This window comes from Mesoplodon bidens, assembly GCF_964165515.1.
Source record: "Mesoplodon bidens genome assembly, chromosome: 18".
NCBI lineage: Eukaryota > Metazoa > Chordata > Mammalia > Artiodactyla > Ziphiidae > Mesoplodon > Mesoplodon bidens.
The window spans coordinates 56,098,027-56,242,205 of NC_138175.1; the positions used below are offsets into that span (position 1 = coordinate 56,098,027).

The 144,179-nt window shown below is 42.9% G+C and overlaps 1 protein-coding gene and 1 pseudogene across 4 annotated transcripts; both read left to right on the forward strand.

Annotated features, from left to right (window-relative positions):
* Window positions 1–3,294: 3,294 nt before the first annotated feature.
* On the forward strand, window positions 3,295–97,342 carry LOC308605912 (uncharacterized protein). 3 transcript variants are annotated; one of them, XM_081216246.1, is made up of 5 exons: window positions 3,295–3,508; window positions 4,704–4,771; window positions 87,074–87,096; window positions 89,157–89,283; window positions 93,142–97,342. In XM_081216246.1, the coding sequence occupies exons 3-5, from the start codon at window positions 87,082–87,084 to the stop codon at window positions 95,502–95,504; spliced, it is 2,505 nt and encodes an 834-aa protein (XP_081072372.1). In that variant the 5' UTR covers window positions 3,295–3,508; window positions 4,704–4,771; window positions 87,074–87,081; the 3' UTR covers window positions 95,505–97,342. The 3 variants fall into 3 exon arrangements, with proteins under 3 accessions (XP_081072372.1, XP_081072373.1, XP_081072371.1); XM_081216245.1 differs by lacking the exons at window positions 3,295–3,508; window positions 4,704–4,771 and adding an exon at window positions 78,768–78,806 and having other exon boundaries at window positions 87,007–87,096; XM_081216247.1 differs by lacking the exons at window positions 3,295–3,508; window positions 4,704–4,771; window positions 87,074–87,096 and adding an exon at window positions 51,442–51,472.
* Window positions 42,813–43,925, forward strand: LOC308605937 (L-lactate dehydrogenase A chain-like; annotated as a pseudogene). Its single transcript has one exon. The product of its transcript is annotated as an L-lactate dehydrogenase A chain-like (transcript).
* Window positions 97,343–144,179: the final 46,837 nt, after the last annotated feature.

The window sequence follows — 144,179 nt, forward strand, 5'->3', positions numbered from 1 at the left end:
TGTGGCTCACGGGCTCTAGAGGACAGGCTCAGTAGTTGTGGCGCACGGGCTTAGTTGCTCCACGGCATGTGGGATCTTCCCGGACCAGGGCTCGAACCCGTGTCCCCTGCATTGGCAGGCGGATTTTTAACCACTGTGCCATCAGGAAAGCCCCATATTTCTTATAAAACACAATATCAGACCCAGAGATGCCGCTTTTAGAAAGGCACCCAAGATGTTTGAAACCACGTATCCACATAAGCATCTTATCCAAGACTCAACATGCAGTAGACTTAAGAATATACATCTTTATGAGAATCCACATAGAGCAAATATGTGTGCTAATGCTTGAACCTAAAGATCAAAACTGTGGAACAGGGCTTCCCTGATGGTGCAGTGGTTATGAATCCGCCTGCCAATGCAGGAGATATGGGTTTGAGCCCTGGTCCGGGGAGATCCCACATGCTGTGGAGCAACTAAGCCTGTGCGCCACAACTACTGAGCCTGTGCTCTAGAGCCCATGTGCCACAACTACTGAAGCCTGCGCGCCTAGAGCCCTGTGCTCCACAACAAGGGAAGCCACCTCAATGAGAAGCCTGCGCACCGCAACGAAAACCCAACGCAGCCAAAAATAAATAAATTTATTAAAACAAAAAAAAATCTGGAACGTAACGTTAACGTTGGAGAAGAAGCATTCAAGTGTAATGAATATTGTAAAGTGTTTCATCAGGCATCCACATGTTTGGTATAATAAGAGAATTCTCACAGGTCAGAAAGTATACAGGTATACTAAACATGAAAACACTTTCAAGAAACAGTCTGTCCTCAGGGGTCACCAAAGAACTTATATTTGTGAGAATCCTCACAAATATAATGAATTTGGTGAGTATTTTGAGCAATTCTTCAATAGACCACACCTCAGAGAATGCATACTAGGACTAAATAATCCTTTAGTTGTCTGAGATTAACCTGAGTTATGACATACTTCAGAATAATTACAAATCACAGCATGTTAAAACTTGCGTGTATGGGAAGAGGAAGGAGATAGGTGGAAATAGCCCATTATCTTCAGTGTATGAATAATTATTTGAGTTTTCTTGAAAAGGCTTAATTACTATTTATGCCTTTCAATCTGAAGGTTAAAGTCTGTTGATCTTATGCCTTCATTACAGGCCTTTGATGATTGTCTCTGGGAAGGAAGCAGTAACAAAAAGGGGCCAACTTCGTTAGGCATGGTTCCTTCACATCCATGTTCCCTGGAAAAACGAAGACCCTGAATGATCAAATTCAGTAGTGTGTGAATTAGCGGCAGGGAGGGGCAGGGAATAATGTAAAATTATGACATGATTCATCGTGCTTATTACGTTCAGGGAGCCCTTCTGTGGATAGGCCAGTGTGGGTGACAGGACAGAATCCTCTACCAATTGACCATGAATAAAGCAGGCAGGACATTAAGGGACTGGGCTTTTCATGGCAGGAGAGTGACAGGTTACTAGGGACTGATTATCAGGTAGATACAATGCACAGGAAAAGTTGGTCACTTTCTCCATTGGATGATGATAGCAGTCGTGTACATCTATGTTTAAAGGAAAATTAGTTTTATTCTTTGAAGAGAGAACAGTTATGTTGAGAGGAAATTTAATCAAAATAGAGTAGTGTGTGTGTGTATGTGATTCGCCATTTAACTGCTGCCATTACATTTTGCTATTGTTTTATTCTAAATGTATCATAGATCTCCTGTTTTAATTCATAAAATCACATGAAATATATATATTACAAATATATACACTGCAAGTATACCCATTACAATCTTCATTCTGAAGTATATTTATTCAGTAAGATAACTTTCATCTGATTTTCAGGTGTATTTTTTTTTACAACAAAATATCAATAGATGCTATATATAAGATTTTACACTTTGTTTTTTATGCACTCTTTTAATACCATTTTACACATAGCCATGTGTTCCCCCAATTTCTCAGCCCTCTTGCATCAAGGCCAGGTCTTGAGACCAGTTTTGCCCAGTTGTTTGTGCATGGAAGTTGTGCGTTTCTCATTTGAATGAGGAAATCATTATTTCTTAAACATCAGGATATCACACCCAGCAATTCTACCTTTGCAAATATACCCAAGAAATTTGAAAAGATTTTTTCATGAAAACATCTTGTATAGCATTGATGATGTGTGGAATCTAAAATACGACACAAATGAACATACCTAAAAAACAGTCACAGGTATAGAGAACAGACTTGTGGTTTGCCCAGGTGGAGGGGGGCAGGTAGCGGAGGGTTGGATTAGGAGTTTGGGATTAGCAGATGCAAAGTAATATATAAAATGGATAAACAACAAGGTCCTACTATATAACACAGAAAGCTATATTCAATATCCTGTAATCATAATGGAAAAGAATGTGAAAAAGAATATGTATATGTGTAATTGCATGTGTCATTCCTCTTTGTACATTTTCATGTGACGCAAATCCGAAAACAACCCCTTGATTTATGCAACCTCCAAACATTTCACTGACGTAAAGGGAGAAATACAAATTAAATATATAAATTGGACAGAACAGTATCTTTGAAAAATATAATATATATGCTTGACAAGATGAGATTCCTCAAAACCTGGAAGTCGAACTGCCATATGACCCAGCCACTCCAGTCCTGGGTACATTACTAGGAAAAAAGAAAACGCTAATTTGAAAAGATACAGGCACTTGAACATTCACAGCATCACTATTTACAGTAGCCAAGATATGGATGCAACCTAAATGTCCATCAACAGATGAATGGATATGGGGGAGTTGCCTGTTGGCCTCGTGGTTAGGATTCCAACAGACATATTGTGCAATGCGATCTCTGTGCATCAGGAAGAGGAATGTAGTTTGTATATTATTAGCAGGTGGAAAATTGCGGTCTTTCCTAAGCAAGACATCAGGAGTTGACTCTTGAGTAAACATTCAGTTTTGTATGAAAGAGTCTGATTCCATATTTGAGGTCTGACTATAGACACCTTTAAGTCTCACTACAAACTGTTCCTCTTCTGCTCACGTGGGCAGGACAGGCTGATGATAAAGCTGAGTGTTCCTTCCCTTGGCAGCAGTTGTAGGTTCACACAACGAGCAAGTACCATCACCTCAGCCCGGTCCTGCATCCAGAGTAACACAAGCCCATCAGCGTTCTCTGCTCTCTGTAGCCATGTTTAAGAACTTGGGAAGTCTACCCTGCTCTCCCCAGAAAGCCTCGTTATGTAACAAACATTTTCCTAACACATTATTTATTTTTTTTGCCGCGCCATGTGGCCTTCAGGATCTTAGTTCCCCAACAAGGGATGGAACCCAGGCTCCCTGCAGTTGAAGCTGAGCTCGGAGTCCTAACCACTGGACCATCAAGGGAATTCACTCCTAACACTTTAATGTATGGAGTCATCAGTCCTGCCATCGAATCTCAACTTTGAGTGGGGATCCATCCTTTTCCAATGGAGAAAGCCTAAGTGCAAACTAACAAAAATGTGTTGGGAGAGTTAATAGGTGAAACTCCTAGTTTATCTATCAAAAACTTCCACTGTGTATGTTCATTCTCAGAGAAAAGTCATGAACATTGATCTTTTTCAATTCTCTCACCCCCCTACCCCTTTCTGGAAATCACATGTTAGTTCTATGAGTCTCCTTTCACTGTATTTTGTGTTTTTTGTTTTTTAATTTTTTAGATTCCATATATAAGTGAAACCATGTGGTATTTGTCTTTGAGTTTTTTTCTCTTAGCATAGTACCTCCTTCATCCATGTGGTTGCAAATGGCAAGATTTATCTTCTGGCTGAGTAATGTTCCATTCTATGTATATACACCACGTTTCACTATTCATTCGTCCTTCCATGGTTCTCAACACAGTCTTCACGTTAGATGGATGAGGCATTTTGCATATACATGTCTTGTACCCCTCTGACCAGGGATTCCCCTTTATGTAGTCAGTGTAGGACCCAACCTAAATTTTTTTTTTTTTAGAAGATGTTGGGGGTAGGAGTTTATTAATTTATTTATTCATTTTTGCTGTGTTGGGTCTTCGTTTCTGTGCAATGGCTTTCTCTAGTTGTAGCAAGCGGGGGCCACTCTTCATCGCGGTGCGCAGACCTCTCACCATCGCGGCCTCTCCTGTTGCAGAGCACAGGCTCCAGATGTGCAGGCTCAGCAGCCGTGGCTCACAGGCCCAGTTGCTCCGTGGCATGTGGGATACTCCCAGACCAGGGCTCGAACCCGTGTCCCCTGCACCAGCAGGCAGATTCTCAACCACTGCGCCACCAGGGAAGCCCTCAATCATATTTAAAGTGCCCCAGGTGATTCCAATCTGGATCCGTCACTGAGCATCGTGACTCTGAGTCCCCCCATTCCTGAGGGCTGAGATCTGGGCTGAGGGCTCTGCTCTGTGTGGGGATCCATCAGGGCCTGGTCTGTGACCCAAAGAGGATTGTTGGGTCCAGCTGAGGTTCCCTCTGCTTCTGTGTACATGATGCCTCACCAGGAGGGGAGCAAGATCTGAAGGAAAGTGTGGGAAACTCACCTGTTGGTCTCTGTGTGGGAGTTTACTGTCCTGATCCCTCCTGGGACAGGGGACAGCAGAGGAGACTGTCTGTTCCACATGCTGAGGGCTTCCCTGTGTGTGTGGTGGTGACTCAGGAAGGGGGTGTGTCGATTCTAAGCATTAAACAGCATCTTTTCCACTTTCAAGATCGACCTCTAAAGATTCACGTTGTCTGAGAAAGAAGCCCTGAAGAGGAGGGAGAGGAAAGAAAAGGAGTCTGCAATGGCTCTTTCTCAGGTGAAGTCATTTTCTCAGCTGATTCTTCTGTCTGTCCTTCCTGAGATGCCCTTCTTTGGACTCGCTGATCTTGTCTGACTGTGAAGTATCCTGCCTGATACCTTACAGTCACCGTCACCTGGAGCCTACCCTCAGTCCCAGTCATCTCCAGCGTTTAATTTAACTTCGTACAAGTGTAAGGTTTCAGAGTTGATTTTGGAAAGAGATTTAAAGATCTACCTTGAACCTTCTATTTCATACACTTCCAGTCAATTCGGTTGTTTTCAACATTCCTGTTTAGATTACTAACAAAAAATTTATTATACAGAGTTATTTATCTCGCCGCCAATTTGGTTACAGATAGAACATAAACTTATGTGGCCAAAAAGCCCAGGTTGAATGAAAATTATATGCCTGTATTATTTTTAGTTTTGATAACTCTAAAGATATGTCCCTTTTAATTGTACCAAAATCCTTAAGCTAGCTCCCAGTTACTGAACTTTAATCACACATTGCAGGAACTTGAAAAGCATTTTGGATAGGTTTCTATTATATTTCTTTAATTCATATAACTGCTGGTTTGTTTTTAGGCCTATTACATAGAGTTCTTTTACAAATTAATTTTAGCAGCAACAACCTGAGTGAGAAAAGAAAAAAAAAATACCGCACATTTACTAGACGTATATACACATGTATAGAGATACACATGAAAATACAGACAGATAGAGACTAAAAATACATATTTGCCTTTAACTTTTAGCCAGGTCTCAGATATGAACTTAAAAAAATAGTTAGATCCAGTTTGTGGTTCCGTGGTGTATGAATTCTTTTAAAGCTTTTTTGAAGTCAACTCATCTTTTGGAAGCTTGTGTGTACCAGTCAATGAATGCATTACATTGTCTACAGAGAGAATTGGAATCCTCTCTCATATGGGGTGCCCCTTAAGGTGGAATAATTTAAAACAATGGCTCTCCCTTTTCAACTGGATGGGTGACTTACCAAAAGACCTTAACAAACAGAGCATAACAAAAAACAAGGTTTCTCCTGGGAGTTTTGAAGTGTAATGGCTATTATCAAAAATGTATAGCAATTGCTAATTTATCTTAGAAACATTATTTTGGGGATTAGTATTTCGATCCTCAGACGCTCTCAGTTTAAAGGGGCAGGTTTTTGCAGAGGCAGAGAAAGAAAGATGGCATCAGGGCAGGGCCTGAGCACCAGACTGTTGCCTGGGTGGAGTCTGAAACAAAAGGTTCTGAGAAGACACACGAGCTTTCAGTTTTGGGGAGGAAAACACCAGGAACACAAGGCTTCAGAAGTTATTTTGTTCATTTCTAGTTTTTCGGTTTTGGTCAGTGCAGAATAGTATATCGCAAGTAGGCAATTTTAGAATTTTGTGCACGTTTGGAAGCTTCCAGGTACCAATGAAAATAAATATTCCATTCATTTTGTTTAATTTTAGAACTGTAGTCCTCAAATTTAATCTTAAGGAAAACGAGTTCGGAGAGATGGAAGGTTATAATGGCCACCGTAATCCTGGATTACTTTTAGTTTGTTCAATGCACTTAGTAAAATTGTGCATGTGGACTTTTCATAGTTTTGAAACGTAAAACAGGCTGGACTCCCTGAAAGAAAGCTGCCCTCAAAACATTTAGATGAACAGGGTCCCATTTCCTCAAGTTATCCTGGAATCGCAAGAAAAGTGCCACAGTTATAGCCCAGATTTAAAAAAAATTGAAAAAAATATTGTATCCCAGTGAGCTCAATCTCCAAAAGACAACATTGCTCCTGGGTACTTCAGAAAACAAATGAATGCTCACCAAGGATGAAGCCTTGATACAGAAAGAACAAAACCTGAAACTGAGTCCCTTTAAAACTAATTTCCCCTGCTGAATTTGTGATTAGCCTCTCTCTCCAAAACTTTATTCCCTTTCTTGTCTCTCCCCTGTTCTCCTGACTGAGGAGTATCAAAGTAAAGGGGAAATTAAAACCAAGGAGGACACTGCGAGACTTTTCTGAGTACAAAGTCACCTCGGTGTCCCCTGTTCCTTTTTTGTAGAGAAAAGGTTTTGGTCTTCTAAACCTTCCCTGAATTCCAAAGAGCAATCTCAACCAGTTAATGATTAGAAGAATAAAGTCAAAGGACTCCTAGTTCCTCCTGAAGTGATATAAAAAAGAATCTGAAGCATATCTTTGAGTTGTTCTGCAGAAAATAAGAACTTCCCACCAAGTGAGGACGGGGATGTTGACTGAAAAAAACAAGTACAATGTGAGAGCTTTGAGTTCAGTTTCTTTTTTGTTTTTGTTTTTGTTTTTTTTTTTTGCGGTACGCGGGCCTCTCACTGTTGGGGCCTCTCCCATTGTGGAGTACAGGCTCTGAACGTGCAGGCTCAGCGGCCATGGCTCACAGGCCCAGCTACTCCATGGCATGTGGGATCTTCTTGCACCGGGGCACGAACCCGTGTCCCCTGCATCAGCAGGCAGACTCTCAACCACTGCACCACCAGGGGAGCCCTTGAGTTCAGTTTTATTAGGGGCTTACTGAGGACTATAGCCCGAAGACAGCCTCTCAGATTGCTCTGAGGAACTGCTGTGAAGAGTTAGGGTGAGGGGTCAGTATTATACATGTTTTTGGTAAAGGGGGGATACGTGCAATGAAGCACAGATTTTGGCAGAAGTTTGCTGCTATTCACTAGAAGGTTGCTGGTAGTGACAATGAGCATATGTCTCCTAGAGTGATTTGTTTTTGATTAATTTATTTTTGGCTGCGTTGGGTCTTCATTGCTGCGTGTGGGCTTTCTCTAGTTGTGGCAAGTGGAGACTACTCTTCATTGCAGTGCGTGGGCTTATCATTGCGGTGGCTTCTCTTGTTGTGGAGCATGGGGAGACCGCATTTCAGATAGCTCTGAGAAACCGATTTTAGTGACAGGAGCATACATGCAGTCAAGCACATCTTCTTCTGCAGAAGGTTTCTGCTAGTCTCGTGAAGGTTTCTGCTAGTCACGAGCAGCAGACGTCACTATGAAGGATTTTAGTGTTTTCCTAGATACGAGGAGATGCAATAATTGGGCTCCTAAAATTTTCTAAAAATATCTCACTATCTGAAGACCTATTCTGCCAGTTTTTCCCAGAGCGCAGAGCGCCTCTTTCCTGATGCCCACCCTGAGCTCCCTTCATGGGGTGAGGAAGGTCAGCAGCTGCAGCAGCTCATGATTTAATCCTTATAGAGGTAGATGTCAAATGCCAGTCTGTAGTTGGGAAATTTTGGGCAATCCGAAAGGTTGGGGAGAAAGAGCATCAAGAGGGAGAAGAAGATGCAGAGTGTGGTGGGACAGGTGTGGGGGAAGAAATAGAGCGGAGGGCAGGAACAGCAGGAGAGCGGAGGGGAGCAAAAGGAGAGGCAGGGGGCTTCCCTGCTGGCGCAGTGGTTGGGAGTCCGCCTGCCGATGCAGGGGACACGGGTTCGTGCCCCGGTCCGGGGAGATCCCACATGCCGCGGAGCGGCTGGGCCCGTGAGCCGTGGCTGCTGAGCCTGCGCGTCCGGAGCCTGTGCTCCGCAACGGGAGAGACCACAACAGTGAGAGGCCCGCGTACCGCAAAAAAAAAAAAAAAAACCAGAGGCAGAAGCATAGAAAGAAATAAGGAGGCAGATAAACCGAATGAAATGGTAACACAGTAGTGCAGGTAGGTGGTGGGAACTGGATGCAGATGGATGGTGAGTTGTTTGGATATGGATGATTAAGTCATGATATATGATTTGGCTTTAGAATGTAGTGAATTTAAAATCTGTTTAAATTATACATATGAGGATGAGAATTGCAAAGCTGCTGTCTACAAGACTTGTGCACTTTGTAATTACTTGTAATTACAAAGAGAAGGTTCCTTTGCTCTGGCACATGAAAAATGGTCCTGGGTTTTTTTTTTTTTTTTTTTTTTAAATGAGCTCACTGTCATCAGAAAGATTTTTCTTTTTAATTAATTTATTTATTTTTGGCTGTGTTGGGGCTTCGTTTCTGTGCGAGGGCCTTCTCCAGTTGCGGCAAGCGGGGACCACTCTTCATTGCGGTGCGCGGGCCCCTCACTGTGGCGGCCTCTCTTGTTGCGGAGCACAGGCTCCAGACGCGCAGGCTCAGTAGCTGTGGTGCACGGGCTTAGTTGCTCCGCAGCATGTGGGATCTTCCCAGACCAGGGCTCAAACCCGTGTCCCCTGCATTGGCAGGCAGATTCTCAACCACTGCGCCACCAGGGAAGCCCCGGTCCTGGTTTTTTAAGTTGGAGGGATGATAAGGACGAACTCTGCCCACTGACCCTTAAGGCAACCTTTTCAGAATTCACTTCCACCTGATTCTCTTCACTAAATTCAGATCTTCTCAGAAATGTCTCCTCTCTGGGCCTCACGGACCCCACTTATAACATGGACACATGAAAGTAGACTAGAAACTCTGGAGCGTGAGCAGTACCGACCCACAAAATGACTGGCCAGATTAGCTGTGTGTCTCTGTGTGGCAGTTCTTTTTGGAGAGAGTGTCCATTTGTATTTAGAAGCTGAATTTGGTCCCAGTCCTCCCAGAATGAAAAAGAAAAACACAAATTCTAGAACCGAAACAAGAACATATGCTCAGAGTAAAAGTTACCAGAGTCAGACATATTTCTCTGCATTCAGTGTAATCTGAAGAGAGTTTAGAGTTTATGCCAGTCCTGGCACTCAGACCTGCACTGGCTCTTATTTGCCCTCAGGACAAATCCCAACTCCTCCCTGTGGCTACTCAGCCCTGTGTCATCCTCAGGGCCCTGCCAGTGTCTCCAGCCTCATCCTGGGAGCTGACCCTGTTTTCATGGTTCACTCTGCCCTGGGCACTTTCACCTTTTCTCTGTTCCTCCAATTTTTCTGTCTCAGATCTCAGTTCCTTTCTTACCTTCTCCCTTTAAGTCACCATAGCACAGGCCCTTTGTCCCCCTTCAGGTCTAGACTCAGATGTCCTCCCATCCCCTCCTGACAATCTCTTTCACGATACCCAGGTTTTATTGCCTCTGTATCAATCACCCTCACCAGAAATGCCCTTCTCCATTGATTGTTTGAAGTCTTTGCCATTTTCCTTTCATTTAAAGGCTCACAGTGTTCCTCTTTTTTCCAGGATGGCTGCAGTATCTCACTGTAGGGATGTCTTTAGATGCTGGGACTGTGGGTCGGGCTGAATAATCCTCAGGGAAAACCACGGGCACAGGGTAGCCCCTGCTACAGCCCCCTGGTGTTCCAGGCTGTGCACATCCGTGACCAGTTGCCACCTTGGTGAGGAGCTTTGCCTTCCAGCAGGTCATCTGCACAGAGTCAGCCTTAGTGATTTCACGGTGTAAGGGTGAACAGAAGGCTGGAAACTAAGGGGGCATGTGGTGGCCCCCCTCAAAGAGCTAGGGTATCTTTTAATTACCTACGAGTGGGGAGACAGGAGACAAGAAGCTTGGGGACCATCTGTCTTTGAGACTTCCTTACTGAATTCAAATGCCTTTGTAACTGCACTCTATAATGTCCCCAGTTGGTGGCAAGGTTTCCCAGGAGGGCCAATGTCTTGACCTTCATATTGAATGCCCAGTGTCCTTTGGGTGGCATCTTGTGAATATTCCTGTTGGAATGTGTTTTCTTTTTTATATAAATTTATTTAATTTATTTATTAATAAATAAATGGCTGCATTTGGTCTTCATTGCTGCGCATGGGCTTTCTCTAGTTGCAGCAAGCGGGGGCTGCTCTTCGTTGTGGTGTGCGGGCTTCTCATTGTGGTGGCTTCTCCTGTTGTGGATCACGGGCTGTAGGCGCACAGGCTTCAGTAGTTGTGGCACACGGGCTCACTAGTTGTGGCTCACAGGCTTAGTTGCTCCGCAGTGTGTGGGATCTTCCCAGACCAGGGCTCGAACCCCTGCTTTCCCCTGCATTGGCAGGCGGATTCTTAACCACTGCGCCACCGGGGAAGTCCTGAAATGTGTTTCTGAGAGGTCTTCGGGCCTTTTAGCCCTGTTTGCCTTTTAGCCCTGTTTGCTCATGAGTTCATGGTGGAGAGGCAGAACAATTGGGAAGTTGGAAGGGAGGCTGTAAGGGTCTGCTGGAGGGATTGGGCAGCAAGTGGGGGCTTCAGAGTTCTCCCCATGAATTGTTTGTGCACCTGTCCCTGTGGACTCAAGGGGTGTGTGGAACTGTTGGCAAGTAAAGTCTTCTTTCTGGATGGAGCACCTGGAATTGCGTTTATGGGTAGTTGCGGGGTGCATTGTGTGGTCTATGAAACCCACTTGCGGCTAGATATCAAAGGAAACATAATTGTTATAGTGAGGGAAATATATGCACTCCAATGACCGTTACTGCATTATTCACAGCAGCCAATATGTAGAAAGAACCAAAATGTTCTCTGATAAATGAATGGATATAGAAAATTTATGTCTGCCATAAATTATGACATTATTATGACAGAAAAAAAACACATATTTAATGTGGAAACTAAAAATGTGAAACTCATGGAGCCATAGAGTACAAAGGTTGTTAGGAGTTGGATGGTGGGGTTAGTGGGGAGATACTGCTCAAGGGTTACAGAGGTCCAGTTGTGAAATTAGTAAGTTCAACATGGACATCTAATGCCCAGCATGCTGACGGTCGTTAATCACACTGTGTTTCTATATACTTGGAATTTGCTGAGAGAGTAACACTTAAGTGGCCTCACTACACGGAAACAAAATGATGATTGTGAGTTGATGGAAGTGTAAATTACTTTTTTGTGATAATTATTACAGAGTGTCTACATCTGTCAAATCATTGTATGCTTCATGCATGTACCGTTGTTATTCGTCAGTTACACCTCAGTAAAGCTGGGAAAGAATAAGCAAGTGGGGGCTGTGCTGGGCTTGCCTCCTGTGCGTGGTGCTCCACCCAGGCTTCCCATTAGATCGATGTGATATTTTTCATGTACACGTTTTATACCTTGCTCTGACCAGAGATTCCCCTTCAGATAATCCACCCTCAACAATATTTGAGGTGCCCCAGGATGTTCCAGTCCGGATCCATCACTGAGCACCATGGCTCCAGGTCCTCCCGTTCCTGAGGGCTGAGATCTGGGCTGAGGCTGAGGGCTCTGCTCTGCGTGGGGATGGATCAGGGCTGGTCTGTGGCCTGCAGGGGATCGTCGGGTCCAGCTGAGGTGCCCGCTGCTGCTGGGTACGTGAGGGCCTCACCAGGAGGGGAGCCTGATCTGAAGAGAAGTGTGGGAAACTCACCTGTTGGTCTCTGTGTGGGAGTTACTGTCCTGAGCCCCTCCTGGGACAGTGGGCAGCAGAGGACTGTCTGTTGCACATGCTGAGGGCTTCCCTGTGTGTGTGGTGGTGACTCAGGAAGGGGGTGTGTCGATTCTGAGCATTAAACAGCATCTTTTCCACTTTCAGGATCGACCTCTAAACATTCATTTTGTCTAAGGAAGAAGCCCTTAAGAGGCGAAAGAGGAAAGAACTGGAGTCTGCAATGATTCTTTCTCAGGTAAAGTCATATTCTCAGTTGGTTTTTCTGTCTATTCTTCCTCAAATGCCCTTCTTTGGACTCGGTAAACTTGTCTGACTCTGAAGTATCCCGCCTGACATCTGTACATGCACGGTCACCCAGGTCCTTCCCTCAGGGCTTGTTGTCTCCACTTAGATCCCGTCTCCCCATGACCCAGTGACCTGGAACTTGTGAAGAGGCTCCACTGGGTGTAGTCCTGGGCAGGGCTTCACCCCCATGGATTTAGTCGGGGTGTCAGTGCTATTGGCCAGCAGTAGTTGCTTAGGGGCCCCATCAGGATGCACTGTCTGCTCTCTGTAAACCAGGATCTAGATGGTGCACATGAAAGTCAGGTATTAATGTGCACAGTACCTGGTAAAATCTGGAAATCAGGCCAACTAAGGGTAATTTGTTCTGACTTATTCAAAGGCAATTGAAGCTAAGTGAGCAAGTCACTGACTAAATCTTAATGACTGGGAATGGAATGGTAAGTTCAGAACTAGACATCAGTGATGGAGGGTGTTTTAGTCCATCCTGGAATTTAAACTATGAAATCAACCTAAACCTCTGACCGTTGGAAATTCTTTATGTCACTTTCATCACCTCCATTCCTGAGAGGTTGTCTTTTTACTCTGTGGATTGTATCTTTTGACACACAGTATTTACCATTGATGCAGGTTAGGGACCAGCTTTATTTTTTTGCTTGTAGATATCTAGTTTCTCAGCACCATTTGTTATTGAGACTGTCCTTTCCCATTTGTTTAGTCTTGGCACCCTTTTCTATACCTTTTCCATATATTCCAGGGATTGTTTGAGTTTTCTAATCTGTTCCATTGGCTTATGTATCTGCGTTTATGCCAGTACCACATCATGTTGATTACTTTGTAATAATGTTTTAAAATCTGAAACTGATGGGCTTGGTCGATGGCCATGATCTTCAGGTCCAAGTGCTTCCAGCCCTGGCCCCACACCAGACAAGGGTGGCTACCTGCTGGATCACTTCAGTGAATGTAAAAGCTTTAAAGAGAATTTCATGAAGTGTCTCCAAGGCAATAGTTTTGACGATACTTTACAGAAATGAATCAAAACAATATATTCAGAATGTAGGATGGAGAGGCAACTGATGTTACAACAACCCCTGGAAAAACTGGAATTTGGAGATTTGTTTGTTTTGTTTTCTTTTCTTTCTCGCCATGCAACGTGGCATGCGGGATCTTTGTTCCCTGACTAGGCGACGAACCTTCATCCCTTGCAATGGAAGCACTGAGTCTTAACCACTGGACCACCAGGAGGTCCTGGGGTTTGGAGATTTGCTAGATGGAAAATCAGAGAGAAAAACTGAACCTTGATGGGAAGAAGACTGCAGGACAGTGTGGGGTCATCTGGATGACGTTGACGCCCTGATGACCTTGCCACTCCAAGGGCGTGCGTGTAGGTACTATGACTCAGGAAGGGGCTTTGCGGATGCCTGAGAGATGCCGCTGAAATCAAGACAGACACCCCACCCTGGTAATGGCTCGTCTTCTAAGAATCCCCAAAGGATTTTGGAAAACCATTGTCCCTTTTAGATTCCCATTTTCCCCCAGGTGTGTTAGGTTTTCTCATTAAGTCCTAGTGTGTGACAGGGCTCCCAGGGAGGTAAGGTGCTAGGTGACATCTGCGTAGTGAGTGGAACTTTGGGCTCCCGCGTGGTGCTGGATTCACATCACAGGCTCTGTGTCTTTTCAGCGCTAATGTGCTAAATGTTCACGATTAGCGGTCTGTTACGTAGACAGAGATTGTCAGGAAAACTTTTCGCAGCAAATGGTTTCCTCTTCATACTCATAAATATATATGCCCTTTATCTCTTTTTTGGGGGGTTGGATGCTGCGCTGCACAGCATGTGGAATATTAGTTCCTTGACCAGGGATCAAACCCATGCCCCCTGCGGTGGAAGCATGGAGTCTTAACCACTGGACCACCAGGAAGGTCCCTGACCTTTCTTTTCTTTTTTTTTTTTTTTGCGGTACATGGGCCTCTCACCGCTGTGGCCCCTCCCGTTGCAGAGCAGAGGCTCTGGACGTGCAGGCTCAGCGGCCATGGCTCACGGGCCCAGCCGCTCCGCGGCATGTGGGATCTTCCTGGACTGGGGCATGAACCCGTGTCCCCTGCATCAGCAGGTGGACTCTCAACCACTGTGCCACCAGGGAAGCCCTCTTTTTTTTTTTTTTTTAACAAAAATAGAGGACAAGTTCAGAAGTGGGAAATGGTCTGGCTTTTGAGATATCTGACTTCTTGCTTTTTTTCTGGTGATGCCCGAGCACCAGGTATCTTTCTAACCAAGTGTCATTTTCTTTCTTTCTTTTTTTTTTTTTGTGGTACGCAGACCTCTCACTGTTGTGGCCTCTCCCGTTGCGGAGCCCAGGCTCTGGACGCGCAGGCTCAGCAGCCATGGCTCACGGGCCCAGCCACTCCGTGGCATGTGGGATCTTCCAGGACCGGGGCACGAACCCGTGTCCCCTGCATCAGCAGGTGGACTCTCAACCACTGCACTACCAGGGAAGTCCCGGCATGGTTTTTGTTTTGTTTTGGTTTTTGGCCCTGCTGCGAGGCATGTGGGATCTTAGTTCCTCAACTAGAGATTGAACCTGTGCCCCCTGCAGTGGAAGCACAGAGTCTTAACCACTGGACCATGGGGGAAGTCCCTGGTATGTTAATTTTTTTTTTTTTGCGGTACACGGGCCTCTCACTGTTGTGGCCTCTCCCGTTGCGGAGCACAGGCTCCGGACGCGCAGGCTCAGCGGCCATGGCTCACAGGCCCAGCCGCTCCACGGCATGTGGGATCTTCCCAGACTGGGGCACGAACCCATGCCCCCTGCATCGGCAGGCGGACTCCCAACCACTGCGCCACCAGGGAAGCCCGGAAGAGTTTTAACATAATACCCAGCTCATCCATGTATGTGGATTGTCTAGATGCCCAATTCAATTGGCAATTCAGGTGTAGTTCTCTTTCCCAGGTCACAGAAAACAGAAGACCCTTCATCACTTCAATAAAGAATAGCTTCTGACTTACCAGCTTATTTCTGTGATAGGGGGATAAATTTTACATGCCTGAGTCCTCTAGTCTCAGACCCCAGGTCTTGTCCCTGAGTCTCTGGAGCTGAGGTTGGCCTCCTGTTTGAATGTGAATAGAAACAGAAAAGGTGATCTGTAGGATGAGAGTATGATATGAAATAGCCCTTACTACTCTGGGTAAGTTTTGTATTTGTCATGCTAGTTTCTAATACAGAGGCAAGAACAGCTATTATTTCTTTAAACTGCATAAATTAATTCAAATTGTAGAAAATGTTTCTGGATCTAACCACTGCCCCACTGCCAACACTTGAAGACCCAAGTTTCCAGGCCTGTGAATTGTTTGAGCTTCAGGATCCGGACATGCGAGCAACCTGCTATAAAAACAGCTTTTTATTGAAACCATTTTCATCTTAATAGGAAACATCTTAGTTTTTGAAGTGTTGGAATAACGGGCCCACACAATTTAAAGCTTTCACTTTAAAGCTGTTACAGGTAGTCACTTCAAGTACGCAGGTCAAGGTACAGGGAAGCAGCTTCACCAGCCGCCCTCCCGGGCTCTTTGATCCCACCTGGGCTCCTTCCTCACCCCGCCCCTTAACAGTAGCACTGTCTGGGTACAGCCCGTGAAGCCTTGCCTGTTTCCTTCAGGCACACTTCACTCCACAAGCAGAAACAGAGTACATGGGGAGGTCACTCTGCAGAGTATATGTTTCTCTTTACTGGTGGGACCGTGTGCTGTGCTGTCCCCCTTACTCAGTCCTCACGGTGTTGGGAGTGACTGTAGACCTGGTATCCCAGCACCCGGCCCTCTCCCTGCCAAATCCTGAGATCGCCATTACAAGTCATGTATCTTTTTATTTGGGTTTGAAATCGTGCTAAGGCTGCTCTCTTTCCTTCGCTTTTCTGCTTTTGGTCCACGGACAGCCTTTTGTGACATTTTCCATCGTAAAACCCTTTACTACCAGTAATTGTGAATGGAACAATTAATCAAAAGAATGAAAATAGTATTTATATGTGTATGATTCACATTTAACTGCTGCCATTACATTTTTCTATAGTTTAATTCTGAATTAATTAAAATGGGTATCCTATTTTAATTAATAAAATTCAGTCAGTTTTCATAACCCTGGGTGAATCATGTTTCTTCGGCCAGCACAGTTTTGTTCCACGTCAGTGCTTTATAACAGAAGCACCATTAGGCTCTTAGGGTTGAAAGAATCTGTAACAGTTTCTTTCCCTGATGGAATCAAACAACATACGGTTTAGGAATTATATATTCATAATTTGTACCTGACTTATTCTCTGTAAACTCTGCTCCAGAATATTTATGCAGCTATAATGAAAATACCATAGGAGTTCATTTAAGGCTCTGCCTTCTACTAAAGTACAAAAATTGAACTAAGTAAATTAGGTTTCTTGAGTGCTTCACGGTTTGGGGTGCATCCCATTTGAAACCGAGCAGGACCCTGAGGGCCTCCTGGACATGGAAGCCTTCCTGTGTTTCCTGTTTCCTGTTTGTAGGGAATAGGCTTCAGCCTCCATGATCTTCCCTGAATTTCAAAGGGCAGATGGAAACAGTTGCTAATCAGGATACAGAGACAAAGGAAGGGCAGTCAAATAACAGTGCATCCTTGGGATAGGATCCTCCTGCCTCAAGGGATACACAGAACAATATCTTTGAGCTTTTCTGCAGAACAAAAGTTGATGAAGCACTCTTCATTCCAGAAACATCAGGAGATCACCTGAGGCCAGATTAAACGAAGCAGGCCCTGCACACACCCTGATACTTATCAACAACCCTGCCCTTGAACAAGTGCTATAAAACTCCTCACCATATCCCCCTCCCCCGCCTCCGGTTGGGACACACCGTTTTGAAGGGCACGAGCCTGCTGTGTCCCCCTTTGGTTGGCAAAGCAATAAAGCTATTCTTTTCTACTTCACTCAAAGTTCTGTCTCTGAGATTTGATTGGGGACCGTTGTGCAGAGGCTGAGTTTTTGGCATCACATCTAGATGATAAAGTGGTGGTCAAAGCTGTACAAGCCAGAAAGCTTTTATAGATAGAAGCTAGGCAGCATAAGAATTTTATTGTGAAGACCCAGCAATTCCACTACTGGGCATATACCCAGAGAAAACCATAATTCAACAAGACACATGGACCCCAATGTTCATTGCAGCACTATTTACAATAGCCAGGTCATGGAAGCAAACTAAATGCCCATCAACAGACAAATGGATAAAGGAGATGTGCCAAGGGCTTCCCTGGTGGCACAGTGGTTGAGAGTCCACCTGCCGATGCAGAGGACACGGGTTCGTGCCCCTGTCTGGGAGGATCCCACATGCCGCGGAGTGGCTGGGCCCGTGGGCCATGGCTGCTGAGCCTGCGCGTCCGGAGCCTGTGCTCCGCAACGGGAGAGGCCACAGCAGTGAGGCCCGCATACCGCAAAAAAAAAAAAAAAAAAAAAAGAAGATGTGCTACATATATACAATGGAGTATTAGCCATAAAAAGGAACGAAATTGGGTTATTTGTAGAGACGTGGATGGACCTAGAGACTGTCATACAGAGTGAAGTAAGTCAGCAATAGAAAAATATCGTATATTAATGCATATGTGTGGAATCTAGAAAAAGGGTACAGATGAACTGGTTTGCAAGACAGAGACACAGATGCAGAGAACAAACATATGGACACCAATGGGGAAAGGGGGTGGTGGTGGTGGGATGAATTGGGAGATTGGGATTGACATATATATACTAATATGTATAAAATGGGTAACTAATAAGAACTTGCTGTATAAAAAATAAAACGAAGTTCAAAAAATAGATGCAAATGACAGCATAGCATGCACACTGTTTTATACTTAAATTTTTCATTAGTATATATCTTGGAGATAATTCCAGGACATATAATAAAAAATTTTTTTTTATTGCGAAGAGAAGAAAAATTTTTTTGTCGAGGTTACATTTTTCTGGGGGAGGTATGGCAAAGGTCTTATCCTGTTGTTTACCTCAGTGGTATCATTCATGAAATTCCAGAGTGGTTGGTTTAAGGTCACATTTCTGGGAGGGGTGTAACTGCAATAAAGTCTTGTTTTGCTGTCTTTGGGGCAAATTACCACTTTGGGACTGTTTTATTTTTTTCAACACTCCCTAAAACCTGTTCCCCATTCATGAATATTCAGTACATGGCATGCACCTTGATTTACATTATGGGAAAATAGGAATATAGTAAGCACATGTGAATATTAGAAAATTTTAAAATCGTACGATCTCTTATGCTTGAATTGCTCAGGGAAATAATTTGAAAATATCAATGTTCATGAGTTTTAAAAACGAACAGTATACAAGAGGAACTTTTTCCTTTGAGAGATAAAGTAGAAATTTCATACATTCACTACCCAAACATTCTTTATTTTTGGTAATGTGCACTTGTAACCATTCACTGGAATAGGGTGGAACCCCATCCAAAGTTTTATTTCGTCATTGAGGCTGATGCTAACATTAAAGTGTATGCGAATATTTGTTACATACTTCAGCTGTCTAGGGGGACAGGGGAGACTTCCAAGGTGTTTTAAAATGGTTTGAGATAACAGGGAATGGTGACTGGCTTGGTTTGTTAATGTGATTACCAGGTGAGGCTTGATGGAGGATACACTTACGGTTTGAACTTTCAGTTTGTATCACAGGATGGAGCCATCAGGCTTCTTTATCAGCTTGCCCACATAGGCTGGATAGGAAGAGGTTGTGACTTATTCGGTGTCAGTAGTGAAACATCAAAAACTGGAGTCAGATTGTTTAATTAAACACAATATTTACTCTTGAACCTCCTGATTTCTTGGTTAGGACACACTATACGCTTCTTCATGCTAATAATTTTATTACATTTTTTTTCTCCTGCAGCAGACATATTGTTCAATTGGGTTGTTGAAAATGCTTGTAAAATACTATTTTTAAAAATTGGCTAAATACGTTTACCCTGTTTAATAAAAATTAATGTGTGGAACTGTTTATTGGATAATATAACTAGGCAATTTAGTAGAAGAGCAATTATCCAAGGGCTATTAAAATTTTAATTTCAAATAACGTTACTAAGCAATATGTTACATGGTTTATTTTCTACTGTAATAATTTTTGTTTTTTTATTTTTCTAAAAATATTTATTTATTTGGTCGTGCTGAGTGTTAGCTGAGGCATGGAGGATCTTCGTTGCGGCATGCGGGATCTTTTAGCTGTGGTACGCGGGATCTTAGCTGCAGCATGTGGACTCTTAGTTGCAGCCTACATGTGGGATCTAGTTCCCTGATCAGGGATTGAACCCAGGCCCCCCGCATTGGGAGTGCAACCAACTCCTGAAATTATTGCACAATATTGTGGCTAGCTAAGGTGACTTAGTCCTCCAGTCTCAGACCCCGGGTCTGGTCCCTGAGTCTCTGGAACCGAGCAGAGTGTTGAGTCAATCAGGAACAGAAACAGAATATCCGTTTTTGTTTTTGGTTCCTATGTTTTATTCTAGAACTCATACAGAATATTCCAGGTAATTGAGGTTTTTTTAAAAATAATTTTTATTTTATTTATTTGGCTGTGCTGTGTCTTAGTTGTGGTATGCGGGATCTTTTAGCTGCAGCATGTGGGATCTAGTTCCCTGACCCGAAATTGAACCCAGGCCCCCTGTATTGGGAGTGGAGAGTCTTAGCCACTGGACCACCAGGGAAGTTCCCAGATAATTGCCTTTTAATCCTCATCTTCCTCCTCTTCTTCATCTTGATTAATCTGGAAGTAATGCAATTTGTAACTTTCTTTGGTGATAGCACCTACCTAACCTACGTAACCAATCTCGGAGATTAGTCTTCTTCAGATATTTTTTGGTGAGATATTTCAAATACCTTTTGGAAAAAGACACCTCAGAAGTTGCGGTAATCTTGCTTTTGCGTTTTTTTTTTTTTTTTTGCATTACACGGGCCTCTCACTGTTGTGGCCTCTCCCGTTGCGGAGTACAGGCTCCGGACGCGCAGGCTCAGCGGCCATGGCTCACGGGCCCAGCCGCTCCGCGGCATATGGGATCCTCCCGGAATGGGGCACGAACCCGTGTCCCCTGCATCGGTAGGCGGACTCTCAACCACTGCGCCACCAGGGAAGCCCTTGCTTTTGCTTTTGATTGTTACAACGCCTCCATTAAGATTACCAGCTTTTCCATTCAGTTTGATTCTCTCCTGAAGAACCTGCTCAAAATTGGCAGCATCCATGATTCCATCTTGTACAGGATGGGTACAGTCAAGAGTAAACTTCAGGACCTGCTTCTTTTGGTTTTTTAATTGCCCCCCTTTGCCACAAGCTTCAGGGGCTCCAAGGCGGCCGCGGAGGCTGAAAGGTCAGAATATCCGTTCTTTAGGGTTTCAGTATGAAACAACCATTCTACATAGCTAGAGTTTTGTTTTGTTTTGTTTTTGTTTTTGCGGTACTTGGGCCTCTCACTGTTGACGCCTCTCCCGTTGCGGAGCACGGGCTCTGGACGCGCAGGCTCAGCGGCCATGGCTCACGGGCCCAGCCGCTCCGCGGCATGTGGGATCTTCCCGGACAGGGGCACGAACCCGTGTCCCCTGCATCGGCAGGCGGACTCTCAACCACTGCGCCACCAGGTAAGCCCTAGAGTTTTTTTTGTTAATGCACATTCTCGTTTGTAATACAAAGAAAAATCCAGTTTTTATTTCCTTAAAGTGCTTATATTAATTGTAACTGCAGCAAATGTTCCAGGCTCCAATCACCGCCCCACAGCTACCACTTGGAGACCCAAGTTTCCAGAGCTCTGAATTGCTTCAGCCTCACTAGCGGGACGAGCGAGAAATCAGTTTGCAAAAAAAAAGCTTTTTATTTAATCTGTTTTTAACTTACGAGGAATCTTCTTGGTTTTTGGAAAACCGGCCCACACAACTGTACGCTTTTACCTTAAAAGTATTATGGACAGGGACCTCGGCCCCTGCGCCGCACTCCCGCGCTCTCTCCGCAGACCTGCACTCTCCCCGCTCCGCCCCTCGCACGTAGCGCTCCTCCCAGGCTCCGCCCCGGAAGCCCCGCCTCTTCTCTCTGCGTGTCCGCGGTTTTCTACGGAAGCAGAAGCGGTGAGCTCTAGGTGAACGTCGTGCGGCTGACTGTAAGTTTTCGTGGTGTATATGTGCCGCGCGGCCCCCCTTACTCCATCCTCGGGGTCTCGGAGTCACTATGGACGTAAAATCACAGCAGCCGGCCTTCCACCCCATGTAAATCCAGACGTCGCCCTCACAGGACGGGTGTTTTTTCCTTTGGGTTTGAATTCGCTCTGAAGCTGGTCCCTGACCTTGGCTTTTTCACCTTGTCCAAGTAGACACCGCCTTTCTTAGCATTTCCCTGCTTTAAACCTGTTAATGTCTCGCCCTCGCAGTGTAAAGTCCTCTTCCGCGAGGTGGATTCGCGCCCTCAGCCTGGTCTTCTCGGCCCCTGGAGGGCAGCGCCGGCCGCCGTGCTCCCGGAGAGGCTGCGTCCTCTCCCCGGTCTTGGGGTTCTGCAGAGCCCGCCCCTCTCCGGAGACCCCCTCCCTCCCTCCCTCCCAGCGCCTCTGTCCTCGCGTCTCCTCAGGCCGGTGCTTCTGCTCCGCAGGCCTCTCCTTCCTAGTCAGCTCTTCCTTTCACCCCGCGTAGGGGGAGGTGACCTGGGCCAGCCGTGTGACACCCAGTGTATGTCTGTCCCCAGGTTCCACCCCGCTGGAAAATAGTCTCTTCCGGTTGGGCGGCATCTTATTCAGTCACCATCCCTCATCCTTGTAAATTCGTGGGCGAGGAGGATCAGGAGAAGCAGAGACCGAGCGACTGGGAGAGAAGCAGAAAAACTGAGAAGGAGGAAAGAATGAGAGAGAACCGATGGGGTAGTAACATAGGAAAGGGAGCCTTGTATCACCGGTAGGAGGGAGGCCTTCACACAGGGAGTGGGCGGAGAGCGTAAGAGCTGCAACCATGCCCTTCAGCGAACCGTGGTGCTGGGAGAGAAAGAGGAAAACTAGTGACTAGAAGAGCAGAAGAGAGAAAGCAGGAAGGAGGTATAGCCACCTGGGGTGCCAGAGAGTGCAGACTAAGGCATTGTAGCAGCTACAGAAAGGATGTAATCTGGAGATCGGAGAGGGAGCTGAGTTTGGGAAAAAGATGGAGAAATACATGGATATTTAGGACAATCATAAAGGTTGGGGAGAAGGAGCAGCAAGAAGGGGAAGAAGTCGCAGAGTGGGCCAGGACAAGGGTGAGGGAGAAAGAGGAGGGGAGAAACAGCAGGAGTGTAGAGGGGAACAAAGACAGGTGAAATAGGAGACAGCGAAACAGAATGAAATGGAAACGCATAGTGGTGCAGATAGAGGCGAGACACTGGGTCCAGATGGGTGGTGAGTTGTTCGGATATGGATGACTATGTTGTGATATGTTGATCTGTAGCTTTAGAATCGAATGAATTAAAATTTATTTGCTTAAATTAGACAGATGAGGATGGGAAGTGCAAAAAGTGAAAGGTTTGTGTATTTTGTAAGTATTTGTAAGAGAAGAGAACTTCCATTTGCAGTTCCTGTTCGTCCAAGGCACAGTGACTTGACTCAGGCAGTTGTGGGTCACCCCGTTCCATTTTCCTGGCATGAGGTAGAGGAGAGGAGAGAGACTAGTGGCACAAGAAATGACTAGCTTTGTCACCACATGGTGCCTCTTTAAAGGAACATTAAAAGTTTTGGGTTTTGTAATGAATTTTCTTCTTTCTTTCTGGTTTCTTTATGTTTAATTCTTTGTGTAGCTTGGAATAAATCTTAGTGCATTCAATTTCTACTTTCCTGTGGGTAATTATTAACTTCTGGAATAAGTTTGGTTCCCTTAGGTAGTCTACTCATGACATTCTTTTCTAAATAAGGGAAATCCTCAATTTTTGAAAAACTTCGACACCAGCATTTTTAGATTTAAAATAATTCACAAGTTATTTCTTTTTATTGATTCAGGTTTATATGAGGCCTGAGTGCTTTTCCTCTTCATCTTATATATTGGAAAACTTCTTTGATAACTAGTAAATAATTTTAGACTGTTTTGATGAATATTTGGTAAAAAGGTCATTGGTCTTTTACATTAACAGTCAAAACCTAATTTAACCAGTTAGTCTAATATTTGTTTTTTTCCTCTTTAATTTGGTCTGTTAAAATAGCTGTGAGGTGACAGGAAGATGTTTTCGCTCAGGTCCCTCTTTAGTGTTCTTTGCAAATGATGAAGGATGGGTTGGATTGACTTGGAACCTTTCTCTAACAGAGCCATCTATTCATGATGAAGAAGTTTGCTCACAGTTTATTTTTCAGCTGACCCCTTACCATGTTTTCTTCACCAGTGGCTATATTTTTGCAAATCTGCATGTTTAAATATTTTACTGAGATCTTCTGGAAAGAAGAATTGAATACTCAGTATTATATCTGTGTGATCAGACCTTGAAAGAGAAGTTTCCTTTGGTCAGGAACATGAAGGTTGGTCCTGGTTTTTTCTTGTTTGTTTGTTTGTTTTTTGTGGTATGCGGTCCGGGCCTCTCACTGTTGTGGCCTCTCCCGTTGTGGAGCACAGGCTCCGGACGCGCAGGCTCAGCGGCCATGGCTCACAGGCCCAGCCGCTCCGCGGCATGTGGGATCTTCCCGGACCGGGGCACGAACCCGCGTCCCCTGCATCGGCAGGCGGACTCTCAACCACTGCGCCACCAGGGAAGCCCATATGTACACCATTTTTATTCATCAGTTATACCTCAGTAGTGCTTGAAAAAAAGCGTGAGGTGTGCTGGGCTCACCTCCTCTAGATGGTGCTCGACCCAGGCTTCACACTGATTTGAGTAAGGCATCTTTATATGTTTTATACCCCCTGACCAGAGATGCCTTTTAAAGTAGCTGGGATGGGGCCCAACATGAATAATACTTAAGGTTTCCAGGATGTTCCAATCTGGATCCGTCACTGAGCATCGTGACTCTGGGTCCCCCCATTCCCGAGGGCTGAGATCTGGGCTGAGGCTGAGGGCTCTGCTCTGCGTGGGGATGGATCAGGGCTGGTCTGTGACCTGCAGGGGATCGTCGGGTCCAGCTGAGGTGCCCGCTGCTGCTGGGTACGTGAGGGCCTCACCAGGAGGGGAGCCTGATCTGAAGAAAGTGTGAGGAAACTCCTGTGTTGGTCTCTGTGTGGGAGTTACTGTCCTGAGCCCCTCCTGGGACAGTGGGCAGCAGAGGACTGTCTGTTCCACATGCTGAGGGCTTCCCTGTGTGTGTGGTGGTGACTCAGGAACGGGGTGTGTAGATTCCGAGCATTAAACAGCCTGTTTCCAACTTTGAAGATCGACCTCTAAAGCCTCACATGGTCTGAGGAAGAAGCCCATAAGAAGAGGAGGAAGAGGAAAGAGAAGGAGTAAGAAATGGCTCTTTCTCAGGTGAAGTCATGTTCTCAGTTGATTCTTCAGTGTATCCATCCTGAAATTCCCTTCTTTGGACACGCTAATCCTCTCTGACTCTGAGGTGTTGTTCCTGACGCTTAAGCATTCATCCTTACCTAGTGCCTTCCCTCAGTACATGTTTGTAACTGTTATATCTTCTTGGAGAATTGACCCTTTTATGATTACGTAATGTCCTTTGTCTCTTATGTCAGTTTTTCTGTTTACTTTGTCTGATATTGTGCAGTCACTCTTGCTGTCTGTGGGATAGAATGTCTTTTTCCTTCCTTTTGCTGTTTGCCTTTCCTGTCCTTAGATTTGTCTTTCGCTCTAGCTCTCTCTTTCCTCCTGTTACTTCCTCTAGTGGTCCCTGCTCAGGCACACTGTACAGTGGTGAAAGGCAGGTGCCCTGGCCAGCCCCCTTCACTCCACTGTAACTCCAGAGGGAATGCATCAACCCTTTCCTTCTGATGACATTGGTGACATGTTCTTTCTTAATAACAATTTATTTTTTCCATATTCTTTTTTGTTATGTTTTATAATTCTCCAAGAAACTTTTTACTTTACCACTGTGAGAATTTTATTCTTAATCTGTTAAAATAATGTATAATAGTAATAACTTTTCTAATTAAAAATTTTTTTTCTGATTTTGAATCAATGTTTTATTAGGGGAAAAACAAAGAAACCCTTTTTGGCTTTTGTTAATGCCTATCTGTATAAATTCAAATGGACAGATTTATATTTTTGAATATAGTTATTGAAATTGGAGTTAAAGTATTCTTTTTTTTTTAATCTCTGTACTATTTTCTTTTTTAGTAGCCTACTATAGAATCAGGTTGAGAAACTCAGTACAGTTTGTACATTTTCATTTCTGTAAGAAATATCCTGAAATACACGTGAATAAATATGATAATGAAAAAATAGTCTGAAAATCTGTCAGGAGACCACTCTCGTTTCAGTTAATTTATCGTTGACGTGTGCATATGTGCATGGGTGTGCAAGTCCATGGTTTAGATAAAAGACATCATGATTTTAAATCTATAGATATCTTTTTGCAGTTCATATTGTATCTTTAATATATTCCCTGGCCTTGAATTTTTTCTACCGTATCATGTTCATGGTTTAAATAGTAATAAGTTTACTGACATTTTGTGTGTGTGTGTGCGTGTACACGTGTATAATGAACTTTCAGGCTGTTCCATGTTGTTTACCTTGAACTTCTTTAAAGTTTTGTCAGGTAATCATCTGTCAATGAAGTTTTAATGCTCTATGTGTTACTTATTAACTCTTTGATTTTTTTTTTTTTTTTTTTTTTGTGGTACGCAGGCATCTCACTGTTGTGGCCTCTCCCGCTGTGGAGCACAGGCTCTGGACGTGCAGGCTCAGTGGCCATGGCTCACGGGCCCAGCCGCTCCGCGGCATGTGGGATCTTCCCAGACTGGGGCACAAACCCCTGTCCCCTGCATCTGCAGGGGGACTCTCAACCACTGCGCCACCAGGGAAGCCCTAACTCTGATTTTTAAGCTTCAGTTCCAGAGCCCAACCATGGTGTAGCCCAACCAAGTTCATGTGCTTACTGTATGATTCCTTAGATTCCTGAACTCAGTCGAGTTTTTCAGTGTCTCTGACACAGTTTTCTCCTCCTTAAGATCTTTCTTTAATGAGCTTTGATGTTGCTAACAAGTTAATACATGTAAAACATTTAGAGTAATGCACAGCATATAGGAAGTGTTCATATAATGTTCATCTTTGCTGCTGTTACCATCATCATAATTGGAGGTTTTGAGCTTTCTTTATAAACCCACTGTGGACTCTGTCGTCTCTGAAGACACCACTCATGTTCCTCCACCTCCAGGAGGATGATTATTCCTCAGTGTATAGAACGTAATATCTAACACTTGCACATGGACAACACGGTGTTGAATTTTTATTTGTATATATTTCATGTATTGCCCACAAGAACGAGAAGGATAAATCTATTTGAAGGATATTGTAATCTCTATGACAAAGCATAAGAAATTAAAACTAGACACCCACTTAGCTTCAAATACCTTTCCATGGATCTGTCAGAATACATACTTCAACCTAATTGACCTTCTACCTCTACTCATTTTGTATGGAAATAAGAACTGTCCTCATGTCCTCTTGGTGAAATGTTTTTTTATTTAAGGGACAGTTGACATTGAATGATGTGGTCATCGAATTCTCTCAGGAGGAGTGGGAATGCCTGGACCCTGCTCAGAGGGCCTTGTACAGGGACGTGATGGTGGAGACCTGCAGGAACCTGCTCTCCCTGAGTGAGGATAACTTCCCTCCAAATGTTGGGAGGGTATCTTTGCATTTTCCCTTGTTTGCCTTTTGGAATCCCCTGCCTTGCTTAACTGAGCTCAAAGCCATGTTGACTGAGGCATGAAAAGCTTCTTGATGTAGCATCAGGAGTTTAAACATGCCCTTTCTTCAGATGATCTGGCCACTTCGCAGTACACCAGGAGTTTTTTTTTTTTTTTTTTTTTTTTTTTTTTTTTGTGGTACCCGGGCCTCTCACTGTTGTGGCCTCTCCCGTTGCGGAGCACAGGCTCCGGATGAGCAGGCCCAGCGGCCATGGCTCACGGGCCCAGCCGCTCCGCGGCATGTGGGATCTTCCCGGACTGGGGCACGAACCCGTGTCCCCTGCATTGGCAGGCGGACTCTCAACCACTGCGCCACCAGGGAAGCCCACACCAGGAGTTTTTTAAGTGATTGAGTGTGTCTAACGCCCAAGCGGAAACTTTTAAACTATTTCATTCCCTGTGCTCTACCTCTTTGCTTTTGATTCAGTACCTATTGGAAGAGAGTTAGATGTCTGCATATTTCATCGTTCCCTCTGCATTGAGAAGGAGGCAAGTGGTGGATGAGTGTGTGAAATATGTTTCCAGACCCACCGCAGCATTAGTAGTGTTTGGGAAACTCGACCAAATGGGAGAGTTGTTTGTGAAAACAGAAATCTATTCGTTGTCAAGTCTGAGAGGAAATTTTTCTTCTCCCTTAGTTATCACTCGGTCCCTCAACATGTAAAATGTATTCTTTACCCCTCCAGTGGTGCGGGAGCTCCACCAAAGAAAAAGGCGAAGTCTTTATCATGATATACTGCACTTGGCTATCTGGCCCCTGTGAACTTGTTGCTGCTTGATTTTGGGGAGCGTGAACAGGGTTTTTTTTTGTGTGTGTGTGGTACGCGGGCCTCTCATGGTTGTGGCGTCTCCCGTTGCGGAGCACAGGCTCCGGATGTGCAGGCTCAGCGGCCATGGCTCACGGGCCCAGCCGCTCCACGGCATGTGGGATCTTCCCAGACCGGGGCACGATCCCGCATCCCCTGCATCAGCAGGCGGACTCTCAATCACTGCGCCACCAGGGAAGCCCCGACAGGGTTGTTTTAAAGGGGTCTGTTGCTCCCTCAGCTCTCCTTTTGGACTTGATTCCCTTGGATGCTCAGTTCTCAGTCCATATACATCAGAGCTGATGCCTCCAGACTCCAGCCCCTGAGCCTTTCTGGGTTCCACCCCCATCTTGTGTTCTTTGAAGACCTCATCAGAAGATGGGAAAACACTGGCTGCTCTTTCATTCCATCTGGCACCTCAGAACCTGCAAGGAGCTGTCTCAAGCCCTGTCTGCTTGTTTTGCTACCTCAGCCATTTACTCCTTTGACTAATATCTCCACATTCTGCTACCAGAGTTTGGTAACAGCTGTTCTACTCTAAGTTGCTCTTAGTATGCCTCTTTTTAAAATTTTACTTTATTTTTATTTATGTATTTTTTTTTTGGTTGGCTGCATTGGGTCTTCATTGTGGCGCGCAGGCTTCTCTAGTTGTGGCAGGCGGGCTCCAGAGCTCGCGGGCTCAGTTGAGGCAGCGCTTAGGCTTAATTTGCCTCTTGGCCTGTGGGATCTTAGTTCCCTGACCAGGGAGCGAACCTGCGTCCCTTGCAATGGAAGGTGAATTCTTAACCACTGGACCACCAGGGAAGTCCCAGCATGCCTCTTTTTTAAAAAAATACATTCTGGGGCTTCCCTGGTGGTGCAGTGGTTGAGAGTCTGCCTGCCGATGCAGGGGACATGGGTTTGTGCCCTGGTCCGGGAAGATCCCACATGCTGTGGAGCGGCTAGGCCCGTGAGCCGTGGCCGCTGAGCCTGCGCATCCAGAGCCTGTGCCCCGCGATGGGAGAGGCCACAACAGTGAGAGGCCCGCGTACCACCAAAAAAAAAAAAAAAAAAAAATACATTTTGCACATAAATGGGATCATTCAGTATTATTCTTTCTCTGAATAATTTTACTGAGTATATACCCTCATTGTCCATCTGTGCTGTTAAAAATAGCAGGATTTTTTTCTTCTTTATGTGTAAATGAAATTGCATTCTGTGTATCTCCCAGATTTGTTCCCCATCCATCTGTTGGACAGTTAGGTTGTTTCAATGCCTGGGCAATTGTGATTACTGCTGTTATGAATGTAGGAGTGCAGGTATCTTTTTTTTTAAATAAATTTATTTATTTTATTTATTTATTTTTGGCTGCATTGGGTCTTTGTTGCTGCGCACGGGCTTTCTCTAGTTGCGGTGAGCGGGGGTTACTCTTCCTTGTGGTGTGTGGGCTTCTCATTGCGGTGGCTTCTCTTGTTGCGGAGCACGGTCTCTAGGTGCGCGGGCTTCAGTAGTTGTGGCTCGCAGGCTGTAGAGCACAGGCTCAGTAGTTGTGGCACATGGGCTTAGGTGCTCCGCAGCATATGGGATCTTCCCAGACCAGGGCTTGAACCCGTGTCCCGTGCATTGGCAGGCGGATTCTTAACCACTGTGGCACCAGGGAATCCCAAAGTGTAGATATCTTTTAAGACAGTGATTTCATTTTGTTTGATTTATTCCCAATAATGTAATTGCTGCATTATATTATAGTTTTGTTCTTTTTACAGTATTCTGGGGAGCTTTTATACTTTTCAGTTTCTTTGTATCTGTATGTTTTTGTATGCAAGAAACTCTCTTTTTGATGGCCTTGTTGTAGTTTTTCCTTTAGGTTTCGGCTAAGAACATTCTTTCACATCTCCTGGGATATTATGTATGTACTTTGTGATTATATGCATAGAAATGGGGCCTATGGAATATTCAATTTGATACCTTATGTAGCAAATAATGTAATAAATGTAAACCTGCTATATTGCTTCAGTGTCCCATTCTCTCTCTTTTTAAATCCCTTTTGTTTTGGCCCCATACCCAGAGTATAGTTTCCACAGTTAAAAATGGAATCGTATTGGGAACTCCTGGTGGTCCAGTGGTTAGGACTTGGCTCTTTTCACTGCTGTGGGCTCAGGTTTGATCCCTTTTTGGGGAATAAGAATCCAGCAAGCTGCATGGCATGGCCAAAAAAAAAAGGAATAGTGTTGTGTTACTTGCTGGACCAATTCTTCTTTTCTTTTCTCTTTTTTTTCCCCTTAATTAATTTTTAAATTAATTTTTAAAATTTAGTTTAATTTTTTTCTTTTTGTATATTTATTTAGTTTTGGCTGTGTTGGGTCTTCATTGCAGCGTGCGGGCTTTCTCTCATTGCAGTGGCTTCTCTTATTGAGGAGCATGGGCTCTAGGCATGTGGGCTTCAGTAGTTGTGTCATGTGGGCTCAGTAGCTGGGGCTCACGGGCTCTAGAGTGCAGTCTCAGTAGTTGTGGTACACGGGCTTAGTTGCTTCACGGCATGTGGTATCTTCCTGGACCAGGGCTCGAACCCGTGTCCCCTCCATTGGCAGGTGGATTCTTAACCACTGCACCACCAGGGAAGTCCTCTTCTTTTAACCTCATTATTTTTAGTTTCCTCATACAGTTTTATTCACACATATATGCAATCACAAGCTATGATACCCCATGTTTATTATTCCCCCTCCTCCACTCAGTCCTGTTATCAGTCATGGTCTTTCTTTACATGGTCTCTCTCTGTCTCTCTTTTTGTATTATTTATTTATTTATTTTTTTGGCCACACCCCGTAGCATGTGGGATCTTAGTTCCCTGACCTGAGATGGAACCTGCACCCCCTGCTTTGGAAGCACAGAGTCTTAACCACTGGACCGTCAGGGAAGTCCGTTTACATTGTCTCTTGATGTGGATAGAATCACTGTCGTTGGTCACGTATTTAAGTTGTTCTCTTGATCTCCCCAGTTTCCGCAGTACTTTATCATCCATCCCTCCACCTTCCTCATTACTCACACTGTAAAAATGATTCCCTTTCATCCACTGAAAAACTTTTTCAGTAGATGACCTAAATCAATATGTGCAGCTGTGATGACTCAGAAACCATTTCCAGCAGGGATGCTTGAATAACAGTATTAGTTACATAGCTCACTTCTTGCATCTCCCTTAAGATTTCCTTTTTAAACTTCTGGTATTTGTATGTTTACTGTTAGTTGGTATGTGCTTTGTGGTCACCGTGGAAAATACCCTTTTTGAGAGCTAATGTAAGTTTTCCATTTGAAAGTTTTTGTCACAGTGGTTGAAATGATGCTACGCTGAACTTAATTTGAATTACGTGTAATCACTCTTTCTGTAGTGAAGAATCCTATTCTTACTGTTCTTCAAAAATTTACATCATGGTTGAAAAGTTTCGTAACTGTTTGATAAAAGTGTTACTTTTGTTTAATATCATATATTCAACATGAAACATTTATTCATGCAGTGTAATGAATAGGAAATGTATGGTTCTTTATATCTTGTAGATATTTCTCATATACACGTGATAAGGAAATTACAACTAAAATCAAACATTGATAGAGGAGGAGTATTCCAAACAGTGATATTGGGAAGACATGAAATCCAGGAAATTAAACCTTTTTACCTCTCGGAAATACAGGAGAATATGTTTGACTTTGGATTTCAGTGGAGACATGATGAAAGAAATTACAGAAATATCCTTACATCCCATAACCAAAATGTCACTGATAGAAGAAGTCAACATGGTGGAAGGGATGTGGGAAACAACGATATTGGAAATAGACTTGTGTTAAGCCTTCAGGATGAACTGCATATGTTTAAAAGTAAACAGAAAATTGATGATTTTAATAAAGCTAATAAGAGTATCAACAGTACTTCCTCATTTTCACCAGTTGAAGGAATTTCTCCTCCTGTCCAAACCAACATTTCTAATATATATTTTATGCATGCTTCAATACTGACACAAGACCAGAGCCCACACAGGGAAATACCTTACAGATGTAATGAGTATGGCAAAACGTTTGATCAGGGCTCAAATCTCGGGAGTCATCAGAGAATCCATATAGGAAAGAAATTACGTAAATGTGACGTATGTGACAAGGTCTTTAGCCGAGATTCATATCTTATAATTCATCAAAGAATTCATACTGGAGAGAAACCTTACAAATGTAATGAGTGTGGCAAGGTCTTTAGGACAAAAGGAAGGCTTTCGGTTCATCAGAGAATTCATACTGGAGAGAAACCTTACAAATGTAGTGAGTGTGGTAAAACCTTTAATCAGAGCTCAATCCTCACTCGACATCGGATAATCCATACAGGAGAGAAATTGCATAAATGTGATGTGTGTGGCAAGGTCTTCAGTCAAAATTCAGACCTTGTAATTCATCAAAGAGTTCATACTGGAGAGAAACCTTATGAATGTAATGAGTGTGGTAAAACCTTTAATCAGAGCTCAATCCTCACTCGACATCAGATAATCCATACAGGAGAGAAATTGCATAAATGTGATGTGTGTGGCAAGGTCTTCAGTCAAAATTCAGACCTTGTAATTCATCAAAGAGTTCATACTGGAGAGAAACCTTACAAGTGTAATGAGTGTGGCAAGGTCTTTAGGACAAAAGGAAGGCTTTCGGTTCATCAGAGACTTCATACTGGAGAGAAACCTTACAAATGTAGTGACTGTGGTAAAACCTTTAATCAGAGCTCAGCCCTCAGTCAACATCGGATAATCCATACAGGAGAGAAATCACATAAATGTGATGTGTACGCCAAGGTCTTTAGTCAAAGTCCAGACCTTGTAACTCATCAGAGGATTCATACTGTGGAGAACCCTTAAAAATGTAGTGTCTGTGGGAAAATCTTTCTTCCTTCTTCAGGCGTCAGTAGGCATGACATAATCCATAGAGTAGCAAAACTATATAAATATGATGTATGTGACAGAGTCTTTCATCGAAATGCAGTCCTTGGACTTCATCAGGAAATTCATACTAGAGAGAAACCTTACAAATGTAATGAGTGTGTCACAGTCTTTAGTCAAAACACAAACCTTGCAAGTCATCCAACAATTCATAATAGTGAGTAATCTTACAAACGTAATGAGTGTGGCTAAAACCTCTCATCAGGGCTCATACCTCAGTGGGCATCAGATAATCCACACAGGAGAGAAATTACATAATTGTGATATATGTGGCAAGGTCTTTGGTTAAAATTCATACCTTGCAATTCATCAGAGAATTCATACTGAAGAGAAACCTTACAAACGTAATGTGTGTGGCAAAACTTTTCATCATGGCTTAACTCTCTGGCATCATCAGATAATCCATACAGGATCCAAACCATATAAATGTGATGTGTGTGGCAGAGTCTTTAATCGAAACGCAGTCCTGGCACTTCTTCAGAGAATTCTTACTGGAGAGAAACCTTACAGATGTCATGAGTGTGGCAAGGTCTTTTGTGAGAAGACAACCCTTACAAGGCATCAAGAAATTCATATTGCAGAGAAACCTTACAAATGTAATGCGTGTGCCAAGGTCTTTAGTCAAAAACCCCAACTTCGAATTCATTGGAAAATACGTAATGGAGCAAATTACATTGTGATTGTGGCAAAGTGTTTAGTCAAAATGCAAACCTTGTACGTCATCAGAGAATTCATAATGGTGAGAAGGCTTACAAATGCAATGAGTGTGGCAAGGTCTTTCGTCAGAGTTCAGCCCTTCCAAGTCTTCAGATAATTCATAATAGTGAGCAGTCTTACACATGTAATGAGCATGTCAAATTCTTCAGTGTGCTTTCAAGCCTGACTTAATGCCATCAGGCAATCCATATTGGTGAGAGACTTTAATAATGTAGTGATGTGACAAGGCTTTTAGCAGGTGTCCCCATCTTATGCTTTATTAGAAATTTCATTCCTGATTGAAACCAATAATTGTAATTAACGTGGCCTGGCCTTTTGACAAGGAATATATTCACCAAAGAATTCATTCCGGAGATTACCTCATGAGTGTATGAATGCAAAAAACCTTCACTTGGGGCTCACATCCTACTAATCATCAGACAGTCCATACTGAACAGAGCATTACAGCATTAGTCTATCTTGGGAATGCTTTTTTTTTTTTTTTTTTGGCAGTATGCGGGCCTCTCACTGTTGTGGCCTCTCCCGTTGTGGAGCACAGGCTCCGGACGCGCAGGCTCAGCGGCCATGGCTCACGGGCCTAGCCGCTCCACGGCATGTGGGATCTTCCCGGACCGGGACACGAACCTGTGTCCCCTGCATCGGCAGGCGGACTCTCAACCACTGCACCACCAGGGAAGCCCGGGAATGCTATTTTTTTAAACACTCCTTAATACCGGCTCCCCATTCTTGAGTATGCAGTATATGAATGTATTTTTTCTTGTTCTTTTATGTGTCTAAATAAACGTTATGGTATGCACCTTGATTTAGATGAAAAGAAACTAGGAAAATAGTAAGCATAAGCAAAATAGAAAAATTTAAAAATCATGCAGTATCATATTTGTCCTTTATTGTGCTCAGTGAAATAATTTTTAGGGCTCTATGTTCATGAGTTTTCTCTTCAAAATGAACCACATACAATGGGGACATTTTTGTTTGGTGGATAAACTAGAAATTTCATGTATTCACCCTTAAGACATATTTTTGTTGTTGCTGGTTTGCACTTGTGACCATTCATTGGAATAGGGTGGAACCCCACACAGAATTTGGTTTGGTTATTGAGACTGATATTTATATTGAAGTGTTATGAGCATGTTTGTTATATAATTCAGCTTTCTATGGGAAGGGTGGAGACTTCCAAGGTGTTCAAAAAATGGTTTAAGAGAACAGGGAATGGTCAATGGCTTCGTGTGTTAAGGAGATCACTTGATGAGATTTGAACTTTCAGTTTGTATCAAAGGAGGGAGTCCTCAGGTTTTTTTTTTTTTAATTAGTTTGCCCACATAGGTAGAATAGGAAGAGGTTGTCCTGCTGCCTAAAGCTGTCAGTAGTCCAACATCATAAAATGGATTCAGACTGTTTAACAAAACAGCGAATGTTTACCCTTGAAACTCTTGATTTCTTGATTAGGAAACAGTACAGTTTTCTTCATGCTAATAATTTATTACATTTCTTTACCTGCGGCACACGTATGTTCCATTGTGCAATATGGTTTTTGAAAATGCTTGTAAAACACTGTTTAAATTGCCCAAGGTGTTTTTACCCTAGGTTAATAAAACTTAATGTTTGGACAAGGAATTATATTCAGTCTCCTGGAATAAACCATAATGGAAAAGAATATAAAAAAGAGTGTGTATATGTGTATAACTGAGTCACTTTTCTGTACAGCAGAAACTAACAGAACGTTGTAAATCAACCATACTTCAGTAAAAAAATTAATGTTTGGAAATGCTTACCAGATAATATATGTAAGCAATTTTTTAGAAGAGCAGTTATCCATAGGGTATCAAAATTTTATTCTGCAGTGTTTTTACTAAATGTCTTGTTTAATTTTATAATTTTACCTTTAAACCAGTGATTACCTTTGAGCTAATATTTGTTCAGGTGAACATTTTCCCCCATTGTGAACATGTTATTGATTACTACCAGTTTTTGAAAATCCTTCGTTCATTGAATTGCCTTGGTACCTTAGTCAGAAATCTGTGGGAAGTACAGTGGCCCTTGAACAGTGCAGTGAGTTAGAGGTGTTGAGTCCCGAGTAGTCAAAAATCCACGTATCACGTAATATTGGCCCTCCATATCCGTGGTTCTGCATCCTTGGATTCAACTGAGTTGTGACCTTGTAGTACTGTGATAGTGTGTTTTGGGAAACATGCACGTATAAGTGAATCCACACAGCTTAAACCCGTGTTGTTCAAGGGTACACTGTACTCCTGTAGGGCTGTTTCTGGTTTCCTCATTCTGTTCTGTTGGTCTTTGTGTCTGTCACTCGACAAATCCCACACAGTCTTGATTACTGTCACTGTATTATAAATCTTGTTATCATGTGGAGTGATTCCAATCACTTCAGATATATTTTTTGCCCACATAGTATTTTTCAGATATATCTGCTCTTCTATTTCTTTTGCCTTTCCATATTTATTTTAGAAAAATCTTGTTTGTATCTTCAAACATTTTGTTGGGAAACCCGTTAAACCTGTATGTCAATTTAAGGTGACTTGTCATCATTTCTATGTTGTGTCTTACCTTCAATGAATATGGTATGTTTCTCTAGCAATTCACTGACTGTGGTGTGTTTCTCTAAAATGACCTAAATTAAATGTCATCTTTGATTTCTTTCAGACCACTGTAGTTTTTCATATAAAAGTCCATGTTTTGTTAGATTTACACATTTTTGTTCTAGTTTTACTTTTCTGAGCATTTAAAGAAGATACTACATTTTTAATTTCAGTATTCATTTGTAAATTGCTACTATATAAAATTTCAATAAATTTTTGCATGGTGTACTTGTATCCTGACGCCTTGCATCGTATACTTTTTTTAGAAATTTCTGTAGATTCTTTTGATTTTCCATATACATCATTTCTTTACATTTTCTATTTCTGCTGTAACAACTTACCACAAACTAAATGCCTTAAATCAACATAGATTTATTCTCTTGTTGTTCTGGAGGGTAGAAGTACAAAATGAATCCAAAACATTGTGAGTCTGACTCCATTTTTGAGGTCTGACTACAGACACCTTATGACTCGGTACAAGCTCTTCCTCTTCTGCCCATGTTATCAGGGCAGGCTGATAATAAAGCCTGAGCGCTCCATCCCTTGGCAGGACTTGTAGGGTCACACCACAAGCAAGTATCATCACCACAGCCCAGTCTTGTATCCACCGTAACGCAAGAACATCACCATTCTCTGCTCTGCTTTCTCTAGCCATTTTGGGAACAACTTGGTCCACCCTGGTCTCCCCAGAAAGCCCTCCAAACTAAACTTAGTGTGGGGTTCCATCTTTTTCCAGCAGAAAAAGCAAAAGTACAGGGACTTCCCTGGTGGTGCAGTGGTTAAGAATCCGCCCACCAATGCAGGGGACATGGGTTCGAGCCCTGGTCCGGGAAGATCCCAGTTCTGCAGAGCAACTAATCCCATGCGCCCGAACTACTGAGCCTGTGCTCTAAAGCCTGCAAGCCACAATTACTAAGCCTGTGCACCACAAATACTGAAGCCTTCGTGCCTAGAGCCCATGCTCCACAACAAGAGAAGCCACTGCAATGAGAAGCCCACGCGCAGCAACGAAGACCCAGTGCAGTCAAAAATAAATAAATAAATGTATTTTTAAAAAATACCCTTTAAAAAACCTCAAAAAAAACCCAACAAATATTTTGGAGAGTGCATACATGAAATTTCTAGTTTATAAATCCCATTATGTATGTTCATTCTTGGAGGAAACTCATGAACCTTGATCTTTTCCAGTTATTTCTCTGAGCACTGCAAGCACAAAAGATAGATTGTGTCTTTTTTTTTTTTTTTTTTCTTTTTTTGCGTTACGCGGGCCTCTCACTGTTGTGGCCTCTCCCGTTGCGGAGCACAGGCTCCGGATGCGCAGGCTCAGCGGCCATGGCTCACGGGACCAGCCGCTCCGCGGCATGTGGGATCTTCCCCGACCAGGGCACGAACCCGTGTCCCCTGCATCGGCAGGCGGACTCCCAACCACTGCGCCACCAGGGAAGCCCAGATTGTGTCTTTTTAATCCTTATTTATGAAATGTTCTTTTATTTCCTCATAGTTTTCATATGCTTACTATATTTCTATTTTCATTTTATGTAGATATGCAAACCATGGGTCTAAATTCAGCACTAAAAAAGGCATGTAGAAATATAATCTTGTGTATATTCAGGTAAGGAGAGGCAGTTTGTAGGGGGCTTGAATCTGAAGTTCCACTGACTTGGTATTTTCATAGTAGCCCCAGAAATAATCAGGGATACACTTTGGAGTTCATAAGTCAAATACAGATTATGAATATATATTTCCAAAGTTGAACGTCATTTTATATGTAATGTGGAAATAAATTGTTTAGATGCCCCTTAATCTAGAGAGCCTAACGACGTATTATGTATTATGAAGTGCCCCAAAGAGGTGGGATACTCTGGCTTGTGACTCATTCAGGATTATAAAGGAAAGATTACATTACATTACATTAATTTTTGAATCCCTCACAAGCATGCTTTACTCTAGTTCCTTTCATTAAACTATCTTCTGTAACACCGTGACTTCAGTGTCTAGAAGTAATACTAATTTTCATTCATAAATGATATACAACAGCTATTCCCTTTTAAGAGGACAGAAGACCATTGTTCCCCTCCATTTTTTCTACCACCATGATACTCATGAAAACTTCATTCTCTCAGTGTCCAGTTGTACTGTTTCACGATCATCTGGTAGAGTAACCCTTTCCTATAATCATCAGCAATAGCCCTCAGTCATAGCAAATCTAGAGAAGGGGCAGTGACCACAGAAAGCACTATATTTTATTATTATTATTATTTTCTGGTACGTGGGCCTCTCACTGTTGTGGCCTCTTCCGTTGCGGAGCACAGGTGCCGGATGCGCAGGCTCAGCGGCCATAGCTCACGGGCCCAGCCTCTCGCGGCATGTGGGATCTTCCCTGACTGGGGCACGAACCCGTGTCCCCTGCATCGGCAGGCGGACTCTCAACCAGTGCGCCACCAGGGAAGCCCAGCGTTCATACTTTTGATGCAGGAAGGAAGACCCCTTCCAGGATCCAAGAGTGGTCCCTTGTCTAACACTCGGAAACTAATTGTCCGAGGAGACACACGTACTGACAAAGCAGAAGACTTTATTGGGAAGGGGTGCCTGGGTGAAGAGCAGCAGGGTGAGGGAACCCAGGCTCTGCCACGTGGCTCGCAGTCTCAGGTTGATGGTCATGGGGTTAGGTTCCGGGTTGGCTCTGGCCAGTCATCTTACTTGGTCCATTTTTGGTCTGACTCAGGGTCCTTCCTGGGGTGCCTTTTCTGTGTCACATCTTAGTTCCTGTTTTAGCCTTTTGCCTTTAAGTCACCCTGGCTCAGGCCCTCTGTCCTCCTTCAGTTCTAGGCTCTGAGAGGTCCCCACCATCCCCTCCAGCCAGTCTCTGTCACATTCATCAGAGTTTATTGCCTCCATATCAACCCCCCTCATCAGAAATGCCTTCCTCCATTGATCATTTGGAGTCTTTCCCCTTTTCTGTTCGTTGAAGGGCGCACCGTGTTTCTCTTCCTCCCAGGATGGGAGGAAAAGATGTAGGCAGTCCTAAAAAGCCCTACAGAACTGGCGTCCTCATGCAGGGTCCTGAGTTGTCCCCATGTTTAGTGTGCTCTGTCACTGCTTTCCTGTAGCCCCCAGGTGTTCCAGGCTGTGCACATCCAGGGACCAGTCACCACCTTGGACAGGAGCTTTGCCTTCCGGCAGGTCATCTGCACAGAGTCAGCGATAGTGATTTCACTGTGCTAAGGGTGCAGGTGTTGGGCACCTAAGGGGGCATGTAGGAGGCCCCCCTCAATGAGCTAGGGTATCTTTTAATTACTTGTGAGTGGAGAGAACAGGAGATAAAAACCCTGGGAACCGTCCGTCTTGGAGATTTCCTCACTATACTCAAATGCCTTTGTCACTGGGCTTCATAACAACCCCAGTTGCTGGTCAGTTCTCCCAGGAGGGCCAACTTCTTAACCTTCATACTGAATGGCCAGTGTCCTTTAGGTGGCAGCTTGTGTGTATTCCTGTCGTGATGGCTTTACTGAGAGGTCCTTGTGTCTTTCAGCCTTGTTTGCCCATGAGTGCTTTGGGAACAGGTAGATAATTGGGGAAATCGGAGGGAGGCCTGTAGGGCTCTGCAGCAGAGACATGGCCGCAAGTCGGGGCATCAAGATGTGTGCACCTGTCCCTTTGTGGGCTCAAAGGGTGGGTGGAGCTGTTGGCGAAGGGTGTCTCACTTCTGCCTGGAGCACCTGGAATTAGGTTTATGGGTAGTTGTGGGGTGTGTTGCATGGTTTGAGGTGCCATAGTGCCTTAGCTCAGGTTCCCTGGCACATAGCTGCTGACACTGAGGTTTACATGCATTAGTTTATTTGGATATTTCATGGTCATACCTCGGGAAGAAAGAAGGCAGTGGATTTAGGCAGAGAAAAACATTTTTTCTCCAATGTTAGATGTGTTCCCTGAGCTGAGCCTGCAGGAATCCTTCAGTGCAGGAGGATGGGTGCCTTGTCCTCAGGCGATGGAGCTAGAGGGTGCCCTACAGCATCCACTCCACAAGTGACTTGTGTCAGTCTTTTGGGAGATCAAGGATCATGGTACAGGGGCACTGCTTTGGGAAAGAACTCTGGTGTTCTTATTAATTGCTGCAAGTAATAAATCCTTCCTTGTCCAGGGGCGGGCATCAGGAGGGAATCACTGCTATTTTTAGAGTAATATAGGGAAAAGTTCAGAGATCATTTTGTGGGTTACCTTTTGTATTTTTTAGTATTTTGTGTTGCAAATAAAGTTTCAGATGCACTGATACAAAAGATAAGAAAGAGAATGAGAATTTGGAGTGTTTCCTTGGGAAATGGTGGGGTCTCTCTGTGGCATGTGCATCACTGGATACATCTCCTTTATGTAGTTTTTGGAAATGACAGTGTCTGGTCTGTGGTCACTATGAATGAAAATATGGTGTTTCCAGGGCTTCCCTGGTGGCGCAGTGGTTGAGAGTCCGCCTGCCGAAGCAGGGGACACGGGTTCATGCCCTGGTCCGGGAAGATCCCCCATGCCGCAGAGCGGCTGGGCCTGTGAGCCATGGCCGCTGAGCCTGCGCGTCCGGAGCCTGTGCTCCGCAACGGGAGAGGCCACAACAGTGAGAGGCCCTCGTACCGCAAAAAAGGAAAAAAAAAAATGGTGTTTTGCATGTAGTGTTTCCTTGGGTGTCTTCATATGTATTTTTCCCTCAGGCATGATTTATCAGAGTTTGGAATGTTTTCTGGTATTTTATAGCAGAATTAGTGGATCATTATGGGTTGCATGGAGGCTGTGTTGGACCCCATGAGAGTGTGTAAGTTCATTTGAATCCTGAAATGAAATTATGAGTATAAACTTCACATGGCAGTATGTTTTCATTAGATAGATTCTGGTAGGTATGTGTCCGTGGACACAATTTGAGAGAGGCCAGTAACTTCTTGGATGTAGGGAAAATGTATTCCAAAAATCAGAGGGCCAGCAACACTACAGTGATCTGCAGCCCAGAGGCTCATCCTTGAGAAGCTGTAGTTGCTACTTTCTTACTGCCAGGTCAGTGCTGGTTCTCCTACTGTCCTCTCCCTACCTGTGTCAAACCTTCGAGTGTACACACACATACACACACACACACACACACGACAGAGAACAAGGAACAATATAATTGTATAGAATTACTGTTAATTATTCTTCTTACATTTGATAGAATTGTCTAATATCCCTCTTGTGACTTTTTAAATATAGCATTTGTTAACCTAGAGCTTCTTGATACTGATTGTTGAGCCACAACTCAGTAAAAGACTGCAAGGGAACGTGAAATGGAGGTGTTTATTACTCACAGGTCCTGGAGGAGGTACAAGATACAGCTGGAGGGAACACGTCAGAATTCAAGGAAGGGTGCAGGCAGAGAGCATGGGGCATGCCCTGAGGCACGTACCTTCATTAGGGTCCATGGGTGTTTTGGCTTCTTGGGTTCAGGCTGCATTTGTCAGTGCAAACCAAAAAAACAGGAATTGGTAGGCTTCCTTGTTGGAAGCGTGTCTCATCCAAAGAAGAACCAGGGGAAAGCCTTGGGTGACAGGGGAAAATGGTTATCACAAGGGCAGCTGGGGGAGTCAGTCATAACAGGAACTTAAACTTGCTGTGACTCTGTGGGCTGTTCCATAGGATGTGTTGTCAGGGGAAAGGCTCGAGTCAGATCGAGATCCCTGTTGGCCAGTTGCCTACACCAAATAAATGCTGAGGTCACTGCATTATGGAGTACGTTACCTAGCCTCTCATGGCCACCATCTGTGATTTTAGATTTGTTTTCTGGGTGGTGGCGATTTTCAAATTAAAAATGTAGTCTGTAATTCAAAGTATTTACTCAAATGATCTGTTTCTCAAGGGTGAATTGTGGCAGGTTATTCGTTTACCTGAAAATATTGTAATTAGGTTATTTCCCTATGTAAATATCATCATGTAGGCATGTGATAAAACATACGTTGTAGGTGTTATCAGTTATTTCCATAAAGATATCGAGGGTTGAAATGAAGTTTTTGCATAGCTGATAACCTAGTTTTAATTTCTTTAGGGTTTGTATTAAAGAGAATGTATCTCCCTACAAAATGCCCTTAAAACATTGTAAAAATGATTAGTCTTTAGATGAAACTAATCTTATTTTCCTCTGAAGACTGTATACTTTACAGGCTTTCTCATCCACACGTAGCAGAACTTTCAGAAATAGAAACAAAGACCTAGGGACTTCCTTGGTGGCGGAGTGGTTAATACTCTGTGCTTCCAATGCAGGCGGCCTGGGTTTGATCCCTGCTCAGGGAACTAGATCCCACATATATGCTTCAACTAAGAGTTTGCATGCCACAACTAAGGAGCCTGCAAGCCGCAACTAAGGAGTTGCTGCAGCTAAAGACCTGGCACAACCAAATCAATCAATCAGTCAATCAATATTAGGGCTTCCCTGGTGGCACAGTGGTTAAGAATCCGCCTGCCGGTGGGTTCCCGCACGTCCGCCCGGCTCCCCCCTTATGTCAGCCTCGCGGTTCTATTTAAGGCCCCTCCCGGTCCCTATTCGGAGTACCCGAGCAGCTACCGCCAATTCCGGGTCCAGCCCGCCCGACATGCACTCCTGATTCCTTTCGGTTCTAAGTCCAATATGGCAACTCCCAAGGATCAGCTGATTCAGAATCTTCTCAAGGAAGAACATGTCCCCCAGAATAAGGTTACAGTGGTTGGTGTTGGTGCTGTTGGCATGGCCTGTGCCATCAGTATCTTAATGAAGGACTTGGCAGATGAAATTGCTCTTGTTGATGTCATAGAAGACAAACTGAAGGGAGAGATGATGGATCTCCAACATGGCAGCCTTTTCCTTAGAACACCAGAAATCGTCTCTGGCAAAGACTATAATGTGACAGCAAACTCCAGGCTGGTTATTATCACAGCTGGGGCACGTCAGCAAGAGGGAGAAGGCCGTCTTAATTTGGTCCAGTGTAATGTGAACATCTTTAACTTCATCATTCCTAATATTGTAAAATACAGCCCAAACTGCAAGTTGCTTGTTGTTTCCAATCCACTGGATACCTTGACCTCTGCGGCTTGGAAGATATGCAGCTTTCCCAAAAACCGTGTTATTGGAAGCGGTTGCAATTTGGATTCAGCCCGGTTCCGTTACCTCATGGGGGAAAGGCTGGGGGTTCACCCATTAAGCTATCATGGGTGGATCCCTGGGGAGCATGGAGACTCTAGTGTGCCTGTATGGAGTGGAGTGAATGTTGCTGGTGTCTCCTGAAGAATCTGCACCCCGAATTAGGCACTGATGCAGATAAAGAACAGTGGAAGGCAGTTCACAAACAGGTGGCTGACAGTGCTTTTGAGGTGATCAGACTGAAAGGCTACTCACACATCCTGGCCCATTGGACTATCTGTGGCAGATTTGGCAGAAAGTGTAATGAAGACTCTTAGGCGGGTACGTCCGGTTTCCACCACGATTAAGGGTTTCTGTGGAATAAGAGAGGATGTCTTCCTTAGTGTCCTTGCATCTGGGGACAGAACGGAATCGCAGGTGTTGTGAAAGTGACTCTGACTCCTGAGGAACAGGCCTGTTTGAAGAAGAGTGCAGATACACTTTGGGGGATCCAGAAAGAGCTGCAGTTCTAAAGTCTAATATCATACCACTTCACTGTCTAGGCTACAACAGGATTTTAGTGGAAGGTTTTGCATATTGTCCTTTATATCTGATCTGTGACTAAAGCAGTCATGTTAAGACAGCCTAGGAAAAACATCAATTTCCTAACATTAGCAATAGGAATGGTTCATAAAACCCTGCAGCTGTATCCTGATGCTGCATGGCACTTATCTTGTGTGTTCCTAAATTGGTTCGTGTAAAATAGTTCTACTTCCTCAAGAGGTACCACTGGCAATGTTGCAGATGCTGCAGTTGCCCTTCAAACCAGATGTGTATTTAACTCCATGTTATATAACTTCTGGTTCCTTTAGCCAAGATGCCTAATCCAACTTTTTTTCTCCAATTAATCACATTCTGGGATTGATTATAAATCCAGTATTGTATGTCTTGTGCATAACTGTTCTAAAGAATCTTATTTTATGTACTATATGTATCAGAATAGTATACGTTGCCATGTAATGTAAAAAAGAAAAATCGACATAAATAATGCAGCCAACTATCTAAGTGTTATACCAACTAAAACAATAAATAAACCTTGAACAGTGGGGAAAAAAAAAAAAAGAATCCGCCTGCCAATGCAGGAGATACGGGTTTGATCCCTGGTCTAGGAAGATCCCACATGCCACGGAGCAGCTAAGCCCATGTGCCACAACTACTAAGCCTGCGCTCTAGAGCCTGCAAGACACAACTACTGAGCCTGTGCTCTAGAGCCCGTGAGCCACAACTACTGAGCCTGTGTGCCTAGAGCCTATGCTCCACAACAAGAGAAGCCACTGCAATGAGAAGCCTGCACATCGCAAAGAAGAGTAGCCCCTGCTTGCGTCAGCTAGAGAAAGCCCGTGTGCAGCCATGAAGATGCAGTGCGGCCAAAAATAAAGTAAGGTTTAAAAATAAATAAATATTAAAAGAAACAGCTAAAATATGTTACAATTTCAAAATAAAAAACTTTTGAATTACAATTATTTTTAGTTATGTTTGACTTAAGTGTACTATGATATAAAGAAGTTTTTCTCAAAGATATTTGAAGGAAATTATTAAGTGTAGAATAGAAGTATTTTAAAGAATAATGCCTTCTCATCAAACGAATACAACGTTTCTCTTTTTTCTTTCTCTTTTTATTGTATCTATATGAAATGCTGGATGCTAACTAAACTTACTGTCCTAATCTTTTCACAAGATATATTAAGTCAGAGAATTCTGTGGTACACCTTTACTGAATAGTGATGTATCTCAAGTATTTCTCTGTTATTCTCCGGGGGAAAGCAGGTTTTAAAAGGCAAAAAGAAGCAAAACAATTAAAAAAATTTGCTTAAAAAAGAATACTACAATTTATTGCTCTTTTTATAGCAACGGTTAGTGCCCTGAATTATCACATGCCTTAGTTCACCAGTCTCACACCTCAGGTCTAGTCCCTGATTGTCTGGAAATGAGCCGAGCAGTTGAGTTTGGCTTCCTGAGTGAGCAAGGAATAGAAACAGAATGTTCTGTAGAGTTTTCAGTGTGAAAAAGCCCATTCTACCCAGAGTTTTGTTAATTCTGTCATTCTAGTTTGTAATAGAAAGACAAGTCCAGCTCTTGTTTTCTGAATTGCTTTTATTAGTTCTAACTGCAGGAAATGTTCCAGGCTCCAGTCACCGCCCCACAGCTACCACTTGGAGACCCAAGTTTCCAGAGCTCTGAATTGCTTCAGCCTCACTAACGGGATTTTAGAGCAACCTGTTGTGGGGTGGAGTGGGGGAGCTTTTTATTTAAACCGTTCTTGAGAGGAAACGTCTTAGTTTTTGATGAAAGTGACTGCCCTGCTCGCTGCTCCCAGCCCCGCCCTCCGGCCATCCCAGCGTCTGGGCTTTCTCCTCGCCCCGCCTCTCGCACACAGCGCTCCGCCCAGGTCCCGCCCCGGAAGCCCCGCCTCTCCCCCGAATTAGTAGTTACCTGCGGAACCGCAAACGGGGGCCGAGTTTTGAAGGTCACGGTACGAGGTAAGATGCAGAGGGAAGTTGCCCATCGCTAGTGAAGATCTATGCTTCGCTGTTCCTCGTACTGCAACGTACTGGCTTCGGAGTTACTATGAACCGTAAATCCCAGCATCCGGCCTCCTACCTAATAGATCCAGACGTCGCCGTTAGAGGGCGGGTATGTTTTCCTTTGGGTTTGAAATCGCTTTGAGGCTGGTCCTTGCCCTTCGCTTTACGGCCTTCAGTCCACGTAGACACAGTCTTAGCGCCGTTTTCCTGCTTCAAACTTACAGTGACCCGCCCCACCCCCAGGCCCACCCCGTAACGTCCTCTTCCGCGAGGTGGTTTCGCGCCCCCAGCCTCGCCCTCTCGGCCCCTGGAGGGCAGCGCTGGCCGTCCCGCTCCCAAAGAGGCCGCGTCCTCTCCCCGGTCCTGGGGTTCTGCAGAGCCCGCCCCTCTCAGACCCCCTCCCTCCCTCCCAGCGCCTCTGCCCTCGCGTCTCCACAGGCCGGTCCTTCTGCTCCCCCGGCCTCCCGTTCGTAGTCAGCCCTTCCCCTCACCCCGCGAAGGGGGAGGTGACCTGGGCCAGACGTGTGACACCCAGTGTTGTTTCTTCCCGAATTCCACCCGCTGGAAAATATCTCTTTTCCGGTAGGCGGGTATGTTATTCAGTCGCCATTTCTGGAAACACGTGGGCGATGGGAAGTAAGGAGTGGAGACGGAGCGACTGACAGAGAAGTAGGAATAACTGAGACGTTGAAGGAACGGGAGAGAACCCATGGCACAGCAGCGTGGGAAGAGGGGCCCTGGATCACCAGTAGAAGGGAGGACCGTACAGTGGCGAGGCACTTCACGCAGAGAGTGGCCGGAGAGAACGGAGTTTGAACCTTGGCCTTCAGAGCCAAGTGGCTCTGGGAGAGCAAGAGAGGAACAACTAAGAACTAGAAGAGCAGAGGAAGAGAGAGCCGATGGGAAGTACAGCCACCTGGTGGTGCCACAGAGTGGGGCGGAAGGGACTGTGGCCGGGATGGAAACGCCGTAACCAGGGGATGAGAGAGGGGGCTGAGATCGGGAAGAAAGATGCAGAAAGATACGGATATTTAGGACGGTCAGAAAGGTTGGGCGGAGAGAGCAACAGGAGGGGGAACAGGTCGCAGAGTGGGGCAGGGCAGGCGTGAGGGAGGAGACAGAGAGGAGGGCAGGCACAGCAGGAGAGCGGAGGGGAAGAGAAAGTTGGACACAAAGAAATAGGGAGACAGATACACCTAATGAAATGTGAAGATGTAGTAGTGCAGCTACAAGGGAGAAACAGGGTCCAGACGGGTGGTGAGTTCTTTGGATGTGGACAGTTAAGTCGTGATATAAATAATCACGATATATATTAAGTCGCGATTTCTGGCTTTAAAATCTAATAAATGTAAATTTTGTTTGTTTGACTTACATAGACAAGGATCAGAATCGAAAAACTGGCTATAAGGTTTGTGCATTTTGTGATTATTTGAATCATAAGATGACTTCCATATTCAGTTCCTAGTCAGCCACGGGGCAGTGACTTGACTCAGACACTCGTCCTTCACCCCCTTACAGTTCTTGTCAGGGGGTCGAGGACTGGGTAAGAAAAAACTGTCAGCACGTGGTACCTCTTTAAAGGAAGAGGCCCTTCGGGTGACCTTTTCGGAATTCATTTCCACCTGATTCTGTTCAGTCAATTCAGACCTTCTCTGAAATGTGTCCCCTCTGGGCCTCAGGGAGCCCACTCGTAGCATAGAGATGAGAGACTAGACCAGAAATTCTCAGTCTGAGCAACACTTAACCCCTGAATTCATTGGTGAAATTGGGTGTGTGTCTGTGTGTGACAGTTCTTTTTCTTTGAGTATATGTTTATTGCAAAGGTAATATCAAGCCCATGTGAGAATAGACAAAAAGAAGAAAATGGACATCATTTCTAATCCCACTCAAAAAAGATGGTATTAACCTTTTAGTATGTATCATTATAGTCTTATTTTATGGATAAAGTTTTTTTTTTTTTTTGTAGTACGCGGGCCCCTCACTGTTGTGGCCTCTCCCGTTGCGGAGCACAGGCTCCAGACGCGCAGGCTCAGCGGCCATGGCTCACGGGCCCAGCCGCTCCGCGGCACGCGGGATCCTCCCAGACCGGGGCACGAACCCGTGTCCCCTGCATTGGCAGGTGGACTCTCAACCACTGCGCCACCAGGGAAGCCCTGGATAAAGTTTTAATAAAAAGTACAAGTAGCACTTTTTACTTGGAGTATAGTTTCTTTACTGTCGGATTCTGATGTACGGCAAAGTGAATCAGCCATATGTATACATATCCCCTCTTGTTTGGATTTCCTTCCCATCTGGGTCACCACAGAGCATTGAGAACATACTGTATAGCCTTCCCTGTGCTATACTGTATGTTCTCATTAGTTATATATTTTATACATTGTAGTGTGTATATGTCAATCTGAATCTCCCATCATCCCTCCCCACCTCCCACCCCCACCCACCGTGTGTGGCAATTATTTTTGAAGAGAGTTGTCTAGTTGTATTTAGAAATTTAAATGGGTCACAGTCATCCCAGAATGTAAAAGTAAAACAAACCCTAGAAAGGACACAAGAACATAGGCTCAGAGTTAAAGTGACCATAGTGAGATGTATTTCTCTGCAGAAAGTTTAAATTTGAAGAGAGTTCAGTCAGTGCTGGCACTCATATCTCCGCCGGCTGTTATTTGTCTTTACGGCAAAGTCCAGTCTCCTCACTGTGTCTGCACAGCCCTGTATCATGCTCAGGGCCCTGCCAGTGTCTCCAGCCTCATCTTGGGAAGTGACCGTTTCCTCATGGTTCACTCTGCCCCGGACACATTCACCTTTTTTCTGTTCCCAAACCCCAACACGTTTTCTGTTCTCAGATCTTAGTTCCTGTTCTTACGGTTGGCCTTTAAGTCACCATGGCTCAGGCCCTTTGTCCTCCACATCTTATTACTTCAGAGATGTGTCCCCTTCCCCTTCCTCCGACAACCTCTGTGAAATTACCCAGGTTTTATTGCCTCTGTATCAGTCACCCTCAACAGAAACATACTTTGTGTATTGATTATTTTTAGTCTTTCCTGCTTAACCTCCATTGAAGGACACAGGGTCACTGCAACACCTCACTCTGGGGATGTTTTCAAGGCTAGGATTATCGATTGGGCTGAGTACGCCTCAGGAAATATCAAGGTGCCAGGGCAGGTAATGAGGATGGGTCTCACACTGGTTTTGGACATTTCCACTCTAATTGATCCTTACCTTACGTGTCTGTTTAATAACTCAAGAGCAAAAAGATGTAGGGAGGCCTAAGAAGTCCTGCACAACTGGTGTCCTCAAGCAGTGGGTGACGTGTTCCCACGTTTAGTCAGCTGTGTCAGCGCTCTGCTTTAGCCCCCAGGTGTTCCAGGCTGTGCACATCAGGTGACCAGTCGCCACCTTGTACAGGAGCCTTGCCTTCCAGCAGTTCATCTGCTCAGAGTCCAGGATCGTGGTTTCACTGTGCTAAGGGTGGGCAGAAGTCTGGAGCCTAATGGGGCATGAAGGAGGCCTCCCTCAAAGAGCTAGAGTATCTTTTAATTACCTGTGAGTGGGTAGAACAGGAGTCAAGAAACTTGGGGACTGTCTGCTTTGAGTCTCCAGAAATGAACTCAAATGCCTTTGTAGCTGGACTTCATGACGTTCCCAATTGTTGGTCAGTTTTCCCAGGCTGGCCAACTTCTTGACCTTCATAATGAATGGCCAGTGTCCTTTGGGTGGCAGCTTGTGTGTATTCCTGTTGCAATGGCTTTGCTGAGAGGTCCTTGTGCCTTTTAGCCCTGTTTGCCCATAAGTGTGTGGAGCCTGTAGGGGTCTTCAGGAGGGATGTGGCAGCCAGTGTGAGCTTCAAGGTGAGCCAAGTGAATGGTGTGGGCACCTGTCCCTTGTGGGGTCAAGGCATCTGGAGAGCTGTTTGAAAGGGATGTCTTTTTTTTTTTTGCGGTATGCGGGCCTCTCACTGTTGTGGCCTCTCCCCTTGCGGAGCACAGGCTCCGGATGCGCAGGCTCAGCGGCCATGGCTCACGGGCCCAGCGGCTCTGCGGCATGTGGGATCTTCCCGGACCGGGGCACGAACCCGTGTCCCCTGCATCGGCAGGCGGACTCTCAACCACTGCGCCACCAGGGAAGCCCTGAAAGGGGTGTCTTAATTGTGGTTGGAGCACCTTGAGGTGGTATGTGTAGTTGTGGGCTTCATTACACAAACTGAATTGCCATAAAGTCCTAGCTCAGTTTCCCTGGGACATAGATGCTGAGACTGCGGATTGCATGCATTGTTTACATTGAATAACTCATGGTCACACCTGAGTAGGAATGAAGGCAGTGGGTTTAGAAAGACAAACGTTTTCCTTCTATGCTCTTAGAGATACGACCTGAGCTGTGCGAACAGCATGCTCTGGGTACAGGTGGATGGACACCATGGTCCTGAGGGAATGGATCTATAGGGTGCCCCACAGAATCCACTCTGTACATTGACTCATGTTGGGTCTTTTGAGAGTGGGAGAATCATCGTGCAACCCTTAAAGTGATACACAGAAAATTTTAGAGATCATTTTGTGGGTTACCTTTGGTATTTTTGAGCATTTTATTGTGTAAGTGAAGACCATTTCAGATGCACTTTGAAGGATACAGTGGAGAATTTGGGCCATTTCATTGGGAGAGGTTGTGGTCTGACTGTGGCATGTGCATTATTGCATGTGTCTCTTTTAATTAGTAGGTTTTGGAGATGACCGTGTTTGGGCTGGAATCATTGTAAATGAAAATATGGTATCTTAGGTTTAGTGGGTCCTTGGGTGCCTTCATGTGTAATTTTTGTGATAATTATTACACAGTGTATATATCTGCCAAACAATCACATTGTATATCTTATATGTACACCATGTTTATTCATCAATTATACATTAATAGAGCTTGGGAAAAAAAGAACGTGGTGGGTGTGCTGGGCTCACCTCCTCTAGGTGGTGCTCCACCCAGACTTCACATTGATTTGAGTAAGGCATCTTCATATATCCCCTTCATATAACAAGAGGGTTGCTTTCCAATAGTATGGATGGGGCCCAACATCAGTAATCCTTTAAGTGCCCCAGGATGCTCCAATCTGGATCCATCACTAAGCATCATGGCTCCGGGTCCCCCCATTCCCGAGGGCTGAGATCTGGGCTGAGGCTGAGGGCCCTGCTCTGCGTGGGGATGGATCAGGGCTGGTCTGTGACCTGCAGGGGATCGTCGGGTCCAGCTGAGGTGCCCGCTGCTGCTGGGTACGTGAGGGCCTCGCCAGGAGGGGAGCGTGATCTGATGGAAAGTGTGGGGAAACTCCCTTGTTGGTCTCTGTGTGGGAGTTACTGTCCTGAGCCCCTCCTGGGACAGTGGGCAGCAGAGGACTGTCTGTTCCACATGGTGAGGGCTTCCCTGTGTGTGTGGTGGTGACTCAGGAAGGGGGTGTGTTGATTCTAAGCATTAAACAGCATGTTTTCAGCTCTCAGGATAGACCTTTAAAGAGTCCAGTTGTCTAACAAAGAAGCCCTTAAGAGAAGGAAAAGAAAAGGAGTCAGGAATGGCTCTTTCTGAGGTAAAGTCATATTCTCAGTTGATTCTTCAGTCTTTCCTTTCTGAAGTGCCCTCAACTGGACTTGCTAATCTTGTCTCACTCTGAGGTATCCTTCCTGACACCTGTACATTCACCTTTATCTAGTGCCTTCCCTCAGTCCCTGTCATGTCCACTTAGATTTCATCTCCTCTGAGGTTCCAGTGGACATTGTCTCAGGCAGGGCTTCACACCTATGGATTGTGGATGGGGTCTCCGTGCTATTGGGCAGCAGGTATTGTTACAGGGCTTCGTCTGAATTCACTGTCCGCTCTTTGTAAATTCCGTGACCTATCCTGTTAATGGAATCATCTGAATATGCACAATACTTGGTAAATTCTGGAAAACTGAACAATAACAAGAAATTTGTTCTGATTTTTTTTATAATACACTAGAAGCTAAATGAGTGAGTCACTGACTTCAAAATCTGAATGATTGGAAAATGGAATGGTAAGTTCAGAAAGAGACATCGGTGATAGAGGGCGTTTTATTCCATCATCGATTTTAAACTACGAAATCAAAAAAATTCTCTGGATTCTTCAAGTCACTTTCTTCCCCTCCATTTCTCAGGGGTTGTCTTTATACTCTGTTGATTGCCTTTTTCATGACAGAAAAGTTTTTCTGTTTTATGCAAGCAAGGTTCCTACTTTATTCTTTTTCTGGTAGATATCCAGTTTCCCAGCAGCATTTGTTACTGAGACTGTCCTTTTTCCCTTGTGTAGTCTTACCACCCTTGTGAGTACATGTTACATACATGCCAAGGATTATCTGTGAGCATTCTGTTCTGTTCCTTTGCTTTGTGTGTCTGTGTTCATGCCAGTACCACACCATCTTGATTAATTTGTATGTAATGCTTTGATACTCAAAAAGGGCCTTCTCCATCTCCTTCCTGTTTCAAGAGTATTTTGGCCATTTTGGGTCCTTTGAGATTCTCTTAGCATGTTTTTTACCATGTTTTTTTCTGTCACTGCAGATATTGCCATTGGAATTTTGACAGGGATTCTACTGTATCTATAGAACACTTTGGGACTGTGGTCATTTTAAGAATATTAAGTCTTCCAGTGCATGCGTACACGATATCTTCCTATTTGTGTGTATCTTCTTGGATTACTTTTAACAAGTTTTATAGTTTTCAGTGTACAAGTGTTTTACCTCCTTGGCTAATTTATTCCTAAGTATGCTGTACTTTTTTTTTTTTTTTTTTTTTTTTTGCTGTACGCGGGCCTCTCACTGCTGTGGCCTCTCCCGTTGCGGAGCACAGGCTCCGGACACACAGGCTCCGCGGCCATGGCTCGCGGGCCCAGCCGCTCCGCGGCATGTGGGATCTTCCGGGATAGGGGCACGAACCCGTGTCCCCTGCATCGGCAGGCGGACTCTCAACCACTGCGCCACCAGGGAAGCCCCATATGCTGTACTTTTTAATGCTGTAGTTAATTGGATTGTTTTCTTAATTTTTTTTGACATTTTTCATTCCATATAGAAATTTGTCTGATTTTTGCATGTTAATTTTTTTATCCAACTTTTCTAAACATATTTTTTGACATAGTTGGGGTTTTTTTTCTTTTTAAAATTTTATTTATTTATTTATTTATTTAAGGCTGCGTTGGGTCTTCGTTGCTTTGCGCAGGCTTTCTCTAGTTGCGGCTAGCGGGGGCTACTCTTCCTTGCAGTGCTTGGGCTTCTCACAGCGATGGCTTCTCTTGTTATGGAGCATAGGCTCTAGAGCGCACAGGCTTCAGTAGTTGTGGCACATGGGCTCAGTAGTTGTGGCTTGCAGGGTCTAGAGCACAGGCTCAGTAGTTGTGGCACATGGGCTTAGTTGCTCTGGGGCATGTGAGAACTTCCCGGACCAGGAACCAGGGACCAGGACTCAAACCCGTGTCCCCTGCATTGGCAGGTGGATTCTTCACCACTGCGCCATCAGGGAAGTCCCAACATAGTTGTTTTCTTGTGGTATCTTTGTGGTTTGTCCGTATAAAACTTGTCACCCACAAAACAAGATAATTCTTTTTTAGTTTGAGTATCTTTGATTTCTTTTTCCATTTAATGGCTTTGGTAGGATTTTCAGTACTTTGTTGAATAGCAGAGAGTGTGCACACTTGCCTTCCTCCTGATGTGAGAGGAAAACCTTTTAGTCTTTGACTGTAGAGTATAATGTTAGCTGCGTTCTTTTCATATTTGGTGTTTATTATGTCGAGATAGTTTACTGTTTCTGGTTGTTGAGGGTTTATATCTTGAAAGGTTGCTGCATTTTGTTAAGTGGGTTATTTCTGCATCAATTGAGATGATCATATGTGTTTTTTTCCTTTATTCTGTCAACGTGTTACATCACATTAATTGATTTTTCTGTGTTGAGTCAGCCTTGCATTATAGGAATAAAATGTACTTGGTGTTGATTTGAATACATTTTCATGTGCTGTTGAATTTGATTTTGTAATATTTTGTTAAGGATTTTGCATCGGTATGTGTGGGTGATATTGGTTTTGTAGTTTTCTTTTCTTGCGTCTTTTTCTGGCTTTGGTATCAGAGTTAAGCAGGCTCCATAGAAGGAATTTACTAGTGTTCCCTCTGAGACTATTCAAGAAGATTTTAGCAGGATTAGAGGTAGTTCTTCTGTACATGTTTGGTACAATTCAGTAGTGAGGCTGTCTTGTCCTGGGTTTTTCCTTGTTTGAGATTTTTGATTACTGCTTGAATCTCCCAGTTATAATTCTATTCAAAGTTTTTATTTTGTAATGATTAGGCCTGGTTAGGTTTGACATTTGTAAGAATTTACCTGTATCTAGATTATGTAATTTGTAGGCATTATTGTTCATAGTTCTCCCTTATCTTCCTTTAAAAAACATTTCTGTGATATCAGTTGCAGTCTGTTTCCTGCCTAGTTTTAAAACACCAACTCTTGGTTGGTTGATTTTTATTTTGTTTTCCTACATTCTGTTTCATTTATCTCTCATCTAATCTTTCTTCTCTGTTTCTTTCTAGTAACTTTTTGTTTAGTTTTTTCTTTTTCTCCTTCCTTGTAGTGAATATATTCCTGATTTGTGTTCTCTTCTCTTTTTTGTTGTAGGTGTTTAGCAGTGTAGACTTCCCTTTTTGTACTGCTTGACTGTATAATTTTTCGTATGTTGTGTTGTTACTTTCATTTAGATATTTTAAAAGTTTCCTTGTCTTCTTTCAAGTATTGGTTTAAAAATGAATTGTTTAATTTCTACATTTTTGAAATTTTTCTGTTTTCCTTCTGCTGGCTTTTTGAAGTTTGGTTTCATTATGTTTGGAGAAGTACTTTTTATGATCTGAGCCTTCTTGAATTTGCTAAGGTTTGCTTTGTGGCCTAACATGTAGTCTGTGATGGAGAATGTTTCATGTGTGCTTGAGAAGCATGTGTTTTCTGCTTTTGTTGGATGGGGTGATCTCTGTGGTCTTGTGAGTCTATAGTGTTGTTCACGTGCTCTGTTTCCTGTTGGTCTTCTCTTTGCTTCCATTGGTACTTAACACTGGGGTATTGAGGGGAACTCTGTTAGGTGTTTAAATATTTATAATTGTTATATCTTGGAGAGTTACCCTTTTTTATGCTAATATAATGTCCTTTCTGTCTTATGTCAATTTTTCTCTTTAATTCATTTTGTCTGATATTATGCAGTCATCCCTGCTATCTTTGGGATGTAATATCTTTTTTTTTTTTTTTTTTTTTGCGGTACGTGGGCCTCTCACTGTTGTGGCCTCTCCCGTTGCGGAGCACAGGCTCCGGACGCGCAGGCCCAGAGGCCATGGCTCACGGGCCCAGCCACTCCACGGCATGTGGGATCTTCCCAGACCGGGGCACGAACCCGTGTCCCCTGCAGCGGCAGGCGGACTCTCAACCACTACGCCACCAGGGAAGCCCTGGGATGTAATATCTTTTTCCATCCTTCCACTTTTAGCTTTTCTGTGTCCTTAGATTTGTGAATGTTACAGTGTTAACTCTCTGACATGCTGTTTCTGTGTCTTGCTCTTGCTCTCTGTTTGCCTCCTGTCACTTCCTCTAGTGGTCCCTGCTCAGCCACACCGTACAGTGGTGAAAGTCAGGAGCCCTGGCCAGCCCCCTTCACTGCACTGTAATGTCAGTGGGAATGCATTGAGGATTTCCCTCTTTTTTTTTCCTCAAATTTTATTGAAGTATAGTTGATTTACAATGTTATGTTAATTTCTGCTGTATAGCAAAGTGACTCAGTTATACATATATATTCTTTTTCATATTCTTTTCCATTATGTTTTATCACAGGGTATTGAATTTAGTTCACTGTGCTCTACAGTAGGACCTTGTAGTTTCTCCATCCTATATATACTAGTTTGCATCTGCTGATCCCAAACTTGCAATCCTCCCCCCACCACAGTCCTGCAACCACAAGTCTGTTCTCTGTGAGTCTATTTCTGTTTCGTAAATATGTTCATTTATGTCATATTTTAGATTCCACATATAAGTGATAACATGGTATTTGTCTTTTTACTTACTTCACTTAGTATGATAATCTCTAAGTCCATCCATGTTGCTGCAAATGACATTCTTTCATTCTTTTTTATGACTGAGTAATATTCCATTGTATATATATACCACATTTTCTTTTTTTTTACTTTATACATTTTTTATTAGTTTCTGCTTTATAACAAAGTAAATCAGTTATACATATACATCTGTTCCCATATCCCTTCCCTCTTGTGTCACCCTCCCTATCCCACCCCTCCAGGCAGTCACAAAGCACCGAGCTGATCTCCCTGTGCTATGCAGTTGCTTCCCACTAGCTATCTACCTTACGTTTGGTAGTGTATATATGTCCATGCCTCTCTCTCGCTTTGTCACAGCTTACCCTTCCCCCTCCCCGTATCCTCAAGTCCATTCTCAAGTAGGTCTGTGTCTTTATTCCTGTTTTACCCCTAGGTTCTTCATGACATTTTTCCCCCTTAAATTCCATATATATGTGTTAGCATACGGTATTTGTCTTTCTCTTTCTGACTTACTTCACTCTGTATGACAGACTCTAGGTCTATCCACCTCATTACAAATAGCTCAATTTCGTTTCTTTTTATGGCTGAGTAATATTCCATTGTATATATGTGCCACATCTTCTGTATCCATTTATTTGTCAGTGGACATTTAGGTTGTTTCCATGTCTTGAATTTTGTTACTAATGATCATATGAACATAGGGGATCATGTATCTTTTTGAATTATAGTTTTGTCTGGATGTATGCCCAGGTGTGGAATTGCTGGAACATATAGCAACTCCATTTTTAATTTATTGATGAACATCCACACTGGTTTACATAATGGCTGCATCAATTTATATTCCCATCAACAGTGTAAGAGCGTTAACTTCTCTCCAGATGTTTCCTTCTGATCATGATGTTTGGCAAAATGTTCTTGCTTAATTGCAATATTTTTTTCCTTTTTTTTAATGGTTTTTAATTTTCCAGTAAGTTTTCAACTTTACTATTGTGATAGTTTTTTTCTTTTTTTTTTTTTTTTTCGGTACGTGGGCCTCTCACTGTTGTGGCCTCTCCCGCTGTGGAGCACAGGCTCCGGACGCGCAGGCTCAGTGGCCATGGCTCACGGGCTCAGCTGCTCCGTGGCACGTGGGATCTTCCCGGACCGGGGCACGAACCCGTGTCCCCTGCATCGGCAGGTGTACTCTCAACCACTGTGCCACCAGGGAAGCCCCTGATAGTTTTTTTCTTAACCTGTTAAATTAATGTATAATAGTAATAAATTTTCTAATTTTGAATCAGTATTTTTTTATATATAAATTTATTTATTTTATTTATTTATTTTTGGCTGCATTGGGTCTTCGTTGCTGCGCGTGGGCTTTCTCTAGTCGCGGCGAGCGGGGGCTACTCTTCGTTGCTGTGCGTGGGCTTCTCATCGTGGTGGCTTCTCTTGGTGTGGAGCATGGGCTCTAGGCGTGAGGGCTTCAGTAGTGTGGCACGCGGGCTTAGTAGTTGTGTCTCGCGGGCTCTAGAGCACAGGCTCAGTAGTTGTGGTGCACTGGCCTAGTTGCTCCACAGCATGTGGGATCTTCCCGGACCAGGGCTCGAACCCGTGTCCCTTGCATTGACAGGCGGATTCTTAGCCACTGCACCACCAGGGAAGCCCCTGAATCAGTGTTTTATTAGTGGAATGCACAAATAAACTCTTTCACACTTGGTGAAATGTGTTTTTCTTTCAGGGTCAGTTGACATTGAATGATGTGGTCATCGAATTCTCTCAGGAGGAGTGGGAATGCCTGGACCCTGGTCAGAGGGCCTTGTACAGGGACGTGATGTTGGAGACCTACAGGAACCTGATCTCTGTGGGTGAGGATAGCTTCCCTCCAAATGTTGGGAGGGTATCTTTGCATTTACCCTTATTTGCCTTTTGGAATCCCATGCCTTGCTTAACTGAACTCAATGCCTTGATGTCTCAGGCCTCAGGAGTTTAAATGTGCCATTTCTTTAGATGGTCTGCCCGCTTCATGATACACCAGGAGTTTTTTCCAGTGCTTAAATATTTAAAACACCCAACTGGAAGCTTTTTTTTTTTTTTTTTTTTTTGCAGTATGCGGGCCTCTCACTGTTGTGGCCTCCCCCGTTGTGGAGCACAGGCTCCGGATGCGCAAGCTCTGCGGCATGTGGGATCCTCCCGGACTGGGGCACAAACCCGTGTCCCCTGCATCGGCAGGCGGACCCTCAACCGCTGCGCCACGAGGGAAGCCCCCGACTGGAAACTTTTAAAATAAAGGGGTCTCTTGCTCTCTCATCTCTCCTTTTAGATTTGATTCTCTTGAATGCTCAGTTTTCAGTCCATATAGATCAGAGCTGATGCCTCCAGACTCCAGTCCCTGGGCCTTTCTGGATTACACCCCCATCTGATGTTTTATAGAAGATCTAATTGTAAGATGGGAAAACACTGCTTGCTGTTTCATTCCATCTGGCACCTCAGAACCTGCATGGAGCTTTCTCAAGCCCTGTCTGCTTGTTTAGATCCATCGGCCATTTCTTCTGTTCTGACTTTGCCACACCCATCAGGGATGTGTGTAATAGGGAGGTACATTAGATCTTCTGTTATTGTAATTTAGGGAAACTCTAAAGACGGTGGACAGAGAGATCCTTGTTTTAATCCCCAGTCCTACATGGGGAGAAGATATGAATCTTTCCGGCTTTATCTTGGACTCTATGGGTTGAGCTCATGATTCCATGTCAAGGACCCATAATATCTGAACCCCGTATCTTATATTTTTTTCCTTTCTTATTGCTGTACTTAGTCAGGAAATATATATTCTTTCTGATTTAATATTCTCCTAAGTTTGCATGATTTTGCCTTTGAAAGTTGCTTTTGAAAGACATGCTTCTAGGGAGTGAAATTTTATCTCATTTCTTTCCTTGATAATGTACCTGTAGTTAATGGACAACTTCTGGTGGATACTGTGGAATGGGTTTGCTGTGTAACAGAAAATTTCTGATGGAGAATACTTTCCCTCCTATGTTGTAAGACCCTGATAAGTCTTTGCAGTTCTTCTTCTGGTTTTGAGGAATATCACCAAAACATGTCTCAAAGGCACTGTGACAATGTTGTTCACATGTAATAATTACCATCGTTTGAGCCTCAAGCAATGGTATAGGAATTTCTCCTAGGGATAACATTGTCCAAGTTCACATTCTCAGGTCAGGCTGTTGACTCAGCTGTCATGCCATGTTTTTTGTCCCGTTTGTGCCATTGTTCATTAGTCACAGCTAATTTTGAAGCGTCTTAAAGAGACAGTTTATGGAGTGATACTTTATCAATGGTGAGCTGTCATTTTTTTGTTTACAGCACTGCTGCTTTCATTTTGTACATTTCTATGGGTAACAAGTGGTCTTGATTTTATTAATTTTATCATCAGGTCTATGTATTAGATGTTACTTTTAGTGTTTTTGTTTTCTATTTTCCATGTGAGTGTTTGATTGGGGAAGAGCCCCCTCATGGTGGAATTTTTGTTGTATAGAAATACATTGATTTTTGCATGTTGATTAAAGGTCTGGTAATTTATTATTTCTAGCAGGGTTTTTTGTTTTTTGTTTTTTTCCAGAATCTTTAGGATTTCTACAAATTAGATCATGTTGGTTTTAAACAGATAATTTTGTTTCCTTTTTAGATTTGGATACCTTTTATCTCTTTTTTTGCCTACTTGTTCTTGTCCCTACTAGGATTTCCAGGCATAAGTTTTTAGAATTAAGAGCAAGTATTCTTGTCCTCCTTCTGATCTTAGAGGGAATGCTTTCAGTCTTTCACCATTGAGCATAATGTTAGCTGTGTGCTGTCAATACATGTCCTTTATTGTGTTGAGGTGGCTTTTTAAAACTTTTTTGGTTTATTGAGTTTTTTTTTTTTTTTTTTTTTTTTTCTTTTTGCGGTATGCGGGCCTCTCACTCTTGTGGCCTCTCCCGTTGCGGAGCACAGGCTCCGGATGCGCAGGCCCAGCGGCCATGGCTCACGGGCCCAGCCGCTCCGCGGCATATGGGATCCTCCCAGACCGGGGCACGAACCCGTATCCCCTGCATCGGCAGGTGGACTCTCAACCACTGCGCCACCAGGGAGGCCCTATTGAGTATTTTTATCATGAAAGGCTGTTGACTTTTTTCAAATACTTGGCCAGCATCGATTGAGACCATCATGTAGGGGTTTTTTTTTATATTCTCCTTTTTGTATACATTTATTTATTTTATTTATTTATTTTTGGCTGTGTGGGTCTTCATTGGTGTGTGCGGGCTTTCTCTAGTTGCGGTGAGCAGGGGCTACTTTTCATTGCGGTGCGTGGGCTTCTCGTTGCGGTGGCTTCTCTTGTTGCGGATCACGGGCTCTAGGCATGTGAGCTTCAGTAGTTGTGGCACTCAGGCTCAGTAGTTGTGGCTTGCGAGCTCTAGAGCGCAGGCTCTGTAGTTGTGGTGCACAGGCTTAGTTGCTCCATGGCACGTGGGATCTTCCTGGACCAGGGATCAAACCCATGTCCCCTGCATTGGCAGGCGGAGCCTTAACCACTCTGGCACCAGAGAAGTCCTTTTTTCATTCTCTTAATGTATTGTTTTAAACTGAATGTTTTCATATGTTGAAGCATCCTGATATTTCAAGAATGTATTCTCTTTTTTTATGATATATAATCCTTTTAATTTGGTGTTAAGTTTAGCTTACTATTGTTGTATTGATGCTTTTTGCATTATTATTCAATATAGAGATTTTAGTCTGTGTTTTTTTTTAATGTCTGTCTGGCACTGGTATTAGAGTAATTCTCGTGTCATAGAGTTTGCACCTGTTTCTTTCTCTGTGTGTCTTTGGGGGCAGAGTTTAAGAAAGATTATTTTTAATTGTTTGGAAATGTTGTCTAGAATTCTGCAGTGAATGTATTTGGCCTTTCTTGTTGAATGGTTGTTGTTTTTTTTTTTTTTGCGGTACGCGGGCCTCTCACTGTTGTGGCCTCCCCCATTGCGGAGCACAGGCTCCGGACGCGCAGGCTCAGCGGCCATGGCTCACGGGCCCAGCCGCTCCGCGGCATGTGGGATCCTCCCGGACCGGGGCACGAACCCGCGTCCCCTGCATTGGCAGGCGGACTCTCAACCACTGCGCCACCGGGGAAGCCCTGTTGAATGGTTTTTGATTAGTGATTCCATCTTTTTTCCAGTTACTGGTTCATACAGATTTTAATTTCTTCTTTGGTTTGTGTTGATCGGTGTTTTTTCTAAGAATTTATCTACTTCTTCTAGTTTATTCAATACTGAGGAATGGAATTGTCTTAATAGTTGGCTCTAATTTTCTTGATTGTTGTCGAATCAGTTGTAATGTCCTCTCTTTCATTTCTGATTTCAGTAATTTGAGTCTTTACTCTGTTTGGTAGTTATTCTAGATGTAGGTAAGAGCCAAGTTGTGAGCTTGTGATTTTATGTAGTTTTTATTCTCTATTTCATTGATTTGTAATCCAATGCTTTTTACATCTGCTAGTTTTGGCATATTTTCTACTTCTAAATCATTTATTTTTTAAGTTTCTTGAAATTTATTTACTTGGTAAACCACTACCTTTTTTGTCTACTTATTTGTATTTTCCCTTTCCCAATTTTTTTTTCTTTTCCCGATTTATTGAAATTTAATTAATATATATCAGTTTAAGGTGTACAGGGTAATGATTTGATCCAGTTATATTGCAAAATAATTACCTTGGTAGGTCACTTAATACATTCATCTGTGACATAATTACAGTTTTTTATGTGTGGTGAGAGCATTTAAGGTCTACCATCTTATCAACTTTCAGGCATATAGTATAGTATTGATAATTATAATTACCATGCTGTACATTAAATATGTAGAAATCTTTCAACTTAAAATGGTAAATTTACTCCTTTGACGAATATCTTCCCATTCTACTAACCCCTAACCTTTGGTAATCACTGTGCTACTCTATGTGGCTCTTAGTTTGGCCCTTTTTTTTTTTTTTGATATGTTTTACACATAAGTGAGATTATTGAGTATTATTTTTTCTCTGTGGTTATTTTACTGAGTCTATACCCTTGTTGTCCATCTGTATTATTAAAAATAGTAGGAATTTTTTCTTCTTTATGGGTAAATGATATTACATTCTGTATATCTCACAGGGTTTTTCCCCATTCGTCTGTTGGACACTTAGGTTGTTTTGATGCCTGGGCTATTGTGATTACTGCTCTGATGAATGTGGGAGTGCAGGTATCTTCTAAGACAGTGATTTCATTTTTTTCGATATATTGCCAACACTGTAACTGCTGCATTATATGATAGTTTTGTTCTTTCTAAAATATGTTGAGGAACTTTTATAGTTTTCGATTTCTTTATATCTGTATGTTTGTGTATAGCATAAACTCATTCATCTGTTTTTGATGGCCTTCTTCTGGCTTTTCCTTCAAGTTTCAGCTAAGAACATTCTTGTACATCTTATGGAATATTATGTATGCTCTTTGTGAATATATGCATGGAAATGGGACTTACGGAATATTCAATTTATGCCTTACATAGGAAACAATGTGATAGATGTAAACCTGCTTTGTTTCTGTAATGCTTCATTTTCTCCCTTTTTGAATGTCTTTGGTTTCTGTTCCATACCTATACTATAATTCCCACTGTTAAAATTGTAGCAGTATTATGTTACTTGCTAGGCCAGCTTCTTTTCTTTTAACTTCAGTATTTTCAGTTGCCTCATTACTCACACTATAAAAATGATCCCCGTTCATCCATTGAACAGCTTTCTCAGGACACAACCTAAATCATTATGTGCAGTTATGATGACTCAGAAACCATTTCAAGTAGGGATGAGTGAATAATGTTTTTAGTTCCATGGGTCACTTCTTCTTGCATCTCCCCGGAAGTTTTTTCTCTAAACTCCTGGTATTTTTGTGTTTAATGTTAATTGCTATGTTCTTTGTGGTCATGGTGGAAAAACACTTTTTTTGAGAGCTCATATAAGTTTTTCCAATTTGAATGTTTTGTCATAGTGTGTTTCAAATTAGGCTAACCTAAACTTTTTTTTTTCTGTACAGCAGGTTCTTATTACTTATATATTTTATACGTATTAGTGTATATATGTCAATCCCAATCCCCTAGGCTACCCTAAACTTAATTTGAATTACGTGTTATCACTTTCTTTAGTAAGTAATCCTATTTAGTGTTTCTAAAAATTTGAACATCATGGTTGCACAGTTTCATAACTGATTGTTTATAAGTATTACTTTTGGTATGATATCATGTATTTAACATGAAACATTTACTCATGCATTGTAATGAGTAAGTCATGTATGTTTCTTTATGTCTTGTAGATATCTTTCATATACATGTGATCAAGAAATTACAACTAAAGTCAAACACCGATAGAGGTGGAATATTCCACACATTGATGTTGGGAAGACATGAAAGCCAGGGAATCAAACATTTTTACCTCCCGGAAATTCAGGAAAATATGTATGACCATGGTTTTCAGTGGAGAGATGATGGAAGAAGTTACAAAAATATCCCTGTATCCTGTCACCAAGATGTCACTGGTAGAAGTCCACATAGTGGAAGGGATGCAAAAAACAAGCCTATTGGAAATAGACTTGTGTTAAGCCTTCAGGATGAGCTGCATATGTTTAAAAGTAAACAGAAAATTGATGAATTTAATAAAGCTGTTAAGAGTATCAGCATTAGTTCCTCATTTTCACCACTTCAAGGAATTTCTCCTCCTGTCCAAAACAACATTTCTAATAGATACGGGAGTGATTTTATGCATCCTTCAATACTGACACAAGACCAGAACCCACACAGGGGAGTACCTTACAAGTGTAATGAGTGTGGCAAAACCTTTCATCGGGTCTCAAATCTCAGGATTCATCAGAGAATCCATATAGGAAAGAAATTGCATAAATGTGATGTATGTGACAAGGTCTTCTGCCGAAATTCAAACCTTATAATTCATCAAAGAGTTCATACTAGAGAGAAACCTTACAAGTGTAATGAGTGTGGAAAGGTCTTTGATAAGAAAGGAAGTCTTGCAGTTCACCAGAGAATTCATACTGGAGAGAAGCCTTACAAATGCAATGAGTGTGGCAGAACCTTTTCTATAGGCTCATACCTCAAAAGACATCAGATAACACACATTCAAGAGAAATTATATAAATGTGATATATGTGGCAAAGTCTATCGTCAGAATCTATCCCTTCAACGTCATCAGGGAATTCATACTGGAGAGAAAACTTACAAATGTAGTTTTTGTGGGAAAACCTTTCTTTGTGGCACAGACCTCAGGAAACATGAGATAATCCATCCAGGAGCAAAAGCATATAAATGTGATGTATGTGACAAAGTCTATGGTCAAAATTCATACCTTAAATGTCACCGGAGAATTCATACTGGAGAGAAACCTTACAAATGTAATTTGTGTGGGAAAACCTTTTTTTTTAAAACAAGCCTCAGGAAACATGGGATAATCCATACAGGAGCAAAACCATATAAATGTGATGTATGTGGCAAAGTCTTTAATCAAAAATCAGTCCTTGTGAATCATCAGAGAATTCATACTGGAGAGAAACCTCACAAATGTAATGAGTGTGGCAAGTTCTTTCGTGAAAAGCAAACCCTTAGAAGGCATCAACAAGTTCATACTGGAGAGAAACCTTACAAATGTAATGAGTGTGGCAAGGCTTTTAGTATGAAAGGAAACCTTGCAGCTCATCAGAGAATTCATACTGAAGAAAAACCTTACAAATGTAACAGCTGTGGCAAAGTCTTTCGTGAGAAGCCATCTCTTAGAAGGCATCAACGAATTCATACTGGAGAGAAACCTTACAAATGTAATGAGTGTGGCAGAGCCTTTCGTGAGAAGCCAGCCCTTAGAAGGCATCAACAAATTCATACTGGAGAGAAACCTTACAAATGTAACAGCTGTGGCAGAGCCTTTCATGAGAAGCCAGCCCTTAAAAGACATCAACGAATTCATACTGGAGAGAAACCTTACAAATGTAATGAGTGTGGCAGAGCCTTTAGTCAAAGTTCAACCCTATCAAGTCATCGGAGATTACATACTCGTGAGCAGTCTTACAGGTATAATGAGCATGGCAAATTCTTCAGTGTGCTTTCAAGCCTAAGTTAATACCATCAGGTAATCTATATTGGTGAGAGACTTTAATAATGTTTTGATGTGACAAGGCTTTTAGCAGGTGTCCCCATCTTAGGCTTTATTAGAAAACTCATTATGGATAGAAACCAGATAAATGTAATTGTCGTGTCCTGTCCTTTAAACAAGGAATTTATTCACCGAAGAATTCATTCTGGAGATTATCTCACAAATGTTATGAATGGGAGAGAAAACTTTACTCGGGGCTCACATCTCACTAATCATAAGACAGTCCATACTGAACAGAGCATTACAGCTGTTCTCCGCCTTGGGACTGTTCTATTTTTGTTAAACGCTCCTTAATACCTGCTCACCATTCTTGAATATGCAGTATATGAATGTAGTTTTTCTTGTTCTTTCATGTGTCTAAATAAATCTCATGGTATGCACTTTGATATTTATTTATTTATTTATTTATTTATTGGCTCTGTTGGGTCTTGGTTGCTGTGAGGGCTTTCTCTAGTTGTGGCAAGCAGGGGCTACTCTTCGTTGCCGTGTGTGGGCTTCTCATTGCGGTGGCTTTTCGTCGCAGAGCACAGGCTCTAGGCGCTTGGGCTTCAGTAGTTGTGGCACGCAGGCTCAGTAGTTGTGGCTCAAGACCTCTAGAACACAGGCTCAGTAGTTGTGGTGCTCGAGCTTAGTTGCTCTGAGGCATGTGGGATCTTCCCGGACCTGGGATCAAACCCCTGTCCCCTGCATTGGCAGGCAGATTCTTAACCACTGTGCCACCAGGGAAGTCCATCAGTGTATTAATTTTAAAGGATCAGTGTTCATGGATTTTCTTTTAAAAATGAGTATTATACAACGGGAATGTTTTTGTTTGAGAAACTTCATATATTCACCCTTAAAACATTTTTTTATTTTTGCTAGTTTGCACTTGTGGTTATTCACTGGAGTATAGTAGAACTCCACCCAAAGTTTGGTTTGGTTATTGAGGGTGATATTAACATTGAAATGTTATGAGAATGTTACATAATTCAGCTTTCTAGGCACATGTTGGAGACTTCCAAGGTGTTCAAAAAATGGTTTGAGAGGACAGGGAATGGTGATTGGCTTGGTGTGTTAAGGAAATTACTTGATGAGGCTTGACGTTTGAACTTCCAGGTTGAATCAAAGAAGGGACCCTTTAGGCTTTTTTTATCAGCTTGCTCAGGCCGAATGGGAAGATGTTATCTCGAAGATTAAAAGGTGTCAGTAATCAAACCCTGAAAAATGGAGTCTAACTGTTTGACAAAACAGTGAATGTTTGCTCTTAAAACTCCTGATTTCTTGATAAGGAGCACCACACTTTTCTTTATGATAATAATTTATTACATATTTTTGTTTGCAGCACACATTCATCTCATTGTGCAATATGATTGTTGAAAATGCTTATAAAATATTAAATAAATTGCCTAAGGTATTTTTATCCTAGATTAATAAAAATGGGCGTTTGGATGTGTTTATCAGATAATATAACTAAGCAATTTACTAGAAGAGCAATTATCGATAGGCTCTTAAAATCTCAATTTCAGATTGTGGTATTAAGCAATATGGTCTTACATGGTTAATTTTCTACTCTAAGATATATATATATATATTTTTGGCTGCACCATGCAGCTTAGGGGATCTTGGTTCCTTATCCAGGTATCGAACCCGGTCCCTGCATTGAAAGAGCAGAGTCCTAACCTCTGGACTGCCAGGGAATTCCAGAAAAAAAACTTTTTTTGAATACAGTTTTTTCTTAGCATTACTTTTTTCTTTCTCCACATATTTCCCTTGTTTTAAACCAAAGGATCTCTAAATCAGTGGGTTGTTTTAGGATTCCTATGAAATGAAAATGAACATAAGTCAATGAGAGGTAGAAAGTAGAGGCACTTTAAATATGAAGAGAGTTCCTTTAGGACTTTAATTCCATGGAAGCCTTTAGGACTTTAGTTCATTTTGGAATGTCATGAGGGTAAACTGAAATCCTTTAATGAGGGAGTTGGCTGTGGTCAGGTGTTTCAAAATCCAGTATGTGGAGTTTAGGAAGCACACAGTGAAACCAAAAGGATTAATGAGATAGACACCAAGAGTCTAACTATAGTTTGTAACAAGGAGACAATCTCCATTGCCAAATGCCTGGAAGCCATTCTGCCATTTCCCAGTGATGTACTGACATTCAAAGGCAGAGCTCCTTGCAGAGAAAATAAGATTTGTGCTATGTTTAGCATGACAACTGACACCCATTATGCTCCACTTAGACTTTGTTACTAACCAAAATAATACAGATTCTTTGAGAAGTGATCTTTAAAAAAAAATTAATTTAATTTATTTATTTGGTTGTGCTGGGTCTTATTTGTGGCAGGCGGGCTCCTTAGTTGTGGCATGTGAACTCCTAGTTGCGGCATGCATGTGGGATCTAGTTACCTGACCAGGGATCCAACCTGGGCCCCCTGCATTGGGAGCATGGATTCTTAACCACTGCACCACCAGGGAAGTCCCCTTTAATAAGTGATCTTTTTTTATTTCTATTGTCTTTCATATTACACTTCAAATACAAGTCACTGTTATTAATGCGTTATGCATAGTAACTTACTGAATTTTCATCTGAAAAAAGTACTTATTCTCATTTCAGAAATGAAGGAATTTAGGACAAAGACAGGTTTACAGACTCACTCAGTTCCATCCCAGCAAGTGGCTGAATCAGGATACGAAGCGGGTTGTGTGTTGTGATCATGAGTAATGATTATTCAATAGTAAAGCTGTTCCCTTTCCATATTACCTAGGTGTAGGAAATTTATTGGTCTTACATTTTGGTTTTGTTCGTATTTGTATTTCCCCACAGTGTTGATGTGAAAGAAAGATTATTTATTGGATAATTCAGGTCAGTTATTGTATAATTATTTAGATTCGATACATCCTCAGTTGGTCCTCTGCAGGATTACATGAAGACTTACCAGCAGGTGTGTCTGCATTGGAAAAGATTTAACATAATATCCAGTTCATCCACATGTGTGTACTGTCTCCATGCCCAATGCAAATGACAAGTCACATGTGGTTCTCTTTCCCAAGTAACAGAAAACAAAAGACCCTTCATCACATCAATAAAGAGTAGCTTAGGGACTTCCCTGCTGGTCCAGTGTTTAAGACTTCACCTTCCAATGCAGGGGGTGTGGGTTCGATCCCTTGTTGGGGAGCTAAGATCCCACATACCTCGTGGCGAAAAAATCAAAACATAAAACAGAAGCAATATTGTAACAAACTCAGTAAAGACTTAAAAATGGTTCACATCAAAAAAAAAGTCTAAAAAAGTAGCTCATGTCTCACCAGCTTTTTTTTTTTTTAAGTTGAGCCTTTATTTACTTATTGGCTGCGTTGCATCTTCGTTGATGCACGCAGGCTTTCTCTAGTTGCAGCGAGCAGGAGCTACTCTTTGTTGCGGTGCGCAGGCTTCTCATTGCTGTGGCTTCTTGTTGCAGAGCATGGGCTCTAGGTGTGCAGGCTTCAGTATTTGCAGCACGTGGGCTCAGTAGTTGTGGCTTGCGGGCTCTAGAGCGCAGGCTCAGTAGTTGTGGCTCACGGGCTTAGTTGCTCCGCGGCATGTGGGATCTTTCTGGACCAGGGCTCGAACCCATGTTCCCTGCATTGACAGGTGGATTCTTAACCACTGTGCCACCAGGAAAGTCCTCACCAGCTTACTTCTGTGATAAGGAGATAAACTTTGCATGACTTAGTCCTCCAGTCTCAGATGTTAGGTCTTGTCCCTGAGTCTCTGGAACTGAGCAGAGTGTTGAGTTTGGCCTCCTGCTTGAATGTGAAGAGAAAATGGAAAAGCTGTTTTAGGGTGTGAGGAAGAAGTAGCACTTACTACTTAGGGAGAGTTTTGTATTTGTTATTCTAGTTTGTAATACAGAGAAACGCCCAGTGCAGGAAATACTTCTGAATCCACCGCCCCACAGCAACCACTTGCAGACCCAAGTTTCCAGGCCTCTGAATTGCTTTCTCCTCGCTAGCAGGATATGGGACCAACCTGCTGGCAAAACAGCTTTTTTTTTTTTTTTTTTTTAAACAGCTTTTTTGAAACCGTTTTCATCTCGTGGAAACAGCTTCCAATGTAAGTGGCCCACAAAATTTTAAGCTTTTGCCTTAAAACTGTCACAGAGGACTTCCCTGGTGGCACAGTGGTTAAGAATCCGGCTGCCAATGCAGGGACACAGGTTCAAGCCCTGGTCTGGGAAGATCCCACATTCCATTGAGCAACTAAGCCCATGAGCCACAACTACTGAGCCTGTGCTCTAGAGTCCACGAGCCACAACTACTGAGCCTGCGTGCTGCAACTACTGAAGCCCACGCGCCTAGAGCCCATGCTCTGCAACAAGAGAAGCCACAGCAATGAGAAGCCTGTGCACCGCAAGGAAGAGTAGCCCCCGCGCCCTGCAACTAGAGAAAGCCCGCCCGCAGCAACGAAGACCCAGTGCGGCCAAAAATAAAATTTTTAAAACACCAGAAACGGGCTTCTCTGGTGATGCAGTGGTTGAGAGTCCGCCTGCCGATGCAGAGGACGCGGGTTCGTGCCCCGGTCCGGGAAGATCCCACATGCTGTGGAGCGGCTGGGCCCGTGAGCCATGGCCGCTGAGCCTGCGCGTCCGGAGCCTGTGCTCCGCAACGGAAGAGGCCACAACGGTGAGAGACCCGCATACTGCAAAAAAAAAAAAAAAAAAAACCAGAAACTGTCACAGGTAGTAACTTAAACAGGTCAAGGTCCAGGGAAGCACTTTCCCCGGGTTAGCCCTACAGTTCTCTTTGCGCTGATCTGCGCTCCCTACTCGCCGCCGCCCAGCCCTGCTTCTCTCCGCCCACACTTTCCTCTGGAACCAGAATTGGAGTACACGGGATGAAGTTCACACTCAACAGGCTCCTTTTCTGTAAGTCTGTGCTGTGTGGTCCCCCTTATTCTGTCCTCAGGGCCTTGGGAAAGGCTCGACCTTGTATCCCAGCATCCGGGATACAAGTAAATCCAGACGTCACCTACAGGTCCGTTCCAGGTCGTGTATGTTTTCCTTTGGGTTTAAATTCACCCTGAAGCTGGTCCCTGCCCTTGGCTTTTCTGCCATTCGTCCACGTGGGAGCTGCCGTTCAACATTTTCTTGCTTGAAACCCTTTACCAGGACTTCCCTGGTGATCCAGTGGCTAAGGCTCCGTGCTCCCAATGCACGGGGCCTGGGTTCCATCCCTGGGGTTCCATCCCTGGTCAGGGAACTTGATCCCACATGCGGCAACTCAGAGTTCGCATGCCACAACTAAAGTTCCCTGCATTCCGCAACTAAAGATCTTGCATGCTGCAAGGAAGATCTCGCAGGCAGCGAGGAAGATCCCGCACGTGGCAACGAAGATCCCGTACGCTGCATAAGTAGGTAAATACCCGTTACTACATCTACCCCCCAGCCTCGCCCTCTCCGCCCCTGGAGGGCAGTGCTGGCTTCCCGGCTCCTGGAGAGGCCGCGTCCTCTCCCTGGTCCTGGGATTCTGGAGAGCTCGCCACGCCCCCTCCACCCTTCCTCCCAGACCCTTACGTCTTCCTGTGGCTGGTCCTTCTGCTCTGCAGGCCTCCCCTTTGTAGTCAGCCCTTCCCCTTATCCCGTTGTGGAGGTGACCTGGGTCAGCCATGTGGCAGCCATTGTTTTTCTGTCTTCAGCGCAATTCGAAAATGTGCTCTTCCGGTAGGAAGGCATCTTTTTCAGTCGCATCCTTGCAAATAGGTAGGCGAGGGGGATCGGGAGAAGCAGAGACAGAGAAGGACTGAGAGAGAGAAAAACTGAGGAGAGAGGAATGTGGGAAAACCGATGAGAATATAGATGATGGCTGAGGATCTTGCAAAGAGACAGTAACAAAAGAAATTTAGCCTTGAAAGTCACAGTTCTCTAAAATAAAAAAAGTAATTAAAACAAGATCTGCAGGGGTAGCAGAGTAATATAGGAAGAGGAGTCCTGAGTCTGATAGGAGGGGGAGCAACAGTGGTGAAGCACTTCACACAGAGCGTCGGGGGTAAGGATAAAGGAGTTGGAAACTTGGCATTCAGGGCATCGTGATGCTGGGAGAGAAGCAGGAAAACTAGTGATTGGAAGAGCAGAGGAAGAGAGCGAGCAGGAAGGATGCACAGCCACCTGGGGTGCCGGAGAGTGGGGCGGAAGGGAGCGTAACAGGGACAGAAGGCGTTTACCCCCAAAGGCACAGAGGGAGCAGAGATGGGAAAGAAAGGCAGAAAGACAGATTTCATGCAGGCAAAGATTGAGGGGAGGGGCTTCCCTGGTGGCGCAGTGGTTGAGAGTGCGCCTGCCGATGCAGGGAACACGGGTTCGTGCCCCGGTCTGGGAAGATCCCACATGCCGCGGAGCAACTAGGTCCGTGCGCCACAACTACTGAGCCTGCGCGTATGGAGCCTGTGCTCCGCAACAAGAGAGGCCACGACAGTGAGAGGCCGCGCACCGCGATAAGGAGTGGCCCCCGCTCGCCTCAGCTAGAGAAAGCCCTCGCACAGAAACGAAGACCCAACACAGCCTTAAATAAATAAATAAATATTAAAAAAAAAAAAAGATTGAGGAGAAAGAGCAATAAGAGGGGAAACAAGTTGTAGAGCAGGCATGACGTGTGTGAGGGTCGAAATAGGAGGGCGGGAGCACCAGTAGAGCAGAAGGGAACAAAAAAGAAAGAGAAAGAAAGAGGGAGATAGATAAACAGGATGAAACGGAAGTACATAGTAGTGTATTGAGAGGGGGTAAACTGGATTCGGGTCGGTGGTGCATTTGCATATGGATGATTAATTTGTGATAAACTGATTTGTGGCTTCAGAATCTAATAAATTTCAAATTTGTTGCCTTAGGTTAGTTATACAGATGAGGATGACAGTTGCAAAACTGTCTATAAGTTTTGTGCCTTTAGTAATCATTGGTTTCAAAGATAATACCCTTTTGTAATTCCTATTCAGCCCGGGGCGGGGGCAGTGCCTTGACTCAGACAGTTGTCGGTCACCCCGTTCCCGTTTCCTGACATGGGGTAGAGGACAGGGGAGAGGAGAAGTGGGGAAAGAAATGCCTATCACCACAAGGTGCCTCTTTAAAGAAATGTTAAAACTCTTGGGGGTTTTTTTGGACTGGATTTACTTTTTTTTTTTTCTTTTTTACAGTTAATTATTTGGAGTTTGAAATAAATCTTAATATGTCCAATTTCTACTTTTCTATAAATAATTACTGATTACTGAACTTAGCTTTGGTGGCCTTCTATAATTAACTCATGTCGTTCTTTTCTAAATATGATAGATTCTCAAATATTTAAATCTTTGACACCAGCATTTTTATTTTTTTATTTTTATGTTTTTTTTTTTTTGACCACGCCGCATGGCTTCCGGGATCTTTGTTCCCCGACCAGGGGTTGAACCCGCTCCCTCTGCAGTGAAAGCACAGAGTCCTAACCACTGGACTGCCAGTGAATTCCTGACACCAGAAATTTTAGATTTAATGTAATTCACAAATTATTTCCCATTAACTATTTTTGACATTTGTTTGATGTTTGTGTGCTTCCTCCTCTTTATCTGAGATCTTGGAAAAGTACTTCAGTAAGTGATAAATAATTTTAGTCTATTTTGATGAGTACTTGGCAAAGATGTCAAATATCTTTTATATTAACATTCAAAATCTAGTTTAACCCGTTCCCTTCTATTCCATTTTCCTCCTTTTTCTGTGATCTCTTGAAATGGCGAGATGTGAGATGATGTTTCCATCAGGTTCCTCTTAACTGTCCTCTGCAAATGATGAAGGAAGGACTGGATTGACTTGGTACCTTCTTCCATCAGAGCCCCTGTATTCATGATGAAGAAGTTTGCTCATAGTTTCTTTCTAGGCTGACCCCTAAAAAGGTTTTCTGCTATGTTTTGCTATTCTGTATTTTTAAATGTTACTGTGATGTTTCTGGAGAAGAATTACCAGAATTCTTCCTATCACCACTGCACCCATGTTCTCCAGGACTTGGTCTTCTCTCAGCTGGACAGTGCAACAGCCCATCACTATCTCCTTGTATTGGATCTGCCCACACTCCCATTCGTCCCCTGTAAGAGCCCTTCACTCCTCTGCATACAAACCTCCCCTTCTCCCTGTAGCCCTCAATCTGAAGCCTAAGCTCCTGGAATGCCATTCAAGCTTGGTAATCAGTGTGATCAGATCTTGAACGAGAAGTTTCCATTGCTGAAGCACATGAAAGATGGTGTTTTAAATGAGAGGGAGAATAAGGACAAGCTCTGTCCACTGGCCCCTCAGGTGGCCTTTCCAGAATTCCATTCGGAAACACGGTTTCTATTCACTCAGTTTAGACCTCTTCAGAAATGTCTCCCGTCTGGGCCTCAGGGAGCCCAACAGAACACACGGTTCTATTCACTCAATTTAGACCTCTTCAGAAATGTCTCCCGTCTGGGCCTCAGGGAGCCCACTTGTAACATGGAGATGAGAGACTAGACCAGAAACTCTCAGTTTGAGCAACACTGACGCCTGAACTGATTAGCCAGATTGGCTGTGTTTGTGTGTGGCAGTTCTTTTTGGAGAGAGTATCTAACTGTACTTAGTATTTAAAATGGGTCTCAGTCCTCAAAACTGAAAAAGACAAACAAAAATGCTAGGATGGAGGCAGGAATAGCGGGGGTCAGAGTAAGAGAGACAATAGTCAGATGTCTTCTGCAAATGAACACAGTTTACTTATAAAGCTCAATGGCAAACTTTTAACATACCCATTCCTGTTTTCTACCCATGTGCTTTCGATTTAGGAGTTCTAGGAAAAGAGCTTCATTTTTGCATATTATACTGTTTGCTGTTTATTCAGAAGGAGGCAAGCAGTGGGTGAATTTTTGAAATATTTTTCTAGACCCATTGGTAATGTCCTCAATCCTCAGGTGAACAAAGAACTGGTTTTCAGGAAAAGCCACAGCAAATCATGTTTCTTTTTTCCTACGTGGAGGAATCTCTGCTTCTCATTTGAATATTTTACCCACTTTGTAGCAAGAGAAAGAGCCCTAGGCTGTAGATAGTGAGGTGAATGCCTTTGGGGATGTACTGAAGTGTGAACACAGGTCAGATCTCAGATCTCAGTGTTTGAGAAGCTCTCCCCTCTTTGGAGAGTTCTATGGGAATACAGAAGTTTATTTATTATTTGAACTCTCATAGGAAATGTTCTCGTCCATAACTTATCACTTCCTCCATCCGTATGTAAAATAAATGTGTTCTTTCACCCTCCATTGGTGCTGCAGCTCCACCAGAGACAAGGGAAAGTCTTGGTCGTGAGCTGCTACACTTGCCATCTGGCTCCTGTGAACTCATTGTTGCTTGACTTGGAGGAGCTTGAGGCGGGCTGATTTTTGTTTTTTGTTTTCCTTCATATATTACCGTATTTTTATTAGTTTCATTTTATTTATTTATTTATTTATTTATTTATTGCTGTACGTGGGCCTCTCACCGTTGTGGCCCCTCCCGTTGCGGAGCACAGGCTCCGGACACGCAGGCCCAGAGGCCATGGCTCACGGCCCTAGCCGCTCCGCGGAATGTGGGATCCTCCCAGACTGGGGCACGAACCCGTGTCCCCTGCATTGGCAGGCGGACTCCCAACCACTGCGCCACCAGGGAAGCCCTAGTTTCATTTATTGATGTCTCTTTGGTGTGGTGACAGCTGGGGTCGGGGGAGGTACTCAACTTTCTCATGTGAAAAGGGTGTGATATTGACTGAAAATGATGGTGAAAATTCTTCAACGCGCTCCGGCGGGCTTTGGCAGCATGTGGTGAAACTTTGAAGCCAATTCCCATGCCTAGAACCAGCCCAGCACGGACCAGGAGGTGCTCTGTGGAGGGAGGAAAGCATCCCCTCCCCAGCAGTGGTACCTTGCCCAGGGACTTTTAGAAAACAAAGTTGAAACACCGTAATTCGAAAAGACACATGCACCCCAGTGTGCATTGCAGCACTATTTACAACAGGCAGGACATGGAAGCAACCTAAGTGTCCATCAACAGAGGAATGGATAAGGAAGATGTGGTACATATATACAATGGAATATTACTCAGCCATAAAAAGAATGAAATAATGCTATTTGCAGCAACATGAATGGACCTAGAGATTGTCATACTGAGTGAAGTCAGATAGAGAAAGACAAATACCATATGGTATCGCTTATATGTGGAATCTAAAAAAAAGTATACAAATGAACTTACCTACAAAACAGAAATAGAGTTATAACAATTTTGGTCTTAAAATAACCTCTAGGGTTTTATTCAGTTTATAGTTCACAGACCTCTGACTTGATGATTTAGAGCAACATCTTTCAACACTTAATGATTTCTCTTGCACGTGACAGGGACAGGCACAACAGAGGCACAATGAGCATGCAGGGTCCTTCAATACCATCCAAACTCAAATGCTGAGGTTCCTGGGCAAGTTTTTTATTATCATTATTGGTTTAAATTTCTAATATTCCATTTTTCAAATATAACGTGTATTTATTATTTTTTGAATTTTGCTTGATATCATATTACGTAGAGACAATGTTAGACTTTACTCCAAGTCTGTAACTCTGGAAAATATTGAAGGTTAAAGACCTCCCTTTCTGATTTTGCGTGGACGGAAACAGTTTATTTGCTAAGAAGTACACTTCCCCATTAATTTCAGTAAGACTCCTGATAGCCCCCTTGTTTACTTAGAAACCAGCCAGATGAGAATCCTCCAAATTCCCATCCATTGCCTTATTGTTTGTCTTCAGATATCTCTGGATATAATGGCACTTACCATGATTTAATCAAAATTTACTTATGCTTTTCTCCTCTCCCAAGGGGCCTATGTTTTGAACCCCTTTTAAGCATTGTAATTCAGAACAACAGCGCTGCAGAAACTTAACCAAGCATAGGTGACTTTAGTGTAAAACATCCCCCAAGTATGTAAGCTCATGCCACCTGGTCATCCACTCCACCATATGCGAGTTTTCCCACTTGTTGACCTCTTGGTGTAAAAAAAAAGTTCTTTTCTGGTCTGAATTTTAAGGCTTTACAGATTTTATGGCTGGAGCATTCTCTATATTGTAATAATCATTTGGAATAAAACCTGTCCCTACCTAAGTTTGACAGTGGTAAATATTTCAGTCATTCCATCTGAACTCAAAAATGTGTATTTTTAAATTTTCTAGGACAGGGTTTGTGTGTGTGTGTGTCTCAAACTATATCCTTGTGTTTTTTACATTTTTGAATTGTTTGCATCTGTATCATAATGAAATACAGGGAGACATGTCAAAATCTTCCTGTGATTTAGGAAATTTAGGTTTTTATTTTCCCCTTATGAATATATTTTCCTGCAACAAAACTCTCCATTCAAAAAATGACTTTCCCCTATAATTGGCTTCTCCTCTATTCTTCTGTGTTTAATGAAAAGTTCCACTATCGACTCATTTCTTTGCTTGGAACCATGGAAGTCCATGCTGAAATGGCTTTTTTGCCAACATGGCTAGTTAGAAATATTGTATAATACAGAGTAATCTACCTAACAGTTCACAAAATTTGAGTCACTGCAACTTTCTCCCGTTGCGGAGCACAGGCTCCGGACGTGCAGGCTCAGCGGCCATGGCTCACGGGCCCAGCCGCTCCGTGACATGTGGGATCTTCCCGGACCGGGGCACGAACCCGCGTCTCCTGCATCGGCAGGCGGACTCTCAGCCACTGTGCCACCAGGGAAGCCCACTGCAACTTTTAAAATGTGATATATCTTCTTGTATTTATATATGTGCTACACCAGGACATTCTCCTTACTAAATACCCTTAGAAATATTGCAACTTAATTATTCTTTAGATGGAAATAAATCCCAATGTCTTCTAAAGACTGTATATTTTATAGGCTCTTTTATCCACACTTGACAGTACTTTTCGAAACAAAAAACCAAAGAGCTAAAATATATTACAATTTGAATATAGAAAGTGAAACTTTCTAATTACCCTCATAATGAACATATAGTCAGTTTGAAATTACATTGTTTAGTTATTATATACTTAACTATAATTTCATAAACAAGTTTTTCAGAAAGATATTTAAAGGTAACTCTCAAAAGTGTGGAATAGGATTTCCCTGGCAGTCCAGTGGCTAAGACTCCACACTTCCAGTGCAGGGGGCTTGGGTTTGATCCCTTGTCAGGGAACTAAGATCCCACATCCCCTTGGGAGTGTTGTTAAAAAAAACCCAACAACAATAACAAAAAACAAGTGTGGAATAGAGCAGGTATTTTAATGAATAACGCCGTTTTTAAAAAAAGATTTATTATTATATTTATTTATTTATTTAATTTATTTTTGGCTGCATCTGGTCTTAGTTGAGGCACTCGGGATCTTCGTTGAGGCTTGCAGGATCTTTCATCGCGGCGCGCGGGCTCTTCGGTGCAGCACGCAGGCATCTCTAGTTGTGGTGTGTGGGTTGTTTTCTCTTTAGTTGTGGTGCGAAGGCTCCAGGGCGTGTGGCCTCTGTAGTTTGCGGCACGCAGGCTCTCTAGTTGAAGTGCACCAGCTCAGTAGTTGTGGCGCGTGGGCTTAGTTGCCCCGTGGCAAGTGGGATCTTAGATCCCTGACCAGGGATCGAACCGGCATTCCCGGCCTTGTAAGGCGTATTCTTTACCACTGGACCACCAGGGAAGTACCAATAATGCAGTTCTAATAAAAAGAAATATATATATATTTTGTCTTTTTATTGCATGTATTTGAGATGATGGGATACTCAGTAGCCTTATTTTGGTAATTATTTCAATATATGTAAGAACATTATGCTGTACAACTTAAACTTATACAGTGATGTATGTCAAGTACATCTCAATAAAACTGGGGGAGGAGGGGAGGTGGTTTTAAAAGGCAAATAAAACACTTTAGCCGAAAGAAAGAACAATGCAATTTATAACAATTTTTAAAAATGTATTGCTTTTTCAAACAATTGTTAGTGAGGAACATTATCACATGCCTTACTTCTCCAGTCTCAGACCCCAGGTTTTGTCCCTGAGTCTCTGGAACTGAGCAGTGTTGAGTTTGGTCTCCTGGCTGAATGAGGAATAGAAACGGAAGAGCGCTTCTGTAGGATGTCAGTATGAAATGGACCATTCTACCTAGGGAGAATTTTGTATTTCTCATTCTAGTTTGTAATTCAGAGACAAACCTAGCTTTTGTTTCCTCAAACTGCTTCAGTTAATTCTAACTGCAGTAAATGTTCCCAGATCCAACCACTGCCCTACAGCTACCACTTGGAGCCCCACATTCCCAACCTCTGAATTGCTTGAGCCTCTGGAACGCGGCATGCGAGCAAACTGCTGGGAAAAACAGCTTTTTATTGAAGCCGTTTCAACTTGTTAGGAGGAAACGTTAGTTTTATGACGTCAGTGGCCAACACATCTGTAAAGCTTTTACCATAAAACTTCTAGATAGTAACTTAAAATCGGCACTTTCAAAGTGCCGGGAAGTAACATACCTCAGCCCCTTACTACGCCCCTGGCGATCTCCGCGATGATGTGAGCTCCCTTGCCCCGCCCCTCGCGGTCGCGCTCCACTCAGTTCAAGTCCCTGGAAGCCCTGCCTCTAACTCTGCGCGTGCGCAGTTTCTTATGGAACCGGAAGCAGAGAGCTCGGCGTGGAGCTTGGCGTGGAGCTCGCGCTCCCGGAGGTAAGTTTCTTCTTTCTAGTGTAAATTTGTGCTGCGTGGTCCACCATACCCCACCCTCAGCGTCTTGGGAGTCACTACGGACTTAAAATGCCGGCACCCGGCCTTCCGCCCCCAGTAAATCCAGACGTCGCCGTCACAGGTCTGGTGTTTTCCTTTGCGTTTGAAATCGCTCTGAGGTGGGTCCCGGAGCCCTTGACAAAAGCCTTAGGTCCAGGTAGACAGCGCCTTTCGCTTCTTTTTCCTTCATAAAGCCCTTTACTGCCTCTGCCTTCCCCCTGTAAAGCCCTCTTCCGCGAGGTGGATTCGCGGCTGCGCAGCCTCCCCCCCCTCGGCCCCTGGAGGGCGGCGCCGGTCGCCCCGCTCCCGGAGAGCTCGCGTCCTCTCCCAGGTCCTGGGATTCTGGAGAGCCCGCCCCTCTCCGGAACCCCCTCCCTCCCTCGCAGCCCCTTTGTCCTCGTGTCTCCTCAAGCCGGTCCTTCTGCTCCGCGGGCCTCCCCTTCGTAGTCAGCCCTTCCCCTCGCCCCGCGTAGGGGGAGGTGACCTGGCCAGCCGTGTGACACCCAATGTTCTTCGGTCTCCCCGCTGGAAAATACGTTTTTCGGGTAGGCGGGTATCTTATTCAGTCGCCATCCCTGTAAATACGTGGGCGAGGGGGACCAGGAGAAGCTGAGACACAGAGCGACTGAGAGAAGAATAGAAAAACCGAGGTGAGAAAAGAATGAGGGAGAACCAATAGAGACGTAGAGGCTTGGCTTAGGGACTTGTAAAGAGACAATAAAATGGAAGAGACTAAGCCTTGCAAGTAACAGGTGGATAAAGTAAAGAAGTGAATTATACAGAATCTAATTATACATTAGATTTCCTCTAATCCACAGATTAGAGGAAAACATAGATAGAGGGGCCCTGATTCAGCGGTAGGAAGGGAGGCAACAGCGATGAGGTCCTTCACACAGAGAGCGGGGGGGAGAGCGTAGATGAGGTGGAACCATGGCCTTCAGAGCATCAAGGTGCTGGGAGAGAGAACAGCAGAGGAAGAAAGAAGAACACCAAGGAACCATAGCCACCTGGGGTGCCAGAGAGTGAGGAGGGAGGGAGTGTATCACGGACAGAAGGGGTGTAACCCGGAGGGCTGAGAGGGAGCAGAGGTGGGGGAGGAAAGAGCATCAAGAGGGGAAACAGGTTGCAGAGCGGGGCAGGCCGGGTGTGAGGGAGGAAATGGAGAGGAGGGCAGGCACAGCAGGAGAGCGGAGGGGAGCAGAGAGACGGAGACGGAGAAAACTAGGGAGACAGATAAACGGAGTGAAATGGAAACACCCAGTAGTGCAGGTAGAGCGGGAACTGGATGCAGGTGGGTGGTGGTGAGTTGTTTGGATGTGGATGATTAAGCTGTGATGTATGATCTGTGGTTTCAGAAGGTAGTAAATTTAAAATTTGTTTGCTTAAATTATACAGATGACCGTGAGAATTGGAAAACTTTCTTATAAGGTTTGTGCATTTTGCAGTTATTTGTATCAGAAGATAACTTCCATCTCCAGTCCCTATTCAGCCAGGGGGCAGTGACTTGACTCAAGACAGCTGTGGGTCACCCCCTTTCCTTTTCCTGGCATGAGATAGAGCACAGGGGAGAGAAGTGGGGCAAGAAATGACTGACTCTGTTACTGCGTGGTGCCTCTTTGAAGGAACATTAAAAGTGAGTTTTTTTCTAATGGATTCACTTTTTTCTTTCTTTTTTTTTCATTTAATTCTTTTTGTAACTTGGAATAAATCTTGGTGCATTAAATTTCTACTTCTCTAATTATAAACTTCTGAAATAAGCTTTGGTGGTCTTGTATAATCAACTCGTGATTCTTTTCTAAATATGATATATTCTCAGTTTTTATAACTTTCACACCAGAATTTTAAAAAAATTCACAAAATACTTCTTTTTAAAATGTGTTTAAGGTTTGTTTGAGGCCTGCCTCCTGTCTCCTCTTTATCTTGTGTATTGGGAAAGTTCTTTGGTAACTAGTAAATAATTTTAGACTGTTATGATGAGTTAAGATGATACTAAGATGTCAGTCATCTTTTATATTAACAGTCAAAACCTAGTTTAACCAGTTAGTCTAATATTCAGTTTTTTTCCATTGTATTTGATCTGTTAGGATAGTGAGCTATGAAGTGATAGGAAGATGCTTCCCTCAGGTCCCACTTGACTGTTCTCTACAAATATTGAAGGATTGGGTGTAGTGACTTGGAACCTTCTTCCATCAGAGCCCCTCTATTCATGATGAAGTTTGCTCAGAGCTGATTTCTAACCTGACTCTTTCCAATGTTTTCTTCACTGGTGGTATATTTTTGCAAATCTGCGTGTTTAAAAGATTTTACTGCAGTCTTCTGGAAAAGAATTAAATGCTTGGTACCAGATCAGACCTTGAAACAGAAGGTTCCTTTGCTGAGGCAAATGAAAGATGGTCTGGTGTTTTAGGTGGGAAGGATGATAAGGACAAACTCTGCCCACTGGCCCTTCTGGATCCCACTTCAGAATTCAGTTCCACCTAATTCTGTTCACTCAACCTGGACTTTCTCATACGTGTCTCCCCTCTGGGCCTCAGGGAGCCCACTTGTAACATGGAGATGAGAGACTAGACCAGAAACTCTCAGCTTGGGTAACTCTGAGCCCTGAAATGATTGGCCAAATCGTGTATGTGTCTGTGTGTGGCAGTTCTTTTTAGAGGGGAGTGTCCAGTTCTATTTAGAATTTTGAATGGGTCCCTGTCTTCCCAGAATGAAAAACAAAAGCAAAGTGCTAGAATGGAGACAAGAACGTAGGGTCAGAGTGGAAGTGACCATGGTCAGATGTATTTTTCTGCGTTAAGTGTAAATTTGAAGAGAGTTTATATCAATTCTGGCCCTCAGACCTCCACTGGCTCTTATTTGTCCTCAGGACAAAATCCGAACTCCTCACTGTGGCTACACATGCCTGTGTCATCCTCAGGGCCCCGCTAGTGTCTCCTGCCTCATCGTGGGATCTGGCCCTTTTCCCATGGTTCACTTTACCCCAGTCACATTCACCTTTTGGTGTTCCCAAACACCAAAACCGTTTCTCTCTCAAATCTTAGTTCCCGTTCTTACCTTCTGCCTTTAAATCCCAGTGGCTCAGGCCCTTTGTGCTCCTTCAGGATTAGGCTCAGAGAGGTCTCTCCATCCCTTCCTGACAATCTCTGTCACGTTGACCATTTATTGCCTCTGTATCAATCAGCGTCATCAGAAATGCCATTTTCTTTTCTTTTTTTTCTTGAATTTTATTTTATTTATGTATTTCTTATACAGCAGGTTCTTATTAGTTATTATTTTATATATATTAGTGTATATATGTCAATCCCAGTCTCCCAATTCACCCCACCCCTCCTCCCTCCCAAGAAATGCCATTTTCTATTGCTTTGGAGTCTTTCTTGTTTTTTCTCCATTGAAGGAGCACAGTGTTTCTCTTCCTTCCGGGATGGCTGCAGCATCTCACCCTGGGGATGTGTTTAGATGCTAAGACTGTGGGTTGGGCTAAATAATCCTCAGGGAAGACCAGGTGAACAGTGTAGGTGATAAGGATGGTTCCCATGTTTGTTTTGAATATTTCAACTGTAATTGATCCTTACCCCATGTGGCTACTTAATAACTCAAAATAAGAACCAAAAGATGTAGGGAGTCCTAAAAAGCCATACAGAATTGGTGTCCTCATGCCATGTCCTGAGGTGTCTCCATGTTTAGTGTGCTGTGTGACTGCTCCGCTGTAGCCCCCAGTGTTCCAGGCTGTGCACATCCAGGCACCAGTCGCCACCATGGACAGGAGCTTTGCCTTCCAGCAGTTCATCTGCTCAGAATCATGGATAATGATTTCACTCTGCTAAGGCGGGGGGCAGAAGTCTGGAGCCTAATGGGGCATGAAGGAGCCCCCCCCTCAGACAGCTAGGGGATTTTTTAATTGCCTGTGAGTGTGGAGGACAGGAGACAAGAATCCTGGGGGCCAATTTTTGACCTTCATACTGAAGGTCAAGTGAATGCCCAGTGTTCTTCGGGAGGTAGCTGGTGACTGTTCCTGTTGCGACTCCTTTGCTGAGCAGGCCTTTATGCCTTTTAGCCCTGTTTTCCCATGAGCGCATGGAGAAGAGGTAGAAAAATGGGGAATTAGAGGGGAGCCTATAGTGGTCTGCAGGAGGGATATGGCATCAAGTGGGAGCTTCAAGATGAGCCCAATGAATGGTATTTGCATTTGTCCCTTGTGGGGTCAAGGGGTGTGTGGAACTGCTGGCAAAGGGTGTTTCAGTTTTGGCTGGAGCACCTGGAATTGGGTTTATGGGTAGTTGTGGGGTGCATTGCATGGTTTGAGGTGCCATAGTGTCTTAGCTCAGGTTCCCTGGGACCTAGCTGCTGACACTGAGGTTTACATGCATTGGTTTAATTAGGTATTTCTTGATCCTACCTGAGGAGGAATGAAGACAGTGGATTTAGGCAAAGAGAAACATTTTCCTCCATTGTGGTTCAAAGTGTGGCCTGAGCTGAGTGCACAGGAATCTTTGGGTGCAGGAAGATGGGTGCCTTGTCCTTAGGTGATGACTCAAGAGCGTGTCCCACAGCATCTATTCCACAGGTGACTTGGGTGTTACGGAGGTTAAGAAACATGCAATTTTTAGAGTAGTAACATAGGGCAAATTGCAGAGATTATTTGCCCACTGTCACAGGAGGGATTCAGGATACTTCAGTGTTATTTAGTATTTGGGATTGCAAATGAAGAAAGTTTCACATCCACTCTGAAAGATACAAAAGAGACTTTGGAATGTTTTCCTGGAAGATGTTGGGTTTGTTACCAAACCAAACTTGGGTCCCCTTGCTTGAGTGCAGTGAAGCCAATCTGTTGACACCAGGTTGTGGTGAAGGAAAGTGCAGCGTTTATTGTAGGTGCCAAGCAAGGAGTCCAGGTAGCTTGTGCTTAAAAGGCCTGAACTCCCTGAAGGCTTTCAGGGAAACTTTTTTTTTTTTTTTTAAACCCTGAGGAGGGGCTGTGCCCTTTTATTTATTTATTTATTTATTTATTTATTTATTTATTTTTAAATTTTATTTTATTTTTTGCTGTGTTGGGTCTTTGTTGCTGTGCGTGGGCTTTTCTCTGGTTGCGGCGAGTGGGGGCTACTCTTCATTGTGGCCTGTGGGCTTCTCATTGCAGTGGCTTCTCGTTACAGAGCACAGGCTCTAAGTGCACAGGCTTCAGTAGTTGTGGCTTGCGGGCTCAGTAGTTGTGGCTCACAGGCTCTAGAGCAAGGCTCAGTCAGTAGTTGTGGTGCACGGGCTTAGTTGCTCTGCAGCATGTGGGATCTTCCCAGACCAGGGCTCAAACCCATGTCCCCTGTATTGGCAGGCGGATTTATTTATGTATGTATGTATGTATGTATGTATGTATTCATTCATTCATTCATCTATCTATTTATCTATCTTATCTATCTATCTATCTATCTATCTATCTATCTATCTATCTATCTATCTATCTATGCTGGGTCTTTAGTTGCTGCATGTGGGATCTAGTTCCCTGACCAGGGATTGAACCTGGGTCCCCTGCATTGGGAGCGCAGAGTCTTAACCGCTGGACCACCAGGGAAGTCTGAGGCAGGAGGATTCTTAACCACTGCGCCACCAGGGAAGCCCCAAAGACTTTTAAAGACAGGATGAGGGAGGGGCATTGTGGGGTGTGTGATCAGCTCGTGGACATTCTTCTGATGGCTTGGTGAGGTAAGTGGGAGTCAACATCATCAGCCTTCTGCTTCTAACCAGTCTGGGGTCTGCGTCCTTATGGGCAGCATACAGTTAACTTTTTTCACCTGGTGGGGGTTTCAGTATCTGCAAAACAGCTCAAAGGACAGGCCTCAGAATGTTATCTATAGTCCTTGAGGAGAAACTAAAGGTCCTTGACGTTGTTTAATGGCTAAAGTATTCTTATTTTGTCTTGTTTGACTGTTTTCCTTTCTTTCTTCATTTTCTCACTTCTATGATTAAATTGTTTCTTTGACTAAAGTTTTCTACAGACAAAAGGCAGGCAGAGAGCATCGAGCGGGGGCTCTGTTCTGGGAAGTCCCCATAGGGTCCTTCTTGGTTACAGGTTCTCATTGGGGCATGTGCATCATTGGAAACATCTTACTTTTTTTTTCTTTTTTTTTTTTTTTGCGGTACGCGGGCCTCCCACCACGGAACACAGGCTCCGGATGCGCAGGCCCAGCAGCCACGGCTCATGGGCCCAGCCGCTCTATGGCATGTGGGATCCTCCCAGACCGGGGCACGAACCCACGTCCCCTGCATCGGCAGGCAGACTCTCAACCACTGCGCCACCAGGGAAGCCCCGAAACATCTTTCTTTTATATATAGCTTTATGAGATCAGTGTTTGGTCTGTGGCCACTGTGAATAAAAATATGGTGTTTTGTGTCTGGTGGTTCCTTGGGTGTCTCATATGTATTTTGCCATCAGGCATGATTTATTAGAGTTTGGAATGTTTTCTGGTATTTTACAGCAGGATGAGTGAATATGGGTCATATGGAGACTGTGTTGGATTTATGAAATTTTGTAAGTTTACTTGAGCCCAGAAGGGAAATTATGAGTAGTAAGCTTCAAATGGCAGAACATTTTCATTAGAGAGATTCTGGTAGGTATGTGTCTATGGGCACAACTTGAGAAGGGTCATTAAGTTCTTTGATGTAGGAAAGATTGTTCCAAGAATCAGAGTACCAGCAACACCACAGTAATCTGCATTCCAGAGGCACATCCTTGGGAAAATGTAGCTGCTACTTCCTTGCTCCTGGGCCAGTATTGGTTCTTCTACTGTCCTCTCCCTACCTGTCTCAACAAAACATGCGTGCGCACACACACACACATGCACACACACACGGTATAGAGAACAGGGAGCCCTTATGCTTTGTTGGTGGGAATGTAATTGGTTCAGCTCTTAGTGAAAGCGATATGGAGTTTCCTCTATAAATTAAACAAAGAACAGGCACACAATCTGTGAAACTCACCTGTGACTAGATATCCAAAGGAAACAAAGTCATTCCAATGAAGGAAATATTTGCACTCCAGTGAGCATTATTGCATTATTCCCAACAGTCTAGGTGTAGAAAGAACCAAAATGTCCGTTGACAAATGAGTGTATATAGAAATTTATATCAGCCATAAATTATTATTATGACATTCTGGCATTACTGTTATTATTTCTGACATAATTTCGGTCGAATAAGACCCATTTTATATGGAAACTAGAAATGTCAAACTCATAGAGCCATAGAGTATAAAGGTTCTTATGAGAACTTGGGTGGTAGGGCAGTTGGGGAGATGTTGGCCAAAGGTTACAAATAGTTCAGTTGTGAAATGAATAAGTACGGCATGGACATCTAATGTACAGTATGCTGACTGTAGTTAATACTGTGTTACTATATGCTTGGAATTTGCTGAGAGAGTAAAACTTAAATGTTCTCACCACACAGACACACGTTGGTAACTGTGAGTTGATGGAAGGGTAAATTACTGTGATAATTGTTACACAGTGTATACATCTGTAAGATAATCACATTGTGTGCCTCCCATGTACAGCATTGTTATTTATCACCTATACCTCAGTAAAGCTGCAAAAGAAAACTAAAGTGCTCGGTGTGCTGGGCCTGCCTGCTCTGAGTGCTTCTCAACCCCGGCTTCACCGTAGATTGCTGAGGCGTTTTGTATATACATGTGTTGTACCCTCTGACCAGAGATTTCCCTTCATATAGTTAGTATGAGGTCCAACCTCAATAGTATTTAAAGTGTCCGAGGTGATTCCAATCTGTATCCATCACTGAGCATTGTGACTCTGGGTCCCCCCATTCCCGAGGGCTGAGATCTGGGCTGAGGGTGAGGGCTCTGCTCTGCGTGGGGATGGATCAGGGCTGGTCTGTGACCTGCAGGGGATCGTCGGGTCCAGCTGAGGTGCCCGCTGCTGCTGGGTACGTGAGGGCCTCACCAGGAGGGGAGCCTGATCTGAAGGAAAGGGTGGGCAAACTGACTTGTTGGTCTCTGTGTGGGAGTCACTGTCCTGAGCCCCTCCTGGGACGGGCCAGCAGAGGACTGTCTGTTCCACATGCTGAGGGCTTCCCTGTGTGTGTGGTTGTGGTACAGGAAGGGGGAGTGTCGATTCTAAGCATGTTTTCATCTTTCAAGATTGTCCTCTGAAGATTCACGTTGTCTGAGGAAGAAGCCCGGAAGAGGAGGGAGAGGAGAGAAGGAGAGTCAGGAATGGCTCTTTCTCAGGTAGAGTCATATTTTCATTTGATTCTCAGTCTGTTCTTTCTGAAATGCCCTTCTTTGGACTCGCTAATCTTGTCTGACTCTGAAGTATCCTGGTTGACACTTGTACTTTCACTGTCATTAAGAGCCTTCCCTCAGTCCCTGTCAGCTCCACTTAGATTTTATTTCCCTATGACAGAGTGATTTGGATGATGAGAGCCCATGGTTGCCACTGGGCGTAGTCCTGGGCAGGATTGGAGACATGGTGTCAGAGCTGTTGGGCAGCAGGAATTGTTTCGGGGTCCCATGTGGATGCAGTGTCCCCTCTCTATAAACCAGGATAAAGAAGCTGCATGTAGGAGGGTGAGAGGGAGACACAAGAGGGAGGAGATATGGGGATATATGTATATGTTTAGCTGATACACTTTGTTATAAAGAAGAAACTAACACACCCTTGTAAAGCAGTTATACTCCAATAAAGATGTTATAAGTAGAAGTCAGGTCTTAATATGCACAATACCTGGTAAAATCTGGATATCAGACTAATTAAGAGAAATTTGTTCTGGCTTTTTCTAAGGCAATTGAAACTAAATGTAGCTGACTTCAAAATCTTAATAATAGGGAATGGAAATGGTCAGTTCAGAGACAGACATCAGTGGTAGAATGTGTTTTAGTCCATCATCGAATTTAAAGTATGAAATCAGCCTAAATCTCTGACAGTTGGAAATTCTTTAAATCATTTTCACACCTCCATTCCTCAGAAATTGTCTTTTCACTCTTTGGATTGCATCCTTTGACACAGTTTCTACCTTTGATGCAGGCAGTGTTCCAGCTTCATTCTTTTGTTAGTAGATATCTAGTTTCTTAGCACCATTTGTTATTGAGACTCTGCTTTCCCTGTTATACAGTCTTGGCATCCATGTCAATACATTTTTCATATATACCAAGGAGTATTTCTGGTATTCTAATCTGCTCCATTGTTTTATGTATCTGTGTTTCTGCAGATACATAAAATACATACATACATAAATACAGATACATACATAAATAAAATCATCATGATTTTACTACTACGTAAAATATCTTTTTCAGTTGAAATGATATCTTAAATATGTTCCATGGCCTTGAATTTTTTCTACACTCTCCTGTTAATGTATTTTGTTTTTTCTTTCAATTTTTAAATGTTTTTTGGCCGCACTGCTCGACTTGCAGGGTATTAGTTCCATTACCAGGGATTGAACTTGGGTGCTCGGTAATTAAAGTGAGGAGTCCTAACCGCTGGACTACCAAGGAATTCCCTTAATGGTTTAAATAGTAGTAATATTACTAACATTTTATGTACATTTTTGTGTGTGCCCACATCTGTAGTGACCTTTCAAGGTTTCTCCAGGAATTCTCTGTCAGTGTACTTTTACTGTTCTTTCTGTTACTAAATTTTCTGCTTCTTTAGCTTCAATTCCAGAGCCCAGCCACCTTAGTTCATGTGCTTGCTCTGTCATTTCTTAGCTTCTTAACCTCAGTTGAGTTTCTCAGACTGTCTCTGACAGTTTTCTCCTCTGTAAGATGGGAACAGATCTTACTCTAAAGAGTTGTTAGGTTGATAATAAGCTCACATCTATAAAGCCTTTAGAGTAGTTTTTTGCATATAGGAAGTATTCAACCACCATTAGTCATTGCTGTTGTCGTCATCATCATAATTTAAGATTTTGACTTTTTTTAAAGCCACTGTGGACTTAAGACATCACTCATTTTATAGCTCATCTAGATATTGAATATCACTCAGTATGTAAAACATAATATGTAATACTTCTGCATAGACAATCCATTATTGAATTTTATTTGTATGTATTTCATATATTTTCCCCCAAAATGAAAAATCCACATTAGTTGGAGGATATCATAATCTCATGAAAAAGCATAAGAAATTAAAATTAGAGACTGATAATTTTCTCCAAATACCTTTACATGGATTTGTCAGAAAACGTACTTCAACTGAATTCATCCTTACCCCTCTCTTCTTGTCATTTTGTGTGCAAATAAGAACTCTCCTCAGGGCCCCTTGGTGAAATGTATTTTCATTTCAGGAACAGTTGACGTTCAAGGATATTGACATAGAATTCTCTCAGGAGGAGTGGGAATGCCTGGAACCCGTTCAGCGAGCCTTGTACAGGGACGTGATGTTGGAGACCTACAGGAACCTGCTCTTCCTGGGTGAGGATAACTTCCCTCTAGAAATAGGGATCTTCCCTTGGTATCTTTGCATTTCCTTTGTGTGCCTCATTTGAGCTGGTTTTCCTTGACTGATATGAAATCCCTGTTGACTGAGACGTGAAACGCTTCATGATATGGCATCAGGAGTATCAACCTACCTTTTCCTCCGATGATCTGCTCACTTCATGATCCATCAGGGGTTGTTCCAGAGCTCATGTAGTTATGGCAAGCTTTTGATATACCCACTTTCCTATTTTCTACCCATGGGCTTTTGATTATGGAGTTCTAGGAAAAGAACTATGTTTCTGCATGTTATACTGTTCCCTGTGTATTCAGAAGGAGGCAAGCAGTGGGTGAATTTTTGAAATATTTTTCTAGACCCATTGGTAATGTCCTCAATCCTCTGGTGAACAAGGAACTAAGTTTCTGGAAAATCCACAGCAAATCATGTTTCTTTGTTCTTAACTGGAGGAATTTCTGTTTCTCATCTGCATATTTTACCCACTTTGTAGCAAAAGAAAGAGCCCTAGGCTGTAGATAGTGAGGTGAATGCCTTTGGGGATGTATCAAAGTTTGAATATAGGTCAGATCTCAGAAGGGCTGAGGGGAAGCCTCATTATTAATAGTGTTTGAGAAACTCTGAACACTCTTGTTGGAGAGTTCTATGAGAATCCCAGTGTTTGTTTATCATTATGAACTCTCAGAGGAAGTTTTTCTGCTCCATAACTTATCCCTCTTGTCCTTCCACATGTAAAATGTATTCTTTCACCCAGCAGTGGTGCTGCAGCTCCTACGGAGACAAAAGCAAAGTCTTTATCATGATCTAGAACACTCCATATCTGGCTCCTGTGAACTGGTTGTTGCTTGACTTTGAGGAGCGTGAGGCGGGCTGTTTTTCTTTTCTCTTTTAAATAGTACCACATTTTATTAGTGTCATTTATTGATGTCTGTCTGTTGTGTTGGCAGCAGGGGGAAAAACAGTCAACTTTCTCATGCATTGAATATGATGGTAAAATTTCCTCAGTGTGCTCCTGCTGGCTAAGGGTGGCCTGTGGTGAAAGTTGAAAGCCAGTTCCCATTCCTGGAACATGCCCAGCATGGGCTAGGAGGCGCTTTGTGGAGGGAGGAATCCATCCCCTCCCTGGCACTCGTATCTTGCCTAGGGATGTTCAGCAGAAAAGGTTGCCAGTCCCAGGCTGGCAGCGGCCCTGAGCAGAGAAATGCCCACCAGGAGAATCGAGACCAGGCCATGAGTCTGGCAGGCTGGCAGTGAGTCCCTGCTGCCCAGTGATCCCAAAGCCTCCTGCTCAATTGAGTACCAGTTGTCCAAAGCGAGCTGTTTTATTGGGGTTTCTTGCCCCCTCCTCTCTCCTTCAGGGCATGATTTTATTGGAAACTCAGTTCTCAGTCCATATAGATAAGAGCTGATGCCTCCAGACTCAATACCTGAACATTTCCCAGTTCCATCCACATTTGATGTTTTTAGGATACGTAATCAGAAGATGGGAGACACTGGCTGTTCTCTTATTCCATCTGGCACCTCAGAACCTACATGGAGCTGTCTCAACCCCTGTCTGCTTATTTAGATCCCTTAGCCATTTCTTACGTTCTGCTTTTGCCACAAACTGCAGGATGTGTGTAACAGCCAGTTTGAATGGATCTTATGTAACTTTTACTTAGGAAAACTGTAAAGATAATGGACAGAGAGATCCTTTTTTTAATCCCCAGTCTTTCATGAGGTGAATATGTGAATATTCAGGGTTTTGCTTTGGCATCTGTGGGTAAAGCTCATGGTTCCATCTGAAGGTCCTATAGAATCTGACACACATATCTTGCATTTTTTCCACTCTTGTACTGCTCTACCTAGTTGGGAAATGTATACTCTTCCTGATTTTGTACTCCTCTAAGTTTGTATGATTGTGCCTCTATAACTCTGTTTTTGAAATACATAGTCCTAGGCTCTGAAATTTTTCTAGTTTGTTTGCTGTGATAATCCACCCTTAGTTAATGGACAACTTCTGGTGGACTCTCTATGGAGTGGGTTTACTGGGTAACGGAAAATCAGAGAATACTTTTCCTCATATCTTGTAACATTTTCCTGCTACATACAGAATCACCACTTCAAGCTGTTTAGTGGAGAGTTCAGCATGTTCCAGGTTACCATCAGAGCCTGGCCGATTAGTCTTTCCACATTCTTTTTTCTGGTTTTGTGGAATGACACAAAGGCATGTCTCAAGGGCACTGTGACAGTGTTTCATATATGCTAATGACCATCCCCTTTCAGCCTCAGTTAAATGGTATAGGAATTTCTCCTAAGAAAAGTGTCCAAGTTCACATCCCCATATTTGTGACATTGTTGAGTAAATTGTTGTTGATGCCGAATTTTTCATCACCTGTGTGTGCACCATTGTTCACTCTGCGTCTGCACCTAATTTTGAAGCATCTTAATGAGAGAGCTTATGAGGTGGAGTGACACTTCCAATGATGAACCAGAAACCATTTCCAGGAGGGATGCTTGAACAACATTTTTAGTTACACAGCTCACGTCTTCTTGCATCTCCCTTGAAGTTTTCTTTTTAAACTCTTGGAATTTGCTGTAATATTATGTGATTTATACTGCTTGTCTGGGTAGTCATGCTTAAGTTATGTCGTCTTAGTCTGTAGGTCCAGGTTCAAATCCTGTTTCTCTCACTACTTTCTGTGTCAGTTGGGATTATGTACATAAAACTGTGAGTCTACTGTCCTAATTTGAAAAATTGTGCTAAGTTTCTTCAAGCCATTTAAAGGAAGTTATTACTGTTAGATGCCTTTGAGTAGTGCATGTTTTTAGTAAAGACTCAAAAGGTACTTTTGTATATCAAGATACATTAATAGTCTGTCATGTTTATTGACATCCCTTTGCATTTTATATTGTATGCTTATTTATTTATTTATTTTTGCGATTTGTCTCAACAACGTTGTTTCTGACTGTAGTTAATAAATTTACCAGTTGCTCACTCTTTATTATGTATATTTTGGAGCCAATGAACTGGATGTTTAAGGGCACTTCATAGGTTGGGAATTGCTCCATTAATTGGTTGTAAATATAAATGGAGAATATTTTATTCATAAATATTTAATTTTGATTTACGGATGATTGGCTTTTAGATGTTTTATGCTTTTTCATGGGTACTGAGAAAAATATTTTGTTTTTTAAAAAAGTTGTTTTATCAAATTCTTCGTTTTATCTACGCTATATTTGTTTCCCAATTCTATCTGCAACTCATTTAGATTATTCATTAATATGCTAGTTTTCTTTTTTTCTTTTATTTTGGCCATGCTGCACAGCTTGTGGGATCTTAGTTCCCTGACCAGGGATTGAACCTGGGCCCTCTGGAGTGAAAGTGCGGCATTCTAACCACAGGTCCGCCAGGGAATTCCCGCTAGTTTTCTATTACTGACTGTTAAAATATGTTGTCTGCTATTTAACAATTATTTGTGACTAATAGGTATGCAGAATATATGCAGAGTGTAATGTATTTTTCTTCTCAGTTCTGAGACAGCGGTCTGTTTACTGTTAATTGGTGTGTGCTTACACATCATGGTGGAAATACACACTTCCTGTGATAGCTAACAGAAGTTATTCCTATGTGAGTATTTTTGGCATAGGTTGTTTGAAAGTACAGTACCCTAAAATTAATTACTTTTTCTTTAGTAAAGAATCATTCCTTTTGTGTTCCTAAAAACTTTAAGATCTTTGTTGGAAAGTTAATAACTTAGGTATAAGTGTTAGTTTTGGTGTAATATCAGGTATTTAACACGAAGCATTTATTTATGAATTAAAATGAATAGGCTACTTATGGTTCTTTTATCTTCTAGACATCTCTCCTATACACGTGATCAAGAAATTACAACTACAAGTAAACACTGGTAGAGGAGAAGTATTACAAACAGTGATGTTCGGAAGACATGAAAGGAATAAAATGAAACATTTTTACCTCAGGGAAGTCCAGGAAAATATATCTGACTTTGAGTCTCAGCAGAGAGGTGAGGTAAGAAATTACAAAGGAACTCCTATGTCCCATAATGAAAATCCTACTGATAAGAGAGATGGACTTGGTAGGAGTGTTGTAGGAATTAAGCCTATTGAAAATAGGCTTGCATCAAGCTTTCGGGATGAATTGCGTATATTTAAAAGTGAACAAAACATTGATGAATTTAATCAAGCTGACAAGAATATCAACTGTAGTGCCTCATTTTCACCACTTCAGATAATTTCTCCTGTTGTCCAAACAAGCATTTCTGATACAAATGGGAATGATTTTATGCATCCTTCAGTACTGACACAAGACCAGAGGGCACACAGGGAACAACCTTACAAATGTAATGAGTGTGGCAAAACCTTTCATCAGGTCTCAGACTGTACTCGACATCAGATCATCCATACAGAAGAAAAATTACATAATTGTGATGTATGTGGCAAAGTTTTTAGTCGAAATTCAGACCTTGCAGTTCATCAGAGAAATCATACTGGAGAGAAATCTTACAAATATAACATGTGTGGCAAAACCCTTAAACATGGCTCACACATCACTGGACATCAGGTAATCCATACAGAAGAGAATTTATATAAATGTGACATGTGTGAAAGAGTCTTTCGTCAAAAATCTTTCCTTGCAGTTCATCAGAGAATTCATACTGCAGAGAAACCTTACAAATGTAATGTGTGTGATAAAGTGTTTCATCACAACTCGAATCGTAGAAGACATCAGAGAATCCATACAGGAGCAAAACCATATAAATGTGATGTATGTGGCAGAGTCTTTAATCGAAGTTCAATCCTTTCACTTCATCAGAGAATTCATACTGGAGAGAAACCTTACAAATGTAACGAGTGTGGGAAGTTCTTTAGTCGAAAAGGAACCCTTGCAAGTCATTGGAGAATTCATACTGGAGAGAAACCTTACAAATGTAATGAGTGTGGTAAAACCTTTTATCACAGCTCAATCCTCAGTCGACATCAGATAATCCATAAAGGAGTGAAATTACATAAATGTGATGTATGTGGCAAAGTTTATAGTCGAAATTCAAATCTTGCAGTTCATCAGAGAACTCATACTGGAGAGAAGCCTTACAAATGTAATGAGTGTGGCCAGGTCTTTAGTCAAAAAGCAACGCTTGCATGTCATCAGGCAATTCATACTGGAGAGGACCCTTACAAATGTAATGTGTGTGGCAAAATCTTTCATCATAGCTCGAACCTCAGGAAACATCAGGTAATTCATAGAGGAGGAAAATTATATAAATGTGATGTGTGTGATAGAGTCTTTAGTCAAAGTTCATACCTTGCAAAACATCATAGAATTCATTCTGGAGAGAAACCTTACAAATGTAATGACTGTGGTAAGGTCTTTAGTGAAAAAGCAGTCCTTGCAGTTCATCAGAGAATTCATACTGGAGAGGAACCTTACCAATGTAGTGAGTGTGGCAAAGTCTTTAGTCAGAAAGCAGCCCTTGCAAGGCATCAGGTAATTCATACTGGAGAGAAATGTTACAAATGTAATGAGTGTGGCAAAACCTTTCAGCAGAGCTCAACCCTCACTCGACATCAGAACATCCATACAGGAGAGAAATTACATAAATGTGATATATGTGGCAAAGTTTATAGTCGAAATTCAGACCTTGCAATTCATCGGAGAAATCATACTGGAGAGAAACCTTACAAATGTAATGAGTGTGGCAAGACCTTTAATTACAGATCGAAACTCAGTAGACATCAGTTAATCCACACAGAAGAAAAATTACATAAGTGTGATGTATGTGGCAGAGTCTTTAGTCAAAATTCATATCTTGCAAGACATCAGAGGATTCATACTGGAGAGAAACCTTACAAATGTAATGAGTGTGGCAAAACCTTTAACGATAAGTCAGCCCACAGTCGACATCAGATGATCCATACAGGAGCAAAACCATATAAATGTGATTTTGATTTTTGTGGCAAAGGCTTTCGTCGCAATTCACACCTTGCAGCTCATAAGAGAACTCATACTCGAGAGAGACCTTATAAATGTAATGTCTGTGGCAAGGTCTTTACTCAAAATCCACACCTCAGGATTCATCAGAGGAGTCATACTGGAGAGAAACCTTACAAATGTAATGAGTGTGGCAAGGTATTTAGTCAAAATGCAACCCTTGCAAAGCATCAGAGAATACATACTGGAAAAAAAACCTTACAAATATAATTAGTGTGGTAAGGTCTTTAGTCAAAATTCACTACTTGCAACTCATTGTAGAATACATGCTGTAGAGAAACCTTTCAAAAATACTGAGTGCTGAAAAGCCTTTACTCAGATTTCAACCCTCACTACACATTAGGTAATAAATACAGAGGGGAAACCATATTAATGTAATATAGGTGGGAAGGACTTCCTTCAAAATTGACACTTTCAGTCCATGGGAGATTCCTAGTGGTAGAAATCATGCACATGTCTTCAGTGTGGCAAAGCCTTACGATTGGATAATCCATGCTAGACAGAAACCATAGAAATGTAATGAATGTCTCAAAGTCTTTAGTCAGAATTCATACCTTAATATCCACTAAAGAATTTATACTGGAGAGAAATCTTTCAAATATAATGTGTGGCATATCCTTCAGTTTACTTTCAATCCTACCTTACCATCAGGTAATCCATACTGGTGAGAGACTTTAAGTGAGGGTTTTGGCAGGTGTCCACATGTTACGCTTCATTGGAAAAATCACGCTGGAAAGAATCAGATAAACGTATTTAGTATGACCAGGCCTTTCGAGAAGAAATTCATTCACTAAAGAATTCATTCTGGAGACTACCTCACAAATGCCATGCATGGGAAAAACCTTTACTCAGGGCTCACATCTCACCAATCATCAGATAATCTATACTGGACAGGACATTACAGATGTAATGAATGTGTCAAAGCTTTTGCGTTGTGCCTTAAAAAGTGAGTATTGCAAGGTTTCAGATTATTGCTCATTCATCACTAGATATCAAAATACTTATCCTGGAGGGAAACCACACAAATGTAATGTGTGTGGCAAGAAATGTTGTAAAGATTTTCAAGTATCAACACATTTGGTGTAATGATATGGAAATTTTTTGAGCCCTTCTGACAACAGACTGTATCAGAGAATCTATACTAGAAACAGATGTCTTTAGTTCTTGGAGATTAATCTGAGATATTGCATACAACAGAATAATTACAAGTCATGTATGGTAAAACGTATGACATGATGTGTATGACAGGAAGAAGGACATTTGTGGAAATGGCCCATTATCTTCAGTGTATAAATATTTAATTATTTGTCTTTTCTTGAAAAGGCTGTGTTGCTCTTAATGCCTTTCAACCTGAAGTTTGAAGTCTGTTGATTTTATGCCTTAATTACAGGCCTTTCAGAATGGTCTCTGGGAAAGAATCAATAAGATGCGGGGGCTGACTTCATTAGCTATAGTTCATCCACATCGATGTTCCCTGGTAAAAGTGGGACCCTTTATTATCAAATTCAGTAGCGTGTGAATTAACATTAGTTGGGGGGTGGCAGTGAATAGTGTAAAACTGTGACATGACTAATCATGCTTACTATATTCAGGCCCTTCTGTAGATAGGCCATTACGGGTTACAGCACAGAATGGTCTACCAACTGGCCGTGAACAGAGCAGAAGGGACATTAAGGAACTGGGCTTTTCACGGGAGGAGAGTGACAGGTTCCTAGGGACTGATTATATGGTAGAAACAGTACAAAGGAAAAGCTGATCACTCTTTGCAATGAATGGGAATAGCTGTTCAATATATGTATGTTTAATGAAAAACTAGTCTTCTTGGAAATTGAAAGAGAGCAGTTAGCATGAGAGAAAAACAGTATGTGCATGTGTATGATTCACATTTGACTGTTGCCATTACATTTTGCTTTGGTTTAATTCTGAATCAATTAAAATAGGTGTTCTTTAATTAATAAAATCAGTCATTTTTCATAACCCTGGATGAATCATGTTTCTTCCACCAACACAGTTTTATTCCACTTTAATACTTTATAACAGAAGCTAGCATTGCATCATTAGGCTCTCAGGGTTGAAAGAATCTGTAACAATTTCTTTCCCTGATGGAATCAAACAACATACAATTTATATATTATATATTCATAATTTGTATCTGACTTATTCTCTGCAAACTCTGCTCCAGAATATTTATGCGGCTATAGTGAAAATACCGTAGGAGTGCATTTCAGACTCTGCCTTCTATTAAAGAACAAATATTGAACCAAGTAAATTTAAAGAACTAACTGGCTTTCTTGCATGATTTGCGAATCAGCGTGCATCCCATCTAGTATCAATAAATAAAGAGGGGCTCAAAGCAGCTGTACAAAATGGAAATCATTTGTGAATAGAAACCAGGCAGGATAAGAAAGATATTTCCAAAAGAAAAAAGTTTTTTTTGGCAAGGTTACCTTTTGCTGGGGGAGGGATTGCAAAGGTCTTATCCTGTAGATTACATCTGTAGTGTTGTTCAGGGAATTCCAGATTTAAGGTCACACTCCTGGGAGGGGTGAAACTGCAAGTAAGTCTTGGTTTGCTGTCCTGGGGGCAAGCGACTCCACATTGGGACTGTTTTGTTTTTTTTGAACATTCCCTAAAACCTGCTCCACATCCATGAGTATGCATTACATGAATGTAGTGCTTCATATTCTTTATTGTGTCCAAGGTAAACCTAAGGCATGCACCTTGATTTACATGACGGGAAAATACGAATATAGTACGCATATGCAAAATATTAGAAAACTTAAAAATCATAAATCTTTCTTTTGTGCTTGAATCACTCCGTGAAATAATTTGAAAATATCGATGTTCATGAGTTTTCTCTTAAAAATGAACAATGTACAATGGGAATTTTTTTTGTTTGATAGATAAACTTGAAATTTCATACATTCACTCCCCAAATATTTTTTTGTTGTTGCTAATTGTAATTGTAGCCATTCAGTGGAAAAAGGTGGGACCCCACTAAAAGTCATTTAGATTGATATTAATGTTGAAGTGTTATGAGAATGTATGTTACATTATTCAGGTTTCTAGGGGGACAGGGGAGACTTCTAAGTTGTTCAGAAAATGATTTGAGACAACAGGGAATGGTCACTGGCTTGGTTTGTTAATGTGATCACTATTTGAGGCTTGTTGGAGGATATGCATGTGGTTTGAACTACCAGTTTGCATCACAGGAGGGATCCATCAGGCTTCCTCATCAGCTTTCCCAGAGAAGCAGAATAGGAAGAGGTTGTGAGACTTAGAAGGTGTCAGTAATCAAACATCAAAAACTGGAGTCAGACTCTAATAAAACACCGAATGTTTACTCCTGATTTCTTGGTTAGGATACACCATAGTTTTCTTTTCCTTTTTTTTTTTTTTTTTTTGCGGTACGCGGGCCTCTCACTATTGTGGCCTCTCCCGTTGTGGAGCACAGGCTCCGGATGTGCAGGCTCAGTGGCCATGGCTCACGGGCCCAGCCACACCACGGCATGTGGGATCCTCCCGGACCGGGGCACGAACCCACGTCCCCTGCATCGGCAGGCGGACTCTCAACCACTGCGCCACCATGGAAGCCCTCTTTTCCTTCTTAAAAAAAATTTATTTATTTATTTGGCTGCGTCGGTCTTAGTTGCGGAGCGCGGGTTCGGGTTCTTCGTTGCTGCATGCAGGCTCAAGAGCCCACAGGCTTATTTGCCCCACGGCATGTGGGATATTCGTTCCCCAACCAGGGATCGAACTCACATCCCCTGCATTGGAAGATGGATTCTTAACCACTGGACCACCAGGAAAGTTCACCATACTTTTCTTCATGCTAATAATTCATTACAGTTTTCCCCCTGCAGCAGACATAAGTTCCATTGTTCAATAGGGTTATTGAAAAAGTCTGTAAAATACTATTTAAATAAATTGCCTAAGATATTTTTACCCTCGTTTAATAAAAATTAATGCGTGGAACTGTTATTTAGATAATCTAAGCAATTTACCAGAAGAGCAATTACCCAAAGGCTATTAAAATTTTGATTATAATCATTGTATTAAGCAATAGGTTACATGGTTTCTTTTCTTTTGTTTTTTTGTTTGTTTTTGTTTTTTTTTTTTTTGGCAGCACCGCATGGCTTGTGGGATCTTAGTTCCCCAGCCAGGGAATGAACACAGGCCGTGGCAGTGGAAGCACTGAGTCCTAACCATTGGACTGCCAAGGAATTCCCTACATGGTTTATTTTCTAGTGTAATATATATATATTTTTAAATACTCCTTTTCTTTAGCATTATTTTTTCCTTCCAGACATATTCCCTTTTTACACCAAGGGATGTATAAATCTGTGGGTTGTTTGGGGACTCTTGTGACGTGAATATGCTCATAACGCAATGACATGTACAAAGTAGGGGCACTATAAACCTGATAGAAGAGTGTTCTTTTAGAGGTTCAGTTAAATGGAAGAACTGGAATGGCCAAATGGTGAAGTGAACTCTTTTACCTTGGGAGTTGGCTATGGTCAGGTGTTTGAACATCAGGTTTGTGGAGTTGAACAAACAGTGAACTTGTTCCCGAGTCCAAGCTTTCTCTGTTAGCCACACAACAGGCTGGTAAATCGGGAGACGAGGAAGGTGCTGAGACAGGGAACAGCAACTTCTTCGGAAAGCCGGCAGACCAAGAAGATGGCAGACTCGTGTCTCAAAAAACCCCATCTTGGGGGCTTCCCTGGTGGCGCAGTGGTTGAGAGTCCGCCTGCCGATGCAGGGAACACGGGTTCGTGCCCCAGTCCGGGAAGATCCCACATGCCGCGGAGCGGCTAGGCCTGTAAGCCATGGCCGCTGAGCCTGCGCATCTGGAGCCTGTGCTCTGCAACGGGAGAGGCCACAACAGTGAGAGGCCCGTGTACTGCAAAAAATAAAAAATAAAAAAAAATAAAAAAAAAAAAACCCATCTTATTGAGGTTTGGAGGCCAGTTACTTTTATAGAAAAGAGAGGCAGAGGAGGTGGGGAACTAAAGTAAAAAGGCCATAAGTCTTGCATATATCTCCTGGAATGGCCAGCCTTGGGGAGGGGATGCGTTAATTTCTTCTTTCTTGCAGCCATTCACAGGTGGACAGGGTCAGGATGCTTCCCTGAACAAAGGCACTTTGGTTTAACATTCAGGCAGATGGTCAAGGTTCCCTGAGGTAGGCCGTTGTGTATAGACAGTATCCTTTTAGTGAACAAAAGCAACAGGAAGCAAAGGTTAAAGTAAAAGAAACAGATCCAACATGGAGTCAGGATTGACTCTTCCCTGTTACGAACTGAATGAAATTATAAGGATGAATAACAAAGATCGCAAGATTCCAACTATAGTTTTTGACAAGGAGACAATCTCCATTGCCATATATCTAGAAGCCATTCTGACACTTCTCAATGATTGGTATTCACATTCAGCGTCAGTGAATTCTGCAGAGAAAATAAGATTTGTGCTACTCATACCATGACAACTGACACCAGATATCCTCCACTTAGAATTTGATCCTGACCAAAAAAATGTTTTCCTTGGATAAGTGATCTTAATTTTGATTTGTATTATCTTTTCTCTCACAGTTCAAGTAAGAGTCACTGTTATTAAGGCTTTATGCCCAGTAACTTACTGAATTTTCATGTCTAAAAAAAGCACTGACATTTACTTTCATTTCACAAATGAAGGATTTTAGGGCAAAGACAGATTTAGACCCATTCAGTTCCATCCCAGCAAGTGACTGAGTCAGGAATTGAATCCATGTTGTCCAGCTTTAAAAACAAATCTCTTAATCAAGTTGCAACACTAACAAGGCTAATTATTTCTATCCTTCAACTACTCAACATCTGTATTTAATTTTGCATCTCTTGCCTTTTTTTTTTTTTTTTTTTTTTTCGGTACGCGGGCCTCTCACTGCTGTGGCCTCTCCCATTGCAGAGCACAGGCTCCGGACGCGCAGGCTCAGCGGCCATGGCTCACGGGCCCAGCCGCTCCGCGGCACGTGGGATCTTCCTGGACTGGGGCACGAACCCGCGTCCCCTGCATCGGCAGGTGGACTCTCAACCACTGCGCCACCAGGGAAGCCCTGCCATTTTTAAATGACTTAACTTCATATGTAATTGTGGTTATGGTAACTTCCTATTACGTCATTACAAGCATAATTGTTTTTATTGCACTTTACTTTATTGAGCTTCACAGATACTGTTTTTTTTTTTTTTTTTCCCCTCCTAAACTGAAGGTTTGTGGCAATCCTGTGTGGAGCAAGTCTTTGGCACCATATTTCCAACGACATTTGGTCACTTCGTGTGTCTCTGTCACATTTGGATAATTCTCTCAATATTTCACACTTTCTCTTATTATATTTGTCATGTTGTCTGTGACCAGTAATCTTAACAATACTAAGTCGTGAAAGAAAATGCCTGCTGCTTGGGAAGGAGGCCGCCTCACTGGCAAAGGAGGAGCCTGTGGACAGGTCTTATTTTATCTTTTTCTTGGGACAGGTTGCTGGCGTGGCCGCAGTTCTTCATGGGGCAGTTGACAGGATGGGGATGCAGGGAAGAATAATACGTGGGCCAGGTCCTCTTGTCCCAGTTGTGTTTCTGGGTGAGCTGCTGAGGGAAGGCTCCATGATGCCACCCCTCAGGCAAAGCACCAAGTGCAGGGTTGACTCTGGATATTGTATTCTGGGAGAGTACGACCATCCTCCACCTCTTTGCCCACAAAAATCCAAGGCTGCTGGCCTGGAAGGCCCTCAGGGTCTTCACAGAGATCTGTATGTCTGCATCCACTTGGCTGCCTCCTTAAAGAGATTGCAGCAATAATGTATCTTTTATTTAACATTTTGTACTGCCATTGCATAATTTATAGTCTACAGTAAAGTATAAAATTCATAAGCACTGCGAATGTACGAAATTCATGTGACCGATTTAATTGCAGCATTTTCTTTATTGGGGTGCTCTGGAACCAAATTTCCAACATCTCCAAAATATGCCTGGGGTTTTGTTTCAGGAGATTAGTTTCTCCTCTAGAGAAAGCCTTGTTTGATGTGGGAATGCTTTCCCAACTCATAAACCTCTTTCCCTTACAGACTCTGCCACTCAGACTGAAATAGGTAGATACTCATGTGAGCCCTTCCTGCTGCCAGGATTTCGTGTGGTGTATCGGTGTTGGTCGGGGAGGTTGACAGCCAGCGTCTGAGATGTGTTTGTGGTTCTGACATACCATCTCCTAGAACTTCATATTCAACATCAATTCAACTGTAGTACAACTACAGTGTACAGCTGGTGAGCCGAGAATGTTTCTGAAAAACTTTGTTCCCATTTGCCAATCCTGTGAACAATTAAAAGTTTCTAATGGACGTCACCAGTGTATATTAGAGATGCTTCCTTTTCTATGACCCCCCTGAAGGCAGACTGGTGTTCTGCGTTCAGAACAGAAATGCCTTCAGGCAGAAACAGGAAATGCTGAAGTCTCATACTTGCTAGATAGTGATGTTGAAAATATTTTCCATGGGTGCTTTTTCAAAAATTTCTGCTCTCATGGCAAATTATAAATGTTGACATATTCAGTTTTCATTTTCACTCAATTCAGAATACATTCGAATTTCCTCCTTTTCCCAAAATTACAGGTAGATCATTATTTTCCAAATATTTGATTTCCAGGAGATTTTTCTGTTATTGATTTCTATTTTAATTCCATTGTGGTCATAGAAACATTTGGTAGAACTTGAATTCTTACAATTTATGAAGATGTGTTTGGTAGCCAGAAATATGGTTTGTCTTGCTGTTGCAGAATGTGCACTTTGAAGACTGTAAAATTCTCTCATTAGGTGGGTTCTTGAAAAACAAAACAAAACAAAACCCCTCAGTTTTCTTCCTCCTGTGGAAGGAAAATTCAGACCTTCCTACTGTGTTTCTTTCCTCTGTGTCTCCTTTATGCTGACACTACAACCACCCTTACACAGAGCACTTTTGACAATTTTGGTCACCAATGTGTGGGGATTTTCCCCACAACAAGCAAGTCCGTACAACCCCAGCTGGGTGTCCTGCAATGCAACTCAGTTCTGACCCTGTCTTCACAGAAATAACATGGAGACCCCACAAGACTTCCCCTCCAGCACATTTCATATGCCAGTCGCGAGTTCAGGTTATCCACCTGTGCTTCTTATTAACTGGTTATGTATCACAGTTTCCAACAACTCTCTTTTTCAGTTCAATGAATTGGCTGGAGCACCTCACAAAACTCAGGAAAACACTTCCATTTACCAGTTTATTAGAGGATATGATAAAGGATACAGATGAATAGCCACATGAAAAGATACATGGGTGAATTCTGGGATGGACCCAAGTGCAGGACCTATCATTGTGGAGTTGGGGTGTGTCACCCTCCCAGCGTGGAGCTTTCTGAACCAGCTAGTGTTGGGATTTTATGGAGGCTTCCTCAAGTAGGCCTGATCAATTATTACCTCCTTTTCTAGCCCTACTCTCCTCTGAAAAAATGGAGGGTAGGGTTGAAAATTCAAAGCTTCCAGTCATGGCTTGGTCCTTTTTTAAAATTGAAGTATAGTTGATCTACAGTATTGTGTTAGTTTCTGTACATCAGCAATGAATTCAGTTATATATATAAATTTTCAGATTCTTTTTCATTATCATTTATTACAAGATATTGAATATAATTCCCTGTGCTATAAAGTAGGACCTTGTTGTTTTTCTGTTTTATATATAGTAGTTTGTATCTGCTAATCCCAAACCCCTAATGTATTCTTTCTCCCCCTTTCCTCTTTGGTAACCATACGTTTATTTTGTATGTCTGAAGTCTGTTTCTGTTTTGTAAATAAGTTGATTTGTATCATTTTTTAAATTCCACATATAAGTGATAATATAATATTTATCTGTTGCTGTCTGACTTCACTTAATCTGATAATCGCTAGGTACCATCCATGTTGCTGCAAATGGCAATATTTCATTTTTTTGTGGGTAATATTCCATTGTATATAAGTACCACATATTCTTTATCCATTCATTTGTTGATGAACAGGTTGCTTCCATGTCTTGGTTATTGTAAACAGTGCTGCTGTGAACATACAGTTGCATGTATCTTTTTGAATTATAGTTTTGTCTGGATATATGCCCAGGAGTGGGATTGCTGGGTCAGATGGTAACTGTGTTTTTAGTTTTTTAAGGAACCTCCGTACTATTCTACATAGTGGCTGCACCAATTTACATTCACACCAACAGTCTGAGGGTTCCTTTTTATCTAATGTGGTCTTCAATGGCTGTTTTTATGTGGGAGCATTCCTGTGTAGCCCACGTGAGTCTAATATATTTGGTGTGAGGTTTGATTTTAGTATGGATGCCCGCCATGTCTTTTCTCACTGTGTGCTGGCTGCTATCCCCTTGATAGGGGATGTGATTGGAGTGGTGGTGACCAGAGGCTGCACTGGATGTTGAATGGGGCCTCCTCTTTGCTCTGTGGTTGTCACAGCCCTTTCGGGGGCTAGGTCTGCTCTCCAGTTGTTAGAGTAGAAGCTCCATACCCACTCTGAGCTTCAGCGTGAGGTTAGGTGGGGCTGGAGCACTCCTGCTGGGAGAGGAGCCAGTGAGTATTCCTCCGCAGGAGCTGCCCACCCGGAAGTGCTCTCTGTGGAGTCGCCTGTCACTCCTGTGTGCTCACAGAGTTGTAGGCAATGCCCTCGGCCACGCCTCAGCCACGGGAACGCAGGCAATTGGCCTGGATGTCCCTCAGGCGCTGTACTCACAAAGCCACAGGAGCAGATCTGCCTAAGTCAGGCTCCGGGACCCACCATAGTGGCACACCTGGACCCCCCTTGGGAGCTATGGAATCAACCCACACCCCGGCCTCACCTCCGTGTGCGCTAACATCAGACCTACCCCAGCCACTGGAGCCCCAGTAATCCTCTCAGATACCCCGCAGGCGCAGAGTTTACAAAGCCACCAGCGGGTGCACACCCTCCAAAGTTGCAGCGTCCCCAGACCCGCTCAGATTTCAGCCCCGTGTGGGCAACCCGCTGACGCTAGGAGCTCCTAATTAAGCTCGTGGAGGCTGAGCCCTGGCTGCTCCGGCAGCTCTCCATGCCCCGCCCCTCGCCTGTAGCGCTCCGCCCAGGCCCTGCCCCCAGCCGCCCCGCCTCTTCACACCGCAAAGGCGCAGTTCCCAGCTGGAGGCGGAAAGCGCCCGGCAGAGGTCACAGTGCTGGGAGTAAGTTTCTTTCTAGTGGAAGTGACTTCACGGTCGCCCTACACGTCCTCAGGATTTGCGCGTGACTTATGAAATACCCACACCCGCCCTTCCTCTCCAACTAAATCCAGGCGTAACCGGTACAGTCCTTCCCTTTCGACGACCTTCCTCCCTTCCCCCCATGAAATGTCCTTCCTCGAGTTGTATTCTAGACCCGCAGCCTCGCCCTCTCGGCCCCTGGAGGGCAGCGCCGGCCGCCCCTCTCCCGGACAGGCCGCGTCCTTTCCCCGGTCCTGGGGTTCTGCAGAGCCCGCCCCTCTCCGGAGACCCCCTCCCTCCCTCCCCGCCCCCCTGTCTTCGCGTCTCCTCAGGCCGGTCCTTCTGCTCCACAGGCCTCCCCTTCGGAGTTAGCCCTTCCCCTCACCCCGCGAAGGGGGACTTGACCTGGGCCAGGCGTGTGACACCGAGTGGTCTTCAGTCTCAGAGTCTACCTCGCCGGAGAATGGCCTACAGAGCAACATGGTATTGGGAGAAAGAGGACAATGGTCACAAGAGGAAGGAAGAGAGAGCAGGAAGGAAGCATAGCCACTTGGGGCGCCAGAGAGTGGGGAGGAAGGGCGTGTAAAGGGAATAAAAGGGATGTGGTCGAGGGAGAGAGGAAGCAGAGATGGGGGAAGAAAGAGGCAGAAATATATGGAGATTTAGGACAGTCAGAAAGGTGGGGAGAGCATTCAGAGGGGGAACAAGTTGCAGAGTGGGCATCACAGGTGTGAAGGAAGAAATAGGAGGGGAGAAAAAGCAGTAGAGGGGGACAAAAAGAGAGAATATAGGGAGCTAGACAAAAGGGAATGAAATGGGAGCACCTAGTATAGTGCAGGTAGAGGGGAAACTGGGTCCAGGTGGATGGTGGGTTGTTTGGACACGGATGATTAAGTTGTGATGTACGATTTGTGGCTTTAGAATTTAATACATTTAAAATTTGTTTAAACTATACAGATAGAGGATGAGAATTGCATAGTATCTGTCTACAAGGCTTCTACATTTTGTAATTATTTGTATCAGAAGATAGCTTCCATTTGCAATCCCTGTTCAGCCAGGGGGCAGTGACTTGACTCATCAGTCAGTTGTGGGTCACCCCGCTTCCCTTTTCCTGACACAGGGTAGAGGATGGAGGAGAGAAGTGGGATTAGAAATGACTGACTTTGAATTGCATGGTGCCCTTTTAAAGGAAGATTAAAAGTGTTGTTTTTTTTCTAATGCTTTTACTTTTTTCTTCCTCGTTTCTTTACACTTAATCCTTTTTGTAGTTTGGGATAAATCTTAGTACATTCAATTTCAACTTTTTATAAATAATTGTTAACTTCTGAAAAAAGCTGTGGTGGCTTCCTACAATCGACTCATATCATTCTTTTCTAAATAGGCTATATTCCCAAAATTGTTTTAACTTTGAGACCAAATTCTTTAGATTAAAAAAAAAATTAGAAATTCTTTTCAGTTTGTTTCAGGTATATTTGAGGCCTGCATTTTACCTGAAAACTGGATTTGCCTCTTGATGGCTCTTGAGCCAAAAGACACAACAAAGTCAAAGTCTAGGAGAAGGAAGGATGTATTACTTACCCCATGTAAGGAGAACACCTAGGATCTTTCCCAAAGCAGTATTTCCTGGAACAGCAAAATGAGGGAAATTTTAAGTTAAGGGTGCATGCATATTCATGAAGGGGCTCCGTGGATATATGCAAATTCATCATGGGGCTTGAGCAGAGGAGAATTCAGCATAGAATTGGGGCAAAGCTTGACAGAGTCTGGGTCTAGTTGACTGAAGTCACTAGGGTTAGCAAAGGTTAGAATTATCATGCTTTATGTTCCAGTTAGTCTGGTGGTTGAGTGCTTGAGGAGGTTTGGATCCTGCAAAACAGCTCAAGAATATGCTTCAGGTTAATCTTTACCTTCAAAACAGGAGTGGGAGTCTTTACAACTGATTTTTTTTTTTTTCTTTTTTGCGCGGTACGCGGGCCTCTCACTGTTGTGGCCTCTCCTGTTGCGGAGCACAGGCTCCGGACGCGCAGGCTCAGCGGCCATGGCTCACGGGCCCAGCCATTCCGCGGCCTGTGGGATCTTCCCGGACCGGGGAATGAACCCGTGTCCCCTGCATCGGCAGGCGGACTCTCAACCACTGCGCCACTAGGGAAGCCCACAACTGATTTTTTGTCTCTGATATGGTTAAGTTATTTCCCTGGCCTGGCAATAGCTGTTTATTCTACATTCTATTGTTCCCTTAAAATCAGTAACTACTGAGGCCTATTCTTTTGTAAGGGCAAGAATTGTGGCCAGGTGTAGATCACAGAATGGCTTAGGCTTAAAATGGCTTCTCTTCTGTCAAGGAAACTATGTCTGATTCTCTTTCTCCAAGGACCCTCTACCCTTTTGCCTACAAAATTCCCCCCTTGAGAAATTTCACTTATTTTTGAGCGGTACAGGACTGAAGGTCATTCTTCTGTAGTTGCTTCTTGCTGAGACTGGGCATTATAGTCTCCTTACTTAGAGGAGTGAAACTCTCTCACTTCTAGAGCTAGAAAAGCTTTGGGGCCCACAGGAGTAGTGTCTGAACCTTGCTTAAAAGTCATTATTCTAGCAGGTGTAGGAGAGGCACAGCGAGAGAGACAGTTGACAGTGACCTTGTAAAACACACAGCCAGTTATCAATAGTACCAGTAAGAGAAGCAATGTCATTAGCAGAAACTTGAGCCAAGAGCCCCCTGGTATAACAGATATATGATTTGCAAATAATTTCTCCCATTCCATAGATTGTCTTTTTACTATGAGCATGCTTTAATGCACAATAGTTTGTAATTTAGATGTCCAATTTTATCTGTTTTTACTTTGCTATCTTTGCTTTTGTGGTCATATCTGTTCAATCATTGCTGAATCCAATGTGATGAAGGTCTTCCCCTATGTTTTCTTCTAGGAGTTATATACTTTTTTAAGTCTTATGTTTAGATCTTTGATCCATTTTGAGTTAGTTTTTGTATAGGATGTGTGTCACGTAATGGTCCAACTACATTCTTTTGTATGTGTTTATCCAGTTTTCTCAATACTTTTTGTTCAATAGACTACCCTTCCCCTATTGAGTGGCCTTGACACTCTTGTGGAACATCATTTGACCATATATGGAAGAGTTTATTTCTAATGTTTTTATTCTATTGCACTGGCTGGCTGGCTGTCTTATGCAAGTTCCACATTGTTTTGATTAATTTAGGTTTGGAATAAGTTTTGAAATAAGGAAGTGTGAGACCTCCAACTTTGTTCTTTTCAAGCTTGTTTTTGCTATTCGTGGTCTGTTGACATTCCATGTGAATCCATGTTTATTTATTTCTTCAAAAACGCCGTTGGGATTTTGCTGGGTATTGCTTTGGATCTGTTGATTGCTTTGGGTACTATCGTCAGCTTGACAATATTTTCTTTCAGTGCATGAATTTGGGATATCTATGCATTTATTTTTGTCTTTTCTAATATTTTTCAGCAATGTTTTTAGTTTACAGTGTGCAAATCTTCCCCTTTGGCTAAGGGTATGCTTATGTATTTTATTCTTTTTGCTATTGTAAATGGAATTGTTTTCTTAATTTCCTTTCTGATTGTTAATCATTAATATAGAAAAACAATTGATTTTGCATGCGGATTTTATACCTTGAAATTTTTCTGAGTTCATTTGTTATATCAGGGTGTTTTTTGTGGAATGTAATGGATTTTCTACTATTAGATTATGCTGGCTCTAAGCAGAGATATTTCTGCTTCGCCTTTTCCTAATTACCGTTTCCTAATTACCTTTTATTTATTTTCTTGCCTGTTTGTCTGGCTGGAACTTCCTGTTATGTGTTCTTTTTATTTATTTTTTTGGTTGAGTTGGGTCTTTATTGCTGTGCGTGGGCTTTCTCTAGTTGCGGCGAGCCGGGGGCGGGGGTCACTCTTCGTTGCGGTGTGCAGGCTTCTCATTGTGGGGGCTTCTCTTGTTGCGGAGCATGGGCTCTAGGTGCGCGGGCTTCAGTAGTTGTGGCACGCGGGCTCTAGAGTGCAGACTCAGTAGTTGTGGCGCACTGGCTTAGTTTAGTTGCTCCGTGGCATGTGGGATCTTCCAGGACCAGGGCTCGAACCCGTGTCCCCTGCATTGGTAGGCAGATTCTTAACCACTTCACCACCAGGGAAGTCCCCTATTATGTGTTTTATAGAAATAATGAGAGCAGGTTTCTTGTTTTGATGAAGTTTATTTATTTATTTTTGCGGTACGCGGGCCTCTCACCGCTGTGGCCTCTCCCGTCGCGGAGCACAGGCTCCGGACGTGCAGGCTCAGCGGCCATGGCTCACGGGCCCAGCTGCTCCGCGGCACGTGGGATCCTCCCGGACCGGGGCACGAACCCGCGCCCCCTGCATCGGCAGGCGGACTCTCAACCACTGCGCCACCAGGGAAGCCCAGGTTTCTTGTTTTGTTCCTGATCTTAGAGGAAAAGTTTTCAGGCTTTCACCAGAGTGTGATGTCAGTTTCAGGCTTTTTATATATGTTCTTTTTGTTCTGAGCTAGTTTTTTTTTCTTTTCTGTTTTTAGTTTATGATTGTTTTTATCATAAAGGCTTTTAACTAGTCTAATACTTTTCTGCATCAATTGAGATGACCATGTATTTTTTTCCTTTCATTCTATTCTATTGGTATAATTATAATGAAACATTTCCATATGTTGAACCATCCTTGCATGTGAAGAATATGTCCTCCTTGGTCATGTTGAATAATCCTTTTAATGTGCTGTTATATTTGGTTTAATATTGCTTTATTGATAATTTTTGTATAAGTATTCATTAGAGATATTGTACTCTGGTTTTCTTGTAGTGTCTTTGTCTCGCTTTGGTATTAAAGTAATTCTAGCATTGTAGATTGAGTTTGGAAGTGTTCCCTCCTATTCAATTTTTTTGGTAGGGTTTGAGGAAGATTTGTCTTGTTTTAAAATATTTGGCAGAACTCTGCAGTGGAAGTCTCTGGGTTCCCCCCTTTTTTTTTTTTTTTTTGCTGTACGCGGGCCTCTCACTGTTGTGGCCTCTCCCGTTGCAGAGCACAGGCTCCGGATGCGCAGGCTCAGCGGCCATGGCTCACGGGCCCAGCCGCTCCGCGGCACGTGGGATCCTCCCGGACCGGGGCACGAACCCCTGTCCCCTGCATTGGCAGGCGGACTCTCAACCACTGCGCCACCAGGGAAGCCCTCCCTTTATTTTTGATTAGTGATTTTCAATTAGTGTTCTTCATGACTCAGTCTTGGTAGGTTCCATATTTCTAGGAATTTATGCATTTCTTCTAGGTTATTCAATATTTTGGCCTATAACTGTTTGTTGTATTCTCTTCTAATTTTTTTTTATTTCTGTAGAATCAGTTGTAATCAGTCCCTTTCATTTCTGATTTTAGTTATTCAGTCTCCAAGAACCCCTTCAATGAGGATTTTATTCAGTTGCTTTAGCAGCAGTCATGGGTCGGTTAGGGTCTCAGACTGCTAGTCTTTTCCACACACTCAAACTGTGCCTGAAGAATTATTCCTCCTTCATGTATGGTATTGTCCTTGGACTGCTTTTCCAGACATGTCCACCTACCCAGATTCCTGATACATCTAATTATACAGAATCTGTCTCTCAGTCTGAAATAGAAAACACTTACAAACTGTTTCCTGCTGCCCAAATTGAGCTCAATGTAATGATCAAAACAGCCGAAGCTTGTGTGTGAAGGAGGATGCCAGACCCTGAGATATGGGGTAGTGTTCCTATGACCTCATCTCCTCAAAGAATTTCAATCATCTTTTCACCTTTTTTTTTTTAATATTTATTTGGCTGTACCACGTCTTAGTTGTGGCATGCGGGATCTTTTACTTGTGGCATGTGGGATGTAGTTCCCTGACCAGGGATTGAACCCAGGTCCCCTGCATTGGGAGCACGGAGCCTTAACCACTGGACCACCAGGGAAGTCCCAATTGTCTTTTCAACTTGAGTGGCAATGGCGGTTCACACTGGAGAATAGGAGCTGGGAATAGTTTGGAAAAACTTTTAAATTTCTTGAATCTATTAGGAATTTCTAGTGAGCATATCCAAAAGGAGAGAAATTCTTCCTTTTCCATTATTCCTGGTGGCAGACAGGGTATCATGTGGACAGAGGAGGAAATACTGAGGTCTGAGCCATGGAGGACCCACAGAGGAGCACATGTGTCTCAGTGGATTCCCTGCCTCCCTGAGAATTTCCTTTACCCCAAATCTAACGCTTTCTGAAATCTCTGAGGACCCCTGAAATACCACCATTTATGGGCAAAGAAATGGAATCACACAATCAAGGACTTTCAATTTTTAAATTTTTCAGTAAGTTCAATGAATTTTTAATTAGTACAAAAGAAAGAACATGATGTCAGTAATTGAGATTAGAAAATATTTGCCCCATTTCTCCAAATCAATACAAATCAACTGTGAAGCCTAGATGAAATGGACATTTTCTATGAAAATATATTCTACCAGTATTGACTCCAGTAGAAATAGGAGTCTAAACAAACGAATATCCATAGAGGTAAGGGAGAGTTTTATGAGTCCCATACAAATAAAAGCACCAGGGTCAGATTAGCAGGTAGATTCTTCCATTCTTTTAGAGAACAGATAAGCCAATGCTACGTACTCAATTCAAGCCTTAAAGAGGAAGTACAATTTCCAAATAGTTTACATAAATCAAATAAAATGCTGATACTGAAATGTCCTAAAGTTTGTACCAAAAAGAATACTATGTAGAGATCTCACATCTGCGTACAGGTGGCAATATTTAAAATAAAATAGAGCAAAATAATAGATGATGACTGTGAATTTTATGTCTGGAATTCAAGCATGATTCAGTGTTTGGAAATCCATTAATATAGTACATCGTAGTAGTGGGTATAAAGAGAAATCAGGGGATCTTATAGTTACAAAAACATCTATTTGGAAGAATTGAACATGTACGTATGTTAACTTAAACTCAACACTGGGAATTGATGCATTTTTTTCTAACATGTCAAAATGAAGTGATTATCTTGCTCTTTGGGAAGCACTAGAGTTATTCCACTAAGCTTAGAAAACCACACTAAAAAAAGCATATGATCACCTGTTCAGTTCATTTCTCATGTGTTGGAGGTTTGGCCAGGGCAATTTAAACTGGCATGAGAATGGGAAAGAAAAATAGAAAGCTGTGTTTGCAGATCATGCAATCATACATCTGGAAACACAAAGGAATTGATAGAAAATCTACAAAAGGTAAGTCAGGAACATCATATAAATATACAAAAACAGTAGCTTTCATAGGTGCGAAAACCAATCATTTACAAGTTATAGTGCAAGAAACTTTAATTAGAAAAGCATAACCAGAAATGAAATAAACTAATGGGAGTAAATCTAACAAACTTTTTAAACCTATGTGAAGAAAACTATAAAACATTCCTGAAATATATGAAAGCGGATATAAACAAATGGAAAATCTCATCACATTCCTGGGTAAAAAACTCAGTATTATAACAAGGTCAATTCTCCTTAAGCTAATTTATAAACTTAACCTGTTCCCGATATAGACACTCCGTTTCTGAAGCTAGCAATGTTATCGAGAAAATCTTACAGAATAAAGAACAAGTAAGGATAGCCACAAAAGAGAAGCAAAAGAGAGTGGCTATCCCTGGGAGACATGTTTATTCATGACTGGTAGATCAGTGAAGTTAAAAATTCAGAAATATGCCAAAGTGCGTAACAAAAGTTAATAAGTAGCAAAACCTACAGTGCAGATACTAGTATTCGGGAAATGGAAATTCCTATCACAATGACAAGAAATGGTTTTATTTGTCACATCCTATAGTCAGACAAAGGTCAAAGAGTAAAAAATAATTAAAATATGGTTGAATTATTTAATAAGGCTTGATTCTCAAGCACCTGAGTAGCCAACTCCTTGCTCACAGTCTCCAAAGGAGTCCCTCATACAATGACACATTTGGGGTTGAAAATTTTCCTCTGATTTTTTTTTTTCCCGTGCTGCCGGGCTTGCGGGATCTCAGTTCCCCGACCAGAGACTGAAACCCGCCGGGCAGTGAAAGCCCAGAATCCTAACCGGGGAACTCCCCGCAAATTCTGATTTTTGATGCCTCCAAGTGAATGGGGAACACAAGAAAAAGTTATGCTCTGAAGGGAAGTAAGTATAAAACTGCACATTCTGCACAGGCACAATTTTGCACTTCCTGTCACACTCCAGTTTCCATCACCTACTCTAAAACTCAGGCTGTCGCTTAATTAAAATAAGAAGTTGTAACTGCCTGAGGTCTCACAAGTTCCGGGATCCAGCCGCCGCTCACAACCCCCCGTCCCTCCGTCCCTCACCCCCAGGTCCCAGCGCTCCGCCGCCTCGCTGCTCAGAGGATCCGCTTCTTCACCCGCTCGCCCCTCTCACGTAAACCGTTCTCAACTCTCCGCTTCCAGTGTAAGGGGTCCGCGCATCTCTAACTCTGCACCTAACCTGGGTGCAGAGGACACCAGACACGTTCAAAGGATCCAAAGTAGAGAAGCAGAGCCTCTCAGGAGAGAAAAGGAACAGACCAGAATCTCCTAGGGGTTGGGTCCGAGGGCCAGACCCGGCGTCCGGAGGGCTGCACCACCAGAGACACGGCCTCCACCCGCCGGAGCGTCCGAGATGCGCCCCTCGGTGGCCCCGCCCCCTGGCCCGATGGTGCGCACGCGCACGCGCAATTACCTAGGGACGCGGAAGCGGATCCCGCGGTCGGACTGGCGCCTTCGGGTGAGTGCGTCTCGGTTGTTTTGTTCGTAAGTGCCCTATGCGATCTCCAAGCCCCGCTTCTCCATACCTGGGTTTCGAGGGTGTCCCAGCAAATTAAGACCTCTGAAGGCGGTCGTCGCTCTCGCTCTGAGTCCGCCCCTTTCGCCTGTCGCGGCGTCGCCAGAAGACTCGGTTCGGTCCTGGGAGTCTGGGTCCGGTTCCGGTTAAAATCGCTCTGACGCAGGTACCGGCCCCAACTTTTTGCCTCCGGTCCGTAGAGACACTGACCTCCTGCAGCGACGTTTTCCTAATCTGACTCCCTTTCTCAAACCTTGATGTGACTCCCAGCTCCCCTCCACGCCCCCCCCCCGGGCCCAATTCCATTTTGTCAAGTCCTCACTCAGGAGGTGGCTCGCCCTTGACCTCCCTCCAAGGAGAGCAGAGAGGGAATACAAAGGCAGAAGAATATGCAGTTAGTGAGGCATCAGAACGTTTGGGGAGAAAGAACGACAGAGATTGCAGCAGAGCGAGGCCTAACAGTGTGAGAGGAGGACTAGGGAGGGAGGGAAACAAAATGATGCGTGTGAACAGAGAGGAGGAAACACAGAAATGGACACAAAAGGAGAGGAGAGAAACAGAAGGACCCAGGGAGACATATACAGGGAACAAAGCACGTGGTGCTGGAGAAAGCGGGAACCCAAACCCAGGTGAGTACTGAGTTGATTAAATATGGAATATTAAGTTGTGAAGTACTAAGTGGTGTCTCTAAGCTAATCTGTTTAACATTTGTTGACATGTTTAAATTATGCAGAAGAGAATGACAGTTGCAAAAGCAGGTGTTTGAGGCGTCTGCATTTTCTAATCATTGCTTCAGATGATAACTCCATTTGCTTAGGTCAGTCAGTTCCAGGTCATTCTCTTCCCTTCTAAGAAATGGGAAGTATTTGTGTCACCACACAGTGCTTTTGAAAATGGTCATGATTAACAGCACCGTTGCCCTACTATGGCTCATGTCAATCTTTTTAAAATTTGATGTATCCTCACACTTGTTTTAACTTTAATCTCAGAAGCGATTTGGTATGTTTTAAATGTCCAAATTATTTTCACTCTAAATTTCATTGTTCAGATTATGAGGTTTATATGCTTTCTACTGTATCCTGCATTGGAACTACTCTTTGATGTCTGCTAAATAACTTCACTATGCATGTGGTAAGGATGTTGATTGTCTTTTAACACTCAAAACCTAGTTTAACCAGTTAGTTTAATATTCAGTAGCTTCTTTCTTCCCTTAAGTGATCTGCTCAATTAGTGAGCTCTGAGTTTAGGTGTCCAACTAAGTAGATTGTCCCCCAAGTCCCCTTTGTCCTTTCTGTGCAGATGTTAACTGATGGGCTGGATTTGTTACTGACCTGGGCTCTTGGACTCTAATCAGTAGAAATTGGTAACAGGCCAGACGAAGAATTCAGGCAAAGCTTTATTGGGACTCGTGAGCGAGAACAAGAAACAGGTGCCCTTGCTCGCCCCCTGATGGGGGGTGTGTGGTGCGAGCTGGTTCCTTAAAGGGGGTGAAGGTAGAGGCAGTTCGGTGGGTCGGGCCAGACGTGTAGCTTGGGTGGTCCGCCCCCCCCCCTTGGTGGTGCCGGGTGCAGGGATCATGCGCAGGACCCTGCTTTGGCTCTCAGCGCCTCAGAAGTGGCAGTTGGGTTTTGGCCTTTTTGTTTCTTACTGTTCATCAGCTGTTTGCCCAAGCTGCGCATGTATGCAGTTAGTTTTAGTGCCTTATGGTTTCTTTGTATTCTGTGTTCAGGACACGTTTGTCCAGGTGCAGGCACTGTAGTCAAGGGTCCCAGGTTCCAGCCTTTTCTACATTGATGTGAAGCTTTGTTCCCACAGAACCCACGTGTTCATGATGAAGAGATTGTCAGGGCTCATCTCCACGGGTGACCCTCTTTCTTGTTTTTCTGGAGGAATAACTATTTGTAATTTCATAGTTTTTGACTGTAATATCTTCTGGAAAAGAGGAGTTAAGTGTTTGAATTTGATTAAACCCATGAAAGAGAAGCTTCTCTTGCTCAGGAATATGAAAGGTAATCTGGAATTAGGACAAACCTTTTCTACTTAAACCTATCCAGGCTGCCACTTTCACCTAGTTCTGCTCATTCAACTCAGACTTCTTCAGCGTAATTTGGTAAAATTACTCCCCCTCTGAGCCTCAGTGTACCCACCTGTGACATGGAGAAGACAGAGGAGACCAGTTTGCCTGGTTATAATTGAAATTTTAAACATATTCCAGTCCTCCAGCAATTACGGAAAATGCTTAAAAAAGAGGCAGGGGCATAGGCCCAGAGACGGAGGCATACCTTTTTCTCAGCTTGTCTGTCTCTGTATCAGGGGTAAATCATAAGTTTGATTGCATCATCTCTTGGCATTAAATCTTTTATTGTTTCCCATCGCCCTCAGGACAAAAATCTAAATTGTTCAGTATAGCTCCACAGGGAGATCTGGAGCTGGGGTGGCCCTTCCAGAGTTGCTCCTAATTAACAAAAGGGACAAGCTTCCATCTCCTGCGTCAACCGGTCACTGGATGCTGGCTGCCTCCGGAAGAGAGCAGAAGTTGGAGGAGGCACTTTCCTTTGGATTAATGCCAAGTGGACAAAGGATGGTGCAGTTGCAGTCGAATGGGCGTTTTGGCAGCAGGGGGGCTTCCTGAAGAAGTGGGTGACAAGCTCACTAATTGGTCTTCGTGTAGGAGTTTATTGTCCCTGTATCCCTCGTGTTACAGTTGGCAGCAAAGGACTGTCTTTCCCCCACGTTAAGGTTCTCCTTTGGTAGCTTTGTGGCAGATGCCAGAAGGGGGGTATGTTGGTTGTAAGCATTAAACAGCATATTTCGGTCCCACAGACTCATCTTACCTGAAGAATCTAACAAGAAATTCAGAGGAGGAGGAAAGAAGAAGGCATGGCCCTTTCCCAGGTGAAAGTCATATTCTTTGTTGATTTGTTCTCTCCTTCCTAAAATGACACAGTTTGGGCTCATTAATCTTCTCTGTCTCTGAAATGTCCGATTTACTCACACACAGGGCATTCCCTCCGTCTCCTCTCACCTCCCTGCAGATTCCATGTCACTGTGACCCAGTGACGGGGAACTTGGGAAGAGCCCCCTTTCAGGTGGTCATCCCGTGAAAGGTTTATACTGAGGCGTGGATTGGAGATGGGGAGTAGGCTCTGTGGTGTCAGTGAGGTAGGGCAGTGAGGACTGTTTAGTGCTCCCTTCTGGGTGCCCGTTCAGCTCCATAGAAACCAGGATGAAAGAGACTACATGTGTAAGTGATGTGCTCCTGTGCACAGATACCTGAGGAGGTCTGGGAAGGAAGACTGATATGGGGAAACATGCTTTGTCAGATTTTATAAGTGCCTTTGAAGTTAAGTGAATCTGTGTTTCTGACTCTAAAATATCAACACTTTAAAATAGAATGGGAAGTTTCGAAACAGATGTAAGGAATGGATAGGGTGTCATCTAACAATAAGGGTTCTTTAAATTATTTACAAAACATTTATCTCACAGAGCCTGTAGTGTTCACGTAGGGACTCTCATGCAGCAGGTGTTTTAGATAAAAATGGTTATAATTTAGCCAAGACATAGGAGCAGAACTTTCTGTCATCAGAGAGGCTGGAGGCAAATTATAATTTTACTAATTCTTGTTCAGTATTACTTTTTTTAAAATTTTTTAAATTTTTTTGCGGTACGCGGGCCTTTCACTGTTGTGGCCTCTCCCGTTGCGGAGCACAGGCTCCGGACGCGCAGGCTCAGCGGCCATGGCTCACGGGCCCCGCCGCTCCGCGGCACGTGGGATCCTCCCGGACCGGGGCACGAACCCATGTCCCCTGCATTGGCAGGTGGACTCTCAACCACTGCGCCACCAGGGAAGCCCAGTGTTATTTTTTTTTTGTATTGAACATCTCATGTATATATTTTCATGGTTCAGCTACACACAGCGATGCGGTTTAGAGACTAAGAAGTAAAGTATCCCCTTCCCTGTCACATCTTACACTGTCACTTACTGTCTCCGTCAGAAAACACTGTTAATCCCCACTGCAGATCTTACAAAAATGCATTTATATATGGTAATGTGATTTTAGAAAGTACTCTTTAATAAATATTTTGTTATGGTATTTTATTCTGCACATTTAAATATTTACGTACCATATATCTTAGACTTGTTTCCGTGTTAGTAAACTTAGAGTTGACTTGCCTTTTTTGTATCCTCATGGAGCATTTTCTTAATGAAGACACATTGGTCCTGTACAGTTTTTACTGTGATAAAAAAAAAAAAAAAGGTCATAGTGGCTGCTTCTGAGCATGCCGACTTTACTATAGATGTCTAAGAATTTCTCCAGAATGGGAAACTTGAGCATGATTCTTGGGTTAATGATGGTGTTCATAAGGAAGCACAGATACTATAGTTACTAAACAGGATTTTAAATCAACTGTCTTAAATGTACTAACACTTAAGGGAAACCATGGAGAAGAAACTAAAGGAAACTAGGAGAACATTGTTTCAAGAAACAGAAAACATCAATAAAGAGGTAGAGTTAGAAATTCTAGAGCTGAAAAGTACCAAAACTGAAATTGAAAATTCACTAGAAGATATCAACAGCAGATTGACAATCAGAATAAACAGTTAGTGAACTTGGGGCTTCCCTGGTGGCGCAGTGGTTAACAATCCACCTGCCAGTGCAGGAGACACAGGTTCGAGCCCTGGTCTGGGAAGAGCCCACATGCCGTGGAGCAACTAAGCCCATGTGCCACAACTACTGAAGCCTGTGCGCCACAACTGCTGAAGCCTGTGGGCCTAGAGCCCGTGCTCCGCAGCAAGAGAAGCCTCCGCCATGAGAAGCCTGCGCACCACAACCAAGAGTAGCCCACACTCTCCGCAACTAGAGAAGGCCTGCGCACAGCAACAAAGACCCAATGCAGCCAAAAATAAATAAAATAAATAAATTAAAAAAAAAAGAACTAGTGAACTTGAACATAGGTTAATTGGAATTATCTACTGTAAACAGAAGAAAGGTGAACTCCTTTACCTCCTATACCTCAAGAACACCTGTACCTCAAGAACCGAATACAAAGAATCTAATTATAAAATAGACAGAGGACTTTAATAGACCTTTCTTCATAGAAGATATAGAAGTAATCATCAAGCAAATGAAAAGATGTTCAACGAAATTAGTAAAATGCAAAATCAAAACCACCATGAGATATCATTTTACATACAATAGGATGACTGTAATAAAAAAGAAAAGAACAAGTTTTGGTAAAGATGTAGAGAAGTTAGTATCCTGATACATTGCTGGTAAAATGTTGTAGCCACTGTGGAAAACAAAACCATGTGACCTAGTGATTCCACTCCTAGATAAAATACCAAAAAGAATTGAGAACACGTATTCACACACATACTTCTATGTGAAACTTCCAGCAGCACTATTAATATTAGAGAAAAGGTGGTTATAACCCAAATGTCCATCAAGGGATGAGTGAATAATCTGTGGTTTACTCATACAGTGGAATATTACTCGGCCATGAAAAGGAATGCAGTACTGATACATAACTGTAGCATGGCTGAGCCAAAAAAAGTATTCACAGTGAAAGAAACCAGACAAAAGGTCACATTTTATACCATCCCAGTTATATGGAAATATCCCAAACAGGTACATCCATTGAGACATTGCATTACTGGTGTCCAGGGACTGAGGCAAATGGGGGAGAAGAAGCAACTGCTTCATGGGTAAAGGATTTCCTTTGGGGATGATTGAAATATTTTTGAACAAGAAAGAGATGCTGTTTGTTCAACATTATAAATGTACTAAATGCCACTGAATGGTACTTTAAAAATGGCTAACTTTATGTTATATGCATTTCACCTTGGTTGCATAAAGAGAAGCCTAACTTGCTCAAAAGTATCTTACATGGATCAGTCAGAACATTCACCCCAGACAAGTCAATCCGTACACGTCTGTTTCTGTAATTTTGTGTCAAACTCAGAACTCTCTCCTTGTCCACTTGGTGAAATGTGCTTTCCTTTCAGGGACTGTTGACATTCAAGGATGTGGCCATTGAATTCTCTCTGGAGGAGTGGGAATGCCTGGACCCTGCTCAGAGGGCCTTGTACAGGGACGTGATGCTGGAGACCTGCAGGAACCTGCTCTCCCTGAGTGAGGATAACTCCTCTCTGGAAGTCGGTAACTACAGGAGCACCTAACATGCTTTTGGATATATTTCCAGAAGTGGTATCGCTGGGTGGTAATAGTAGTTCTATTTTTAGTTTTTTGAGAAACCTCCCTACTGTTTTCCAGAGTGACACCAATTTACATTCCCACCAACATTATAGGAGGGTTCCCTTTTCTCCACATCCTCACCAACATTTGTTATTTGTGTTCTTTTTGATGATAGCCATTCTGACAGATGTGAGGTGATATCTCATTGTGATTTTGCTTTGCATTTCCCTGGTGGTTAGCCATGTTGAGCATCCTTTCATGTGCTCATCGGCCATCTTCATTTCTTCTTTGGAGAAATGTCTGTTCAGTTCTTATGCCCATTTTTTAATCGAGTTTTATGTTTTTCTGACATTAAGTTTTATAAGCTGTTTATATATGTTGGATATTATCCCTTATTGGTCATATAACTTGCAAATATTTTGTCCCATTTAGTAGGTTGTCTTTTCATTTTGTTTATGGTTTCCTTTGGTATGCAAAAGCTTTTAAGTTTAATTAGGTCCCTTTGGTTATTTTTGCTTTTATTTCCATTACTTTAGGAGACAGATCCAAAAAAATATTGCTGCAATTTGTCAGTGTTCTGCCTATGTTTTCCTCTAGAATTTTTATGGTTTATCGTCTTATATTTAGGTCTTTAATCCATTGTGTGTTTATGTTTGTATATGGTATTAGAGAATGTCCTAATTTCTTTCTTTTACATATAGCTGTCCAGTTTGACCACCACTTATTGAAGAGACTGTCTTTTCTCCATTGTATATTCTTCCCTCCTTTGTCATAGTTTAATTGACCATAAGTGCGTGGGTTTATTTATGGGCTCTCTATCTTGTTCCATTGATCGGTGTGTCTTTTTTTTTGTCAGTGCCATACTGTTTTTTTTTTTTTTTTTTTTTGCGGTACGCGTGCCTCTCACTGTTGTGGCCTCTCCTGTTATGGAGCACAGGCTCCGGATGTGCAGGCTCAGCGGCCATGGCTCACGGGCCCAGCCGCTCCGCGGCATATGGGATCCTCCCGGACCGGGGCACGAACCCGTATCCCCTGCATCAGCAGGCGGACTCTCAACCACTGCGCCACCAGGGAGGCCCTGTTTTGATGATCTTATAGGATAGTCTGAAGTCAGGGAGCACAATTCCTCCATCTCTGTCCTTTCTCAAAATTGTTTTGGCTATTTGGGGTCTTTTGTGTTTCCATAGAAATGTAAAAAATTTTTGTTCTAGTTCTGTGACAAATGCCATTTGTGTTTTGATAGGAATTGCATTGAATCTGTAGATTGTTTTTGGTAGTATGGTCATTTAAAAAATGATTCTTAATATTTATTCTTCCAACCCAAAACATGGTATATCTTTCCATATGTTTGTGTCATCTTCAGTTTCTTTCATCTGTGTCTTATGGTTTTTGGAGTGCAGGTATTTTACTTCCTTAGGTAGGTTTCTTCTTAAATGTTTATCTATTTATTTTTGATGTGATGGTAAATGGGATTGTTTCCTTAATTTCTTTTTCTGATACTTTGTTGTTAGTGTATAGAAATGGAACAGATTTCTGTATTATTTCTGTATCTTGCAACTTTACCAGATTCATTGATGAACTCTAGTAGTTTTCTGGTGGCATCTTTAGGATTTTCTATATGTATTATCATGTCATCTGCAAAGCTTGAGAGTTTTACTTCTTTCTTTCCAATTTCTATTCCTTTTATTTCTTTTTCTTCTCTGATTGCTGTGGCTAGGACTTCCAAAAGTATGTTGAATTGAAGTGGAAAGAGTGGGCATCCTTGTATTGCTCTTGATCTTAGATGAAATGCTTTCAGATTTTCACCATTAAGTATGATGCTAGTTGTGGGTTTTTTATATATGGCCTTTATTATGTTGAGGTATGTTCCTTCTGTGTCTGGTTTTTTGAGAGTTTTTATCATAAATGGATGTTGAATTTTACCAAAAGGTTTTCTAGCATCTGTTGAGTTGATCATAAGGTTTTTATTCTTCAGTTTGTTAATTTGTATATCACATTGATTGATTTGCAGATATTGAGAAATCCTCACATCCCTGTGATAAATTTCACTTGATTGTGGTGTATGATCCTTTTAATGTATCACTGGATTCAGTTTGCTGTTATTTTGTTGAGCATTTTGGCATGTATGTTCATCAGTGATATTGGCTTGTAATTTTCTTTTTTTGTTATATCTTTTTTTTTTTTTTTTTTCCGGTACACAGACCTCTCACTGCTGTGGCCTCTCCTGTTGCAGAGCACAGGCTCCAGACGCACAGGCTTAGCGGCCATGGCTCACGGGCCCAGCTGCTCCGTGGCATGTGGGATCTTCCCAGACTGGGGCATGAACCCGTGTCCCCTGCATCGGCAGGCGGACTCTCAACCACTACGCCACCAGGGAAGCCCCTGTGATATCTTTTTCTGGTTCGTGTGAAGGTGATGCTGGCCTCATAGAATGAGTTTGGAAGTGTTCCTTCCTCTGCAATGTTTTGGAATAGTTTCTGAAGGATAGATCTTAACTCTTCCCTAAATGTTTTGTAGAATTCACCTGTGAAGCCATCTAATTCTGGACTTTTGTTCTTTGGGAGTTTTTTTTTTTTAATAGAAGTGTAGTCGATTTATGAAGTTGTTATTAGTTTCAGGTGTACAGCAGTGTGATTCAGTTATACATATATATATAATCTTTTTCAGATTCTTTTCTCTTATAGGTTATTATAAAATATTGAGTATAGTTCTTTTTGCTGTACAGTAGGTCCTTGTTGGTTATCTATTTTATATAGAGTAGAGTGTATATGTTAATCCCAAACTCCTAATTTATCTCTCCCCTATCCCCTTTCCCCTTTGGTAACCATAAGTTTGTTTTCTATGTCTGTAGGTCTATTTCTGTTTTGTAAATAAGTTTATTCTTACCATTTAAAAAATTTTTAGATTCCACATATAAGCAATATCATATGATATTTATCTATGTCTTACTTCACTTAGTATGATAATTCTAAGTCCATCCATGTTGCTACAGATGGCATTATTTTGTTCCTTTTTATCGCTGCATCATGTACCATTGTATATATACACCACATTTTCTTTATACATTCATCTGGTGATGGACCTTTAGGTAGCTTCCATGTCTTGGCTATTGTATATAGTGCTGCAGTGAACACTGGGGTGCATGTATCTTTTCTAACTTTGGGAGTTTTTAAATTACTGATTCAGTTTTATTACTGGTAGCTGGACTGTTCATATTTTCTATTTCTTCCTGGTTCAGTTTTGGGAGATTTTATCTAAGAATTAGTCCATTTCTTCTAGGTTGTCCACTTCATTGGCATATAGTTGTTTGTAGTAGTCTCTTATGATTCTTTGTATGTCTGTGGTGTCATTTGTAACTTCTCCTTTTTCATTTCTGATTTTATTTATTTGTGCCCTCTCTCTTTTTTTCTTTATGAGTCCTGATTAAAGGTTTATCAATTTTGTCTATGTTTTCAAAGAACTAGCTTTTAGTTTCATTGATCTTTTCTATTTTTTTTTTTTTTTCTTTTTGCGGTATGCGGGCCTCTCACTCTTGTGGCCTCTCCCGTTGCGGAGCACAGGCTCCGGATGCGCAGGCCCAGCGGCCATGGCTCACGGGCCCAGCCGCTCCGCGGCATATGGGATCCTCCCAGACCGGGGCACGAACCCGTATCCCCTGCATCGGCAGGCGGACTCTCAACCACTGCGCCACCAGGGAGGCCCTATTTTTTTTTTTTTTAGTGTCTGTTTCATCTATTTTTTCAAATACATTTTCAATCCCCTTTTCTCTTTTCCTTCTGGGATCCCTATTACGCAGATATTGGCATGCATTATATTATCCCATAGGCCTCATATATTGCTTTCATTTTTTTTTTCATTTGTCTTTCTGCTCTGCTGGTTGGATGATTTCCATTATTCTATCATCCAGGTTACTTATTCATTCTTCTGCGTTACTCATTTTGCTCTTTATTGCCTTTACCTCAGCTTTCATCTTGGCAAATGAATATTCTAACTTTACTTGGTTCCTCTTTATAGTTTCTAGTTACATTTTACAGTAATCTGCATTTGTGTCGATAGCCTTTCTTAATTCCTTCCATATTTTTATCATCTTCTTTTTGAATTTGGAGCCTGTTACAGTGGAGAGGTTGGTTTCATTGTTTGTTCTTTGAGGGGAATTCTCTTGATCTGGAATTGGGAGTGGTTCCTCTGATTCTTCATTTTACATATATTTCTCTCACCCTGTGATTTTAGGAGATAAGTTATCTATCAATACCATGATCTTGGAGGGCTGTTTTTCTGTGAGAGCATCCTTGTGTAGCCTGCGTGAGTGTAATGTTTTTGGTGCAAAGGCTGATTTTAGTATGGATGTCTGCCGCATCTTTCTTCAGTGTGTGCTGTTTATTACCCCCTTGATAGGTGGTGTGACTGGTGCTGTGGGGACCAGAGCCTGCACTGGATATTGAGCAGGACCTCCTCTTTGCTCTGTGTTTGTCTCAGCCCTCTTGGGGGCAGAGTGCTCCCCAGTTGTTGAAGTAGAAGCTCCCATGTCTGTCTCTGAGCTTCAGTGTGAGGTAGGCCAGACTGGAGCACTGCTGCTGGGAGAGGAGCCGCTGAGTGTTCCTCCGCCGCAGCTGCCCACTGACGAGTGTGCTCTGTGGTGCTGCCTGTCACCCGTTGTTCGGGTTCACAGAGCACACTGTTGCTGGCATTTCCCTCGGCCCCACCTCAGCCGTGTGAACGCCAGCAGTTGGCCCTGGTGACCCTCAGGCTCTGTGTTCATAAAGTCACCAGCGAAGATCTGTAAGTGCAGATCCACTAAAGTCATGTGCCAGTACCACAGTAGTCGCCCTTCTGGACCCAGTGCAGGAGGCACAGAAGTAGCCTAGGCCTCAGCGCTGCCTCTCCATGCGTGCACCCACAAAGCCCAAAGCTGCTAACACTGGACCTCTTCCAGCCACGGGAGCACCCGTAATGCTCTTGGGTGTCCCGCAGATGCTGAGTTTACAAAACTGGCGGGGCTGCAGCTGCAGAGTAAATCTGCGGATTGCATAGTTGCAGAGAGTGGGCTCAGATTTCAGTCCTGTTTCCTAAATCACGTGGCCCCTGGGGCTCGGCTCTGATTTCAGCCTTGCCTCTGCACATGGGTAACGCGCTGGTGCTTCCGTGCTCCGAGAGCTCATAGAGGTGGCGTTGCACCTGCTGTGAGCTTGCCAAGAGTTAGGCTGCTGTGGCAGCGGCCCCGCCCCGCCCCTTCACGCACCCGTTAACAGTGGCACTGCTATGGCAGGCCCGGGTTCCATCTGTATACACCCCCAGTTGCAGCACGTACCACACTCCAGTCCCTTCAGTCTGTCTCCGTGCAGCCAACCGCAGTCCACTCCCTGGGTCTGTCTTCTGAAGCTCAAGTTTCAGCACCCAGTCACCTCGTGCACCAGCAGACGTGCATCTTGGCCTGGGGAGTGCAGTGAGGTGGCATGGATCGTCAGTGCTGGCTTTGTTCTGCCCGCCACAGGCTGGTTGGTGCACTCCCCTCTGAGCCTCTGAAGCTCTCTGTCTGTCCCAGCTGATATCCCGGTCAGCAGGGTTCCCAGCAGGGTGAGGGAACATTTCCTCTTTCACATCTCCCTCCCAGGGTTGCAGGTGCTGTTCGATTCCTTCTTTTCTTTTTTTCTTTCTTTTCATCCCACCTGGTTACGTGGTGATCTTTCTTGCAATTTTTTTTTTTTTTTGGCCAGCATGTGCGGCATGCGGCTTGCGGGATCTTAGTTCCCTGACCAGGGCTAGAACCCGTGCCCCCTGCAGTGGAAGCGCAGAGTCTTAACCACTGGACTGCCAGGGAAGTCCCTTTTTTGCAATTTTGGTTGTCTGAGATCTTCTGCCAGCATTCATTAGCTATTGTGTGAGACTTGTTCCACATGTAGATGTGTTTTTGATGTATTTGTGGTAGGAGGTGAGCTCCACATCCTTCTATTCCATCATCTTGGTTCCTTCTCTTTTCTCTTGTTTTTTTAGTCTCCATCTTATTTATTTCTCCCCTGATTTTTATTATTTCTTTCCTTCTACTAAGTTTTCTTTTTGGTTCTTTTTCTTTCTCTAGTTACTTTAGGTATAAGTTTAGGTTGTTTGAGATTTCTCTTCTGTCCTGAGGTAAGCTTGTATTGCTATAAACTTCCCTCTTGGAACTGCTTTTACTGTGTCCCATAGGTTTTGGATCATCGTGTTTTTGTTCTCATTTTCCTCTAGGTATTTTTTATTTCCTCTTTGATTTCTTCAGTGATCCATTGGTTGTTCAGCAGCATATTGTTTAGCCTCCATGTCTGCATTGTTTGCAGTTTTTTTCCTTGCAGTCGATTTCTAGTCTCAGTGTTGTGGTTAGAAAAGATGCTTAATATGAAGTCAGCCTCTTTAAATTCACCAAGGCTTGTTTTTTGGACTGGCTTGTGATCTATCCGTGGGGAATGTTCCATGCATACTTAAAAAGAGTGTCTCTTCTGCTGCTTTTGGATGGAGAGCTCTTTCTGTATCAGTTAAGTCCATTTAGTCTAATGCGTTATTTAAGGCCTGTGTTTCCTTACTGATTTTCTGTCTGCATGATCTGTCCATTGATGTAAGTGGGGTGTTGAAGTCCTCTACTGTTATTGTGTTACTGTCGATTTCTTCTTTTATGTCTGTTAATATTTGCCTTACATATTTAGGTACTCCTATGTTGGGTGCATATGTAATTGTTATATCTTCTAGGATTGATTCCTTGATTATCATCTCATGTCCTTTTTTTGTCTTTTTTAACAGTCTTTATTTTAAAGTCTATTTTGTCTGATATAAGTATTGAGATTCTGGCTTTCTTTTGATTTCCATTTGTATGGAATACATTTTTCCATCCCCTCGCTTTCAGTCTCTGAGTTTCTCTAGGTCTAAAGTGAGTCTCTTGTGGGTAGCATATATACAGGTCTTGTTTTTGTATCCATTCATGCACTTTATCTCTTTTAGTTGGAGCATTTATTCCAATTACATTTGAGGTAATTATCGATATGTATATTCTTACTGCTGTTTTATTAATTATTTTGGATTTGTCTTTGTGGGTCATTTTTTCCCTTCTTCTGTTCTGCAATTTGATGACTATCTTTAGTGTTATATTTGGATTCCTTTTACTTTTTTTTTTTTTTTTTTTTTTTGCCGTACGCGGGCCTCTCACTGTTGTGGCCTCTCCGGTTGCGGAGCACAGGCTCCGGACGTGCAAGCTCAGCGGCCATGGCTCACGGGCCCAGCCGCTCCGCGGCGTGTGGGATCTTCCCGGACCGGGGCATGAACCCGTGTCTCCTGCATCGGCAGGCAGACTCTCAATCACTGCGTCACCAGGGAAGCCCCCTTTTACTTTTTTGTGTGTATTATCTATTATAGATTTTTGGTTTGCAATCACCGTGAGGTTTTTGTATAGCAGTCTCCATGTACGTGATTGTTTTAAGTTGCTGATCTCTTAATTTCAAATGCATTTTAATAACCCTGCATTTATACTCCACTCCTCATGATTACTGTTTTCGATACCATGTATATATTTTTATATTTATTTATTTTTATTTATTGACTTTTGGCTGCATTGGGTCTTCGTTGCTGTGCGTGAGCTTTCTCTAGGTGCAGTGAGGGGGGGCTACTCTTCGCTGCGGTGTGCGGGCTTCTCACTGCGGTGGCTTCTCTTGTTGCGGAGCACAGGCTCTAGGCGCATGGGCTTCAGTACTTGTGGCATGCAGGCTCAGTAGTTGTGGCTCATGGGCTCTAGAGTGCAGGCTCAGTAGTTGTGCTGCATGGGCTTAGTTGCTCCACAGTATGTGGGATCTTCCTGGACCAGGGCTTGAACCTGTGTCCCCTGCATTGGCAGGTGGATTCTTAGCCACTGCGCCACCAGGGAAGTCCCTGATAGCATATTTTACATCTAATTGTTTTTTTGTGTATCCCTTAACTGCTTATTTTGGATATAGCTGATTTTACTACTTTTGTCTTTTTGCCTCCGTACTAGCTTTGTGTGTGGATGATTTCCTACATTTACTGTATGTTTGCCTGTACTGGTGAGCTTTTTCATTTCATAATTTTCTTGTTTCTAGTTGTGGTCGATGCTGACGTTTTAAAACTCTATTGTTATTTGTTTTGTTCAAGCCACTGATAACTTTCATCTTGTAAATTTCATTGTTATAAATGACCTTCATTTTCTTTATTCAATCATTAGTTCCATATTTTTTATGATATTCTTTTTTTAAATAATTTATTTATTTTACGTATTTTATTTTTGGCTGTGTTGGGTCTTTGTTGCTGCATGCGGGCTTTTCTCTGGTTGCGGTGAGTGGGCACTACTCTTCGTTGCAGTGCACTACTCTTCATTGTGGTGCGTGGGCTTCTCGTCGCGGTGGCTTCTCTTGTTGCGGAGCATGGGCTCTAGGTGCATGCTTTACTAGTTGGCACACAGGCTCTGTAGTTGTAGCTTACAGGCTCTAGAGTGCAGGCTCAGTAGTTGTGGCACACGGGCTTAGTTGCCCCATGCCATGTGGGATCTTCCCAGACTGGGGCTCGAACTCGTGTCCCCTGCATTGGCAGGTAGATTCTTAATCACTGTGCCATCAGGGAAGCTCTATGGTATCTTAGTGTTGTTTGTTTTATACCTAATACCTAATTTGAGGCTGTGGATTCATGAATAAATATCTTTTTATATTTTACAGGATTTCTTTCTTGAGTGTTTATGACTTAACATTTCTTTCCCCAAAAGCTGTATAACCTCTAGAAAATTTTGAAAAACTAGTCTGAGTTATTCCTTTTACTCTGTTTCATATTAGTACCTGCTATGAACACATACACCTTTTTTTTTTTTTTTTTTTTTTTCGGTACGCGGGCCTCTCACTGTTGTGGCCTCTCCCGTTGCGGAACACAGGCTCCGGACGTGCAGGCTCAGCGGCCATGGCTCATGGGCCTAGCTCCTCTGCGGCATGTGGGATCTTCCCGGACCGGGATACGAACCTGTGTCCCCTGCATCGGCAGGTGGACTCTCAACCACTGTGCCACCAGGGAAGCCCCACCTTCTTTTAATAGACTATTTTTTTTTAAGGAGTTTTAGGTTCACGGAAAAATTGAATGGAAGTTATAGAGAGTTTCCGTGCATTTTCTACCCCAGACATGCGGGCCCTCCCCAGTGATCACCATCCCACTCGAGAGTGGTATGTTTGTTATCACTGATGAACCTGCATTGACACAAATTAACACGTCAAAGTCCATATTTATGTTAGAGTTCACTCTTGCTGTTGTATATTCTGTAGGTTTGGACACACGTCTACTGACCTGTGTGTAGCATAATAGCACCATAAACGGTCATTTCAGTATGTAAAAATACTCTGCCCTACCTACTCATCTCTCCCTCCCTCCCAAAGTGCAGTTGCTTGGTTATGTGGTAATTTTCTGTTTAATCTTTTGAGAAACCCCCAGACTGTTTTCCAAAGCAGCTGCACCATGTGATGTTTCCACCAGGAGTGAGTGTATGAATTTTTCAGTGTCTCTACATCTTCACCAACACTTGTTATTGTCTCTTTGATTACAGCCATTTAAGAGGTATGGAGGTGTATCTCATTCTGGTTTTGATTTGCATTTCCCTATTGAATAATTACGTTAAACATCTGTTTTTTGTGTGTTTATTGGATATTTTTCTATATTCTTTGGAGAAATATCTGCTCAGATCCTTTGCCCATTTTAAAATTGGGCTATTTGACTTTCTGTTGAGTGTAAAAAGTTCTTTGTATCTTCTAAATGTAAGTGCCTTGTCAGATATATATACATATATATATATATATGGTTGGCAAGTATTTTTTATATTCTGTGTTTCCTGTTCACTTTTAGGGGGCAGAGGTTTAAAGGCTGCAGGAGATATTATTTATTTAGATTTTTTTTTGTATACTAGGTTTCTGTAGTATCCACAGTTAACAGTCCCAAAATGGATTTTCATGACTGGGAGGCCTTCAGGTTAGCCATAAGAATTCCTCAGTCTTAACTTTCTGGGATGAAAGGTGCTTAGGCCCACTTGGGAGTGCTTTCGTTTCAACTAATATCAACCTTACCTGCAGCCTCTGAGAACTGTGTTTGCAGAAATAATCGTGTTGGTCACAACACCCATGCTGCTCTCCTTAGATCCCGCCATGGCTACTCTCTACTGGCCACATTCATCTTGGTTTTACATTTCCTGTTTACAAAAGTAATTTTCAACATATAAGACCTATTTTGACCAAGGTAAAAATGTTTCACTCCCAGAAACCTTGGTCTAGGGGGCACAGTGTCACCTCATTTGACAGGAAAGCCACCTTACATTGACTTAATCCTTTGGGAAGATGATAGTGTCTTAGTTGATCCTTTTCCTAATATCTGTCTAATAAAGTGGAGCTAAAGTGTATTTGTTTCTTTTTTGTCCATCCTGGCTTGTTACCAGGATGCATTTAGTAGGAAAATTCATGATGTGGATAATGCCAAAAAGTGAAAATTCAAAAATTAGATGTAGTTTGCTTTACATACAGCACTGGTTATTGATATCTGTAATTAACTTTTCTGTAAAAAACAAACAAAAATGCATCATTTATTATAAATGTTTATTGAATTCCTAGGGTACAGAAAATAGAAAGCAGCACATTGACAACTTTTTAAAAACTGTTTGATCCCCTTTATCCATTTTTCCCAACCTCCCCACCCCACGCCTTAGTTAACTACAAATCTGTTCTGTGTCTTTAGGTTGTTGTTGTTTTTTTTTTTTAAGATTACACATGTAAGAGAAATCATAAGGTTTTTGTCTTTCTGCGTGTCACTTCAGGTAGCATAATGCCCTTCATGTTGTCACACATGGCAAGATTTCATTTTTTTTTTTTTGCAGTACGCGGGCCTCTCACTGTTGCGGCCTCTCCCGTTGCGGAGCACAGGCTCCGGATGCGCAGGCTCAGCGGCCACGGCTCACGGGCCCAGCCGCTCCGTGGCATGTGGGATCTTCCCGGACCGGGGCACGAACCCGTGTCCCCTGCATCGGCAGGTGGACTCTCAACCACTGCGCCACCAGGGAATCCCAAGATTTCATTCTTTTTAATGGCTGAATAATATTACATTGTGTATAGATACACATCTCACAGTTTCTTTATCCATTTCTTTTTTTATGGACACTTAGGTTGTTTACTCATCTGTTGTAAATAATGCTGCAGTGGGACTTCCTGGTGGTCCAGTGGTTAAGACTCAGTGCTCCCAATGCAGGTGACCTGGGTTCAGTTCCTGGTCAGGGAACTAGATCCTGCATGCTGCAACTAAAGGAGTCTGCATGCTGCAACTAAAGGAGCCCGCATGCTCACAACTAAAGATCCCGCATGCCACAATAAAGATCCCGCGTGCTGCACCTAAGACCTGGCGCAGCCAAATAAATATTTTTTTAAAAATGCTGCAATGAACAGGGAGATGCATATATCTTTTTAAGATAGTGTTTTCATTTTCTTCATGTAAATACCCAGAAGTGGAATTGCTGGATATTATGTTAGTTCTGTTTTATTTATTTGAGGAACATCTGTATTATTTTCCATGGTGTCTGCACCGATTTACATTCCCACTAACGGAGCACAAGGGTTCCCTTTTCTCTGCATCCTTGCCAGCACTTGTTATTTCTTATATATATATATATATATATATATTTAAATGTCATTCTAAGAATTGTGAGGTGATATCTCATTGTGGTTTTAATTTTCATTCCCTTGATGATGAATGAAGTTCAGCATCTTTTCATGTATCTGTTGGCCATCTGTATGATTTCTTTGGAAAAAAGTCTGTTCAGATCTTCTGCCTAATTTTTAATCACAATTTTTGTTGTTTTTATTGTTGAGTTGTGAGTTCTTTATACATTTTAGATATTAAGTCCCTTATCAAATATATGATTTGCAGATATTTTCTCCCAGCCTTTAGGTTGCCTTTGCATTTTGTTGATAGATTCCATCGCTGTCCACAAACTTCTTAGATTGATGTAGACCTACTTGCTTATTTTTGTTTCTTTTGCTTTTACTTTTTTTTTTTTATTAGTTTCTGCTTTATAACATGCTTTTACTTTTGATTTCAGATTTAAAAAATCATTGACAAGATATCAAGGAGCTTTCTTTGTTTTCTTCTAGAAGTTTTTTTTTCAGGTATTACATTCAAGTCTTTATTCTGTTTTGAGTTAATGTATGCATATGGTGTAAGATAGTGGTCCAGTTTCATTCTTTTGTATGTGCCTTTCAGTTTTCTCAATACTAATTATTGATGACACTGTCCTTTCCTCTTGCATATTCTTGGCTCCTTTGTTGTGAATTTATTGATTGCTTGTGCATGGGTTTATTTCTGGGCTTTCTATTCTCTTCCATTGACTTATGTGTCTGTTTTAAGGCCAATAGCATGCTGTTTTAATTACGATACTTTGTAACATCATTTGAAATCAGGGAATGTGATGCCTTCACCTTTTTTATTCTTTTTCAAGATTGCTTTGGCTATTCGTTGTCTTTTTGGTTCCATACAAATTTTAGGATTATTCGTTCCATTTCATGTACATGTTTTTGCATGTAGAGAAGTTTTTTGGTTCATTTGTGTAAATAACAAGTGGTGTGATTGCTAGATCATATTTAAGATTATGTTAGTTTTGTAAGAAACCACAAACTCTTCCAAAGTGGCTATACCATTTGGCATTTTCATCAGTAATGAATGAAAGTTTTTGCTGTTCCACATCATTTCTAATATTTGGTGTTTTCCATATTCTGGATTTTCGCCGTTGTCATAGGTGTTTAATGGTATCACATTTGTTTTAACACATATTTTCCTCAATTAAATCTATGGCTTTTTTTTTTTCTTTTTTTGCGGTACGCGGGCTTCTCACTGTTGTGGCCTCTCCCACTGCGGAGCACAGGCTCCGGACGTGCAGGCCCAGCGGCCATGGCTCACGGGCCCAGCTGCTCCGCGGCACGTGGGATCTTCCCAGACCGGGGCACGACCCCGTGTCCCCTGCATCGGCAAGCGGACTCTCAACCACTGCGCCACCAGGGAAGCCCAAGAGTATACCTTTTTGAGCACAGATGGAACAACTAAAATATTCACCACTGTCAAATTTAGGTAAAGAGAGATTTTATTCCAAAGGATTATGACAGTAGAGAGAGTGCTGCAACCACAAAATCTGAAAAGTCTCAACACCAGACAGAAAAGAACTTTTCATTTATACTGAGGGCTAAAGAAGTCTAGGAAAAAAATCCCATATGCAGAATAAATGAGCAGGTGGCATGACGCACAGTTGATCAGGGAACGTTTTACCCTTAAGTCACCTACTCTTGGGAGTGGATGGTGTGGCAACAGGCTTCTTCTGAATTACAGTGCTCAAGAGTGGTCCAAAATTCAGGGGCCTTGGGAGAGGAGAAAAACGTAAGTAAATGTTGCTTAAATCATGTTTACAAGCATTGTTCCGAGTGATCAATGAGGACAAACAATTCAGTAATCGTTGACAAGGCAAAGGGTGGGATTTTGGAGGGTCTGTATCTGGATGGTTTCTAAGGAAACAAAGGGGCCAACGTAAGTCTCATTGACACTAATGGGGAAGAGTGGTTCTTAGTAAGTAAGCTGTTAAAAGGGGAAAGGAATCCTTTTACCTTTGCTGTTTTCCAGAGTTACAGAATTAGACTGAAGTCCAATGTTGTCACTATATAATGACACCAAGGAAAATTCAAAAGATAATGTATGTTAATTTTGAAAATTTGAACAATAGACACTCAGTTTCTGAAGCTAGTGATGTTATCGGAAAATCTTATGGAATAAAGAACAAGTAAGAATAGCCACAAAAGAGAAGCCAAAAGAAAGTGGATGTCCATAGGAGACATGTTTATTCATGACTGGTAGACCAATGAAGTTAAAAATTCAGAAATATGCCAAAGTGCACATGAAAAGTTAATAAGTAGCAAAACCTACAGTGGAGACATTAATATTTGGGAAATGGAAATTCCTATCACAATAAGAAAGGGTCTTATTCATCACATCCTATAGCAAGATAAAGGTCAAAGGGTAAAAAATAAAATATGGTTGAAACACACCATTATAAAACAATTATACTCCAATAAAGATGTTAAAAAAAAAAGACAACATGAAGGAGGAAAAAAAATACGGTTGAATTATTCAGTAAGGCTTGATGCTCAAGCACCTGACTGTGTAGCCAGTTACTTGCTCACAGCCTCCAACAGAGCCCCTCAGACAATGACAGGTTTGGGGTTGAAAATTTTCCTCAGTGATTTTTGATGCCTCCAAGTGAATGGGGAACAGAAGTGAAAATTATGCTCTGCAGGGAAGTGAGTGCAAAAATGGCACATTCCGCAAGGCACAATTTTGCCTTTCCTGTCACAGTCCAGTTTCCATCACCTACTCTAAAACTCAGGCTTTCGCTTAATAAGAACGTGTTAACTGCCTGGGGTCTCAGAAGTTCCCGGATCAGACCGCGCCCACAACCTCGAGCCCCGCCCCCTCCCCCCGTCCCAGAGCTCTCAGCGCCTCGCTGCTCAGAGGATCCTCGTCTTTGCTCGCCGACGGTTCTCAACTCTCCGCTTCTGCACCTAGCCTGGCTCCAAAGGACACCAGACCACTTCAAAGGATCCAAAGTAGAGAAGCAGAGCCTCTCCGGAGGGAAGAGGAACAGATCAGAATCTCCCAAGGGCGGGTTCGAAGGCTACACCCGGCGTCCACAGGCTGCGCCCAGCCATCAGCCACCACTTCCACCCACCGGAACGTCCTTGGACGCGCCCGTTAGTGGCCCCGCCCTTGACCCGCCTCCTTGCGCACGCGCATTTGAGGTGCAGACCCGGAACAAGGGGCGCGCTCTCGCGAGTGAGTCTCGGTTTTTCGGTCCGAAACTAACGGCGCTATGCAATTTCAGGCCCCGCTTCTCCACACCTCGGTTTCGGGGGTCTCCCGGTAAGTTAAAACCCCCTGAACGCGGTCGTCGCTCTCGCTCTGAGTCCGCCCCTTTCGCCTCTCGCGGCGTCGGCAGAAGACTCGGTTCGGTCCTGGGAGTGTGGGTCCGGTTCCGGTTTAAATCGCTCTGAGGCAGGTGCCGGCCCCAACTTTCTGCTTTCGGTCCGTAGAGACACTGACCTCCTGAAGCGACGTTTTCCTACTCTGACTTCCTTTCTCAAACCTTGGTGTGACTCCCGGCTCCCCTCCCCACCCCTCCCCACCCCCACTCAGTACTGTTGCCATCACCCCCTCTCTTTTTTTTTTTTTTTTTTTCCCGGTACGCGGGCCTCTCACTGTTGTGGCCTCTCCCGCTGCGGAGCACAGGCTCCGGACGCGCAGGCTCAGCGGCCATGGCTCACGGGCCCAGCGGCTCCGCGGCATGTGGGATCTTCCCGGACCGGGGCACGAACCCGTGTCCGCTGCATCGGCAGGCGGACTCTCAGCCACTGCGCCACCAGGGAAGCCCCACCTCCTTTCTTTGATGGCTCATTGAGTCGTGACAGTTGATGTATCCTCACACTTGTTGTACCTTTAATCTCAGAAGCCATTGGATATGTTTTAAATGTCCAAATTACTTTCACTCTAAATTTCATTGTTCAGATTATGAGGTTTATATGCTTTCTGCTGTATTCTGTATTGGGACTGTTCTCTGATATGTGGTAGATAACTTCACTATGCATGTGGTAAGGATGCTGATCACCTTCTAACACTCAAAACCTAGTTTAACCAGTTAGTTTAATATTCAGTAGCTTCTTTCTTCCCTTAAGTGATCTGCTCAATTAATGAGCTCTGAGTTTAGGTGTCCAACTAAGTAGATTGTCCCCCAAGTCCCCTTTGTCCTTTCTGTGCAGATGTTAACTGATGGGCTGGATTTGTTACTGACCTGGGCTCTTGGACTTTAATCAGTAGAAATTGGTAACAGGCCAGACGAAGAATTCAGGCAAAGCTTTATTGGGACTCGTGAGCGAGAACAAGAAACAGGTGCCCTTGCTCGCCCCCTGATGGGGGGTGTGGTGCGAGCTGGTCCCTTAAAGGGGGTGAGGGTAGGGGCAGTTCGGTGGGTCGGGCCAGACGTGTAGCTTGGGTGGTCCGCCCACCCCCTTGGTGGTGCCGTGTGCAGGGATCATGCTCAGGACCCTGCTTTGGCTCTCAGCGCCTCAGAAGTGGCAGTTGGGTTTTGGCCTTTTTGTTTCTTATTGTTCATCAGCTGTTTGCCCAAGCTGCGCATGTATGCAGTTAGTTTTAGTGCCTTATGGTTTCTTTGTATTCTGTGTTCAGGACACGTTTGTCCAGGTGCAGGCACTGTAGTCAAGGGTCCCAGGTTCCAGCCTTTTCTAGATTGATGTGAAACTTTGTTCCCACAGAACCCACGTGTTCATGATGAAGAGATTGTCAGGGCTCATCTCCACGGGTGACCCTCTTTCTTGTTTTTCTGGAGGAATAACTATTTGTAATTTCATAGTTTTTGACTGTAATATCTTCTGGAAAAGAGGAGTTAAGTGTTTGAATTTGATTAAACCCATGAAAGAGAAGCTTCTCTTGCTCAGGAATATGAAAGGTAATCTGGAATTAGGACATTTAAACCCTTTCTACCTAAACCTATCCAGGCTGCCACTTCTACCCAGTTCTGCTCACCTAACTCAGATTTCTTCAGGGTAACTTGGTAATATGACTCCCCCTCCGAGCCTCAGTGTACCCACCTGTGACATAGAGAAGACAGAGGAGACCAGTTTGCCCGGTTATAACTGAAATTTTAAACATGTTCTGGTCTACCAACAATTATGAAAAAACACTTAAAAAAAGAGGCAGGGGCATAGGCCCAGAGATGGAGGCATACCTTTTTCTCAGCTTGTCTTTCTCTCTCTCTGTATCAGGGGTAAATCATAGTTTGATTGTGTCATCTCTTGCTATTAAATCCTCTTATGGTTTCCCATCACCCTCGGGACAAATTGTTCAGTGTCGCTCCAGCAGGGAGCCCTGGAGATGGGCTGGCCCCCAGATTTGCTGCCAATTATTGCATCAGATGGTTACTCCATTCACAATCCCTGTTGATCCGGGCGGCAGAGACTTAGCTCAGTCAATTCCAGGTCCTCCTCTTAGTTTTCAAAAAATGGGGGAAGAATTTCTGTCACCACATGGTGCTTTTTAAAATGGCTATTGGGCCTCCCTGGTGGCGCAGTGGTTGAGAGTCCGCCTGCCGATGCAGGGGATACGAGTTCGTGCCCCGGTCTGGGAGGATCCCATATGCCGCGGAGCAGCTGGGCCCGTGAGCCATGGCCGCTGGGCCTGCGCGTCCGGAGCCTGTGCTCCGCAACGGGAGAGGCCACAGGAGTGAGAGGCCCGCATACCGCAAAAAGAAAAAAAAAAATAAAATGGCTATTATTAACAGTACTATTTTCCTCTCCCCCTTTCTACTGTTGCTCATGCCATCCTTTTCTAAATTTAATGTATCCTCACACTTGTTTTAACTTAATCTCACAACCCATTGGTTATATTTTTTTTAATATTTACTTATTTGGCTGCGTCTGGTCTTAGTTGCAGCACATGGGATCTTTAGTTGTGGTGTGCAAACTCTTTAGTTGCGGCATGTGGGATCTAGTTCGCTGACCAGGGATCGAACCTGGGCTCCCTGCATTGGGAGCACAGAGTGTTAGCCACTGGACTACCAGGGAAGTCCGTGGATATTTTTTAAATTTCCAGGGAAATAACTTTACAGTATTTCACTATGTGTGTGGTTAAGGCTGTTGATAATCTTTTAACGTTCAAAACCTAGTTTAACTAGTTTAACATTCAGTAGCTGCTTTCTTCCCTTAAGTGATTTGCTAAATTAGTGAGCTCTGAGCTGAAGGCTCCAGCTTAGTAGATGCTCCCCTCTAATTCCCTTTGTCCTTTCTGTGCAGATGTTGAAGGATGGGCTGGATTTTTTGTTTTTAATTTTTTGGCCACACCATGTGGCGTGTGGGATCTTAGTTCCCTGACCAGGGATAGAACCCACACCCCCTGCAGTGGAAGCGTGGAGTCTTAACTACTGGACTGCCAGGGATGTCCCAGCATGGGCTGGGTTGATGGGGAATTTTGTTCCAACAGAGCCCATGTGTTTATGATGAAGAGATTGCTCAGAGCTCCTCTCCACAGGTGACTCTCTTTCATGGTCTCCTGGAGTAATAACTATTTATAATTTTGTAGTTTTGATTCTGTTTTTTGGGAGAGTAGAGGAATTAAATGTTTGGGTTTGATTAAACCATGAAAAAGAAGCTTCTCTTGCTCAGGAATATGGAAGGTAATCTGGAATTAGGACAAACTCTTTGTATTTAAACTTATCCAGGCCATCACTTACACTCAGTTCTGCTCACTCAGCTCAGACTTCTCCAGGGTAACTTGGTAAAATTACTTCCCCTCTGAGTCTCATGCACCACCTATAACATGGAGAAGATAGAGCAGACCAGGTTTTTAGAGTCTGAGCAAATGGGATCCCTGAAATGATTTTGAAAATTGGTCTTGTGTTTGCATTTGGCAGGTTTTTTGGATGTGTGCCCAGTTATCATTAGAATTTGAAATACGTCCTAGTCCTCCAACAATAATGAAATCCACTAAGAAAGAGGCAGGCGCATAGGCCTAGAGAAAGAGGCGTGACTCTCAGCTTCTTTCTCTATCTATGAATCGTGGGGTAAATCTTTTTTCTTTATTTGAGACTTGTGATGGTTTCATAGTGTATGCAGATGTCAAATCACTATTTAGTATATTTGAAACTAACATGTATTGTACATCTATTATACTTCAAAAAATTAGAAAAAAAGCTAATGTGACTTTAGAATATATTTGATATAAATGCAACATTGGATATCAATATCATAAAAACAGATAGTTGGTTCTTCATCTCTTCAGTAGAATATTCTGTTTTGGACTTTGGGCCAAATTTTAGGAAGAACCTTTGACAATGTAGGATGCTTACATGAGAAAGCAGAACCAAGCTAAAGGACTTGTGACAACTTTTTGAATAATTGCTTAATTACAATCTTCACATAAACACTGGAGCACTATAACTGAGTGCGAGAAACAATATTGGTTTATGATGTTTGTCATAAAAAAATACACAGTATGTTTTACTGAAGGCAGAGGTTATGAAGAAAAGATTAGACCACGTGGTTGTGGAAACTTGTAGTGTTGGATGTGTTGCTGTGTGTGTCCACGCTAATCAGTATCAGTGAGGGTATGAGTGGGCAGGTAATGCAGTCAAATGGAGAGCAGTTCCTACTCTGATTGAGGGGGTAAGAAGGCTACTTGTTGAAGATAGAAAATACCTCATCAAGATGGACGACCCTAGCTCCTTAGGTATTATTATATCCTCATATTTAATGACCTGGCTACAGTCCCAGCTGGCATAAAATCCACTTTTTAAACAGTGCTCGAAGTTGCACCAGTGGATGTGTTGGGAGCCACATCCTTGTACCTTCTGGTAAACACAGATTTTAGCACTAGTAATCCAATAGGAAAGTAATAAAGTGATATTCACAATAAAATGACATTACTGTGAAAGTCATATTGCTGTAAACACAATGACGTCTACCAACTGGTGTATGCTTCCTTCTGCTTCTGCAGTTACACCTCTGCTCATTCAATGTCAACAACTTATTTCCAGTAAGACATTGAAACACAGATATTTCTTTCATAATAATTATGTTTTCATCGAGTGTTACATGATTAAGGGTATCGTCTCGGGACTTCCCTGGTGGTCCAGTGGCTAAGACTCCACACTGCCAATGCAAGGGGCCTGGGTTCAATCCCTGGTCAGGGAACTAGATCCCACGTGCTGCAACTAAAACTTCTGCAACTAAAAAGATCCCACATGCCACAACTAAGACCCGACGCAGCCAAATAAATAAACAAATACAGTTTTTAAAAACGGATATCGTCTTACTACTCAAACACCTTGTTTCAAATGGCCTATAAGTAGACCCCACTGAATGATGAGGAGCTGGGTAAGTCAGTTACTATAAGGTAGGCTTTCAAATTTTGTTCAGGAGAGATCTCAGGAGATGGTTGCCAGCATGTGGAACTGAGTGCAAGCTACGAGAGTGGAAAACATGTTCCCTTTTACACAGAGCTTACATTCTTTTAGGGAAAATAGATATGTGAATATTTTAAAACATACCTTGTTAAATGGAATAATAGAAGCATGCGTAAACTGCAGAGGTGAATAATTCTTTCTGGGTGGGATTAAATGGGACCATTAGGGGAAGAGAAAGAATCAGGAGAGGCAGCTCTTACAGCCATTTCATCTTAGTTTATTTTTATTATTCAAGTTGGATTTAAATAGTTTATATTAATTTAACAGCTAATAAAGGAGAAGCAGCATTCCAAAAGAAAGTGTGTTGTCGGGGTGAAGAAGAGGATATTAGCATCCTGTAATGTTGCTTGGATGCAGAGCGTGATGCAGAGAGTGAAAGAAATGCAGGCAAAGCAGGGGTCCTGTCACCAGGGGACTCACGACATAGTCTCTCCTAAGCTTGATTTGATCCTGTTGACACGAAGAGGTCATTGAGAGGCTAAAACAAGATACTGATAGGTCAGTGTTGCATTTTAAATAGTGAACTCTCATAAGTATATGGATTATGGATTGAAGGAAGAAGAAATCACAGGCAAGGGAAACACTTCGCAAATCTTTGAAATTATCTGAGTGACACGTGAGGATGCGTGTGGGGTAGAAAGCATCATATGAAAGGAAAGGATGAATTTGAAACCTATTGAGAAGGTAGAGTCTGTGTCCTTTGATGATTTATTAGATGTAGGTAAGAGGACAGGATGGAGTAATTGAAGATGATACATTGTTCCCTGGAAGAATAGATACTGTGCCACTAATTAAGTTGAAGAAACAAGTATAATTACAGGTTTCAGGGTAAATCTTAAGTTTAATTGTGTCATCTCTTGGCATTAAACCCTCTTAGGGTTTCCCATCGCCTTTAGGTCAGAAATCTGAAGTCTTCAGTAGAGCTTCAGCAGGGAGTCTGGAGCTGGGGGGCCCTTCGGAGTTGCTCCCACTTGTCGGATGGGACAAGCCTCCTATCCTGCACCAGCCAGTCACTGGATGCTGGCTTCCTCTGGGGGAGCCAGGGGCTGGGACGAGGCACTTGCCTCTGGCTGAGGGCCAAGTGGACAAGGACGGCGCAGTTGCAGCGCAGTGGGCGTTCCAGCAGCAGCAGGGAGGGCTTCCTGAAGAAGCGGGTGACAGGCTCACTGACTGGTCTCCTTATAGGAGGTTATTCTGTCTGCATCCGTCCTGTTGCTGTGGCCCTTCTCTCCCCCATATTAAGGTTCTCCCTGTGTGTATACTTGTGGCAGGGGAGGGAGGTATGTTGATTCTAAGCATTTAAGAACGTATTTTTGTCACACAGAATACCTGAGAAAGCAGCTCAGAGGAAGAGGATAGAAAGGAGAAGGAATGGCCCTTTCCCAGGTGAAAGTCATATTCTTTGTGGACTGTTCTCTCCTTCCTAAAATGACACGTTTTGGACGTGCTGAGCTTCTTGGTCTCCTAAGTTTCCTGTCTAAAATATTTATTCACACACAAGGCCTTCCCTCCGTCTCCTCTCGCCTCCCTGCAGATTCCATGTCACTGTGACCCAGTGACGGGGAACTTGGGAAGAGCCCCCTTTCAGGCGGTCATCCCGTGGAAGGTTTATACTGAGGCGTGGATTGGAGATGGGGAGTAGGCTCTGTGGTGTCAGTGAGGTAGGGCAGTGAGGACTGTTTAGTGCTCCCTTCTGGTGCCCTTTCAGCTCCATAGAAACCAGGATGAAAGAGACTACATGTGTAAGTGATGTGCTCCTGTGCACAGATACCTGAGGAGGTCTGGGAAGGAAGACTGATATGGGGAAACATGCTTTGTCAGATTTTATGAGTGCCTTTGAAATAAAAGGAGTGAATCAGTGTTTTTCACTCTAAAATACCAGTACTGTAAAGTAGAATGGGAAGTTGAGAAACAGAAATAAATAATAGACAGGGTGTTATCTAACAATAAAGGTTTTAAAAATTATTCACAGCACGTTCATCTTACAGAGACCCTCCTGTTCATGTAGGGACTCTCATGCAGCGTGTGTTTTTTAATTAATTAATTAATTAATTAATTAATTTACTTACTTACGTACTTACGTACTTACGTACTTACTTACTTACTTTGGCTGTGCCAGGTCTTCATTGCAGCACGTGGGATCTTCGTTCCAGCATGCGGGATCTTTGGTTGCAGCATGCAGGATCTTTTTTAGTTGCGGCATGCATGTGGGATCTAGTTCCCCAACCAGGGATTGAACCTGGGCCCCCTGCATTGGGAGTGTGGAGTCTTACCCACTGGACCACCAGGGAAGTCCCAGCATGTGTTTTAGATAAAGATGGTTATAATTTAGCCAAGACATAGGAACACAAATTTCTGTCATCAGATAGACTGGAGCCAAATTATGATTCTGCTGCTTGTTGTTCAGTGTTACAGTTCTTTGTTTTAAACACTTCATAGATACAGTTTTGTAATTCAACTTCACACAGCGATGCAGTTTAGAGACTAAGAAGTAAAGTATCCCCTTCCCTGTCACATCTTAACACCGTCACTTACTGTCTCCGTCAGAAAACACTGTTCGTTCTCAGGGCAGATCTTACAGAAGTACATTTATATGTGGAAATGTGATTTTAGAAAATATTCTTTACTAAATATTTTGTTATGGTATTTTATTCTTCAAATTTAAATATCTACATACCATATATCTTAGACTTCTTTTCATGAACAGACATGGAGATGACTTTCTTTTTTGTATTCTCAGTGGAGCATTCTCTTAATGAAGATAAATGGGTCCTTTACAGTTTTTACTGTTATAAGAAAAGGCCGGGACTTCCCTGGTGGTCCAGTGGTTAAGAATCCACCTTCCAATGCAGAGGACGCAGGTTTGATCCCTGGTCAGGGAACAAGATCCCATATGCCGTGGGGCAACGGAGCCCCTGCACTGCAGCTACTGAGCCTGTCCACTCTAGAGCCCATCCGCCACAACTAGAGAGGCTGTGTGCCGCAACAGTTGCCCGTGTGCCGCCACTAAGACCTGATGCAGCCAAATAAGTAAAATAAATTTATTATTATTAAAAACAAAAGCCACAGTGGCTGCTCCTGAGCATGCCAACTTTACTACAGATTTCTAAGAATTTCTCCAGAATGGGAAGCTTGAGCATGATTACTGGGTTAATAATGGTGTTCATAAGGAAGCACAGATACTACAGTTACTAAATAAAGATTTTAAATCAACTGTCTTAATCGTACTCAGAGACTTAAGGGAAACCATGGACAGAGAACTAAAAGAAAGTAGGAGAAAACTGTTTCAAGAAACAGAAAATATCAATAAAGAGAATTAGAAATTCTAGAGCTGAAAAGTACCACAACTGAAATTGAGAATTCACTAGAGGATTTCAACAGCAGATTGACAATCAGAATAAAGAATCAGTGAACCTGAACATAGGTTAACTGGAATTATCCCCTCTAAATAGAAGAAAGGTGGTAAAAAGAAACATGAACAGAGACCAAGAAACTTTTGAGACATTCCCAAGAATACCAGTATACACATAATAGGAGTCCTAGAAGGAAAGGAGAAACAGGAAAGGGCA

What these genes read in the sequence shown, in the direction of transcription:
- LOC308605912 (XM_081216246.1), top strand. An exon ending in CAGGAACCTGCTCTTCCTGG is followed by an intron (nt 89,284 to 93,141) that starts GTGAGGATAACT and finishes TTTATCTTCTAG; the next exon opens with ACATCTCTCCTATACACGTG.